Source organism: Suncus etruscus, chromosome 12, assembly GCF_024139225.1.
Source record: "Suncus etruscus isolate mSunEtr1 chromosome 12, mSunEtr1.pri.cur, whole genome shotgun sequence".
NCBI lineage: Eukaryota > Metazoa > Chordata > Mammalia > Eulipotyphla > Soricidae > Suncus > Suncus etruscus.
This window is the reverse complement of record NC_064859.1, coordinates 91,916,985-92,038,222: the sequence shown is the minus strand read 5'-3', so window position 1 is coordinate 92,038,222 and position 121,238 is coordinate 91,916,985. Positions and strand designations below refer to the sequence as shown.

The 121,238-nt window shown below is 50.4% G+C and overlaps 5 protein-coding genes and 2 non-coding genes across 9 annotated transcripts; 5 read left to right on the top strand and 2 right to left on the bottom strand.

The window, feature by feature from the left end:
• The first annotated feature begins 25,518 nt into the window (after positions 1-25,518).
• LOC126025105 (U6 spliceosomal RNA) lies at positions 25,519-25,625 on the top strand. Its single transcript, XR_007501152.1, has one exon. It is a non-coding gene; the product is annotated as a U6 spliceosomal RNA (small nuclear RNA).
• Positions 25,626-26,530: 905 nt separating this feature from the next.
• On the top strand, positions 26,531-30,545 carry FNDC4 (fibronectin type III domain containing 4). 2 transcript variants are annotated; one of them, XM_049784219.1, is made up of 7 exons: positions 26,531-26,614; positions 27,613-27,757; positions 27,911-28,026; positions 28,246-28,450; positions 28,858-28,947; positions 29,168-29,292; positions 29,446-30,545. In XM_049784219.1, the coding sequence occupies exons 2-7, from the start codon at positions 27,637-27,639 to the stop codon at positions 29,479-29,481; spliced, it is 693 nt and encodes a 230-aa protein (XP_049640176.1). In that variant the 5' UTR covers positions 26,531-26,614; positions 27,613-27,636; the 3' UTR covers positions 29,482-30,545. The 2 variants fall into 2 exon arrangements, with proteins under 2 accessions (XP_049640176.1, XP_049640174.1); XM_049784217.1 differs by lacking the exon at positions 26,531-26,614 and adding an exon at positions 27,112-27,434.
• Positions 30,546-32,561: 2,016 nt separating this feature from the next.
• On the top strand, positions 32,562-85,197 carry IFT172 (intraflagellar transport 172). The gene is given in 49 exon segments (XM_049784230.1): positions 32,562-32,664; positions 40,638-40,781; positions 41,142-41,254; positions 41,595-41,634; positions 41,878-41,943; positions 42,140-42,219; positions 42,404-42,491; positions 43,338-43,552; positions 45,745-45,868; positions 46,896-46,991; positions 49,348-49,509; positions 50,771-50,824; positions 51,945-52,048; positions 52,222-52,307; positions 59,775-59,887; positions 61,811-61,978; positions 65,329-65,468; positions 65,700-65,807; positions 67,981-68,065; positions 68,349-68,441; positions 69,115-69,192; positions 69,408-69,582; positions 69,585-69,667; positions 69,774-69,836; positions 69,838-69,859; positions 70,411-70,531; positions 70,642-70,786; positions 72,375-72,464; positions 72,831-72,925; positions 73,016-73,154; positions 73,235-73,351; positions 74,812-74,954; positions 76,520-76,613; positions 76,753-76,817; positions 76,935-77,115; positions 77,259-77,368; positions 77,451-77,583; positions 79,261-79,359; positions 79,872-80,045; positions 80,125-80,211; positions 80,415-80,531; positions 81,051-81,161; positions 81,242-81,361; positions 83,451-83,546; positions 83,871-83,930; positions 84,009-84,107; positions 84,326-84,479; positions 84,613-84,704; positions 84,996-85,197. Coding segments are annotated over 49 exon segments (5,271 nt in total). The 5' UTR covers positions 32,562-32,625; the 3' UTR covers positions 85,086-85,197.
• Positions 63,218-63,383, top strand: LOC126024794 (U1 spliceosomal RNA). Its single transcript, XR_007500896.1, has one exon. It is a non-coding gene; the product is annotated as a U1 spliceosomal RNA (small nuclear RNA).
• Positions 85,198-85,231: 34 nt separating the features above from the next.
• Positions 85,232-86,515, bottom strand: KRTCAP3 (keratinocyte associated protein 3). Its single transcript, XM_049784216.1, has 5 exons — positions 86,480-86,515; positions 86,125-86,369; positions 85,802-86,005; positions 85,560-85,712; positions 85,232-85,472 (listed from the first exon to the last, which is right to left on the bottom strand). The coding sequence occupies exons 1-5, from the start codon at positions 86,505-86,507 to the stop codon at positions 85,383-85,385; spliced, it is 720 nt and encodes a 239-aa protein (XP_049640173.1). The 5' UTR covers positions 86,508-86,515; the 3' UTR covers positions 85,232-85,382.
• A 154-nt stretch (positions 86,516-86,669) lies between these two features.
• NRBP1 (nuclear receptor binding protein 1) lies at positions 86,670-97,774 on the bottom strand. Of its 2 annotated transcripts, XM_049784191.1 has the most exons (18): positions 97,557-97,774; positions 97,319-97,441; positions 97,037-97,138; positions 95,495-95,584; positions 95,357-95,397; positions 94,929-95,023; positions 94,447-94,470; positions 93,375-93,458; positions 93,146-93,204; positions 92,927-93,025; positions 89,358-89,490; positions 88,720-88,825; positions 88,553-88,603; positions 88,331-88,466; positions 87,598-87,651; positions 87,455-87,518; positions 87,269-87,324; positions 86,670-87,179 (listed from the first exon to the last, which is right to left on the bottom strand). In XM_049784191.1, the coding sequence occupies exons 1-18, from the start codon at positions 97,764-97,766 to the stop codon at positions 87,075-87,077; spliced, it is 1,632 nt and encodes a 543-aa protein (XP_049640148.1). In that variant the 5' UTR covers positions 97,767-97,774; the 3' UTR covers positions 86,670-87,074. The 2 variants fall into 2 exon arrangements, with proteins under 2 accessions (XP_049640148.1, XP_049640149.1); XM_049784192.1 differs by lacking the exon at positions 94,447-94,470.
• A 3,230-nt stretch (positions 97,775-101,004) lies between these two features.
• On the top strand, positions 101,005-103,562 carry LOC126024290 (basic proline-rich protein-like). The gene is made up of 3 exons (XM_049784684.1): positions 101,005-101,014; positions 102,658-103,123; positions 103,190-103,562. Exons 1-3 carry the CDS (start codon positions 101,005-101,007, stop codon positions 103,560-103,562), a joined length of 849 nt encoding a protein of 282 aa, XP_049640641.1.
• Positions 103,563-121,238: the final 17,676 nt, after the last annotated feature.

Below are 121,238 nucleotides of genomic sequence, written 5' to 3'. Positions count from 1 at the left end.
AAAAATTACAATTTATCTACTATGATGCTGAGGAAAATCCAGCTAGTTCTCAGTGTGAGGCTATTAGAAACAAGGCTGTTCCCAAATATTCTTTTTTTTTGGGGGGGGCCACACATAGCGGCGCTCGGGTTACTCCTAGCTTTATGCTCAGAAGTCACTCCTGGCAGGGCCAGAGAGATAGCATGGAGGTAGGGAGTTTGCCTTGCATGCAGAAGGACGGTGGTTCGAATCCCGGCATTCCATATGGTCCCCCGAGCCTGCCAGGAGCGATTTCTGAGTATAGAGCCACGAGTAACCCCAGAGCGCTGCCGGGTGTGACGCTCAAAAAACAAACAAACAAAAAAAGAAGTCAAACCCCATGCAAAATTAATGTCCTACCACTGTGCTACACTCCGGTCCTGTTCCCAAATATTCTTTTTTTTTGTTTTTGTTTTTTTTTTTTGGGGTCACATCCAGTGGGGCTCAGGGGTTACTCCTGGATATGAGCTCAGAAATTGCTCCTGGCTTGGGGACCATATGAGATGCCAGGGATTGAACCCACGTCCATCCTTGGTCAGCTACATGCAAGGCAAAGGCCCTACCACTGTGCTATCATTCCGGCACCAAAATACTCTTTTTTTTTTAATTTTTTATTTTTAATTATGAGAACAAAGATGCAAAGAAAGAGGACAAGGTAAAGTTACAGTGGAAGGACAATCACCCATAACATAATTCTCGGAAGAAGTCCCCTTGCTGATATCTTAACTTTGAACTTTCAGCCAAAGAACATTATGATAAATAAAACAGAATCCATGTAAAATTACTTTGTCCCTCAAGTCCCCAGATTGTAATACATTATAATATTTCTTAGCAGTAGACAAGGCAATCTAAAGCCATAAAACTTATGTAACTCCTTAGACATTAGAGGCATAGTATTTTTTTACATTTCCATGTACATGCATATTAGTTTAAGTTAACCTCAAAAGTTTAAGTGGGTTTTTGTTTAAGGATTAGAGTCAAAGGAGCACAGTAAAAACGGTGTTAGAGTGGCAATTGTTGTTTGCATAGGCGCACCAAAATATGAAGGGCATGGAAAGGAATAACCGTTGCCTAAATACAAAGAGACCCTACCCCTGAAGTTTTCTGGCATTAGACCAACTCTAGGCTCCAGGCAAGCTAGATTATCCAATCCAAGACATTGTCTGTAGTGCCAACACACTTTTATTTTTCACATAGTCTCTGTTGTTGGTATCATGTTTCTGTATTAAAGATCCTGGAATCTGCATATCCTACATTGAAGTCAGGATGTGGAGCATCCTCTCGTTTCACCTCACAATTAAAGGGCAATGCAGAGAGCCCTGTCCTGTAAGCAGGTCGTTGTTGTTAAGTCTTCTCAGTGTTAAGAGAAGTCTCTTTTGAGCAGGTTGATGTCTGAGCAGTGGTAGGGTCTTCCCTGAGGATTGCTTCCAGGTGATGTTATAGACAAACTTGGATGTTTCGTGGATGGCTTCCCTGGTTCAGGGTTGAATGGAAAATGCCCATTCTTCTGAGGCCTGTGCCGGGTCGTTATGTCAATGTTCAGGGTGTAAGGTCCCTTTGCACTACAAAGTTTGTGTGTTCCAATCTCTATTAGATAAGATCTTGTTTGTATGTATAGTATTTTCCCATTTTAATATGCCTATGCAAAAAAGGAACAATGTCACATGGTGTTATTGGCACATATGGGGGCCATAAGAACAAGTCCAACAATCCCCATGACATGGTTCAATCAACAACATTAAACTGGGGGACTCTTTCACCAAAATTCCTTATTGAACAGCTCACAAAGAGAAGATAAAAAGTGGTTAGGATCGTCACTGTATAAGAGAATATTTAGTAAGACTTATAGCTGCCAGAGAAACAACACATAAAATATTCAAAAGAAATACGTGTCCATTTTATGTCTTTTGAAATAGTTGGGGGTTGTTACAATGCACGGCTTTGGTCTGTGATTAGGATTGTGCAGTACTGAAGTTAAAAAGAGTTATGTGGGTTAGTAATGTTTGGGGGGAGTGAGAGAGTTAAGGAGTTAAAATGAGCTTTGTAGGGATGTGGGAAAGGGCAGAATACAAAATGGACATTCTGGATATACAAAATATAAGGATAGGGAATACTTTTAATACATGCAGTGTGCGCAGGGGCGCTAGCCCCCGCGCGGTTTTCCACATGTAGACTGGTCAGAAATTGACAGTGACAAACTTAGACCAAAATATTCTTTTTTTGTTTTGTTTTGTTTTTTGTTTTTGGGCCACACCCGGCGGTGCTCAGGGGTTACTCCTGGCTGTCTGCTCAGAAATAGCTCCTGGCAGGCACGGGGGACCATATGGGACACCGGGATTCAAACCAACCACCTTTGGTCCTGGATCGGCTGCTTGCAAGGCAAATGCCGCTGTGCTATCTCTCAGGGCCCAAGACCAAAATATTCTTAAAGCATGGAGAACAACTCCATCAGTGGCTTAGAGCACTGCCTTCCCAGTGCTGTCACATCTACCGAGTCGTTCCATCTCTACTGTTTATGGTGGTCAGCTCTGATGTCTGATCTCCAGTGCCACATGAAATTTCCTTAAGTCGGGTGTATCCAAGCTTCACCACTAAAGGTGCCACCTCCACTTACTACTTCAATAATTAAAAAAAAAGTGCTGCCATCACCACAGCCAAGAAGTAGAACCTTTGAATATGTGTCTATGTGCTAAAGTGACTTTGGGCAAGCACTGCTCTAGAAAGCAAAAGCTCCACAGTTGAGGGACTGCAACCCCCAGTGATCCCCGCAGCCAACTGGATAAGCTTGGCAGCGATGGGCAAACCCAGGACAGCACTAAAGTCAGGGGCATGACATCAAAACAACAGCTGGTCAGGTCAGATATTGCACAACAGGTAAGGTGCTTGCTTGCATGCAGTTAAATCTGGATGGGTTAAATCTGGCTAGATCCCTGGAACTCTATGGGATTAATCAGATCCCATCCTACTCAGCATACGTTTTAGTTGGAAACATCTTTGAGTGTAGTACCTTGGATTGGTGTTTAGACCACCTAATCACCTCAGGGAGTGGTCTATTTCTTCCTAATAAATACTAGGGTCTCAAGAAAACACTCTTGCATTTTCCAACTTCCCACTGAACTGTCTACTTCTTGGGCACAGAAGGGTTATGTGTTGGAACTCCTAAACCCAGTTCACCTTCTTTACTATGTGTGGATTATTTCCTGCATCAGTGTTTGCTTCCAGACCTGCGTCTCTCCAGTGTACTGGCTTTGGAACTTGAGGCCTGAATTAATAGAACCCCATATGGTTCCCTAAGTACAGCCGAGAGGGATCTCTGAGTACACACAAACAGCCAGGAGTAGCCGTGAGCACTGCTGGGTAAACACCTCGCAAAACAAACCAACATCAGCTGGTCATCAAAATAACAACGAAGGGGCAGGAGTGGTGATGCAAGCAATAAGGCGTCTGCCTTGCCTGTGCTAGCCTAGGACAGATCGTGGTTTGATCCCCCCACGTCCCATATGGTACCCCAAGCTAAGAGTAATTTCTGAGCGCATAGCCAGAAGTAACCCCTGAGAGGGTATGGCCCAAAAAACAAACAAAACAAAGACAAGGGAAGGTGGGGGAGTGGAGGACTATTTATCCATGGCCACAGTCTCAAGCATTAACAGGTACCAGAAGCCTCCAGAGGGTTTGCCAAAACACAGAATGTCATAAAGACAGCAGGCTAGGTAAGGCAACTACCTTGCTTGGGCCAACCCTGGTTTGATTCCCTGACATCCAACATAGTGCACTAAATACTGTCAGGGGTGGCTCATGAGCACAGAGCCAGGAATCCCCTCTGAACACTAGCAGGTGTGCCCAAAACAAAACAAAACAAAACACACATTTCTGTGTTCTAACTGGCCAAATGAGTGAATCTGGAGGAGAAGCAAAATTGGCATTTGTCATGTTTCCAGCTGATTAGATTCTCTTGGCCAGGCTTTGAGGATCGCTGCAAGGAAGTCCAAGTAGGAATGGATATACTAGGTTGAAGAGTTAGGTTAGTAATGTAGAACTTGAGTTTTGGACTAGTACCTTTGGTTTTATTTATTTGTTTGTTGGTTGGTTGGTTGGTTGGTTGGTTTTGGTTTTTGAGTCACACCCGACAGCACTCAGGGGTTACGTCTGGCTCTACACTCAGAATTTGCTCCTGGCAGGCTCGGGGGACCATATGGGATGCCGGGATTTGAACCACTGTCCTTCTGCGTGCAAGGCAAACACCCTACCTCTATGCTATCTCTTCGGCTCCTGTTTTTTTTTCTTTTTGAAACTTGATTGATTGATTGATTGATTGATTGATTTCTGGGCTACACCCGTTGGCACTCAGGGGTTAATTATTTAATGCTACAACTACTGACTCTGCACTCAGAAATAGACCCTGGCAGACCCTGGGGCCCACATGAGATGGAATGCAGGGAATTGAATCAGGTCTCTCCCAGGTCAATTGCATGCAAGGCAAATGCCTCACCACTGTGCTATCTCTCCGCCCCAGTACCTTTGTTTCTTTCTTTCTTTCTTGGGCTTTGGTAAACAGTAACACATTATTTTCCCTACAGAGTTATATTAGTTAGAATTTTACGAGTGGTAAGGCCATGTTGATATGTGGTCTTGTCAGACTGTTTCATTTCAGCCATCTGCCATCTGGCAACAGTATTTCTTTGTGGTTCTAACTTAAATAGTTCTGATAACTAATAATTGCTCACTGCTGAGCATGTTCATAAGTTAATTGGGCGCTGAATCTTGAAATGAATCTGTTGTTGCATTCTAGTTGCTCATATTTTGTGTAGCATTTTCATCATCTATTTTCATGAGTGTGATCAACTTGTAATTTTCCTCTTTTGTCTGTCCTTGAAAATTTGGGGTCTCAAGTTTATGCTAGATTAATGAATTGAAAACAATTCTTTTGGGGCTAGAGAGATAGTACAGTGGTAGGGCATTTGCCTTGCATGCAGCAAATCTAGGACATATTTTGGTTCGAATCCCAGCATCCCATATGGTCCCCTAAACGGCCAGGGGTGATTTCTGAGTGCAGATCCAGGAGTAGCCCCTGAACTCCACCGGGTGTGACCCCCAAGAAAGAAAGAAAAAGAAAAAGAAAAGAAAGAAAGAGAGAGAGAAAGAGAAAGAGAAAGGAAGGAAGGAAGGAAGGAAGGAAGGAAGGAAGGAAGGAAGGAAGGAAGGAAGGAAGGAAGGAAGGAAGGGAGAGAGAGAAAGAAAGAAAGAAAGAAAGAAAGAAAGAAAGAAGGGAGGGAGGGAGGGAGGGAGGAAAGAAAGACAATCCTCGTTTAGCATTAAACCTAGTTTGTCACACACGCAAGGCAAGTGCTCTGCTGCTGGGCTCCATCCTTGACCTCTTTCTCTTTTTCTTTTTCTTTGTTTTGTTTTGTTTTGGGGGAGCACACCCGGCGGTGCTCAGGGGTTACTCCTGGCTGTCTGCTCAGAAATAGCTCCTGGCAGGCACGGGGGACCATATAGGACACCGGGATTCGAACCAACCACCTTTGGTCCTGGATCGGCTGCTTGCAAGGCAAATGCCGCTGTGCTATCTCTCCGTGCCCATCTCTTTCTCTTTTTCTGGGTGGAGCAGCACACTCACCTGTGCTCAGGAGTCATTCCTAACAGTGCTCAGAGGACCATATGTTGTGCTGGAGATCAAGCCAGGATAGATCATGCAAGGCAAATACCTTAAATGCTTGTACTATGTTTCTCTGCCTTCCATTTTATGTCAATTTTTATTTCTTTGTTTTGTTTTAAGGCCACACTCTGATACTTAGGACTTACTCCTGGGTCTGCACTCAGGAATCATTCCTGGGAGTGCTCAGGGGACTAGATGGGATGCCAAGGATCAAACCTGAGCTGGCCACATACCAGGCAAATTCCCTATCCAGCCCCAATTTTTTTGAACAATTCTATTGTTTCAAAATTAATATTTTATTCTACGAGTATTTCCTATACTACTAAAATAGTGTCTATACATGCCCCTTTGCTTAATTTTATTAAAGTTGCTGGTTAAATTTAAATTATTTCTCAATTTTTGTTAGCTTTTTTCCAATCAGTTGCTAAGTCATAAACTTTAGGTCTGAAATGATCGTATATTGTTTCCTTTTCCTATGGATTTTTGCTCTTATGTGTTTTGAATTGTTATTTACAATCATCAAATAGAGGCAGGAAGTTCGCTTATTGCCTAAAGCACCAACATTTCAAGTGGGAGGCAGAATGTGACTTCCAGCACTGCCGCATGCACTGGTCGTGGTCCTGGTAGCTGAGACCCAGTGCCACAACAGTTTTGCAGACAAGAAAGTGTGAGCAACATAGCTAAAGGTTCCAGCCCACTGAGAACCACAGTTAAAAACAAAAACGAAAAGCAGGTACAGCAGGGAGGGCACTGAGCCGCACCAGGTCCAATCCTTCGTATTTTATATGGTCCCTGAGCACCACCAGAAGTGATTCCTAAGTGCTGAGCCAGGAGTAACTCCTGAGCACCACCAGGTGTGGCCCCAAAACAAATAAAAAAAAAAAAAAAAAAAAAAAAAACAATGTGTAGCAGGCTTTCTCTTCAAGCCCATGTTCTCCCTGGACATATATCTCTCTTGCTGGTCTCTGTTTCTTTGCTTTTTATTCCACTATGGAGAGCTTGTATTCTTTTTTAAACACTTACTTTTTCTCTTTCTCTCCCCTCACACATTTTTTTTTTTTTTTGGTTTTTGGGTCACACCCAGCAGCGCTCAAGGGTTATTCCTGGCTCTCTGCTCAGAAATGGCTCCTGGCAGGCTTGGGGGACCATATGGGATGCCAGGATTCGAACCACCATCCTTCAGCATGCAAGGCAAATGCCCTGTCTCCATGCTATCTCTCAGGCTCCCCACACACACATTTTTTTTGTTTGTTTTTTTTGGGCCACACCCGGAGGTGCTCAGGGGTTACTCCTGGCTGTCTGCTCAGAAATAGCTCCTGGCAGGCAAGGGGGACCATATGGGACACCGGGATTCAAACCAACCACCTTTTGTCCTGGATCGGCTGCTTGCAAGGCAAAATGCCGCTGTGCTATCTCTCCGGGGCCCCCCCCCCCACATTTTTAAGTAAGTTTTGTTCAATAAAAACTCTTTCTTCACTATAAATAAATAAATAAATAAATAAATAAATAAATAAATAAATAAATAAAAGGAAAATCAGGGGCCAGAGAGATAATATAGTGGGCAGGGCACTTATTTTGCGAGTTTCTAGCAGAGAAATACAGTTAGTTACTTGTATATCTTCAATGGAAAGAATGTTCTGTCTCTTTTCAGGGAAAGCCATACCCTTTCACCAAGAGCTCAGCTTTGGGAGGGAGCACATGGAGTGGTGAGGGAGGAAGGCAGAAGGGAACACTCATTTAGCCAGCCAAATCAGGCAAATCAAGCCTGGTGATCAATGGGATGATGATAATTGTCACAGCCAGATCTGCAGTGTGCTTGTCTTGCAAGCAACTGACCCAGTTTTGATCACCAGTATGGTCCCCTGAGCCCTATCAGGAGTGAGCCCTGAGTGCAGAACCAGAAGGCCCTGAACACTGCCAGGTGTAGAAGAAGGAGGAGGAGGAGGAGGAGGAGGAGGAGGAGGAAGAGAAGGGGGAGGAAGAGGAGGAGAAGAAAGAAGAGGAGAAAGATGAGGAAGAGGATCACAAGCTACTTCTGGTAACATAAATGTATCCTCACTATGAAAACCCTCTTATTTAGTAAATGCCCTTGCTCTTTTAGCTAGTCTCCCCTTTGGTTTCATTGTGGGTGTGTGGGGTATGTGTGTGTGTGGGAGATGGAAGCACTCTTTGACTTTTCTTTTTTGAGGGGAGAAGCCACTCCAATCAATACTCAGAGGTTACTCCTGGCTCTGTGCTCAGAAATTATTTCTGGTGGACTCGGGGTACTATATAGGATGCCGGGGATCAAACACAGGTTGGCCGCATGCAAGGCAAATACCCTACCTGCTATGCTATTGCTCTGGCCCCCACACTTCTTGACTTTCTGACTCTTTTTTTTGTTTGTTTTTTGTTTGTTTGTTTGCTTTTGGGCCACACCCAGCAATGCTCAGGGGTTAGTCCTAGTTCTGCGCTCAGCAATCACTCCTGGCAGGCTCGAGGGACCATCCCAGATCCGGGTCCTTCCCAGATCAGCCTCGTGCAAGGAAAACACCCTGCCACTGTGCTTTCATTTCGGACCGATTTTCTGACCCTTTGAGATACTCCAAGATCTTCCACCTGTCTCTTTCCTAGTCACTGCAATCCTCACTCAAAAAAAAAAAAAAGAAAAAGAAAAAGGAAAGAAAGAAAAGAAAAGAAAGTCTAGCATCATAACATCTTAGTGGCTAGCTTTCCATGCTAGAAATTCTCTCTTCCATGCTAGAAATCTCTTCTCGATCTCCCTAGATCCAATGCCTCTGTCCTCAGCCCCAGGATTTGACTTCTGTCCACACCCTGCCTAGATTCAGATTCATTGAGATATTTTGCCATGCTTATAGGGTTCATACCTGGAACCAGGCTAACCTTACTTTCTCCACCTCAACCCAACATCTATTTAACCTTTTTTTATTTGGGGAGACGGTGCACACTGATAATGTGCAAGACTTACTCTGGTCTCTGCACTCAGGGATCACTCTTGTTGGTGCTTCGGGAACCAAATGGGGTTCTGGAAATCAAACCCGGGTCAGCAAGACGTGTGATACCCACTGTACTATCTCTCCACCCCTTCCCCGTCAACCTTGTGATCCAGCAAGGATCCAGGAAACTCTTGTCTTCATCTCCTTTGACCTCATGATCCCACAGAGCCTTATGAGATTGAGTCCTAAATCATTTCAGTGTCCTCCCTGCTTGTGTGGGTAAAAGGTCAAGAATCTCACCCTCAGGGGCCGGAGAGATAGCACAGTAGTAGGGCATTTGCCTTACACGTGGCTGACCCAGGACTGATGGTGGTTCGATTCCCAGCATCCCGTATAGTTCCCCAAGCCTGCCAGGAGTGATTTCTGAGTGCAGACCTATGAATAACCCCTGAGAGCTGCCCGGTGTGACCCCCCAAAAAAATCTCATCCTCAGATTCTCCCAAACGTTACTGGCCTTTTTGTCTCTGCCTTGAGTTCTTGGCAGGGTGCTGACACTCCGATGCTCTCTCTTGAATCCCACGCAAGCTCCCCCCACTCCCCAGTGCTGAGTTTTCTCTGGCTGTTTTCTCACCCTACCCCAACCTGGTATCATCCACATTTTCCCCTTGATTCCAGGCCTCCCCTCTCGTCTCCCCAAAAACAATTCTGGCTAGCCGGCTGTTCCACGCCTCTGCCACATTTTCTTTTTGGTCTTGTATTAGAATCGCCCATATGTGCTTGTGACTTCCTAGTGGGCCGGGATCAGGCTTAGTCACCGTCTCCTCCACAGTGTCTGGGGATGGGAGCCAGACCCGAAGGTCTTCCAAGGCCACGGGACTTTGCTGTTTGTAGCGTCTCAACGTTAGGGGCAAACACGTCAAAGCTGAATGCACATATCCTTGCATCAGCCACATTCTTGGCAAAGGAAGATTTATTTCATTTTATTTTACCTATTCATTCATTCATTTAATATGTTGATCTTGTTTTGGTTTTGGGGGCCACACCCTGCAGCGCTCAGGGGTTACTCCTGGCTCTATGCTCAGAAGTCGTGTGCAAGGCAAATGCCCTACCACTATGCTATCTCTCCAGCTCCCATTTACTTTTTTATTTATTGGGCTTTGGGCCACATTCAGCAGTACTCAGGAATCACTCCTGCCAGGCTCCGGAGACCCTATGGGATGCTGGGGATTGAACCTAGGTCACCTGCGTGCAAGGTAAGTGCCCTACCATTCCCAAGGGAAGATTTCTGGACAGGCAGAGTCTTTTTATGCCCATCCTGGGAGGGGATGGGCTGTGCCACAACCCCCGTCCAACATGCCTGAATGGGGGTAACAACAGCACATGGTCCTCCTCGACAGGATTGGGGTGATCTGTCCTGTCTGGCCCTATCCGGCTAGTACCTTTTCTGTCTGCGCCTTTGCAAGATCCTCTCCCACTTTCCCCTTCTTGGAACTGAACAGTCAGGAAGAAGAATTTGTAAAGGCCCGAAGCACAGCTCTGAGGCTTTGTAGGCTGGTGGGAGGGCGAGTGAGGAAAGGGGAATCAGTTCAAGATAGTGACTTAAGCGTTCGTGGAAGGGGTGGGAGAGATGCTACAGCTGAGAAGGTGTGTGCTTTGCACGCAGCGGACCCGGGTTCCATCCATGGCTTCTCTAGGTAGAAGCCCTGAGGGACCACCACCTTGTGCGGACTCACAAAGCAAAGAAATAAAAAAAGACAAGAATTTCAGGTCAAGTCACAGATCAGACACAGGCCAGCGTGCAGAGGTCGCCCTCTAGCGGCCTTGAATTTGTGGTTCCTGGCCTATAGTTCCAGTGAACTGCTTGCAGAGTGGTTTTTCTCTCCAACAAATTTTTGTGACTCTTTCGGATGTTTCTACGGATGGGTTAGGAAGCACTAACTCAGAATCAAGAATCATAAATCAGGGGGCCGGAGAGACAGCACAGCAGTAGGGTGTTTGCCTTGTATGCAGCCAACCTGGGGAAGGACCCGGTTCGATTCCTAGCATCCCATATGGTCCCCTGAGCGTACCAGAAGCTATCTCAGTGCAGTGCCATGAGTAACCCTTGAGCACCGCTGGGTGTGGCCCAACAAACAATCAATAAATAAATAAAGTTTAAAAAAAGAATCATAAATCAGAGGCACTAATACACCACATGGGTCTGGGTTAAGGGAAGGCAAATTCATGTCACCAAAAACAGATGATAGCTTGAAGTCTAAAACATATCTCCTTAGCTTGATGTTTCTTGGCTTGTTTATTTTCACTCTGGAGAAGCTCATGTCCTTTCTTCACTATACACTTCCTGTGGGAAGGAGATAGCACAGCGAGACGGGCGTTTGTCTTGCATGCGGCCAACCCAGGTTCGGTCCCCAGCGTCCCATATGGTCTCCCAAGCCTGCCAGGAGTAACACTGAATGCTGCCGAGTGTGGCCCCGAAACAAAGAAAAAATAAAAAATAAACCAACTACACACATATTTTTCACTTTCTCTCCCTTCACATATGTTTCGATGTAAAAACTGCCTTTCTTCACATGCAAATTACTAAGTAAACAAAATGTAGAGCTGGGGAATGGGGAAGATGGCTCAAACTGGTAGAAAACATGCTTGTTTGTTTCAGTTTTGGGACCACACCCAGAGGTGCTCAGGGCTTACTCTGGCTCTGCACTCAGGAATCACTTCTGGCAAGCCCAAGGGACTATATGGGATGCTGGAGATCAAATTCAATTAGGCTACAAGCAAGACAAGTCCCCTATCCACTGTGCTATCTCTCTGGCTCCTGGACTGCATGCTTTATATGTAGGCGCCCTGGGTTTGATCTCTGGCACCACATGATCTCCAGATCATTGTTGAGTCACCTATGAGCACCAATGTTTGTGACCCCGCCAAAGAAAGCAAAAGAAAAAAATTAGAGATGGAGGTTTCTACTCTGTGGGTTCTGTTCCTCATGGCTGTTCCATACCTTCAAAGTCTCTCTCACAATAACTCAGAAAAGGGCAAAATTTTGACTCCAGGATGTGATATGTGGGGCCAGAGAGATTGTACAGCAGATAAGATGCTGGCATCTCACCTGCCTGACCCAGGTTCAATCCCTGGCACCCGCTCTGTCCCCTGAGCCCACCATGAGTGATCCCTGAGTACAGAACCAGGAATAAGCCCTGAGCACAGCCGGATGTGGCTCAAAAACAAACCTCCAAATATGTGATGTACAAATGTGGCATCATTCTAGGCGTGCGGGGGCTGGCATGCCTAATATAGATTGTCTTCTTTCTGGTGATCTATGTTGGGGATACAATATCTTCCTCTTTCCCTTGGAATTATCTAAGTTCCCACATTTCCTTGTTTGTGTGATTCTGTATGGAGTGGAGTGGGGAGGGGGAGAGAGAGAGACAGAGACAGAGACAGAGAGACAGAGAGAGACAGAGAAAGAGAGAGAAAAGAGTACACTCTACCCCTGAGCTACATCCCCAGTCTGGATATGTATTTCTTCTTTATCAGAAATTCACATTCAACCAAGTATTTTCCGTATTTTTATTTGACCCATCAAATCACCCTATTTCATGACCATCTGCTGAATTACCTGCTCAACATTTTAACTTTTACTGGGTGGAGGGGCCACTCCCTACAACACTAGGGCCAGCAGTGCGTGGGATTCATCCACACCAGGCCTGTGCACTGGACACATCATTCGCTCTTCAACCCCCATCTCTGCACCTCCTCCCCCAAGTACTAGTTTCTGGTTTCCCTTTGGACCATGGCCTTTTCCCCTTCTCAGGCCAGACTCATGTTGTGACTCTCCTCTCGCCCTGTCCTCCATCGTAAAAACAAGCATTAAGGCAGGGCAGGGACGGCTTCTTGCCCTGAGAACAGGGCTTGACAAGGTGACATGAGGCTCACTCCAAGCTCAAGGAGAAAGCCCTTCCCCAGATTTGGGATGGGGGCTGTCACAGGGACTCTCATTCCACCAGGGTTGCTCACTGAGTATAACCAGCCACCAAAGGGCAAAAACTAGTGTGAGAATGAAAGCATCACAGAGGCAAGCACTGCTCAGGGCTGAAGGTTCTACAACACAAATGATTCCAGTATCTGGGTTTAGCTCCCCTAGAACTATGAGTTACGACGACATAGGTTTTAGTCTAAAGCAGTGGTTCTCAAATAGTGGGGCGTGAGACTCTGTAAAGGGGGGTGCGTTTGACCTCGGCAAACACTGTCATAACAAGCTAAGCTCCATGTCTATATCTCTGTATGTCTCTGGAGCTGAGAATTGCTGTGTCCTGCTTCAAACCCCGCTTCGAATGGAAAAGCTATGCATTGCAAAACATGCTCATTGGAACCATTAATCCAGACATCACCTCTGATTACAAAATCAGCTCAAATTATTTTACATATTTTTGTTTCGCAGGTTAAAGTTTTTTAAATAAAGATACTATTTACTGTGGCGCGGTGGGGAGACCGTGAAAAATGTTTTCTTCTTCCTATGGGGGCATGACAGAAAATAATTGAGAAGTATTGGTCTAAAGCAAAGAGCTGGATTCCTGTCACACCCTCATGAGAGAATTGTGAGTTGGGCTATTACAGTTATTTCTCTAACTGCACTTACCACTCTTTGTGGTAAGCTTCATATCATAGGTGGGTCCTTCCAGCCCTCATCTCTATTGTCTTTGGGTATTATTACCATACTGTCTTTTATTTTTCTTAAATCCCACAGATGAATGAGATTATTCTGTGCTTATCTCTCTCTTCCTCTGACTTATTTTACTCAACATAATAGTCTCCATATTCATCCATGAATAGGAAAACTTTGCAACTTCATTTTTTCAAACAACTGTGTAGTATTCCATTGTGTAGATTAACACAGTTTGTTTAGCCACTCACCAGTTGTCACACATCTGAGTTGATTCCAGATATTTTTATAATATATTGACTTAAGCACCATGATTACAAACATATTTGTTGTTGGGTTTCAGTTATAGAAAAAGAACACCCCCTTCACCAGTGCAACCTTCCCACCACCAATGCCCCCTATCACCCTCCTTCCCCCACTCCCTGCCTGTATTTGAGACAGGCATTTTATTTCTTTCACTCACTACCATTGTCATGATGATTCCATATTTTGACTATGCAACTGCTATGAGTATAGGCGTACAGAGGGCAACCAGGAGAGATTTCTAAGTGCAGAGCCAGGCTTAACTCCTGAGCCCATCAGATATGGCACCCACCAAAAAAAATCAATAAAGAAATTGCAGCAATACTACAGTAAGTAGGGTGCTCTCCTTGCACTAGCCTACCCAGGTTCAATCCTTGGTACCACATAAGTTTCCCCAAGCCTCTCCAGGAGTGATCCTTGAGCAAAGAGCCAGAGTAAGCTCTGAGGACGCTTGCTATGGCCTTCATCCAAAAAAAAAAAATTGATCTCACATGTGAGATAAAAAAGAAGCAAAGTAATGAGGCTGGAGCAATAACACAGTCATAGGACATTTGCCTTGCACACGGCTGATCCAGGACAGACCTTGCTTCCATCCCCGGCATCCCATATGGTCCCCCCAGCCAGGAGCGATTTCTGAGCACATAGCCAGGAGTGGCCCCCGAGCATCACTGGGTGTTGCCAAAAAAAAAAAAAAAAAAGCAAAGTAAAAAAAAATGACAGATACTTAAAGCCATGAGAACTAAAGATGTTCTCTAGAGAACTGAGTTTACATAGGGGATTTTTGGGTTAGGAGGTGTCCTTGGGACACTGGTAGAAAGAAATGGGTTTTCTGGTGCTGGATGTGGTATTGGAACAATATATGCAAGAAAAGTATGATTAACAGTATTGTAAATTCCACTACCTCAATAAAAACTGGGGGGTTGTTGAAGAATGTGTGCTTTCAGAATGTGCTTGCAAGCACTGTAACTAAGGAGTCCAAATCTCAATGAACCCCACTGCAGAGTGTATGAGCACCCCAACTTGAAGGGTGACCTCCCTCCGGCAAGCACCACATTGAGGTGTATGTTCCATCCCAGGTCATTGAAACAACAAGAGAAGGGATGGGGAAGGGAGTTAAAAAGAACAAGAATAGGGGCCAGAGAGATAGCATAGAAGCAGGGTGTTTGCCTTGCATGCAGAAGGACGGTGGTTCAAATCCTGGCATCCCATATGGTCCCCTGAGCCTGCCAGGAACAATTTCTGAGTGTAGGGCCAGGAGTGACCCAAAAAAACAAAAGCAAAAACAAAAACAAACAAGAATAGGGGCCAGAGAGATAGCACAGCGGTAGGGCATTTGCCTTGTGTGCAGCTGATCCAGGACAGAGGGATAATGGTTCGAATCCCGGCATCCCATATGGTCCCCTGTGCCTACCAGAAGTGATTTCTGAACACAGAGCCAAGAGAAATTCCTGAGCACAGCCAGGTGTGACCCCCCCCCCCAAAAAAAAAAAGAACAAGAATAATGGAGCTAAAAATCGCTGCACTAGGTAAGCTCACTACTTCTGAGGTGTCCTGACCTCTAAACCCCTTCACTATTAAGAACAAGACAAACCTGTGAAGAAATCAAATAGGCACCATTTGGCCCAAATGATGGCAATGTGGCATCACCAGGAAAGGGACCAAAAAGCATCAGCCAATTCCCAAAGTGACGCACTGGTCAAGACACTGTCTCATCTGGGCAGTTGTCCTGCCAAACACTTAAGCTAATACAATGAAAAAAACAATTGGGAAAATTCAAAGGAAGGCAGATTCTGGAAAATTACTGGCCTATGATGCTGGAGAGATAGTGCAGCAAGGAAGGCACTTTTCCCCGCAAATAGTCAACCAGGCCTGAGCCCCAGCACCGCAGATGGTCCCCCAAGAACATCCGGAAATGATCCCTGAGCACCGAGCCAGGAGCAAGCTCTGAGTGCAGCCAAGTATAAAGCAAAATCAAAAAAAAAAAAAAAAAAAACCTGGTCTACACTTGAAGAAATCAATGTCATGAAAGATAGATATATTTTTTAAATTCCTGAGGCAGTCACCTAAAGAAACCCAATAATTAAATGCAATGACATTATCATTGATTAGATGTTGAATCTGGAAGAGGGGGGAGGAAGAAGACAGGGAAAAGAGAAGACATTTGAATATGGTTTGCATATCAAACAATAATCACTGTCTTACAGCTGCATAAGAGCCATGTCTGCTGGTGTCATAACATCTCCATCGTCGTTCCAGTGATTTGGGAAAAGAGAAATGAAGCATCTGTGGCAAATGTTAATGCCTGATGAATCCGGGGAAAGCATATGGATGCTCACTGGACTATTCTTGCCATTTCTCCGTGGATGTAAAGTTTTTCAAAAGTACAAACGGAGGGGCTGAAGAGTTAGCATGGAGGTAAGGCATTTGCCTTTCATGCAGAAGGTCGGTGGTTTGAATCCTGGCATCCCATATGGTCCCCCGAGCCTGCCAGGAGCGATTTCTGAGTAACCCCTGAGCACTGCCAGGTGTGACCCAAAAACAAACAAACAAAAAAAGTACAAAGGGAGGAGGCCTCAGGAATTAAAAGTTCCTGCCTTTATTGCTTCTTGGCCTTTTGGCCATGAGCCATGAGCTATAGCCCATGACCAACCGGGTTCCATCTGCGGCATCCCATATGGTCCCCTGAGCCCACCATGAGTGACTTCTAAGCACAGATCCAGGAGTAATCCCTGAGCACTACTAAGTATGCCCCCCCAAATAAACAATAACCAAAATAAAACCCACATGAGGCCATAAGTTTGATGCTGGGTGCTGCCCACATACCCTGCAAACTATCCCAGGGGTTCTGCTATGCCACCAAAGAACTGCCACCAAAGATGCTGCAGAGGGAGCAGCCTCTGGTGCACAGTACAGGTGTCTGAGCACTGTAATGGAAGATACAATAATATAATTGAGGGTCACGGGTAGGGGTGTCCCACCCCTAGCAAACACAGTTGTGAGCACCACAGTGACATTCCAGCTTACAGGTGCCCAGGTACCACAACTCAGTATTCACAAGTATTAAAAGAGTTGGGCCTAGGACAAGAGTCACAAAGAAAAGATTGATAAGGGCTGGAGGAATAGCACAGTAGGGAGGGTGTTTGCTAACCCGGGTTCAATACCTGGCATCCCATATGGTCTCCAAGCCTACTAGGAGCAATTTCTGAGCACAGAGCCAGGAATAATCCCTAAGCTCTGGCAGGTGTGGCCCCAAAACCAAAAAAAGAAAAGAAAAAAATGTTTCTGCCATCAAAATGTGGAATTAAAATAGTAAATGGAGGTGGGAGGAGAGAAGGGCTACTTGCCTGATTACCAACCCCTCTCATAAATGTATAAGGAAAAATATATCTCCAAAAGAATGGGTGAATATGCACAAAAGGCATAAAGCAGCGATATACGGGAAAAAAAGTTCTAGTGATTAATCTGCTATATATCGTTAACTGATTTCCATATTAATAAAGACTGATCAAGTCTTTTCCATTTTTGCTTTGCTGATTAGTAAAGGATTCTAAAGAACAATGTGGCCTAGTTTTTGTCAGGATGTGGGGGAACGAGCAATTTCATACTTTTCTTAGAGGCCTTTTTGGAGGTTTATTTAGCTATGTGTCATGTCAAAGGCCTTAAAATTGTTCACATCCTTTGGCCTAGAGATCCACTTAGGGGCCTTCGGCAGAGAAGTTATTCTAAGGAAAAGTCAAATGCATGTTTCTGATTGTTCAATTTCAGAGGAAATGTTGGAGCTGAGGAGAGAGTTCAACAGGCTGAATTTAGGCTTTGCTAGTAGGCAGCCCAGGTTTGATCCTCAGCCCAGCATGGGCCCCAGGCACCCCCAGGAGTGAATCCTACAAGCACGGAGCTAGGAGTAGCCTCTAAACACCTTATTTATGACCCCAAACCCAAAAAGAAACAGAAACACTGTGGATGGAGCAATAGCATAGCAGGGAGAACATTTTCCTTGCATATAACTGACCTGGGTTCAGTCTCTGGCATCCCATATGATCCACTGAGCACTGCGAAGAGTAATTCCTAAATCTAGAACCAAGAGTAACCCCTAGGCACCACTGGGTGTGACCCAAAAACAAACAAACAAAAAGTGAAAAAAAATCGTGGAGCCGGAGCAATAGCACAGCCGTAGGGCATTTGCTTCGCATGCAGTCTACCTGGGATGAACCTGGGTTCAATTCCCAGCATCCCCTGAGCCTTCCAGGAGCAATTTCTGAGTGCATAGCCAGGAGTAACCCCTGAGTGCTGTTGGGTGTGACCCCCCCAAAAAAACCCTCTGACAGTTTCTAAGTCTTCTTTGAGTAAATATTTTATGATCCATGTAAACTATATACAATATTGATGATGATAATTATATACAGAAATGTATTCATAATTTTTATTTTGGTTTGTTTTGGGGGCACAGCTGGTGGGGCTCAGGACTTACTCCTGACTCTGGGCTTAGGGATCACTCCTGGTAGGTCTTGGGGGATCATATGAAATCATATTTATGCCAGGGATCTAACCCATAGATTATTCGCAAGGTCACTTACAAGTCCTATGCTTTATCTGCCATATTATCTCTCCAGTCCCAAGTATTCATCATTTGAAGTGAAGAGAAAAAAACTAAGAATTGCCTGTCAAGTAAGGTCCATTTTTTTTGTATAAATATACTTACATATACTTAAAAATCTAAAGAGTTCAATATTTGTCTACAGGATTGGGAGAGGGTGTGTGTGTGTGTGTGTGTGTGTGTGTGTGTGTGTGTGTGTGTGTGTGTGTGTGTGTGTGTGTGTTTGAGTTTCTGGAGTAAGGGAAGAAATTTTTCTCCCTTTGTTAAGTTCTGGGGCCACATAGATTAGTGCTTAGGTGACCATGTGGTGCTTTGTCTTAAACCCAGGGCTTCTGTATGCTGCAAAACCTGCACTCCAGCCTTTGAGACATCTCTGCCCATTGATATCTGTCCCTTTGTTTGTTTGGGGGCCACATCCAGCGGTGCTCAGTGGTTACTCCTGTTTCTATACTCAGAAATTACTCCTGGTGGGCTCTGAGGACCATATGGAATGCCGAGGATCAAACCTAGGCTAGCCGTGTGCAAGGCAATCCTGCTGCTAGAATTCCTGAACATCACCAGGTGTGGTGATCCCTCACAAAAGCAGGTGTTCCCCCATTGCGCCACATCTCTGTGCCTCAAAATACTTTACTTTTTTCTCCTTTTTTTTTTTTTTGGTTTTTGGGCCACACCCAGCAGTGCTCAGGGGTTACTCCTGGCTGTCTGCTCAGAAATAGCTCCTGGCAGGCATGGGGGACCATATGGTACACCGGGATTCGAACCAACCACCTTTGGTCCTGGATTGGCTGCTTGCAAGGCAAACGCCGCTGTGCTATCTCTCCGGGCCCAAAATACTTTACTTTTTACTTTTTTTTTTTTTTTTTTGGTTTTTTGGGCCACACCCTGTGACACTCAGGGATTACTCCTGGCTATGCGATAAGAAATCGCTCCTGACTTGGGGGACCATATGGGACACCGACGGATCAAACCGCAGTCCATCCTAGATCAGTGTGTCCAAGGCAAACACCCTACCACTTGTGCCACTGCTCCGGCCCCAAAATGCTTTACTTTTTGTCTTTGATTTTTGAGTATACTCAATGATGCTCAGGTCTTTTTTTTTTTTTTTTTTTTTTGGTTTTTGGGCCACACCCGGTGACGCTCAGGGGTTACTCCTGGCTATGCGCTCAGAAGTTGCTCCTGGCTTGGGGGACCATATGGGACGCCGGGGGATCGAACCGCGGTCCGTCCTAGGCTAGCGCAGGTAAGGCAGGCACCTTACCTTTAGCGCCACCGCCCAGCCCCGATGCTCAGGTCTTATTTCTAGCTCTATACATATGGTTCACTCCTGGAAGGGCTCAGAGGATTCTATGGGGTGCCAGGAATTGAACCAAAGTCAATCACATGGCAGGCAAATGTTTTATCCACTGTGTTATCTCATTAGCCCCCAGACTAATTTCAGGGGCTAGAGCAATAGTACAGTGGGGAGGACATTTATCTTGCATGTGGCCTACCTGGGATCAGTCCTCAGCATCCCATATGTTGAGCATCGCCAGGAGAGATTCCTGAGTGCAGAGCCAGAGTCACCCATGAGGGGCCAGAGCGATAGCACTGGGCATTTGCCTTGCACATGGCCGACCCAGGATGGATGGTGATTTGAATCCTGGCATCCCATATGGTCCCCCTAGCTTGCCAGGAGCAATTTCTTTCCCCCCACCCTAAGGAGAAATTTCTGAGCGCAGAGCCAGGAGTAACCCCTGAGCATCACTGGGTATGACCCAAAAAACACCCCTCAAATAGTCACCCCTGAGCATTGCCAGGTGTAGTCCAAAAACCCATACCAAAACTGATTTTTTTGTTTGTTTGTTTTGGGGCCACACCCAGAAGTGCTCAGGGGTTACTCCTGGCACTGCGCTCAGATTCAAAGCACCATTCGTACTGGGTTGGCCGCATGCTATCACTCCAGCCACTCAAACTGATTTTTCAAATGTCCAATCACAGAGGAGACCTTAGCAGAGAAGAGGAACTAGTCAGTGTTTATTGTGGAGTTTTAACCATGATTCCTGGCTGGGTCTGGTTCCCCAAATCACCTGGAAGTTGTCTAGTTAAAAGTGCCCCTTTCTGGGCAGCATGCCAGTCAGGAAAGTCATCCCCAGCAGTATTGGAGGGACGCCCAAAGATCTGTATTTCTTTTTGTATTTTTTTTTTTTATGTTTCCCAGACGACTCTGAAAGATGAGCCAAGTTTGGGAGACACTGAGTGCAGGAACAACTGGAAGCTCTTCCACACCCACATTGTTGAAACCCTTACTGCCACTGAGTCACAGAGCCGAAATTAGCCTCCACTGTCGCCGCTGATCGATTCCAGGGGATGGAGAATCCTTCTTTCAAAGGATCAGGACTCAGTGGGCCTCACACTCTGGCTGCAGAACATGCTCTGCATGAGTGGGACCCCAATTTTGATTCCTAGCACCACATGGTCTCTTGGACCCTTCCACAGGGATGATTCCAAAAACCCCAAATCAGAACGTTCTTCAAGCACCACCAGGAATTATCTCTCCACCCCAAATGGCATCTCTAACTCATTTATACCTTTGTATGAATTACTCTCCACGCCTGCTATCTCAAAGCTCAAAAAGGGGCCAGAGTAGTGGCACATAAGTAGGGCTTTTGCTTTGCACGCAGCTGACCTAGAACGGACCGCAGTTTGATCCCCCAGGTCCCATGTGGTCTCCCAAGCCAGGAGCTATCTGAGCATATTGCCAATGAGTAACCCCTGTGTGTCACTGGGTGTGGCTCAAAAAGCATAAATAAATAAATAAATAAATAAATAAATAAATAAATAAATAAATAAATAAATAAATAAATGCTAAAAATATACCCTTCAGAGTTGGGGAGATGCCTCAAAGAGCTGAGCACATGCTTGGCATGCAGGAGGCTTGGGCTAATCCCCAGCACTTCTCAGTCCCTTGATCATCACAGAAACAACTCCCCTTCCCCAAGCACAGAGCTGGGAGTTGCCTCTGAGTATTGCCAGGTGAGGTCCAAACCGAGCCCCACCAAAGAAAATCTCAAATGTCCCCCAGAAAGAATCCTTCACATCCCTCTTCCCCAAATCAGCCCTAAGTATGCAAAGCCCTTGGCTAACCAGTCACCTCCTGAAGGGAGGTAGAGGCAGAGCTGCCCTGTTCCCCAAATTCTAATTCTCGGCAGTGGTGACAGGAAAGCTGCCAGTCAGGGTGAGGACACTTTCCTAGACTTGACTGTTGGGAGTTTGGCACCCAGAAGGCAGTGCCTGTCATAGTTCTCTCTGCTGGTAGAGGCTGGCTCTTAAGAGGCTGCTTGGAGGGGCTGGAGCAGTGGCACAGGCGGTTAGGTGTTTGCCTTGCACATGCTAACCTAGGACAGACCACGGTTGGATCCCCCGGTGCCCCATATGGTTCCCCAAGCCAGGAGCGATTTCTGAGCACATAGACAGGAGTGACCCCTAAGCATCAAGAAACTTAGTGCTGATGGCCTTGATGGGTTTGCAGATATTCCTGAAAGTGCTCCCTGGGGCCAGAATGTAGCATAGCAGGTAGGGCCTTTGCTTGCACACAGCCAACCCAGGTTCAGTCCTTGGTTTCCCACATGTCCCTCAAGCCTACCAGGAGTAACCTCTGAGCGCTGCCAGGTGTGATCCCATTCTTCCCAATAAAAGAGCACCCCAAATGTGAGGAAAGCCATTCTGCCAGAAGAGGGGCCCACCTCCCCCCTCGGGTTCCTGAAAAATAAGCGATAATCCCAGATCTGCGGGGTCCCTTTCCAGCTCTGGGGAAGCAAGTTCTTGCCTTCGTCAAAAACAGCAGAGGAATTGGGGAAACTCTTTATCACAAAGGGAACAGAACATCGGCCATGTGGTGCAGCAAAAGAATGCAAGATTCGATTTTTAAAAAAAAGAGACTTGGTGACTTATTCAAAGCCTTGCTTATGCCAGAAAGACCTGAAAGCAGCTTTGTCATCAAAATGCAAAGAGACAAACAGACAGGAAGACAGAAGCAGCAACATGCAGCAGTTATTCACAGGATGTACCTATCCAATGCTTTTAGGTCTCTGTTTTTCCCTCTCAAACTCACACCCCCAACGGTAGGATCAGAAAGTTTGCACTGGGGCTAAAGCAGTGGTTTTTGCACATGGCCAGCCTCTGGTTGATCAGCAGGTTTGTATAAGGAACCTCGAGCACCACCAGGAGTGATCACTGAGCATCACTGAGTATGGGCCAGGCCACCTCCAGAAGACCAATCTCATCGCTTCATAGGATTTAAATAAGATGAAAATACATCGTCAGGCTAGAGAGATAGCATGGAAGTAGTGCATTTGCCTTGCATGCAGAAGGACAGTGGTTCGAATCCCATATGGTCCCCCGAGCCTGCCAGGAGCAATTTTTTGTTTTGTTTTGTTTTGGGGTCACACCCGGCGATGCTCAGGGGTTAATCCTGGCTGTATGCTCAGAAATAGCTCCTGGCAGGCACGGAGGACCATATGGGACACCGGGATTTGAACCAACCACCTTAGGTCCTGGATCGGCTGCTTGCAAGGCAAACGCCGCTGTGCTATCTCTCCGGGCCCCAGGAGCAATTTCTGAGCATAAAGGCAGGAGTAACCCCTGAGCGCCACTGGGTCTGACCCAAAAACAAACAAACAAAAAAAGAAAATACATTGTTGGTTGTGAACCACTCTGCAGAGAGTAATGACTCTAATGACTACTAGCCAATCAGATGACAATAAGTATTCCAGAGGGAGACTGAGGAAAAGAACTGAGACCCCTACAAATGAGAAATGAGTAATATGTAGGAGAGTAGTGGGGGACAGAGGTTTCAACAGGAGCCCTGCTGCGTGGTGGTCGGAAATGGCTCATCCAAGAGCTAGTGCAGGGGTCCTGCAGGAAACCAAAGACAAGAGGGGCAGTGAGGGACCCGAGTGATAGCACAGCAGGGAGGGAATTTGCCTTGCTCACATCTGTACCGGGTTCCTTTTTTGTTTTTGTTTTGTTTGAGCCACACCCGATGACGACGATGAGAATACAAGGACGACGACAACAATGACGATGCTCAGGGGTTATTCCTGGCTCTGCACACAGAAATCACTCCTGGCAGGCTTGGGGGACCATATGGGATGCCGGGAATCGAACCACCTTCAGTCATGGGTCACCTACAAGGCCCTACCACTGCGCTATCTTTCCGGCCCCTATACCAGTTCTATCCCCAGCATCCTGTATGGTTTCCAAAGCACCGCCAGGAGTGATTTCTGAGTGCAGAGTCAGGAACAAATCCTGAGTATCAGCAGGTGTGGACTCCCCACCAAAAAAATAAGGGGGAAGTGAAATGAGGATGCAGAGAGAGTTCTACAATGAGGGCTTAAACTCAGACAGAGCAGGTGCTTTGGGATGGCATCTCTATTGCAGTCATTGATGTGTATTCATGGCTGCTCCTCAAAACCCCACTGTCTCACCCCCAACCATCTAACAACATGCCCCATGTCAGGCTTTATTCCTGTCCTTCCTCGGGGTTGGACCTGTGGGTGACGGGCTCCCTCACAACCACAAGGCTAGAGGGCAGGGGTCAGGATATGGGCAGGAAGCATAGTATGCCTCCTAAGATGTGGGCAGATGGGGCACAGGCAATACACAAACACTCAGACATGCACTCACACACATATATGCTCACTCCCACACCATCCCACAAGCACACATGTACTCACAAACAGCACACACACTCCCACAAACACACATTCACTCACACGTGTACCCACACACTCACACATTCATTCATACACACGCACATATACTTTGCCCGCACCCTGAGCCCATGAAGGACAAAAGATCAGGAGTCGAGAGGATAGAGGCAGATGAGCGAGAGCGGAAACCTAAGATGGAGCGAGAGCTAGAAGAAATGGTTCCAGGAATTGGGGGTGCAGCACAAAAAAAGGGGTGTCACTTCCCACTCACTAGGCTCTGGGGTCTGTCACGTGTTCAAGCCATTTTGTGCCCAGAACAGTCAATGCTGTGGGCACAGTGTGGCACCTGCCTGCTCAGCCACACAAGCCACCGTGAGCTGCTTCCTGCTGGCAGTGTTTCACCTGACCACAGCTGTGACTGGCCCACCTACACTGACCTCTGTCTGTAGCTAGTCACTGCACCCCAGACCTCCTACACACCCAGGGGAGCATCTGGGTTTCTCTCTGCATGTACCCAGATTTCCCAGTATCTACTTGGCCCCTGAATCAAGATCCCAGATTTATTCCAGGCTTATTTCTCTGGCTATTAGAACAGGAGAATTTTTTTTTCTTTTGGGGCCACATCCAGTGGTGCTCAGGGGTTACTACTGGCTCTGTGCTCAGAAATTGCTCCTGGCAGACACGGGGGATCATATGGGATTCCAGGAATGGAACCTGGGTCCGTTCTGGTTGACAGCTTGCAAGACAATCAATCACCCTGCTGTTGTGCTATCACTCTGGCCTAGAGCAAGAGGATTTAGATCCTGAAAATTCAGGAACAACACTTGGGGCTATAGAAATCCCTGGGTCGCCCTGAGAGATAGCACAGCGGTGTTTGCCTTGCAAGCAGCTGATCCAGGACCTAAGGTGGTTGGTTCAAATCCCAGTGTCCCATATGGTCCCCCGTGCCTGCCAGGAGCTATTTCTGAGCAGATATCCAGGAGTAACCCCTGAGCACCACCGGGTGTGGCCCAAAAAAACAAGAGAAAAAAAAGAAAGAAAGAAATCCCTGGGTCTCAGGGAGCCAAGGTCTGGGTTCACAGGGTCAGCAAAAGGTCAGAGACCCACGGCCAGTTGATCAAACACTCAGCACACACAGTCCTTCCTGGCCCTGTTTCACTCTCTCCTTCCTCCCACATGGAACTCTCAGCAGCTTCAGAGCCCCGGGGTGCCCAGACTGAACTGGTTATTACAGTGGAACAGTGCCACAGAAATAGAAATGCTGCAGTGAGAGGCAGAAGCTAAAGTCTTCGCCCTAAATAGAGTTGGTCAAGGTTTACTGACACTCCACAGTGCACTTTTGTAGTCAGATTCTCACCAGATCCGCTGACACTCAGGAGACCAACCATTGTTGCCTTCCTTTCTGTGCAACAGAGATGCAGAGGTGAGCTGACTCTCTCGCTGCTGACAGAAGTGGGCCTCACATCCACCTGTTCTCACTCCAGGTCTCAGGCCTGACTAAAGCAGAAAGTAAGAATGCACACATTGAAGGCTAGGGATTGAGCTCAAAGGGCTTATTAGAGCAGTGGGTTGGGGCAGAGGGTGATCAGTACGTATTTTGATGGAAGGTGTGGTACTGGAAACACCTTCCAGAGCAGTATCAGAAATTAAAAAATATTTTTATGCTTGCTTCGGCAGCACATATACTAAAATTGGAACGATACAGAGAAGATTAGCATGGCCCCTGCACAAGGATGACACGCAAATTCGTGAAGAAATTAAAAAATATATATTTTTAATTTTTTTTGTTTTGTTTTTCGGCCACACCTGGTGACACTCAGGGGTTACTCCTGTCTATGCACTCAGAAATTGCTCCTGGCTTGGGGGATCATATGGGATGCTGGGGTATTCAATTGCGGTCTGTCCTAGGCTGGGGAGCACAAGTCTTACGCCCTGAGCCACCGCTCCGGCCCCTAAAAAATATTTTTAATATATTTGGGGGGGGCTACACCTGGTGGCACTCAGGGGTTACTCCTGGTTCTGCACTCATAAATTACTCCTGGCAGGCCCAGGGGACCATATGGGATGCCGAGGATCAAAGCCAGGTTGGCCATGTCCAAGGAAAAGGCACTACATTGCTGCGCCATTGCTCTGGTCCTGTAAGATGTCACCCAGCTTGGGTTAACTGCTGGGTGTCATCTTACAAGGTCCCAAATTTTTTTAGAAAATTTTTTGAGGACGAGTGCACATGATTTGCCTGGGAGAAGCCACTCAGGAGCGCCCTCTGAAAACTGCCCCCTGACCATCACTCACTCTGAAGGTGCAGACACCCAAAACCATCAAAAGAGAAACAATCCAAACCTTTCCTGTGCCCAAAAAAAAAAAAAAAAATAGAATAGCGAGGAGAGGACGCTTGTCCCGCCAGCGGTCCACCTGGATTTGATCCCCAGCACCCTCTAGCATCCCTGGAGCACCAACACGAGTAATCCCTGAGTGCAAAAGCCAAGGATCAGCCCTGAGCACCACCAGGTGTGGCTCCCAAACAAACAAACAAACAAACAAACAAAAAACTTAACATACTGAAGGAGCATGGAAGAAAACAAGGAGCACTTTAGAGCGGATGAATTATAACGGCTCCCAGGCACCGGGTTTCTGAGTTCCCAAAAACTCATTCCCAGCTGCCTGTGCGCTCCTGGGGACACAGTGGGGAGGGAGGCTGAGACTTGCAGGTGTCAAACCTGCGGCTGATCGGGATCCCAGTTTCTCCAAGGCCCCACAGTAAGTGGCAAGAAACACCGACCTGCTCGTTTTCTGCCTGTAAACTCGGGAGCATCCTTCTAAGAGCTCCAGATCTTAGGTGACACTTAGGAGAGACATTCAAGCCCTTAGATACCCAGGAGCGCGCAGAGTCCTGGGGGACTGTGTCACTCAATGAATGGGAATGGGACTTCCAAGCTGACGCAGTGGACAGACAAGACGATTCAATTAGGATCTCCATCCGCTCCCGTACCCTTGGGGTGGGATGGGGGAGGACCCCTCCAATTCCATTTGGCCTTTGCAGCCAGGGAACCAGGCGCTGCGCATAGGGGGGCCCAGACCCTGGCACCTGCACCTGTCCCAGGGAAGTGGGTCTTGACGCTGTTCAATGGGAGGGTCGTGGGGGGAAGGAGGAGCCCCCCGAGAGAGCCGGGAGGAGGCGGGGAGACAGATGACGATGGCGAGAAGAACCCCACGGGGCGGGGCGCACCGGCACGTCCCAGCCGGGCTGCGGCGGGTGGAACGCGCGGTGCCAGCTCTGCAGAAGCAGACGGCGGGGCTCGTCCGCACGGTGACATCCCGGCCTCGAGGACCCGGACCCCGGCTGCAGGCCGACTTGGGGAGGCCCCCCGGACCCCCTGAGTAGGCGACGAGGCGGGTGTGGCGCCCGGAGCCCCGCAGCCCCTGTGCCCGCTGCGCCTCCGCGCCCTGCCCGCAGCTCCTGCCCGCGCGCGCCGGGATGGGGTAGGGGGCAGCGCCTTGGGCTCGGGCGATGGGCCGCCCCCTGGGCACCCAACAGCCCCCCGAGGCCTGAGAAACCGGACTGCGAGGACGGGCAGAGGTGGGTGGGTGGGTGGGTGTGTGTGTGCGCGCGGGGAGGGCAGGCGGGGAAGGCCGGGGGTGGAAAAATTGGGCTACCCGGGGAGGGCTGGCAGGGATGCACCCGCGCCTCTGCTGCCCGGGTTGAGCATGCCTGGCAGTCTCTGACCCGCACACACCCTCCTGCTTGCCACTTTCAGGAGCCCCGCCTGGATGTTCAGCGGATGCCCACGCGCCCCTCAGCCCTGCCCGTGGGGACCATGGCTGCGCTCATGCCCCTCTCCCCCTATCTCAGCCCCACGGTCCTCCTGCTGGTCAGCTGTGACCTGGGTTTTGTGCGAGCAGGTGAGTGGCCAGGCAGGGTGGTGAGGGGTGCATGTGTGTGTCTGGTGTGTGTGTGTGTGTGTGTGTGTGTGTGTGTGTGTGTGTGTGTGTGTGTGTGTGTGTGAATGGGGTGACCTGTTTCATCTGCCCACCCGCCCTGGCCTCCCCCTGCAGACCGGCCTCCTTCTCCTGTGAATGTGACGGTCACTCAGCTCAGAGCCAACTCGGCCACTGTGTCCTGGGACGTCCCAGAAGGCATCATTGTCATTGGCTACTCCATTTCTCAGCAAGTAAGAATGGGATCCCCGACTTGTCATCCCAACCTGTGTTCCCCCACCTGTGTCCTTCCTTGGTTCCCTCAACATCCATGAGTCCATGAGTGGTGGTCTGGGGGCCCCCTTCATGCACTTGAATCTTACTGGACACCTGAGCATGGTAGGGGTGGAGTAACAGGGGCCTGGTTCTGAGTGGGTACAGCTTTGTCCCCCCCCCATCATGTCCCACTGCAGAGACAGAATGGCCCAGGCCAGCGTGTGATCCGGGAGGTGAATACCACCACGAGGGCCTGTGCCCTTTGGGGCCTGGCCGAGGACAGCGACTATACGGTGCAGGTCAGAAGCATTGGCCTCCGTGGGGAGAGCCCCCCTGGACCCCGGGTTCACTTCCGAACTCTCAAAGGTTCTGACCGGCTGCCCACCAACACCTCCAGTCCAGGTGAGGGTGCTTTGGGGGGGAACTGGGAGCGTCTCTGGCTCTTTACCTCGAGCCTCTGTTTACTTCCGCCAAGCCCGCCACAGTCTGGTGGGGCTTGAGCAGAGAGATGAGTTAATTCCTGGTGCTGCCAGAAAAAGGAAGGCGAATTGGCAGGGGAGGAGGAGAGACAGACAGGCTGAGAATGAATCTTTTGGGGGGAGGGCTTTTAAGCTTCCTGTTCCCCAGCTTCAGTTCAGAGCAGCTGTGCCTGCCACCCTTCTCTTGTTTTGGGGGTCCCTGGCCTTTCCTCCCACACCTCTCCAACATTCCCCACCCAAAAAAGTCTGCTCAAGCTCCAGCATCTCCATCCAGTACCACTTGGGGCTGTACCCCTTAACCCCAGCTCTGGCCCCTTCCTGTCTTCTCAGGGGACATCACGGTGGAGGGGATAGGCAGAGAGCGGCCCCTTCAGACCGGGGAAGTGGTCATCATCGTGGTGGTGCTGCTCATGTGGGCCGGTGAGTCAGCAGCTGGAGGGACACCCAGGCACTGAGCAAGGGGGGCTCCATGTAGCAGGGGAGGCATGAAGGTTGGTGGAGCAGCAGGAGACACAGAGTTAGGAAGACACTTTGAGGGTGGAGTTGATGAGGAGAGGGAGAGCTGTTTGTGAACTTGGACCTTCTAGAAGTGTGGGGAGGGTCTGAGGGGCTGAAAGGGGGTGTCTATTGTGTGTTCCAGCTGTCATCGGGCTCTTCTGCCGCCAGTATGACATCATCAAGGACAACGACTCCAACAACAACCCCAAGGAGAAGGGGAAGGGGCCAGAGCAGAGCCCTCAGGGAAGGCCAGTGGGGACGAGACAGGTGATGTGGTGTCGGGGATGGTGTGAGCATATGTGAGGGGGGCCCTAGGAACAGCCAGAGAGAACCTCAAAGGAGGAGAATGGAAATGAGGGGTGCTGGGAGAAATTAAACTAAAACTCATTCTTTTTTTATTTTTATTTATTTATTTTTCAGAAAAAGTCACCCTCCATTAACACCATTGACGTCTGAATGAAGAAGCGGAGCCCCAGGAGAGAGGCGTTCCCAGCCGGCCTGGGGGTGGCCTGGGGGTCAGGGTGAGCATAAGGTGGAGATCGAAGGACCCCATAGTGCCCCAGAGAGCAAAGTCCCTCCCACAGTCTCAGGCCTAACCCCCATCCTCTTTCCACTGTGAGCAGGGCCAGAGGTAGGTCTGTTCCAGTCTGTGCCCTGGACGTGGGGAATGGAAATCTGGTGAGCTGCATTCCTTGGCTCCCCACACGTCCAGGGAAGAGCCCTTTGTCTAATCCTATCCCATTCGGTCCTTAATGGGGACCCCATTTCAACTGCATCAGGGCTCTCAGCCTCCCCAGCTGCACCTGTATACTGCCTCTGGGTCTCAAACAGGGGTGTTTGGGCGGGTACCCCCACCCCATACGGCAAAGCAAGGGCCTGGCCTGGACCTGGAGGCAGATACCGCCCTACACTACTCCAAAGTCTTCCATGGAGCCTCAGGTGCTCCCCTGGCAGCCCCTCCAGCTACAGCTGAGCCCATCCCTTGGACACTTTTCCAATAAAGGTTCTTGGACAAAGAGGAGCTGAGTGTAGAAGAAGATGATGAAGATGTTTTCTCAGCATCTTTTCATGGTGAGGGCCCCTTGCACCATCACACCCACATAGGAACTGATATAGGCTGGGCTGGATGCAGTGGGGCCCAGAGGAGGTGTACGAAACTAGATCCTGTCAGTCTATGGGGAGAAAAAGGGAGAATTCTTCTTCTTGCACCCGGGAACAAGAAACTGTTTTGTCTTCACTATTCACATGGGCAACCCGGCTCCTCTCCGTTTAGTCCTCTGCATAGACCCCTCACGAATCCCCCTATAAAAGTAGGGCTAATGGTCAAAAGTGGCGGCCCCTTCGGTACCACACGCTCTGTCCTTTATTGTGCCTATTCTCCCCGGCCCTTGCCTTTCCTTCTGTCTGTCTCTGATTCTGTTCATTCCAAGGCAATAATAATTGTAAAGCATAAATAAGTTTGTAATCACACTCTGCAACCATATCCAGAGGATTCTGAAAATAAAATTAAGAGGTTGTAACTGCCATGTCTTAAGAATTACAATTTGGGCCACGGGGCCTGCTTTCTGGTGAAATAGGGGTTGTTCTCTACTCTCTACTTTCTAAAGTTCCAAGCTGTGTGTTCATGTGTGATGGGGGGCTGGATGAGAAGAGGAAGGTGGTATCAGTGAGACAAATACCTGTTGGCATTTGACACCACAGTGGGGAGAAAGGTATCAAGACTCATATACTTTTTTTTTTTTTTTTTGGTTTTTGGGCCACACCCTGTGACGCTCAGGGGTTACTCCTGGCTATGCACTCAGAAGTTGCTCCTGGCTTCTTGGGGGACCATATGGGACGCCAGGGGATCGAACCGCGGTCCGTCCTAGGCTAGCGCAGGCAAGGCAGGCACCTTACCTCCAGCGCCACCGCCCGGCCCCTCATATACTTTCTATAGAGCTAAAAGTCTTCCCAATTTTAGAGCCTTTCAAAGGAAGTTTTTGAATAACTTTTCTTTTTTTTTTTTTTTTTTTGGTTTTTGGGTCACACCCGGCAGTGCTCAGGGGTTATTCCTGGCTCCAGGCTCAGAAATTGCTCCTGGCAGGCACGGGGGACCATATGGGGCGCCGGGATTCGAACCAATGACCTCCTGCATGAAAGGCAAACGCCTTACCTCCATGCTATCTCTCCGGCCCCTGAATAACTTTTCTTTTGCATCTCCCTCTCTCTGGTATGTTGCAAGAAATTAGATCAATGATTTTTTTTTTTATTTTGGGTCACACCCGGCAGCAATCAGGAGTTACCTCTGGCTCCAAGCTCAGAAATCGCCCCTGGCAGGCTCAGGGGACCATATGGGATGCCGGGATTCGAAGCACTGTCCTTCCGCATGAAAGGCAAAAGTCTTACCTCCATGCTATCTCTCTGGCCCCTAGATCAATGATTCTAAAAGGGATCACAACATAAAAGATCTAAGACAGTATCTTTTCTCCTTCACCAAGTTCCAAACTCAGATATCACAAGCCTTAACCTATCCTGTGAGGCACTAAACTGTTAAATGCCTCCTAATCTACATGCAAACTTGAACTCACCCACCGTTACCCAACTCAGGGTAACTTTTCTCTCCTTGTAGATCCTGAACAGACACACACATCATCTGTTAGAATGTGAGTGTCACAGGGCATAGGAGCATGGCTGGGACACGAGAAGTATATAGATCCTTCTATAGTGTTTAAGCATGCCAATGTTGTCCTTTACTGATTGTGTTGGCTTGGGTAAGAAACTTTCTTTGCTCAGGAGTCACTGCTGATGGGGTTGGGGACCATGTGGAGTGTCGAGGATCCCACTGAGGTTGGCTGCTTGCAAGGCAAGAATCTTGCATGCTGTACTATGGCTCTGGTCCCTCAAATAACCCAGCTCATGCTAATTCCTGTTACATAAAAAAGGGACTAATAATGCCACCCTCTTCAGAATGTGGCTTTGAATCTAAGATCATGAGAGATTGCTCCCTGCAAAATCTCTTATAGTCTTGTGATCCCGCGCAAGTCTCATAACCTATTTGAGCTCAATTCCACCAACTGCCAAAATAAACACAAAAAACTACAATTGCAATCAATTCCACCAATTGCAAAAAATAAAACACACAAAAACCTATAATTGCAATCAATTCCACCAACTGCCAAAATAAAATAAACAAAAAAACTACAATTGCAATTGGCCTATTCTCTTCTGGGGCTTGGGAGGACTGGCTCAAACACAGCTCTCACAAAACCAAACTCTCTACACAGAACAGAAGTGACAGACACCTCAAAGCTCAAGAAAAAAGGTCTTGTTCCGGGAATGAAAGCTGGAGGGCGTGGTTAGGGCGTGACCTGGGCGTGGTTTAACCGGGAGCGTCGCGATTGGCAGACGAGCCCTCAAGAGCCCGCCCCCCGGCTTCTCACTGCGCCTGCGCATTCCGGCGGGCGGCGGCGCATCTTTTTACGCACTGATCTGCGACGGGAAATAAGCGCCGAACGCGCCTGCGTCAGCCGCCGCCGCCACTGCGCCTGCGCGCTGGTTGTCCAGGTAACCAGGGAAGTTGTCGCTGCCTTTGGGTACCAACTGGTACCCAAGTGTCCCGCCATGCAGCTGAAGCACCTGAGGACCCTGCTGAGCCCGCAGGTGAGGCGTGTGCGTGCCGCTGCCCTCCTGACCCCGAGAGAAGTTGGGGGGACGGAAGTTGGGTCAGCTGGAGCCCCCGAATGTGGTCCAGAGCTGCAGGCCCGCCTGCACCTTTCCCCTGCACCTTTTCTTTCCATTGCATCGCAGTTGGGTCAAATGCCCCCAGGTTCCAGGGGGGCGACCCTGGGCGGCTCCAGAACTCCTGGCAGTGGCCCTGTCTGCACAGGGGAGCTCGAGGGGGACGCGTGGACCCCTGGAGCCCCGAACCGAGCCCTGCCTGCAATTCCCATGGGTGCTCCAGGTGCAGGCTCCTGGGGTGGAGCTGCAAGGGGGACCTGATGACCTTGTTCTTCTCTTTCTCTCTCTTTCTTTCTTCCTTTCTTTTTCTTTCTTTTTTCTTTATCTCTTCCTTTCTTCTTTCCTTCCTTTATTCTTTCTTTTTCTTTCTCTCTTCCTTTCCCCCTTTCTTTCCTTCTCTTCTTTCTTTCTTTTCTTTTTTTTTTTTTTTTTTTTTTTTGGTTTTTGGGTCACACCCGGCAGTGCACAGGGGTTACTCCTGGCTGTCTGCTCAGAAATAGCTCCTGGCAGGCACAGGGGACCATATGGGACACCAGGATTCGAACCAGCCACCTTTGGTCCTGGATTGGCTGCTTGCAAGGCAAACACCACTGTGCTATCTCTCCGGGCCCTCTTCTTTCTTTCTTTCTTTCTTTCTTTCTTTCTTTCTTTCTTTCTTTCTTTCTTTCTTTCTTTCTTTCTTTCTTTCTTTCCTTCTCTTTTTTTCTATCTTTCTTTTTTTCTTTCTTTCTCTTTCTTTTTTTTTTCTTTTTTTTTTTGGTTTTTGGGTCACACCCGGCAGCGCTCAGGGGTTACTCCTGGCTCTATGCTCAGAAATCGCTCCTGGCAGGCACGGGGGACCATATGGGACGCCGGGATTTGAACCACGGACCTTCTGCATGAAAGGCAAACGCCTTACCTCCATGCTATCTCTCCGGCCCCTCTTTCTCTTTCTTGTGTCCACAGCTTATAGACATCCCTAAGGGACCTTGCAAAACCATCTTTGCAGTTGAAAGTCACATTTGCTCTTCTATAGACTCAAATCTCCAGGCTCCAAACAAGAATGCAGAGGTGTTTGGAAAGCTCCAGGGTATGGTGGCTACTAGGGTCCATATTGGTCAAGTTCTCATGATCCATCCAGTCTGTAGAACAAAAATCATGTGATTGAAGCCCTACTCTGTTTTATTTTTTATTTAATTAATCAACGGGGAAGATCTCGGGTTCTAGAAGCGGGACAGGGAGCCTCTGGAGAAGCCCTTGAGACGGGGTGTTCAGGAAAGCAAGCGTTTGGGAGTCCCCAAAGCACAGTGCAAGCAAGTCCTGGCGCCACCACTATTTGAAATTTGAGACAAGGCGCACCAAGACTAGGCGCCCTTCACACTGTCTCCCTGTGCATGTCCATCCACCCAGCTTGTTGGGGTGGAGATAGGGAAAATAATAGGAACCTCAGTGAGGGAGAGGTTCAGGGGAGCAATGGGAAAGCTGATAGGGCAGAGGGAAAGACATTTGAGGGACAAAATCTAAGGCTGAGAAGAATAGTATCTCTGGAGGGGGCAGTCAGAGCCATAGAACAGCATTTGCCAGGCTGGTTTGATCGCCAGCATCCCACATGGTCCCCCGAGCCTGCCTAGAGTGATTTCAGAGCACAAAGCCAGGAGTAACCCCCTGAGCACCATCAGGTGTGATCTTAAAACTAAAAAAATTAAATTTTGGTTCTTCTACTTAGAAACTTTGTATGTAAACTCAGAAAATTACTTAAACCTCCTGCTCACCTTCTCATCCTGCAAAATGGACATAATCACAGCATGAACCTCAGATGTAGGAGGTAAAATGAGAGTGCAAAGTCAGAGTGATAGCACAACGGGTAGGATGTTTGCCTTGCAAGAGGTTGACCCAGATCCAATCCCCAGCCTCCCATATGGCCCCTGAGCCTGTTAGGAATAATTACTGAGCACAGAGCCAAAGATATTACATTTTGGAGCCGGAGCTCTATCACAGCAATAAGACGTTTGCCTTGCACATGGCCAACACAGAACTGGTTCGAATCCCGGCATCCCATGTGGTCTCCTGGGCCTGCCAGGAGCGACTCCTGAATGCCTCCAAGTATGACCAAAAACAAACAAACAAAAAAAGATGACATTTCAAGAGATATTAGAACAAAAGCCAGTTACTCTCATTACCCAGTAAACTGCTCCTTGAATTTATATTTGTTTTGTTTGGGGGTAATATGTGGGAGTACTCAGAGCTTACTCTTGGAATCACTCCTGGAGGTCAGCCACATTCAAACTATGCCTGCTGTACATATTCTCTTGGACCCCGAATTTAAAATTAAATTTTGAGGAGTTGGAGAAATAGCACAGTGGATAAAGCATTTGCCTTACACACAGCCAACCTGGATTCAGTCCCCAGAACCTCTTAGTCTCACAAGCATTGCCAAGGTAAATCTTGAGCATAGAGCCAGGAGAAACCCCTGAGCATAACCAGGTATGAACCAACCTTCCCATCCCCTCAAATTCCTCTACCCTAGGACCAGAGAGATAGTACACTGTTAGAGTACTTGTCTTGAACTCAGCTGAACCCAGTTTGAATTGTGGCACCCTTATGTGGTTCTCCTAGACCTGCCAAGAGTGATCCCTGAGTGCAGAGACAGCTGGGTGTGGTCCAAAAACAAACAAACAAAAAACCCTCATCCCTAATGGAATAATTGGCTGTGAAACCCACTTTCACTCTTTCAAATATGATGAAGTCAGCAGGCAGAAAAGAGCCAAATGCCCTGATGGGCCAAGAGTGAAGTGAGGTGATTAGTAGCGGCCACTAGGCCTAGGCATTTCTCAACTAGAGCCTTAACAGTTGGAGGCTGAAGAATTTTATTTAAGGATTTTTTAAGGGGGGAGTTTGGATCCACACTCAGGTACTCAGGGCTTACTTATTCCTGGTTCTCTGCTCAGGGGTCATGCCTGGTAATGCTTAGGGGGTAACATGTGGTACCAGGAATTAGCTGCTTACTGTAAAGCAATTGCCTTACCAGTGGTCCTCAAACTACGGCCCGAGGGCCACATATTGTATTTGTTCCCGTTTTGTTTCTTCACTTCAAAATAAGATATTTGCAGTGTGCATAGGAATTTGTTCATAATTTTTATTTTTACTATAGTCCAGCCCTTCAATGATTTGAGGGACAGTGAATTGGCCCCTGTTTAAAAAGTTTGAGGACCCCTGTGGCTTAACCCCTTGTACTATCTGTTCAGCGCTGGTTTAAAAATGTGATGAAGGGCCTGGAGAGATAGCACAGCGGCGTTTGCCTTGCAAGCAGCCAATCCAGGACCAAAGGTGGTTGGTTCGAATCCCGGTGTTCCATTTGGTCCCCCGTGCCTGCCAGGAGCTATTTCTGAGCAGATAGCCAGGACTAAGTAACCCCTGAGTACCGCCAGGTGTGACCCAAAAACCAATACATAAATAAATAAAAATGTGATGAAAACACCCTTTGATTTCTGACTGTGGAGGGATATGGAAAAATAATGAAAAGCCATGTTGTGTTTTGGAGCCACACCCAGCTGTGCATAGAGGTGACTACTGGCTCTGCACTCAGGGATAAGTCCTGGAAGGCTTGGGGGACCATATGGAATGTCTGACCAGGGATCAAAAACTCTGGTGAGCTGCACACGAGGTTGCCCTACTTGCTGCCCTATCACTCTGGCCCCCCCAGACACCATATTTGTTTGTTTGTTTTGGCTTTGGGACATACCCAGGGGCTCTCAGGAGTTACTCTCAGCTCTGTGCTCAGGAATCACTCCTGGCAGGCTGGGGGGGAGCATATGAAATGTTGAGAATTGAACCCGGGTCAACTGTGTGCAAGGTAAACTCCTTACCCTTTGTGCTATCACTCTGGCCCCCAGAAGCTATGTTTTTGCTTGTTTGTTTGTTTGTTTTGTTTTTTGGGTCACACCCGGCAGTGCTCAGGGGTACTCCTGGCTCTACACTCAGAAATCACAGGGCACCATATGGGATGCCGGGATTTGAACTAACATCCTTCTGCGTGCAAGGCAAATGCCCTACCTCTATGTTATCTCTCTGGCCCCAGAAACTATGTTTTTAATCATAACTTTGGAGTCTAAGTAATTAAAACAGTCAAAACAGAAGGTGTGGCCCGGAGAGATAGCACAGTGGCATTTGCCTTGCAAACAGCCGATCCAGGACCAAAGGTGGTTTGTTCGAATCCCGGTGTCCCATATGGTCCCCCGTGCCTGCCAGGAGCTATTTCTGAGCAGACAGCCAGGAGTAACCCCTGAGCATCGCCGGGTGTGGCCCAAAAAATCCAAAAAAAAAACAAACAAAAACAAAAAAAAACAGAAGGTGTGTGTGTGCTCGTGTGTGTGTGTTGTTTTCCCAATGCAGAAGTCCCTGAGGAGTAGATCCACAGGTGGCAAGAGCTGGTGGCAGAAGGATCAGCCATGACACAAATAATGCACTGGGAAATGCTTACTTTGAACTTGGGCTTCTGTGAAATAGATAGTTAAAGGGAAAAGTGTGGAGGTCTGGAGAGAGAATTCAACAGGCTGAGCACAGTGCTCTCCTTTTCCCCAGAAACAGGGAAAGACCCCTAAGCACTGGATGAGCTGGATGTAGACCCTGAGCATCACCAGGCATGAACCAATCCTTTTCCCCAAATAGCATTATTCATCCAAATGAGCTCTGATTTTTTGTGTTTTGTTTTGTTTTTGTTTTTGGGTCACCCCCGGCGGTGCTCAGGGGTCACTCCTGGCTATCTGCTCAGAAATAGCTCCTGGCAGGCACGGGGGAACATATGGAACACCGGGATTCGAACCAACCACCTTTGGTCCTGGATCGGCTGCTTGCAACGCCGCTGTGCTATCTCTCCGGGCCCAAGCTCTGATTATTTTACACCCCATTCTACAAAAAAAAAATTTCGGGGGGGGGGGGGAGTTTGGGTCACACCCAGCAGCGCTCAGGAGTTACTCCTGGCTCTACGCTCAGAAGTCGCTCCTGGCAGGCTCGGGGGACCATATGGGATGTCAGAATTTGAACCACCGTCTTTCTTCATGCAAGGCAAGCGCCCTACCTCCATGCTATCTCTCCGGCCCCCCATTCTGCAATTTTTATTGTCCCTCCATTTGCGAGTGTACTGAACACCTTAGCCTAGGTTTCGAACCCCATTTTGAGCTGGCCTCAGCCTGTTTTTTCCTGTCTCAGCTCCTCCACTCTGCTATTTACAAGATATTTTCAGGTAAATTAAATTACTGTTTCCTGGACTCTCTCCCGCTTCAAAAAAAAATTACTGTTTCCTGGAGCTGGAGCAATAGCACAGCGGTAGGGCGTTTGCCTTGCACACAGATGACCCAGGACAGACCTGTGTTCAATTCCAGCATCCCATATGATCCCCCACCCTGCCAGGAGGGATTTCTGAGTGCAGAGCCAGGAGTAATTTCTGAGCACTGCCAGGTGTGGCCCCAAAACCAAATAAATAAATAAATTACTGTTTCCTGCATCTATTCATGTCACCCCATCTCTCTTAAATAACTTCCCCGCCCAGCTGCTTCCATTCCTCAAAACTTACGATGGATCACATAATCATAAAATTATCTCAAACTATGGGCTGCTGCAGTAGCACAGTAGGGAAGGCTTGGCTTTGCATCCGCCAACCCAGGTTTGACCCTATATGAAGCACTGAGCCTGCCAGGAGTACTTTCTGAGCACTGCTGGGTGTGGCCCAAAAAATTCCTCCAGGAAATTATCTTAAATTGGAGCCTGAGAAAGAACAGTTGGTGGGACATTTGTCTTGCAAGTGATCAACCTGCAATCCCCAGCACCTGAGCACTGCCAGGCAAGATACCTGAGTGCAGAGCCAAGAGTACCATATTTTTTGTATCATAAGACCCAATCCTGGGCCCGGAGAGATAGCACAGCAGTGTTTGCCTTGCAAGCAGCTGATCCAGGACCAAAGGTGGTTGGTTCGAATTCCGGTGTCCCATATGGTCCCCCGTGCCTGCCAGGAGCTATTTCTGAGCAGACAGCCAGGAGTAACTCCTGAGCACCACTGGGTGTGGCCCAAAAACCAAAAAAAAAAAGACCCAATCCCGGCCAGGAGAGATAGCACAGCGGCATTTGCCTTGCAAGCAGCCCATCCAGGACCAAAGGTGGTTGGTTCGAATCCCGGTGTCCCATATGGTCCCCCGTGCCTGCCAGAAGCTATTTCTGAGCAGACAGCCAGGAGTAACCCCTGAGCACCGCTGGGTGTGGCCCAAAAAACAAAACAAAACAAAACAAACAAACAAAAAAAAGACCCAATCCCTCCCCCAAAGATGGGGAGAAATAGAGCGAATGCCGCCGGGAGTTGTAGCCTGAGTGCAGGGGAGGAGAGCAGATCCTAACCACTTGACATCCACAGTGTTATACCCCTTTATTGCGCAGACATAGTACATAGTACGAGCAATCACACACTTTCTTTTTTTTCTTCTTTTTTTTTGGGGGGGGCCACATCCGATGGTGCTCGGGGGTTATTTCTGGCTCTCTGCTCTGAAATTGCTCCTGGCAGGCACAGGGGACCATATGGGATACCGGGATTTGAACCAACATAGGTCCTGATCAGCCGACACTTGCAAGGCAAAAGCCCTACTGCTATGCTCTCTCCGGCCCCAGTTTAACACACTTTCACTGTCACATATAGACCTTTTTTTTTTTGTTTTGTTTTTGTTTTTGGGCCACACCCAGTGGTGCTCAGGGGTTACTCCTGGCTGTCTGCTCAGAAATAGCTCCAGGCAGGCACAGGGGACCATATGGGACACGGGATTCGAACCAACCACCTTTGGTCCTGGATCAGCTGCTTGCAAGGCAAACGCCACTGTGCTATCTCTCCAGGCCCATGATTTTCTCCCTCTTAATCCCCTGGCCAAGTGGCTTTCTCGCTAATTTGCTTAAAACTGTTAACTGAATGAATAGCTGGAGACCAAAAACTTTTCAGTCATTTGAAATGATTACTGGCAGACCTGAGATTTGAGAAATCCAGAAGGCTGTTCCAGGAACTGGCAGGGACCACTGGCTCAGCATGTGATCTGTTAATGCTTTTGCTTATGGGTTTCTGGTAGCATCTTGTTCTCATGATCCGGGGTTTTTTATGGCCTCAGAGACCAGGATGGATCAGGAGTGCATCTTTGTTTTCAGGCCTGTGATAGGAGCCCAATTAGCCAAAGTTGTTTCAGCCATAATGGAAGTAGATGTGCTTTTAGTTTTTTTTTTTTTGGTTTTTTTTTTTTTTTTTTGGTTTTTGGGCCACACCCGTTTGACGCTCAGGGGTTACTCCTGGCTATGTGCTCAGAAATCGCCCCTGGCTTGGGGGGACCATATGGGACGCCGGGGGATCGAACCGCGGTCCTTCCTTGGCTAGCGCTTGCAAGGCAAGACACCTTACCTCTAGCGCCACCTACCCGGCCCCGCTTTTAGTTTTTTTAACCACTCCTGTGTACTGTTGTACATAAGAATTACTTTCACTTATTACTGTAAAGAAAAATCCTTTGGGCCCGGAGAGATAGCACAGCAGCATTTGCCTTGCAAGCAGTCGATCCAGGTGTTTGGTTCGAATCCCGGTGTCCCATATGGTCCCCTGTGCCTGCCAGGAACTATTTCTGAGCAGACAGCCAGGAGTGACCCCTGAGCACTGCCGGGTGTGGCCCAAAACCAAAAACCAAAAAAAAGAAAAAGAAAAATCCTTTGTGGGGGCCAGAGCAATAGTACAACCATAGGGCGTTTGCCTTGCATGAGGCCAACCCTGGATGGACCCAGCATTCCATATGGTCCCTGGAGCCTGCCAAGAGTGATTTCTGGGTGCAGAGCCACGAGTAACCCCGAGCACCATCAAATGTGGCCCAAAAATCAAAAACTAAAAAAATCCTTTTCCTACGCAGGATGGAGCTGCAAAGGTGACCTGCATGTCTTGGTCTCAGAACAATGCCAAGTTTGCTGTGTGCACAGTGGACCGAGTGGTGTTGCTGTATGATGAACACGGGGAGCGCAGAGACAAATTCTCTACCAAACCAGCTGACATGAAGGTGAAGAGAGCCTCTTAGCGGGCTGAGGGGGAGCCCTGCTCTGGAAGGCACCCCCACTGGCCTCATAGACACACCCATACACATGGAAAAGGACGAACTCATATATTATCTCTTTTTTTTTTTTTCGGGAGGGGGGGCTCACCCAGCAATGCTCAGGGGTTATTCCTGGCTCTGTGCTTAGGAATTACCCCCCGTCATTGCACTGAGGACTATATAGAATGCCAGGGATTGAACCCCAGTTGGCCACATGCAAAGCAAACTCCCTTCCGGCTGTGCCATGGTTCTGGCCCCTATCTCTTTTCTCTTTCAAGTCAACCCCTGACTTCTCTCCTCATTCTTTCTCTTCCGTGTAATGTCCAGTATGGTCGAAGGAGCTACATGGTGAAAGGCATGGCCTTTTCTCCGGACTCCACAAAGATCGCCATTGGACAGACAGACAACATCATCTTTGTGTACAAGATTGGGGAGGACTGGTGAGGAGGGGGCCCGAAGGAGTTCCTTGGAGCGGGGCCTCTTTGAGAAGCTGATGACCCAGTCTCTCTTTCTGCTCTTTGTGTGCCACCATCCCATATCCCCCTAGAAGTCAGGCTTGGGCAGCCCGGAGGCCTGCTGAGATCCTGGGAGTCTCCACATGGTGTATCTATTACTGCCCCAGATCTCCAGGGATCCCTTTCTGCCTCCACCTCGGGCTCTGTGGAGCCCAAGGACATCTCCCCCTGGCAGGGACACTGCCTGCCTGCTGTGACCTCCTAACCTCCTTGGTGGCACTTTCTGTACAGGAGTTTGATCTGCTTTTCCCCTTTTCCTTGACAGGGGGGACAAGAAGGTGATCTGCAACAAGTTCATCCAGACGGTAAGAGCCACAAAGCCTGGCTGACTCGAGGAACAACCGTACCCCTCTTTGCAAATTTACTATGAGTTGTGTTTATCCCTCTCGAGTCTGGCTACTGCTGCTGGGGTGCTGCTGCATGGCCTCTGCCTCCTGAGCCCGGTAGTGTCCCCACCCTACCCTGCTTCCTCCCCCAAGGTGATCCCAGGTTCAGATCAGATGAAGATGCAACCTCAACCTGGGTGATCCTCGGCCTCATTCTTGCAGAGCGCGGTCACCTGTCTACAGTGGCCATCGGAGTATGTCATTGTCTTCGGACTGGCTGAAGGGAAGGTAAGTCAGGGAGCAGAAACCCCGGTGGGGGGGAATGTTTTTTCCAGAGAGAGGAACCAGGTCTGTCTTCTCCCTTAGAGTCAAGTGGGTGCTGAGGGCAAATGTGGAGGGTTTGTGGCTTGTTTTTCCTTCTCCAGGATCTGGCTAAAAGGGGGAAGAGCCTCACTAGCCTGTGGCATGTTCTCCCATATTTCAGGTCCGTATGGTCAACACTAAAACCAGCAAATCATCTACTATCTATGGGACAGAGTCGTACGTGGTGTCCCTGACAACGAAGTAAGTAAAGACAAGGGACATCCCCAAAGGGAAGTTGGTAGGAAAAGGTGGGGTCTGTTCTGGGGGATGAAGGGAGAAGGATGGAGAGGATGGAGAACAGGACTGCAGCCAGGTGGTGAGCAGTGGAGAGGCAGAGTCATCCCTTCCAGAATTCTCCCCTCCACTCCTTTCTCCCCATTTCCAGTTTTTCTGGAAAAGGAATTCTGTCCGGTCATGCAGATGGCACCATCGTTCGGTATTTCTTTGATGACGAAGGTTCTGGAGAATCACAGGTATGAATCCTGGATACCGTGGGAAGGTTAAGCACAAGCACAAGCCCTCCTGGAGGGAGGAATTTAAATCTGATGGGGCAGAGCTGAGGGACAGAGACCCTCAGAGAAATGGATGCAACAAGATGATACCTGGTGATGCTCAGAGCTTACTCCCAGCTCTGTGCTCAGAGATCACTTCTGGCATGGCTTGGGTCACCCTATAGGATAGTAGGGATCAAAAAAAAGAGAAAAAGCTCTCTACCTCGCAAGTACACTCAGATTTCCTCATGTCGCACCATCAATAAGTGTAGGTTGATACCACATGTGTGTGATGAGGAGATGAAAAGACAGTTTGGGAAGGTAAAAGGAAGTGACCAGGTGCAGAAGTGCTGGAAGAAAAATGGTCAGTGGGGCCAGAGAGATAGCATGGAGGTAAGGCGTTTGCCTTTCATGCAGGAGGTCATCAGTTCAAATCCCGGCACCCCATATGGTCCCCTGTGCCTGCCAGGAGCAATTTCTGAGCCTGGAGCCAGAAATAACCCCTGAGCACTGCCGGGTGTGACCCAAAAACCACAAAAAAAAAAAAAAAAAAAGAAAGAAAGAAAAATGGTCAGAGAAAAGGAGTGGGGAGGTAGCAATATGGTATTTTCAGAATGGGGAGCGGAAGCAATAGCACAGCAGGTAGAGTGTTTGCCTTGCACCCTTGCACGTGGCCAACTTGAATTTGATCCCTGGCATCTCAGATGATCCCCTGAGCCTGCCTGCCAGGAGTAACCCCTAAGCGCCGCTGAGCATGGCCCAAAAACCAACAAACAAAAACTGCCGTGAATGGACTCCTGAGTAATTGCGGCCTCTCCTGCTGCCTAGGGAAAGCTGGTGAACCACCCCTGCCCGCCCTATGCCTTGGCTTGGGCAACCAACAGCATCGTGGCTGCAGGCTGTGATCGGAGGGTCGTGGCCTATGGGAAGGAAGGCCACGTGCTGCAGACGTTCGACTACAGCCGGGACCCTCAGGAGCGGGAGTTCACCACAGCTGCAGCAAGTCCCGGGGGCCAGTCTGTCGTGCTGGGAAGCTATGACAGGTCAGTTCCCCTTGCAACTGCATCTTTGTTGTATTTTCCTCAAGCTTATGCTTGGCTGGAGCCCAGTTATTCGAACTAGATCCAAAGCCAGTGTCTGCTGAAGGAGATACTAGGGTTCTTTTGTTGTTGTTTTTGACTCACACCTCCTTGTGCTCAGAAATTTCACCTGACTCTGTGCTCAGGAATTACTCCTGGAAGTGCTCTGGGGAACCATATAGGATGCCGGCTATCAAACACAGGTCGGCCACGTGCAAGGCAAGCTCCTGACCCGTTGTCCTATTGCCCCAACCCTGAGATGCTCAGTGCCCTGCTTGGTTTTGTGGTGCTGAGGATCAGTCCCAGGGCCTTATATTCAGGGCCAAAGGGCCTAAGGGTTCTCAGATTTATTATTTAATTTTCTATCTGGGGTTTCTTTTTTTCCTTCCCCTTTGGTTTTTGTTTTGTTTTTACTTTGGTTTGGGTGCCACACCCAGTGGTGCTTGGGAACTGTATATAGTACCAGGAATCACATCCTGAAAACTTCATGCAAGGCAAGTGCCTTACCTGTTGTACTTTCTCCCAAGCCCTTTCAGAGTTTTCTCTGCTTCTGACTAGAATTCTCAGTGGTGCTTGAGGCACCATGGGAGCCAGGAAATCAGAACAAGACCTCCAACTTTCAGAGCTGCCCTTCAGTCCTTTAAGAGATGCTCAGCTTCATTTTGATTTGAGGGCCATACCTGGTGCTGCTCAGAGACTGTCCTCAGCACAGCTCTCTTGGATCACTCCTGGCAGTGCTCAGGGGACCATGTAGTGTTCAGGATCCGCCCCAGGACTTCTTATGCGAAGCATGCTTTGATCTATCGAGATGTCCAAGCTTTATTTGTAATTTTTGGTGGGAGATAGTTTGGTACACATTTTTAGTACACCTAGAAGTGCTTGAGAACTCTGTATTCAAGAGTGACCCACGGGGCTGGAGTGATAGCACAAACGGTAGGATGTTGTTTTGCATGCGGCTGACTTAGAACAGTCCTGGGTTCTATCTCTGGCATCCCATATGGTCTGCCAAGCCAGGAGTGATTTCTGAGTGCAGAGCCAGGAGTAACCCCTGAGCATCACTGGGTGTGGCACAAAAACAAGAGTGACCCATGGCAGTTCTCGGAATCATATGCTAGGTATGGCCTTCTCCCCAAATTTTTTTTCAGTTACTAGCCTATTTTAATACTTTCTCCCTGTTTTTTAATTTAATGTGAGATACACACATACAAGGTGTATTTTAACTCCCATTCCATCATCAGTGCATATTTCCCACCATCAGTGTCCCCACTTTCATTCCTGTCACCCACAGACAGACAGGAGTATCTGCCCCTATGGCAGAAAACTTCCCCCCGCCCCCCCCCCTCCTTCTCTCCCCCACCCTCCCTCCCTCTTTGTACCCCTCTCCCTCCATCCTTCCTTTCCTTTCTTCCCCCTGCCATACCTTTTTTTGGAAGGTAGAGGGTTAGGGCCATAAACTACTGTCTTTGGGTACTATTTTCATACTATGTCTTTTATTTTAATATCCCACATACAGGGATATGATAATAGCGATATTATTCTAATTATAATTATAATTCTATCCCTCTTCTTCTGACTCATTTCAGTCAGTATAGTATAAGTAAATATACTCCATGTATTTGCAAATTTCATGACTTCATTTTTTCCCTAACATTCCATTGTGTAGACATACCATAATTTCTTTAGCCACTCATCTTTTGGGCCACACAAACAACTTGGGTTGTTTACAGATTTTGGCTATTGTGAATAGTGCTTCAGTAAACATAGGAGAGAGGAGGGCTTTTACGCATTGTGCTTTTGGACCCCTAATGTATCTTCTCAGGAGTAGTATTGGTGGATCATATGGAAACTCAGTTTCTGGTTTTCAGAAGAATATTTGTATTGTTTTCCCAAAAGGCTGCCAAGTTGGCATTTTTACCAGTGGCCCTTCACTCTTGCTCAGCCTCTTTTCTAAAATCCAGGTCCTAAGGCCAGAAAGGAAGACCATGGGGTAAGGGCTCTTGCTTTGGACATGACCAACATGGGTTCATCCCTAGTATCTCCTGAACCCCCACCAGGAGTACAGAGCCAGGAATAAGCCCTGAGTACCACTAGGTGTGACCCCCAAACCCAAACCCACAATAAGTACAATTCACATCCTTTGCTTTTCTTTTTTTCAGACTTCGTGTGTTCAACTGGAGCCCACGACGGAGCATCTGGGAAGAGGCCAAACCCAAGGAGATCGCCAACTTGTACACCATCACATCCTTAGCCTGGAAGCGGGATGGCTCACGGCTCTGTGCGGTGGGTTTTCTGGTCTTGGGAGGATCCTACCTTTACCCTGACACTCTCCTCATCCCTTTAGACTAGTGGTCCTCAAACTATGGCCCACGGGCCACATATTGTATTTGTATCTGTTTTGTTTCTTCATTGCAAAATAAGATATATGCAGGTGCATAAGAATTTGTTCATAAGTTTTGTTTTTACTATAGTCAGACCCTCCAATGGTCTGAGGGACAGTGAACTGGCCCCCTGTTTAAAAAGTTTGAGGACCCCTGCTTTAGAACTTAGAAACATGACTCATAAGGCCGGGGAAAAATTCATATTTTCTTTTATTTTTTTGGGTTTTGGGCCACACCTGGCTATGCTCATGAGTGACAGAAATTGCTCCTGACAGGCTTGGGTATCATGGGATGCTGGGGATTGAATATAGGTTAGCCATGTTCAAGGCAAATGCCCTACTTGCTGTGCTATTGCTCCAGCCCCAAATTTATACTTTCTGAACTATAGCACAGCTGGTAAGGTACTTGCCTTGCATGCAGTCTACCTGGGTTCAATCCCCAACATCCTATGTGGTCTTCTGAGCACCTCCAGGAGTGATGTGTGAGTGCAGAGTCAAGAGTAACTCCTGAGAACCACTGGGTGTCACTCCAAAACAACAACAAAAACAAAAATTCATTTTGTTTTTTAATTCAAACTTTCATAGAGGCTAAGAGAGACCAGCTGGTGTCCAAACTTCTTTACTGCCAGTTCTTTTCAGTCCTAGAGCCTAGATTTGGGGGGATACCTAGCAGGCTGAGGACCATTCCTTTCTGATCCCTTGTCTGGTGGTGCCAAGAACACCAAAGTCACAGCTAGGCCATGCTCTTTGGGCACCCACATGCTGTCTGGGATGGAAGTTGGGGCCCTGTCCATGTGAGACAGGCATTCCGCCCCTTTGCACTATAGCCGCTGCCCCAGCACTGAGATTTTGAGGGTGCTTCTAGACTGCCTTCCCAGGCCAGTGTTCCAGGGACATTGCCCAGGATGCTGTGACCTTCTCCTCCTCCAGGGCACACTCTGTGGTGGTGTGGAACAGTTCGACTGCTGCCTGCGGAGGAGCATTTATAAGAACAAGTTTGAGCTGACATACGTGGGGCCTAGCCAGGTAAGCACAGAGCTCAAAACCTTCCTGATTTAAAAAACTTCACTGCAGGACAGAAATATGTTTAGTGATAGTGTATATCCCTTGTATGTAGAAGGCCCAGCACAGAAAAAAAAAATGTAAAAAGCTTCTCGAATAGTTGGGAGAGTTCTGTTGTGTGAAGCTTCTGAATGCACTGTTTGCAACATATGAGCTCATTTCTTAGTTCTTGAGTCCACTTTTTTTCTATTCCCAACCTCTGTCTGTCTGAAGAACTCATTGGTGGTTCATTCTCCAGAAATACTGAATAATATGTATTGGCCAGCACTGTAAGGCATTAAGATGCAGAATTTAGGGGCTTTAGCACTGTCCCTTGAAGGAGATCATTTTAGCAGAGGTGACAAGACACGTATGTCAAAATTGAACACATGCACAGTGATGAAAATTACAAAGGTTTATACAAAGATTTGTAGGAGCCAGAGTGATAGTAGTAGGGTGTTTATGCATATGTGACCTGGGTTCAATCCGCTATCCTATATGGTTCCATGAGCCTACCAGGAGTGAGTCCTGAGTGCAGAGCAGGGAGTAACCCCTGAGCACAACCAGGTGTGACCTTAATAAAACAACAACAGGGGCCAGAGAGACAGCATGAAGGTAGGGCATTTGCCTTGCATGTAGGAGGATGGTGGTTCAAATCCCAGCATCCCATATGGTCCCCCAAGCCTGCCAGGAGCGATTTCTGAGCATAGAGCCAGGAATAACCCCTGAGCGCTGCCAGGTCTGAGCCCCCAAAACAAAAACAAAAACAAACAAACAACAAAAAAGAAAAAAAAAGAAACAGGGGTTGGAGCATTGGTGCAAGTAGTAAGGCGTTTGCCTTGCAGGCAGCTAACCTAGGCATCCCATATGGTCCCCCAAGCCTGGAGCAATTTCTGAGCACATAGCCAGGATTAACCCTTGAGCGTCCCTGGGTGTGGCCCAAAAACCAAAACCAAAACAAAAAAAGAACAACTTTTCTTTTAGATTTTTTTGGGTAGCACACAGCGAAGCTCAGGGGTTACTCCTGGCTCTGTTGTCAGAAATTGCTCCTGGCAGGCTCAGGGGACCATATGGGATACTGGGAATTGAACCATTTGTCCTAGATTGGTTGCGTGCAAACAAACACCCTATGTTTATGCAAACAAACACCGCTGTGCTATCTCTCTGGCTCCTATAGTTATTTTTTTTAATTAAAAAGTTGTTGTAATGGGGCTGGGCGGTGGCGCTAAAGGTAAGGTGCCTGCCTTGCCTGCACTAGCCTTGGACGGACCGCGGTTCAATCCCCCGGCGTCCCATATGGTCCCCCAAGCCAGGAGCAACTTCTGAGCGCATAGCCAGGAGTAACCCTGAGCGTCACAGGGTGTGGCCCAAAAACCAAAAAAAAAAAAAAAAGTTGTTGTGAGCAGCCGATCCAGGACCAAAGGTGGTTGGTTCGAATCCCGGTGTCCCATATGGTTCCCGTGCCTGCCAGGAGCTATTTCTGAGTAGACAGCCAGGAGTAACCCCTAAGCATCGCCGGGTGTGGCCCAAAAACCAAAACAAAACAAAACAAAAAAAAGTTGTTATTGGGGCCGGAGAGATAGCATGGAGGTAAGGCATTTGCCTTTCATGCAGAAGGTCATCGGTTCAAATCCCGGCGTCCCATATGGTCCCCCGTGCCTGCCAGGAGCAATTTCTGAGCATGGAGCCAGGAGTAACCCCTGAGCACTGCTGGGTGTGACCCAAAAACCACAAAAAAAAAAAAAATGTGTTGTTGTTGGGGCTAGAGAGAGAGCACAGCAGTAGGGTATTTGCCTTGTAAGCAGCCAACCCAGGATGGACCGTGGTCCAATTCCCAGCATCCCATATGCTCCTTCAAGACTTCCAGGAGTAATTTCTGAGCTCAGAGCCAGGAGTAACCCCTGAGCACTGCTGGGTGTGGCCTAAAAGAAAAGAAAAGAACTATAGCAACATAGGAAGAATGCTTGAATTTTCCTCAGTGGAACTTTCATCAGCTGTGTTGCAAGTTTCAAAGGCAATTGTACATGAGTACTGGAGAGATGGTACCTCAGGGAGGGCATTTGCCTGTCATGTGGCTGCTTGGGTTCAAGCCCTGGAACAATGTAGTTCCTGAGCCCTGCTGGGATGATCCCTGAGTACAGAGCCAGGAGTAAGCCCAGGACTTGTCCCTGGAGGCTCTGCAGAGCGGGAGGTGATGATCCTGATAGCATCCCAAACCAATGAGGATGGCACTGGCTCTGTTGGCACCATGGAACCAGGAGAAGGGGAGAGCCTGCTCTCCACCCTTCCTCCCTTCGTATTGGGGGGGATCTGTTGATCCCAGACTGTGTCTTTTCCCAAGGTGATTGTCAAGAACCTGTCTTCGGGGACCCGTGTCGTGCTCAAATCCCACTATGGCTACGAGGTGGAAGAGGTGAAAATCCTGGGCAAGGAGCGATACCTGGTGGCACACACCTCAGATACGCTGCTACTCGGGGACCTGAACACGAACCGCCTTAGCGAGGTGAGGGTGTCAGAGCTCCCATGTTGGGGTAGGGCATGGGGCTCCGGGGATTGAGACCCACAGTTAGCCCTGCCTGGTGAGAGGAGAACAGCTTTGGGAGTGAGGCCCAGGAGGACCCGAAGCTTCCCATGGCTGTTCTAAGTCATCCTCTGGAAATCCAGGGATGAGGGCACAGTCAGACAGAGCCTCCCCTCTTTGTGCATCGTCACCACCCCAAAAAAACTCATCTCTCTCAGCCCTGTCAGAAATTCACAGACTCATCCTGTCACTCTGTCCTAATTGTCCTGGGAAATCATCCTTACAGTAGAAATGTGGGGAAGGGGAGGCAGTTATGGCAGAGAAGGGACCACTATGACAAGTAATAGTTGGGATTGATCACTCTGGACAAGAACAAGAGAAGGAGAGGGAGAGGGAGAGGGAGAAGGAGAGGTAAAATGCCTGAGGCAGGCGAGGGAGAGTGAGTGGGAGGGAATGTTGAAATTGGTGGTGGGGAAGTGTACACAGTCAAGGGTGGTATAAATTCTTTTTGTTGTTGTTTTTTGGGGGGTCACACCCAGCAGAATTCAGGGGCTACTCCTGGCTCTTCAGTCAGAAATCGTTCCTGGCAGGCTCGGGGGACCATATGGGATGCTGGGATTAAAACCACCATCCTTCTGCATACAAGGCAAATGCCCTGCCTCCATGCTATTTCTCTGGCTGCAAGGGTGGTGTAAATTCTATGACTGAAACTCAACCATGAACAATTTTGTAACCATGGTGCTTAAATAAAGTAATTATCTTTTTTTAAAAGGCAAACAGCTATAATAACCAAAATATAGATTTGGCTTTGATTACCTATTACACTACTTATTACAAGGCTCTCTTTGGAAACTTAAAAGTAAATGAACTCTATTTGAGTTATTCTCTCTCAAAAAAAAAAAAAAGAACTGGGTACTGAAAGGAGGTAAAGTGATATGCATGATAATTCTTCAGTAACAATATTGCAGTATTTAAAAGGGAAAAGAGAGAGACAGAGAGATGGAGAGCTGAAAACAATCTGCCATCGAGGCAGGCAGGGGATAGGTCAGGCAGAAAACTGGGGAGAAAACTGGGGACATTGGTGGCGGGAAATGAACACTGGTGAAGGGATGTTTGTTGGAATACCGAGTCATCAAAACTCAACCCTCAACAACTTGTTAACTCGCTATCTTATGGTGAATTTATCGGGAAAATAAAAATCTTTTTTTTTTTAAATTGCACTTTCTGGTTTTTCTCTACACAGATAGCATGGCAGGGTTCTGGTGGCCACGAGAAGTACTTCTTTGAAAATGAGAATGTGAGTAGGTTTGGGCTCACTGTTGCCCTCTCAGGGGGCTCCTCTTCACTTCTCTCATAAGATTGGCCAGGGACAAGGCTTTGAGGCCATCGGGGGTAGGGTCCTTAGAGACAGTACAGTTGACCCATACTCCTTCTGGCACTACCAGGAGTAAACCCTGAGCACCATCAAGTGTGGCCCCAAAGAAAAGGTAGATGGGCTGGGAGTGGCAGGGAATATCTACTGGGCAGAGGAACTAAGCAGGGAGGAAAATGGGGCCGGTAGATTGTTGGAGTAACCAGTTTTCATTCTATTTAGGATAATTATTTTTGTTTTGTTTTATCTTGTTTTGGGGCTATACCCGGCTGTGGTGCTCAGGGGTTACTCCTGGCTCTGCACTCAGAAATCGCTCCTGGCAGGCTCAGGGAACCATATAGAATGCTGGGGATTGAAACCTGGTCTGTCCCAGATCGGCTGTGTGAAAGGCAAATGTGCTATCACTCCAGTCCCACAGATAATTATTCTTTACTGGTGCTTGTCGTTCATGGACTGGAAGTACCTCTAAATGGGTCCCTTATGCCTACCTGTTCTCCACCCTAGGGTGGCTTTCTCTTCCCAATAAAGACCTCAGGTCTCAGGGAGAAGCTGATTGCGGTTTTGGTTCCACAACTAGTCTATCTGCCTGCTGGTATCCTTTGCTAGTAAGCAGAAAGCTTGTGATGGAATTTCCCTGAACCTGTTTTATTCTCTTCAATATCGTGTGGATTATTTCCCGTGTCGGCCTTTGCTTCCAGACCCACATTCCCAGTCCCTCGGGATTGGGACATGAGACTTCTGCATCAAATGACTGGAGTTCGTGCTCTCATGCTCGAAGCCTGAATTCAATCCTCAGTACCACATGGTCCCAGGAGTGGCGTAAACACTGCTCAAGAGTAACCCTTGAGTTACCACCTAGTATGACCCAAAACCAACAAAATGAAGGGAAATGGGGGGTCCCCTTGAGGCAAGGTTCAGTCCCCCGAAGCTTTTTTCCAAATACCTCCCAGCGGTTTCTCTGCATCCCAGCAGCCTCTCACCATGTGTACCCTGAAGTTCCCATTGGTGCCTCCTACCCTGTAACAGTCCCATCTACTCACCCCAGGTGTGCATGATCTTCAATGCCGGCGAGCTGACTCTGGTGGAATACGGAAGCAATGACACCTTGGGCTCCGTCCGCACCGAGTTCATGAACCCCCATCTCATCAGGTAACCCCACAGAGTTTGCCCAGCCCTTGCTGCCCTGAAGGATTCCTTCTTTGACATCTTTGTCCTTGGGTTCACCTGAAAATGCCAACCCGTCTGCTGCCACTGAGCCCTTAGCAAATGTGTCTGGGCCCAAGCCCCGCTTTGCCTGACCTGCCTCCCCCCCTGTGTTGCAGTGTCCGGATCAATGAGCGGCGTCAGCGGGGGATGGACGAGAACAAGAAATTGGCTTATCTAGTTGACATCAAGACTATTGCCGTGGGTGAGTTGGGCTTGGTCTTAGGAGAGCGAAAGGTGGGGTCAGTGGGGAGTGGGGGGGTCCTGGGTGATGATGCACTAGCTTTGCACTTCAAGTTACCATTGAAAGTTATCACTAGTGTAACCTGGTTACATAAATGTCAAAAAAATAACAGTAAGCTCCAAAATGAAAAATAGATTTGGGTTGTTAATAACAAAAAAAATGGATGTTTGGAGGCCTGAGAGATACTACAGTGGTTAAGGCATTTGTCATGCATTCAGCCAACCCTGATTCAACCCCTGGCACTGCCAGTGGTCCCCTGACCAACACCAGGGGAATCCCTTAGTGCAGATTTAGGAAAAACCCTGAGCACCACTGGATGTGAACCCCATCACTCCTCAAAAATAGATTGTCTCAAGATCTCAAAATTGTGCATCAGACAGGTAACTGAGGGATCCCAGACTTGCATTAGATTTTAGAACTTTTAAATAAATATATGATGAGGTGAAGAGACAGTACAAGGGTGAAGGCGCTGATCTTGTACCTTGGTCCAGTCCCTGGTATTTCATCTGGTCCCCCCAAGCACTGCGAGGTGTCACCCAGAAACTAAAACCAAAAATGGTGCCTTCTTTATATGCAAAGCTTGGATACTTAAGGCTAGATTCTGGTGCCCAGTAAGCACTTAATAAATGTTTGCTTTTGTTCATAATCATGATATTGCTTTGTGTACCTGTGTTCGAGACTGTCAGAACCCTGACATTCCATCGTGGCTCTGTCGATGGGCATTTGACTTGTTGGTTTTCTCACTGTCCAAATATTTCAGTTTGCTCTGGCTTATTATTAGAAGTAGAACTGCTGGGACTAGAGAGACATGACAGTGGTAGGGCATTTGCCTTGCAAGCGGCCGACCCAGGACCGACTTTGGTTTGAAAGAAATAGAACTGCTGCGTCACGGAGAAGGTGTAGCCCCAATTTCTTTTTTTTTGTTTTTGTTTTTGTTTTTGTTTTTAGAGTCACACCGGCAGTGCTCAGGGGTTACTCCTGGCTCCAGGCTCAGAAATTGTTCCTGGCAGGCTCAGGGGACCATATGGGTTGCTGGGATTTGAACCATTGACCTTCTGTATGAAAGGCAAACGCCTTACCTCCATGCTATCTCTCTGGCCCCGTAGCCCCAATTTTACTAACTGTTAAAACTGCGCTCCAGGGAGGTTGGACCAGATGACAGTCCTGCTGCAGTGCGAGTCCCTGTTGTCCCCATCCTCTCCAGTACTTGGACTCGCCTGACCCCACAGTTCCACTCAGTGCCATGTCTGAGAAATAATCTCGCTTTGCATTGGCAAATGCTTATTAATCATTGGGACGGCTTCTCCTGTGCACTGCAGGCTCATTGCAATGACCATTGTTACTAGTTTCTGTTTTTCTCACTGGCCTGACATTTTGTGTGTGTGTGTGTGTGTGTGTGTGTGTGTGTGTGTGCGCGCGCGCGCGCGCTTTGAGTGTTACTTGTATTGGGTTTATTCTATCTGGCCTGTGGCTTGTCCTCTCTCTCCTCTTAGGTATCTTTTGGTGTTGAGACATTTTCAATTTATCTTGATTTTATTGTGGTAGTAGAGGGTGCAATTGCCTCCCTGTTGGTCCTTAGAATCTAGGAGCCCCTCCAGGCAGTATTCTGCCTTCCAGGTTATTTGGATGACTGCCTGAGTCCTAGATGTGGTGCTACACAGGCCCAGCAGTGCTTGGAGGTCTTGGAGGCAATGCTTGGAGGGCTCTTGGAGGGTTCTGGAGGGCCTGGACTGGGGTCAGGAACATGCAGGGCCTGTGTCCTTGCATGTACTATGTACTATCCTGGCTCTTTTTTTTTTCCTCCCCAAGATAGTTTGTATTGCAGAAACTAACATAGATGTGAGGGGAGAGAAAGAGAGTTACCCATGTTCAAAAGAAAACCAGGGCTTCACCAGAGTGTAAAAAAGAGACATAGAGACAAGCAGGCGAGATCCCTGTTCGTAGGAGAACCCAGACTTGAGCAGCTGCCTGGCTCTTACTTGATTGAATTCATTACTTTACCTATTTTTGTGGTACCCAGGGGTTCAGTTTGAGTGAGACAGGTGCTGTACCATTGTGCCATATCTCTGGAACTAAGTATTTTTTAAATTTCTATGGTCCATTATATCTCTTCTTTTATTTGTTTGCTTTTTGTTTGGGGGCCACACCCAGCAGTGCTCAGGGCTTACTCCTTGCTCTCTGCTCATGGATCACTTCACATGGACTCAGGAGACCATATGAGGTAGTAGGGATAGAACCCAGGTTCTACTCAAAGCAATTGCCCTGGGCCGGAGCAATAGCTCAGCAGTCGGGCATTTGCCTTGCACATGGCCATCCCAGAGCTGACCTGGTTTGATCCCTGACATCCTATATGGTCCCCCTAGTCTGCCAGGAGCGATTTCTGAACACAGAGCCAAGAGTATCCCCTGAGAGCCACGAGGTGTGGCCCAAAAACAAAAAATAACAACAACAAAAAGGAAATGCCCTTCCTGCTGTACCATTGCCTGGTCCTACTTATTTCTTTGGTGGGGGGCACACCTAGTGGTGCTCAGGGAATACTCCTGGCTCTGCACTCAGGAATCACTCCTGGAAATGCTTGGGGTTCTCCTATTTTGTCCATGTGCCTTTGCCATTGTTTGCTTCCACTGCCCATCCCTCACAGACCCACAAAGGCAGAGGAAGCCTTGGAGCAAACCCATCTGTACACCATGAACAAACCCATTCAGGTCTCTCACATCTGTGCTCCTTCATGGAGGGCTTGTCCTCTTGTTCAGTGCTGCCTCACAGTGGATCTCCTGCATAATGGCAGAGGAACCCATCATTCCATCCTTTTCATCTTCCATGAGACAATTCCTGAATTTACTGAATCACCATATTTCTTGATAGTTTGGCCCTTTTGAATTAAATGCAATGTTAAGCAAAACCTATACTTTTTCAATAGAATCAGAGATCCAGAGAGATAATACAGCAGGCAGGGTGCTTGCCTTGCCCTCAGCTGACCTGAGTTTCACTCCTGGCATTCTCTATGGTCCCCCAGAGCCTCACCAGGAGTGATCCCTGAGAGCAGAAGCAGGAGAGAGCCCTGAAAACCACTCAGTGTGGGCCAAAAGCAAAAGCAATCAAGCAAATTGTTTTTTACTAAGATGCTAAAATCATGAACTTAGCAAGCTCTTACATATGTTGGCCATTTGTATTCATTGACATCATCTAGGCCTACCTTTTTTTTTAATATCTTCTTTTTTTTTTTTTTTTTTTTTTTTTTTTTGTTTTTGGGCCACATCCGGCGGTGCTCAGGGGTTACTCCTGGCTGTCTGCTCAGGAATAGCTCCTGGAAGGCACGGGGGACCATATGGGACACCGGGATTCAAACCAACCACCTTTGGTCCTAGATCGGCTGCTTGCAAGGCAAACGCCACTGTGCTATCTCTCCGGGCCCTAATATCTTTATTTATACAATTTTTTTTCTTTTATTAATTATGACAACAAAGATGCAAAGAGAGAGGACAGGGTAAAGTTACAGTGGAAGCCCAATCACCCATAAGCAGAATTCTCGGTAGTCCCATCGATGATATCCCAGCCTTGATCTTTCAACCAAAGAAAATTAAGAAAAACAAAACTGAACCCATGTACAATACAATTAATTTGTCCCTCAAATCCCCAGTTGTATTACATACTATTTCTTAGCAGCACACAATATAATCCAAAGAGATTAGACTTATGTAACTCCTTAAACATTGAGGGCAAAGTACATTTATCTTGTTCCATGCACATGCTTACTAGTTTAAGTTAACCTCAAAAGTTTTAGTGGGTTGTTTTTCTTAAGGATTGGAGTCAAGGGAAAGTAGTAATAAATGGTGTTAGAGTGGCATTTGTTTGCATAGGCCCACCAAAATATAAGAGACATGGAAAGAAAAATTATGGTCTAAATACAAGGAGACCCTACCCCTGAAGTTTCCTGGCACAGGACTGACTCTAGGCTCCAGGCAAACTAGTTTGTCCAATTCAAGTCATCGTCTGTAGTGGCAATACACCTTCATTCCTCACATAGTCTCTGTTGTTGGTATCATGCTTCTGTATTAAAGGTCCTGGAGTCTGCATATCCCATATTGCAGTCAGGATGGTGCAGAGCATCCTCTCGTTTCATCTCACACTTAAGGGGCACTAGAGAGAACCATGTCCTGTAGAGCAGGTCATTGTTGTTGTCAAGTCTTCTCAGTGTAATCGGAAGTCTCTTTTTAGGAGGTCGATGTCAGACCCTTGGTAGTGTCTTTCCTGGTAGAGGACTGCTTCCAGCTGTTGCTATAAAAAACCTTGGATGTTTCGTAGATAGCTTGCCTGGTTCTGGCGTGAATGGAGGATGCCCATTCCTCTGAGGCCTGTGCCAGGTCATTCTATCAATGTTCAGGGTGTAAGGTACATTGTACTGAGATTTATTAGATAAGAACTTATCTGTAGGTATAGTGTTTTCCTATTTTAATGTGTCTATGCAAAGAAGGATCAATGCCATGAAGCGTTATTGGTGCATCTGGAGGCCATAGGAACAAGACCAGCAATTTCCATGACATAGTTCAATCATAGGCATCAAACTGAGGGACAGTTCCACCAACAATCCTTATTGAACAGCTTACAAAGAAAAGACAAGATGAAAGTGGATAGAAACATCATGGTAGAAGAATATAGAGAGAGTTACACCATTAAAGAAAATATACATGAAATATTCAAAAGATATATGTGTTTAATTTATGTCCTTCTAAATAGTTCTGGGATTGTTAGATCCACTGTATGTCTTTGGTCTGAGATTAAAACTGTGTATTATAGAACTTAAGAGGGGTAAATCGGGGGTAGTGATGGTTGGGAGGAGTATACGCCCCCGCGCGGTTTGCATCATGTAGACTAGTATGAAATTGCCAGTGACAGCATGAGTATAACTGACAAACTATCTGTCACCCCACAGATCAAACACCACCCCCCAAGCCAATCTCACGAGCTCAAGCGCAACCCTAGGCCAATCTCCGCAGCTGGCCTGGGGGTGGGGAAAACCCAGGGTGCCCCATCAGATCCTCCCAGAAACCCACCTGGAGATCCGGAGGAAAGGGGGAGAGGGGGGTCGGGTGACCCAAGTCCAGGCCCCCCTACCCTAGGCCGGGCCAAGAGGCCCCTGGCACATACGGAGGTCTGCCAGGAGCCAGCCCGTGCCGGCTGAAAATCCTGCCCCAGGAAGGGAGGAAAGCCCTCCCAGGCCCAAAGGACCAGAGCTCAAGACCCACCCTATGCCAATCTCCGCAGCTGGCCTGGGGGTGGGGAAAACCCAGGGTGCCCCATCAGGTCCTCCCAGAAACCCACCTGGAGATCCGGAGGAAAGGGGGAGAGGGGGGTCGGGTGACCCAAGTCCAGGCCCCCCTACCCTAGGCCGGGCCAAGAGGCCCCTGGCACATACGGAGGTCTGCCAGGAGCCAGCCCGTGCCCCAGGAAGGGAGGAAAGCCCTCCCAGGCCCAAAGGACCAGAGCTCAAGACCCACCCTAGGCCAATCTCCGCAGCTGGCCTGGGGGTGGGGAAAACCCAGGGTGCCCCATCAGGTCCTCCCAGAAACCCACCTGGAGATCCGGAGGAAAGGGGGAGAGGGGGGTCGGGTGACCCAAGTCCAGGTCCCCCTACCCTAGGCCGGGCCAAGAGGCCCCTGGCACATACGGAGGTCTGCCAGGAGCCAGCCCGTGCCGGCTGAAAATCCTGCCCCAGGAAGGGAGGAAAGCCCTCCCAGGCCCAAAGGACCAGAGCTCAAGACCCACCCTAGGCCAATCTCCGCAGCTGGCCTGGGGGTGGGGAAAACCCAGGGTGCCCCATCAGGTCCTCCCAGAAACCCACCTGGAGATCCGGAGGAAAGGCGGAGAGGGGGGTCGGGTGACCCAAGTCTAGGCCCCCCTACCCTAGGCCGGGCCAAGAGGCCCCTGGCACATACGGAGGAGGTCTGCCAGGAGCCAGCCCGTGCCGGCTGAAAATCCTGCCCCAGGAAGGGAGGAAAGCCCTCCCAGGCCCAAAGGACCAGAGCTCAAGACCCACCCTAGGCCAATCTCCGCAGCTGGCCTGGGGGGTGGGGAAAACCCAGGGTGCCCCATCAGGTCCTCCCAGAAACCCACCTGGAGATCCGGAGGAAAGGGGGAGAGGGGGGTCGGGTGACCCAAGTCCGGGCCCCCCTACCCTAGGCTGGGCCAAGAGGCCCCTGGCACATACGGAGGTCTGCCAGGAGCCAGCCCGTGCCGGCTGAAAATCCTGCCCCAGGAAGGGAGGAAAGCCCTCCCAGGCCCAAAGGACCAGAGCTCAAGACCCACCCTAGGCCAATCTCCGCAGCTGGCCTGGGGGTGGGGAAAACCCAGGGTGCCCCATCAGGTCCTCCCAGAAACCCACCTGGGGATCCGGAGGAAAGGGGGAGAGGGGGGTCGGGTGACCCAAGTCCGGGCCCCCCTACCCTAGGCCGGGCCAAGAGGCCCCTGGCACATACGGAGGTCTGCCAGGAGCCAGCCCATGCTGGCTGAAAATCCTGCCCCAGGAAGGGAGGAAAGCCCTCCCAGGCCCAAAGGACCAGAGCTCAAGACCCACCCTAGGCCAATCTCCGCAGCTGGCCTGGGGGTGGGGAAAACCCAGGGTGCCCCATCAGGTCCTCCCAGAAACCCACCTGGAGATCCGGAGGAAAGGGGGAGAGGGGGATCGGGTGACCCAAGTCCAGGCCCCCCTACCCTAGGCCCTTATTTATACAATTTGATTACAGACCTAGCTTCTTAAACTGTGCCATAACCCTAGAGGGGGTGAATATGAGAATTAAGAAAATGCTTACAAAATACAAGGTCTCTGAGTACACAACCACCAAAAATTAAGTCTAAATGGGATGCATGATGAATTCGTGTGGTTTCTGCCCACATTCAACCTATATTGCATTTCTCCAGTGGCAAGGGTTGGAAAAAGCAGAAGAGAAACAGTGGACAGGGTGCTTGCCTTTCACACAAGCTGATGAGGGTCCAGCCATATCCCTCAGAGGTGATCCCTAACCGCAGAGCCAAGAGTAAGCCAGGCGGGATCAAAAGAAAAAAAGAAAAGAGGTGACAAGTGAAAAATGTTTGCAAAACCCTGGTCAGGTTGATACAATATTTTATTGGTTTGGTTTGGTTTGGTTAGATTTGGGGAGTAGAAGGGGGAACTATACCTGGAAATGCTCAGGGGTTACTCCTGGCTCTATACTCAGAAATTGCTTCTGGTGCTCAGGAAATATCTGGGATGCCGGAGATCAAACCTGATCAACCACAGGCAAAGCATGGACCCTCCCTGCTCACTGCACTATCACTCTGGCCCCTAATGCAACATTCTTAAAACCCCACATCAGCTTGGGAAGCCTATATTTGCGAGTGGCTGCAGGGTCTAGATATGACATCATAGAATGTCTCTCTTGGACTCCACAGTGGATCTCATTGGTGGCTACAACATTGGCACCATCAGCCATGAGAGCCGCGTGGACTGGCTGGAACTCAACGAGACTGGGCACAAGCTCCTCTTCCGGGACCGGAAATTCCGCGTGAGTAAGCAGGGTTCAGGGGTTCACTGCTCCCAGGGATGTGAGAGGCTCGGTGTACCCTAATTCCTTCATGCTATATTGTCAGCATAGCAAATGTCACCAAGAACCAACTTTTTCTTGTTTGTTTTGCTGGGGCCATGCCCAGCAGCGCTCAGGACTTACTCCTGGCTCTGTGCTCAGGGATCACTCTTGGTGGGCTCATGGGACCATATGAGGTACCAGGAATTGAACATGGGTCTACTGTCGTCAAGGCAGTGCTATCACTCCAGCCTTCAACATTCTTTTTTGTGGCCTCCCAGTGCATCTTCAGGAGATTGTATCAGGAAGGCACCAAAGTGGAGAGGGTGTTTAGGGATTGTTTTCTCTCCATCTATTCAGTCTGTGACCTCATGAAACTGCCTCAAGCCCAGCCTGCTGTGCTTTAGCTCTTCCGGGTCTGAGGCTGCTGAAGATGGCTCCTCCTGGTCCTCCTGGATTCAGGTCTCCACTTCCTGTCACTAAAGAATCTACCTCAGGGGCAGAACCTGTCTGGTGTTTCATGTTTGATTTTTGTTGTTGTTGTTTTTAAATTTCATTTTCAGGGGCCAGATAAATAGCACAGCATAGCATATGCATAGCATAGCATAGCATTTGCCTGGTGCACAGCCGACCCAGTGGTTCAAATCCCAGCATCTCATATGGTCCCCCGTACCTGCCAGGAGTGGTTTCTGAGTGCAGAGCCAGGAGTAACCCCTGAGCGCTGCCGGGTATGACCCAAAAACACAAAATTTCATTTTTACTGTAATGGGAAGACTACATTACAGTTTTCTAGACCATTCCATCTATCTTCTGGCTTTTCTTCATGTTGTAGGCTGGTACCTCAGGCCAAGAATTAATCTAAGAATGCAAGTTTGCTCTTTGCCAAACCTGAATTCCTGGGGTATAGACCTTTACTTTTTTGGTCATCTTCTTTTTCCTTTTATTTTATATATTTATTTTTCTTTTGATTTTTGGGCCAAACCAGTGGGGGGGGTGGCACTCAGGGTTTACTCCTGACTCTGTGCTTAGAAGTTACTTCTGGCAGTCTTGGGGGACCATGTGGGATGCCAGGGATCAAACCCAGGCCAGCTGTGTGCAAGGCAAACAAATGCCCTACTCGCTATGCTATTGTTTCAGGCTTTTTTTTTTTTTTAAATAAATTTTTCTAGAAGGAAAAGAGAAGAAAAGGCACTAAAGAGAGAATGTGGGTTTCTTCAGAGTGAGGAGAATGCCCTTTGAAGAAAAAGAGAAATTAGCACAGTGGTAGGATGCTGACTCAGGATGGACCCAAGTTCTATCCCCGGCATCCCATATGGTCCCCCTAGCCTGCCAGGAGTAATTTTTTTTTTTTTTTTTTTTGGTTTTTGGGCCACACCCGGTGGTGCTCAGGGGTTATTCCTGGCTGTCTGCTCAGAAATAGCTCCTGGCAGGCACGGGGGACCATATGGGACACCGGGATTCGAACCAACCACCTATGGTCCTGGATCGGCTGCTTGCAAGGCAAACACCGCTGTGCTATCTCTCCGGGCCCCCAGGAGTAATTTTTGAGTACAAAGCTAGGAGTAACCCCTGAGCACCGCCAGGTGTGGCCCAAAAAACAACAATAAAAAAGAGAGTAATTGGGAAGCAAGTGATCCCTAAAAGGATCTGGCTGGTCATGAGATACTTCAATTCAACATGACCATTGAGGGTTTGGGACCAATTCAACATGACCATTGAGGGTTTGGGACTCAGCAGGTGGGGCTGACCTAGCATAGATCTGGGTTCAAATTCTCAGCACCTCAAAATGAAGGCAGTGAAATGCAGCATGTTCCTCCCTGCCTGGCGATTTTAGTTCATCCTGCCCCACCCCAAAGGGAGAGGTCAGCACCCCAGGACACCTCACAGTGTTTTCTGCCTCTCCAGCTGCACCTGTATGACATCGAAAGCTGCTCTAAGACCATGATCCTCAACTTCTGCTCCTACGTGCAGTGGGTCCCCGGAAGCGATGTGCTGGTGGCCCAGAACCGCAACAACTTGTGTGTGTGGTACAACATCGAGGCCCCTGAGAGGGTCACCATGTCCACTGTCCGGGTATGTCAGTGCCAGGGCTCCTCGGAGATTGAGCTGTCAGGGTATTGGATGTTCTTCACCCTGACCCATAATCACAGGGACTTGTGACAAGATCAGGCTCCACCAGACTGCACAAAAACCTTTAAGGAGTGCCCGGAGTTTGGGGTGCTAGTTCAGGACTCCCCGAGATTTATCACATCTTTGTGGGAAGGTTCCTTATGCTGTAAGAACCCCCCAAAAGGGAGCACAGTTCTGTCACTGTCTGCAGGCTGAACCCCAGTTTTAGCCATCAGAATTCCTCAGACCACGGCTGAAACCCTCTCTCCACCCCTACTCTCCAGAAGTCAGGTAACGCATGAAGGGAGCCACCTCAGAAACTTCTGCTGCTTTAGGGGCTGAGATTCCTAGGCAGTGAGGCGGAGAGTGTGAGGCACTTGGTCTGCCGATGCCGGTGCCAGCCCGTCCCCAAACTGCCCTTCATTCCTCTCTAACCACCTTTCTCCCCACTTCTTTGATTTGGAGAGTCCACATCACATTCTATTATGGTTTCCCTGGAAATTTACTCATGTTTCTATTTCTCCATTTCTTTTTTTTTGTTTGTTTGTTTCTTTTTTTTTTTTTTTTTCTTAATTTCTCCATTTCTTTTGGTTTGGGGAACACACCCAGAAGTGCTCAGGGCTTACTTCTGGCTCTGTACTCAGGGATCACTCCTGGCAGGGTGCTGGATACTAAAAGGGATCGAACCCAGGTCAGCAATGCCTTACCCGTTGTACTAGCTCCCCAGGCCCCTAATTTTGCATTTCTGTGACCAAAGCTTAAAACTCACCAGCATTAGTGGCCAGAGTGTTAGCACAGCAGGTAGGACGCTTGCCTTGTCGGTGGCCGACCCAGGTTCAATCCCCAGCATCTCATATGATCCCCTGAGCCCGCCAGGAGTGATTCCTGAGTGCAAAATCAGTAGTAACCTCTGAGCACCACCAGGTTTGGCCCCCAAACAAACAAACCAGCGTCGAACTCACCCCTCTGACAAAAACAATGCAAAGACTTGAAAAGATCCAACCCAAGGCCAACCCAAGTTCATTTTTTATTTTATTTTATTTTATTTTATTTTGCTTTTTGGTTTTGTTTGTTTTGTTTTGTTTGTTTGTTTTTGGATCAGACCCGGCAGCGCTCAGGGGTTACTCCTGACTCTACGCTCAGAAATCGCTGCTGGCAGGCTCAGGGCACCATATGGTATGCCGGGATTCAAACCACCGTCCTATGCTTATCTGGCAGGGGAGATACCATGATCATGAAGGTGGTTTTCCCAGGGTGAGGCTTATCCATCGCACTCTGGGGATGTGCTGACCTCTGTGATTTCCCCAAATGTGGGAAATTTGACTGCATAATTTGTGGTAGTGGGGGACTGCATTCGCTCTCTCCCCTGTAAAAAACAAACAAAAAAAAAAAACAAAACAAAAAACATCGTCCTTCTGCATGCAAGGCAAACATCCTGCCCTACCTCCATGCTATCTCTCTGGCCCCTTGGTTCTGGTTTTTGGGCCACACCCAGTGATGCTCGGGGGTTATTCCTGGCTATGCATTCAAAAATCGCTCCTGGCTTGGGGCACTATATGGGACGCTGGGGGGATTGAACCTGGTCCATCCTAGGTCAGCCACTTGCAAGCCAAACGCCCTACTGCTGAGCCACCGCTCCAGGCTTTTTTTCTTTTTGGGCCACATTCGGTGACGTTCAAGGGTTACTCCTGGCTGTGTGTTCAGAAATTGCTCCTGGGGGCCAGAGAAATAGCATGAGGTAAGGTATTTGCCTTGCATGCAGGATGGTGGGTTTGAATCCAACATCCCATATGCCCCTACCCCCAGCCCTGCCGGGGAGTGATTTCTGAACGTGGAGCCAGGAGTAACCCCTGAGCCCTGCCTGTTGTGGCCCAAAACCAAAAAGAAAAAAAAATGCTCCTGGCTCGAGAGACCTCTGGGATGCTGGGGGATTGAACTGCGGTCTGTCCTAGGTTAACGCATGCAAGGCAAATGCCCTACTGTTTGCACCATCGCTCCAGGTCCCCAAGTTCAATCCTTCACACCCTATATGCCATATAGTATATGGTCTCCCAAGCATGCCAGGAGTGACCTCAAACCTAAATGGTGGAGCCAGGAGTGAGCTCTGAGCATTATCAGATGCCAACGAAACAAGTTAAAAAGGTGGCAAATGTGCTGTGTAGGACGGTGATGGTGGTGGTGATAATGATTATGGTTTTTGGGGCCCCATCCAGTCCTTCAAGGCTTACACCTGGACCTCCACTCAGCAGTCACACCTGGTTGCAGCTCAGGGGAACCATTAAGTGTTACCAGGGATCCTGCCCAGGTGGCTACATGCAGGGCCAGTGCCCTACCAGCTGTGCTCTCACTCCAACCCCTATTACTCTTTTCTAGACACAATATGTTTGAATTTCCCAACAAGGCACCAACTTCTCTTTCTACCTTTTATTTTTGCATCGTTGATTCTCCATGTCCCTCCCCCTCCAATAATTTGTATTTTTTTAACATGATCAAATCTATTATTTTTTTGTTTTTGGGGGCCACACCCAGTGACACTCGGGAGTTACCCCTGGCTTGGGGGACCATTGGGATTGCCGGGGGATCCATCTAGCTCAGCAAGGCAAATGCCCTATCGCTTGTGCTACTGCTCCAGCCCAAATCTTTATTTTTGTTTACAATACTAGAGTAGTTAGTATTAGGCTTGCATTGTGTACCACCAGAGTGTCAGGTCTCCCTTCACCATACACCCTCAGATCACCATTTGAGTACACTTTTATCTCAAAGGTGTCTCATTGAGGAACCAGAAAGATAGTTCAGTGAACAGGTGGCTTGAGTTCAGTCCTTGGTACCAACCAGCGCACCTCTAGAGCAACCCCTGAGCACAGAGCCAGGAGTAGCTGCTAAGCAACATTAGGTGTGGACCCGCAGTGAAATTATTTATCCAAAAAACAGATCTCTGGCAAAATAGAGAATAGTACAGCAGGTAGGGTGCTTGCCTTGCATGTTGCCAACCGGGGTTCTATTCCGGGCACCACATAGGGCTCCCCCCTCCCCCCAAGCCCTACCAGGAGTGACCCTGAGCACCCCTAGATGTGGCCCAGACACCAAAAAGTAAAATCTGAAGAGATGAGATGTTCCACGGGGGGCCACGTGAGAGTGGAAATGGGCCGTGCTGTGGGGGCGCTCGGCCCATGAGGGGTTTAGACCCGGGAGTGTCGAGCAGAGATGAGTAGTTGGCCTGCTTAAGGAAGGAAACCCAGAGAAACAAGCTCACGGTGGGGCAGGGGACAATCTGCAGCAGAGTCTGAGCCCATCGAGGGCTCGCCTTTTTCCAGGGGGAATGTCATAGGCCTGTGAGCGGGGGTGGAGGCAAGACCGAGGTGATGGTGACCGAGGGAGTGACCACAGTCGCCTACACGCTGGATGAAGGCCTGATCGAGTTTGGAACGGCCATCGATGACGGCAACTACATCCGGTGAGAGTGGGGAGCCTGGTCCCAGGGAACGTCGGGGAGGCGCTGACCTTGCCTACAAAGGCTCCCTCGGTGACTGATCCAGCAGTGACTAGACTAAAAGGTTCAGGACCACGCCTATTCCTGTCTCCCTCCAGCCTGGCCACAGAGTCCAGAGCACCCTGACAGGAGCCTGACTTCCTCCCCTTCCTCTTCCTCCTTTCCTCTCCCCCACCCTGCTTTCTGCCTCCCCAGGGCCACGGCCTTCTTGGAGACTCTGGAAATGACCCCGGAAACAGAGGCCATGTGGAAGACACTGAGTAAACTGGCCCTGGAAGCCAGGCAGCTGCACATTGCAGAGAGGTGAGGACCGAGCAGTGTGACTGGGGGTACCTGCCCAGGATGGCTGATCTTGGGGCCCTCTGACAGCAAAACAGACCCTCCTTAATGACATGGACTCCATCTTGGAGTTGAGACACACCTGGGCTGAGGCATTCCCTCCACTGACTGAGTCCTTCCTTTCAAATCTGTGACCCTCCCATACCCAGTACTTTCAGTACACATCCCTGTCAATATTTGAGTGGACTTGAAACTCTCTCTGCCTCTCCTGGCCTTGATATCTGCATGGTCACTGTGCAGAATTGGTCTGAGGGGCCATTAGATAGGAAGGAGGGGCCAGAGAGATGGCACATTAGGTTAGGGCACCTTGCCTTGTACACAGCTGACCATGTTCAATTCCTAGTATCTCATATGGCCCCTGAGGCTGCCAGGAGTGATTCCTGCATGCAGAATCGGGAGTAGCCTCTGAATGCTGCCTGGTGTGGTCCAGAAACAAGCAGGGAAAAAAAAACATTAGACAGGCCCCTAGGTCATATGCTTTCACATACCAACTCTGGTGCTATCCTCCCGCACCATACCTGGTCCCTTGAGCACCACAGGGGTCCCTCCTGAGTACAGAGTCAGAATACCCAACAGCACTGTTGAACATAGCCCAAACTCCGCATCCAGCCCCCAGGAGAAGAAAATAAGGAAAGTGAGTAAAGGGAAATGGTGGTGTTTCACCCGGGAGGAGCAGTGCAGTGAAGGGCTGTGAGGGGGTCATCAGCACTCCCCAGAAATCAGCCTGTGGTCCTGATTGTGACCCCACTCCCACAGGGATGTCAGCGGGGGCCATGGGCTCGTTGATCAGGGGCTTCAGATATTCTCTTTTTTTTGGGGTGGGGGAGGGTTGGGTCACACTTAGTGGCACTCAGGAGTTAACTTCTGGCTCTGCATTCAGAAATTGCCCCTCACAGGCTTGGGGGATCATATGGATGCTGGGAATCGAACCGTAGTTGCCCACATGCAAGGCAAATGTCCTACTGCTGGGGCCGGATAGATAGCATGGAGATAAAGCGTTTGCCTTGCATGCAGAAGGTCAGTGGTTCAAATCCCAGCATCCCATATGGTCCCCTGAGCCTGCCAGGAACGATTTCTGAGCATAGAGCCAGGAGTAACCCCTGAACACTGCCGGGTGTGACCCAAAAAACAAAACAAAACAAAAAAAACCCCAAAGAACATTCTACTGCTTTGCTATCTCTCTGGCCCAGCTTCAGATCTTTTAGCTCCCTCCCCTGCCCCACTCTGCTCCCCACCCAACACAGTACCCCCCTCATCCTCGATGCTGCTTTGCTGTCCCGTAGTCCCATCCTTTCCTTTAATTCACACTGGTCAGAAGGACAGAGAAAGATGCTTAGGGGCAGCAGCATTATGAAAGTCCAGAAGCAGGTCCCTGGCCCTGCTGGATGCCCTTTTCTAGAATCACACTCAGATAGACTGAAGAGAGCCCAGAGGGGCTGAGCACCCTCTTGGCATTTGGAAAGTTGGAGTTCAGTTCCTGGTAATGCAGTCCCTGGTACCAAGTGGTCCAGTGAGAACAGCTAGGATCCCTAAGCACCACCCGGTATGGCCCCAAAACCAAACATGAAGGAACAACAATAGAAACAAAACCCAGACTCCAGCCTTGCCAACAGGCCCTGAGGCCCTGTGATACTTGACCTCTCCTCCCATCTAGACCATGAGGCTCCAGCTATGCTGGCCCTTCCTGCCTTCAAGGTCTGTTGGCCACTTTTTCGGCTTGGAATTGCCTGTGCTTTATCTTGCCTTGCTTAAATACCTTTTTCTTCATATTTTGGCCCATGCCTGGCATTACGCAGGAATTACTCCTGGCTTTGTGCTTAACAACCATTTTTTGTTTATTTGTTTTTGTTTGTTTTGGGCCCACTCCCACTGGCTCTCAAAGTTTACTCCTGGCTCTGCACTCAGAAATTACTCCTGGGGGGACCGTATGGGATGCTGGGGATCAAGCCCAGGTCTGCCACATGCAAGGCAAACACTCTACCCGCTGTGCTATCGCTCTGGCCCTTTAGCAACCATTCTAGGCAGGGCTTGGGGCCCAGTGTATGGTGCTGGGTTGGCTGCATACAAAGCAAGCGCCTTCCCCGCAACTCATTGTGACCTCTCTAGCCCATTCCCCACGACTCTTTTTCTATTTCAGGTGCTTTTCTGCTCTGGGCCACGTTGCCAAAGCCCAGTTTCTGCACAAGACAAATGAAATTGCAGATCAAGTGTCTCGGGAATATGTAAGTATTATACTCCCGATGAATGTGGTCTCAAGCTGAGACCCTTCTCCACACTTGGCCCCCAAATTCCTCACTCTCTACTCACGCCTATTTCCTGCACTCCTCCATCCTCAAGTCTAAACACTCAAATTGTCAGGCCTTAGACCTCTAAGCCCCAAGGAAGCAGTTCCCTCCCCTGGTTGTAGCCCCCTTCCCTCCAGTCTCCCCCACTCAGCCCACACAGAGCCAGTGATGCCCACATACCTGGCACAACACGCTGAAGCCCCACCCCCATTCCCCACAGGGTGGTGAAGGGACAGATTTTTATCAGGTCCGTGCACGCCTTGCCATGCTAGAGAAGAACTATAAACTGGCCGAAATGATCTTCTTGGAACAGGTATGGGGCAGAGTTGGTCAGAGGGGGAAAGAGGAAGTGGAGACCCAGGAAAATGGAAGTACTTGGTGGAACTTCCAGAAGTTTGGGGAGAAGGGGAAAGAAGTTTTTTTCTGTCTCCCACACACAGTCTGACTTCCACTCCCAACCCAGAACCTGTGCTTGTGATTTTTTGCTTGGAGGTCGCTCCAGATTAGAGAGAAGGGAGGCTTCTTGTGACCTACCCAACTTGAGAAGCCCTCCTTTTTTGTTTGTTTTTTGTTTTTTGGGGTTTTGGTGGTTTTTGTCTTTTTTTGTTTTTTTTTTTTGTTTTGGGGCCACACCCAGTGACGCTCAGGGGTTACACCTGGCTATGTGTTGAGAAATTGCTCCTGGCTTGGGAGACCATATGGGACACTGGGGATTGAACCACGGTCTGTCCTAGGTCAGTCGCATGCAAAGCAAATGCCCTACCACTGCACTGTTACGCTCGGCCCCCTTGAGGACCCCTCTTTAAGGAGAATTGCTTTAGAAGGGGCTTGGTGCATATTAGGGGCCCATAGAACAGAGCTGCCCTTTTTTCTCACGGTGAATCTGCCTCTGTGTGTGTGGGGACGAGGCTGAGGTTTAGGCCAGTCTGGGGAGGCCTTCCCAGCTGATTTGAATCCTTGCTCTGGGCAACTCCCTGCCACGCTAGAACGCTGTGGAGGAGGCAATGAACATGTACCAGGAACTCCACCGTTGGGATGATTGCATCGCTGTGGCTGAGGCCAAGGTAAGGCCATGCTCACCACAGTCCGTCAGGCCTCACCCTGCCAACGTCCCCGTTGCCTCTTTGTCACAGCGGCAGCTGAAACCTAGGCAGAGGGTCCACCAAGAGTGCGGGCCCATGCCTTGCAGTGGGATTGGAAAAGCCTGGGACACCACAGGGCAGGAAGAGGGGCTGTGACCCGAACCTCTCATGCACACACACCCCCGTTACCCACCCAGGGCCACCCTGCCCTGGAGAAGCTGCGCCGGGGCTACTACCAGTGGCTGATGGACACTCAGCAGGAGGAGCGGGCTGGCGAGCTCCAGGAGAGCCAAGGCGACGGGCTGGCAGCTATTAGCCTCTACCTCAAAAGCCGGCTCCCTGGCAAGAGCCGGTCGCGGCTTGGTGCTCTCACCTGGAGGAGCTGCTAAGCCCAACTCGGAGCCTGGTGGAGAGCGCATCTACCTCCGCCCTCATCAAGAGCGAGCTGTATGAGCGGGTTACTGTGGTCTGGCCCGGTCCACCGCCCGCTGTCAGGGTAGGGAAAGGTGGCCACAATGGAGTCTACAGGGCCCCAAGCACTCTCATTCGTTTTGTCTGACCAGGCAGCGCGATCTCTTGAGAAGATCCGAAAATCCACAGCCCGGGGGGCACTGGAGTGCTACTGTAAAAGGCAGCGCGTTCATGAAAGGTGCCCCCCTCAAAACCTCCAGATACTCTTGTTTGCTTTGTGGGGCCACACCCGGCAGCGTTCAGGGGTTATTCTGGCTCTGCACTCAGGAGTCACTCCTAGAGGTGCTCAAGGGACCATATGGGGGCCGGAGACATAGCACCGTGGTAGGGCATTTGACTATATCACCAATGTAGGACATTTGACATGCATGCCCAGGACAAACGGTGGTTCAAATCCCGGCATCCCACATGGTCCCCCGTGCCTACCAGGAGCGATTTCTGAGTGCAGAACCAGGAGTAACCCCTGAATGCCACCGGGTGTGACTCCCCCCCACCAAAAAAAATGGACCATATGGGATGCCGGGGATCCAACCTGGCTTAAGGCAGATGCCCTCCCCTTTGTGCTCTTGGTCCAGTTCCACCCCCCAAAACTCTTCCCAGTCCTCAGGCACTGATCTGAGATGGGGAGTGTTTCCAGGTCCTCCTCCCGCGTCTCAGCCCGTTCACCCAGAACTTATTGTCCATATCCTTTCCCTACCCCCCCCCACTTACCCTCTCTGTCCCTGGCAGCGGTGGAGCTGGCTCGCGTGGCCTTCCCCGGGGAGGTGGTGCGCCTGGAGGAGGCCTGGGGTGACCACCTGGTGGTCCAGAAGCAGCTGGACGCGGCCATTAACCACTACATAGAAGCCAGGTGGGCTGGGATGGGGTGCAAGGAGATAGACGGGCAGGCCCCGGGCCCACAAGAGGTGACCCAATGGAGCCTGGGTGGGGAGGTGACTCCCCCTGCATCCACCATGCCAGGTGTTCCATTAAGGCGATTGAGGCGGCCCTGGGTGCCCGCCAGTGGAAGAAGGCGATTTACATCCTAGATCTGCAGGACCGGAACACAGCGTCCAAGTACTACCCTCGAGTGGCCCAGCACTATGCATCCCTGCAGGAATATGAGGTGAGGCAAGCCGCGGGTGTGGGTGCAGAGGGCTGGCTGGGGCCCAGTGCCCCCAAGGGAAGGCAGAGGTTTCCTTCTTCCCTGCGTGCCCCCAGCCCAGCCCCTTCCCCACCCCCACCCCCCAGCGGGTCTCCAGCTCTTTCTACAAGCAGGAGCTACTCTCCATAAATCTCTCAGAACAGGGATTTCTCTTGGAGGTCAAAATGAGAGACCACTTTGTTTCATTTGGGGTCCACACCCAGAAATGCTCAGGACTCACTCCTTCCTGGTGGGGCCTGGGGAGGAAGGGGCTAGAATTTGACCTAGATTTGCTGTGTACAGTATGTAATACCTGCTGTATTATCACTCCGGTTCCGTGAGACTATTTTATTTATTTTTTGTTTGAGGAGCCACACCCAGCTTTACTCAAGGCTTACTCCTGGCTCTGTAGTCAAGGATCATTCCTGGTGGAGCTCAGGAGACCGTATAGGGTGCTGGGAATTGAACCCAGTTGGCTGCATGCAAGGCAAATGCCCTCCCTGCTGTATTATCACCCTCAACATGAGACCCTTTTATTTATTTTTTTTATGAGACCCTTTTAAACTTCCAGTGGATTCTCTCATAACATATGGGGCTTGTCTTCCTTTTTTTTTTTTCAATCTTTGTTTTGTTTTTCGTTTTGGGGCCACATCCGGTGGCGCTCAGGGGGCTACTCCTGGTTCTGCTATCAGAAATCACTCCTGGCAGGCTCAGAAGACCATATGGGATGCTGGGGATTGAACCTGGATCAGCCGCATCCAAGGCAAACGCCCTACCATCTGTGCTATCGCTCCAGCCCCCCTTCCTTATTTTGGAGCCTCTCAAATGGCCCTCAGGAAGCCTGGGATCCTGCCAGATGGGCTAATGGTTCAGTGCTCAGGAGGCACTGTGGATCTGGTGCCACTCGTATAGGATGCGGTCCTGCAGTGCTGAGGATACCCAGTCACTCGGGCAGTGCTGGAGCCAACAGGGCTGACCCTTGAGATGCTCAGAAGCCCAGGTTGTGCCAGGAGTCAAGCTCAGGTCGAGCTTATACTAGACACACGGCCTAACCGACGTCAGTCTCCTGGCCCCTTTTCGGCAAAACATTAGACGATTCGGGGATGCTGTTTTTATCCAGCTGTAGTAGGCTCGCCTCCTTCCCTGAGGCCTGATCTTTTTTTTCATTTTTTATATTTCCCTTTTCTTTTTTTAATTGAATCATTGTGAATTACAAAGTTACAAAGGTATTTGGGTTTCTGTTTTGGTTTGAAGAGTGTTGGTCTATACCTGGAGATGTTCAGGGATTACTCCCCTAGCTCTGTGCTGAGGAGTTACTCCTAGAGGGGTTTGGGGAACCACATGGAATACTGAGAATTGAAGCCCCGTGCAAGGCATCTGGGGAGGGGCTTCCTCTGACTCCGCTAGCATCACACTCCAGATCCATCCTTGTGAAGCAATGAACCATGCGACTCTATCTTTTTGTGCTTTTTTTCGCCGAGTGGTGTCCACTGTGCCCGGACTCAACCTCCCTCCTCCAATCCCTGTAGCTCTCTTGCTCTGACCCTCCACATCCGCCTCTCGCCCGCAGATCGCAGAGGAGCTGTACACGAAAGGCGACCGCACCAAAGATGCCATCGACATGTACACGCAAGCTGGCCGCTGGGAGCAGGCCCACAAGGCAGGTTCCGGGCTCCAGGCACCGCCTGTCTCCACTTTGCCTCTGATCACCCACCTCCTTTCCAAGGATTCCCAAGGAGATGAGGAAGAGGGGGCCCCAGCGAGTCTGGGCATCTCTGCCAAAGCCCTCACAGCAGAGCAAGGGTTTGAGAGCGGGGAACCCTGAAATGCACCCCCTAAACTGCTCATCTTGGGCCCTTCCCTCTTGTGCTCACTCCTGGAAAAAGGCTGGCAGCGGGCCCCTGAGCACCTCCTGCCTAGAGCATGAGTCTGGCTGTCCCTTGAATCCATCCCCACCACACCTCCTGGGCTGACAGACTGGGCTTAGCACCTTCGCTGAGACCCTCCCTCCGCTGTGTGCCCACAGCTGGCGCTGAAGTGCATGAGGCCCGAGGAGGTGTCTGTGCTGTACATCACTCAGGCCCAGGAGCTGGAGAAACAGGGCAAGTACCGCGAGGGCCGAGAGGTGAGTGTGGCAAGATGCAGGGCGTCGTGGGAGGTCTTGTGACCCCCCTGCACTTTCTCGCTCCATCCTCCTCTCTTCTCCTGGGCCAGGCTCTACGTGATGGTGGAGGAGCCGGACCTCGCCATCACCATGTTCAAGAAGCACAAGTTGTACGACGACATGATCCGCCTGGTCGGGAAGCACCACCCCGACCTCCTCAGCGACACTCACCTGCACCTGGGCAAGGTGAGCCCTGGAGTCCTGCCAGCCCGTCCTCCACCCACCCCGCTTCCCGGCCCCCTCCCCAGCTGACCTCCTTCCCGCAGGAGCTGGAGGCCGAGGGTCGCCTGCAGGAGGCCGAGTATCATTACCTGCAGGCCCAGGAGTGGAAGGCGACCGTCAGCATGTTCCGGTCCAACGGGCTTTGGGAGGAAGCTTACCGGGTGAGAGCACATCCCTCCCACTTCCTTGACCACCTGTTTGTTTGGGGGTGGGGTCACTTGTGGCTCTGTGCTCTGAGCTCCCAGGGGTACTGGGGCCCATAGTGCTAGCATTGGGACCTGGGCCTCCTGTGTGAAAGTCTGTGCTCAGCCCTTGGAGCATCTTTCCAGCCCTTTTTGGGCCATACTCAGGGTTTTGTGTTTTGTTTTGGGGCCACACCTGGCAGTGCTCAAGGGCTACTTCTGGCTTTGCTTTCAGGAGTTAATTCCTACTGGTGCTTAGGGACCATATGAGATGCAGGGAATTGAACCTTGGTCAGCCTCATCAAGGCAAGCACCCTACCTGCTATAATATTGACCTTGCTCCAATTGGGGATCAGTGAGGGGTTCTTCTTTTCTCTGCACTCGGGAATTTTTTTGGGGGGGGCCACACCTGGCGGTGCTCAGGAGTTACTCCTGCTTGTGCACTCAGAAGTTATTCCTAGCAGAGCTCGAGTGACTGTATGGGATGCCAGGGATCAAACCCTGGTTTGCTCCATAAAGGCAAATGCCCTACCCACTGTGCTATTGCTCCAGCCCCCATGCACTCAGGAATTATTCTTGGCAATTCTTGGGGAACCATATGGGGTACTGGAGATCAAACTCTAGTTGGCCACATGCCCTAGTTGGCCTAGTGCCTAGTTGGCCCTGCTGTCAGTCTGGCCCTTTCTTCCCTCCCTGCTGTAAGTGTCTATTTTTGGTGTCTTTGTTTTTGTTTTTGTTTTTGGGCCACACCCAGCAGTGCTCAGGGGTTACTCCTGGCTGTCTGCTCAGAAATAGCTCCTGGCAGGCACTGGGGACCATATGGGACACTGGGATTCGAACCAACCACTTTTGGTCCTGGATTGGCTGCTTGCAAAGCAAACACCACTGTGCTATTTCTCTGGCCCCAATGGCCAGTTACATTTTTTTTTTTTTTTTGGTTTTTCGGGCCATACCCGTTAGATGCTCAGGGGTTACTCCTGGCTATGCACTCAGAAATTGCCCCTGGCTTGGGGGGACCATATGGGACGCCGGGGGATCGAACCGTGGTCCTTTCCTTGGCTAGCGCTTGCAAGGCAGACACTTACCTCTAGCGCCACCTCGCCGGCCCCGGCCAGTTACATTTTAACCCCCATCACTCCATATGGTCGTCTAAGCACTGCCAGGAGTGAGTGATTGTTTGTTTTTTGTTTTGGGGGCCACACTCGTTTGATGCTCAGGGGTTACTCCTGGCTAAGTGTTCAGAAATTGCCCCTGGCTTGAGGGGACCATATGGGACGCTGGGGGATCGAACCGTGTCTTTCCTTGGCTAGCGCTTGCAAGGCAGACACCTTACCTCTAGCGCCACCTCGCCGACCCCAGGAGTGATTCTTGAGTACAGAGTCAGGTGTAAGCTCTGAGCATCACCAGATGTGGCCCTCAAACAGTGACTTTCTTCACAGGTAGCCAAGACTCATGGTGGAGCTAATGCCCACAAACACGTGGCCTATCTGTGGGCCAAGAGCCTGGGTGGGGAGGCCGCCGTCAGACTGCTCAACAAGCTGGGGCTCCTGGAGGCTGCCGTGGACCATGCTGCTGACAACTGGTGAGGCCCCAGGCACCTGTTTCCAAAAGTGGGGAGAGTGCATGGGTAGAGTGCAATGGTAGAATTCTCGCCTGCCAAAAGTGGGGGGAGAGAGAGCAGAGAGCAAGTGGACATGTGGCTCTAAAGCAGTTGCAAATATTGGCCAGAACAATAGCTCAGCAGGGAGAGTGTTGGCTTGCACAAAGCCGACCCAGGTTTGATCCCGAACCTGCCAGGAGTGATTTCTGAGTGTAGAGCCAGAGCAACCCCTGAGCACTGCTGGGTATGGCTCAAAGGCCCCCTCCCACAAAGAAATAAAAGGGGGAAATTGTGACAGGAGCAAAAGCTGAGGCAGGACACAGGCAGCATGGCACAGAGGGAGCCCTAGAGAAGCCGACTGAGAGGCAAGAGTGGGGTGACTGCTGGTGTCCCGGGGAGCACAGCACCCTGCCTCTCTGGGCCACTGACCTGTCCCGAGAAGAGGGGGCTCTTTAGGATGAAGGCCTGCTAACCTGTGGCTGACTCCCCTGTAATGCAAAAGGCAGATGCTGCAGTGGCCATTGAGGGTCTTCTCTGAGGGGCTCCTGTGAGCTGTGGTTTGGGGGTGGGGTGGGCCACTAGTGACCGACCCTTGCCACCCCTCTAAGCTTCTCTGTCTCTTTGGCTGCTTGGTTGCTGGGTTTTCCTCCAGTAGAGAAGAACTGATTTGCTTTTCTGGTTTTCTTTTTGTTGTTGTTGTTGTTGTTTTGGTTTTGGTTTTTTGGTTGTTGTTGTTGTTGTTTTTTTACATCCAGTGGTGCTCAGGGATTACTCCTGTTTCTTTTTCTTCTCTCTTTGGTTTGTCTGTTTGTTTGTTTTTTTTTTCCCCATTGGTTGGGTTTGGTTCGGGCCCACACCTGGCTGTGCTCAGGACTTACTCAGAAATCATTCCTGGTGGTACTTGGGGAATAAAACCCGGGTCAGCTGTGTGCAAGACAAACATCCTACCTGCTGTGCTATCGCTCAAGCCCACTTTTCTGGTTTTCTTTCTTGGTCCCTTTCTTCCCTACCCCCCATACCTGCCTTTGCTGTTTTTTCTTTCTTTCTCACCTTCATTTTTCCTTTCCTCTTATACTTTTCATCATATATAGAAGGTTTCTGTTTGCTCACAGGGTGGAACCCGGCTCTTCCACATGGAAGTCCTGTGTACTGCCACTGTCTTAGCCTGGCCTGTGGCAGAAAACTTTTCATTTTGATTTTGGGATCAAATCTGACGGTGTCATGGTGGTGAGGGTGGCCTTGACTACTCTCAACTCTGACCTCACAGGTCGCTCCTGGCAGTGCTCAGGGGGCCATGCAGTGCCAGGGGCAAACCCTCGGGGGCCTGCAAGCAAAGTCTGTGGTCAGCAGGTTGAGGCTGCTGTTTCTTTTTCTTCTGTCTTTGGTTTGTCTGTTTCCCAAACCCCTTTGGTTGGGTTTTTTGTTTGGGGCTACACTTGGCTGTGCTCAGGACTTACTCCTGGTCAGGCTTCATGCTAGGCAAGCGGCCTTCTGCTGGAGTACCTCCCAAACCCAAGTGTGGACTTTTTCTGCGCCTTCCATTCCAGCTCCTTTGAATTTGCATTCGAGCTCGCTCGGCTGGCCCTGAAGCACAAAACCCCCGAAATTCACCTGCGCTATGCCATGTACCTGGAGGATGAGGTACTGGCCCCTCCCAGTGCCCCTGACCCTAAACATCCCAACCCCTTCCCAGTGCCTCTGGCCCTAAGCTCCCCGAACCCTTCCAGCTGCCAGGCCTTCTCTCTCCACCATCCGCCTGGGGCTCTTTTTTTCCTCTCAGGGCAAATTTGAAGAGGCTGAAGCTGAGTTCATCAGGGCTGGGAAACCCAAGGAAGCCGTCCTCATGTGAGCCCCTGCATTCCTCCGCCCAGCCAGCCCACACAGCCCCAAATCCTTCCTTCCTCCAGTCCTTCTCCTGGCCCAGCCCCCTACTCATCTCCCCATGCTCCCCTCTGTGCACAGGTTTGTCCATAACCAGGACTGGGAGGCGGCTCAGCGGGTGGCCGAGGCTCATGATCCCAACAGTGTGACCGAGGTGCTGGTGGGCCAGGCTCGGGGGGCCTTGGAGGAGAAGGATTTCCAGAAAGCAGAGGCCTTGCTACTGCGGGCGCAGAGACCCGGCCTGGCCCTCAGTTACTACAAGGTGGGGCTCCGGGGTCAAGGTGGGTTTGGGGGGACACCCACAGCTGCAACATAAGGACCCCAGGGTTGGCCTGGGAGATGGGGCAAGCACGGGGAGGAGAGCCCTGAAGTGAGGGGAGAGACTGAGGCCCTTCTGGGGTGCAGGAGGCCGGGCTGTGGAGTGAGGCACTGCGCATCTGCAAAGACTACGTGCCAGGGCAGCTGGAGGCCCTGCAGCAGGAATACGAGCAGGAGGCGGCCAAGAAGGGTGCCAGGTGGGCAGCAGCCAGCGCTGGACTGGGCAGGTGGGGGTGGGGGGAGGCACCAACCAGGGGGTGACTGGCACCCTCTCCGCAGGGGCATGGAGGGGCTGGTGGAGCAGGCACGCCAGTGGGAGCAGGCAGCCGAGTACAGCCGCGCCGTGGACTGCTACCTCAAGGTGCGGGACACCGGCAACAGCAGTGGCCTGGTGGAGAAGTGCTGGATGAAGGTAGGACACCCCCCACCATCACCACCACCCCAGCCCAACTCTCCTTCTCTAGGACCTGGGCCGGGAAAAGAGCGGCTGCAAGAGGGAATGAGGCCACTAGTTAAGATGTGGAAAGCTGAAGCAAGGGGAGATTTGGTGTCTGGTGGAGCATTTGGGGAGGCCTGAAGAAAAGCCAGGCCTGTTTGATGGACTACGTTCACATTGCAAAATCTTAATGGGCAGGATGCTTGGGCACTTGGAGGCAGGGAATGAGAAACTTGGAGCTGCTGGGGAGGATCCAGTCAGGAATGAGAGTGTTGTTGGAGGTTGGAGGAGTGGAGGGCAATGTCTCGGCCTCCTATAGTGTGTCGTGATGGTGGCCACATTTCCTGCCGTTGTCTCAAGTCATACACTGGCATCTCCTAAAAGGTCAAGGGATGGCATTGGAAGAGGCTCAGGCTTGGCCTGAGTCAGCATCTCTCCACAAGGATCCCGAGCAGCTGCCTGCCTGGCTCTGGGCCCATGGGGTGGTTCTGATGATGCCACTGGCCCTGAGAAGGTGGCGGCCAGCTACCTGCACCTACATGGTGAAGCTGTTTCCCAAGGAAAGAAAACATGGCCGTGGGGCAGGAGAGGCTCAACAGGCAGAGCGTAGGCTTTGAATGTAGAAGTCCTGGGTAACATCCCAGACACCTCCAGGAGTGACACCCCTTCAACATGTCCCCGGCAGCATGCCAGAGGTGGCCCCGTGAGTCCCCCAGATGTGGCCCCAGGACACAAGTGAGCAGAATCATTCCATCTCTCACAAATTTCCTGGTCCTTTTGCTAGACTAACCCTTTGGATGTGGGTGGATCTGAGGGCGCAGCACATCTCAGTTGGGACCAGCCATCAGAGGGTGTGTGGCCTCTGTCGACAGAGGCTAATCTAAACCCACTAGATGTCATTCTTGGACATGATGATTATTTTCTGAGGCCCAGAAAATAAACACCATGGATGGTCCCTGAGTCCCCAGGAGTTCTGTTCAAGCTTCTTTACTTCATGTCACCAAGAAGTTAGTGATGAAGGTCTAGAAAGGGGCCTGAGAGATAGCACAACAGTAGGGCATTTTGCCTTGCACACAGCCAACCCAGAAGTAATGGTGGTTCGATTCCTGGCATCCCATATGGTCCCCAGTGTCTGCCAGGAGTAACCCCTGAGCGCTGCAGGGTATGACCCTAAACCAAAAAAAAAAAAAAAAAAAAAGGTCTGGAGAGGCCAGTGGGCTACGAAACCAGCACAGACAGTGACCTCCAACAGTATGCAAGTTGCCTGCAAATGCTTCTGGGGACCTTTAAAGGCTCAAACAGGAGCCAGGCAATCAGGAGGGGGCACGTGTCTGCATGTGATCCCCAGCACCACATGAATCCCCCATACACATTACCCCAAGTTATGCCTGGTAGGACCCTGATGACTCTCAGCACTGGGAAATCTAAGCCCTGAACTGCAAGATTTGTACAGCTGAGCCTGGAATTGGAGGGAACCCAGCACCACAGCACTGGCAGGGAAGCCCACTGAAACCTGGTGATAAAGACTCGCTGGGGAGACAGGCCTTTCACAGGGCTGGCGGAAGGGGCAAGAGGGAGCTGGCAGCTGTGGGAAGGGGGACAGGCTCCAAGGGGCCATGTTTGTCTCATCATCGCTCTCCTCTACCCACCCAGGCCGCAGAACTCGCCATCAAGTTCCTGCCCTCCCAGCGAAGTCTGGAAGTAGTTCAGGCCGTGGGGCCGCAGCTGATTGGCATTGGGAAGCACGGTGCTGTAAGCGAAGAGGGGCCAGAGCGATGGCACAAGCGATAGGGCGTTTGCCTTGCATGCACTAACTTAGGATAGACCGAGGTTCGATCCCCCAGCGTTCCAGATGGTCCCCCAAGCCAGGAACAATTTCTGAGCATATAACCAGTAATCGTCCCTGAGTGTCACCAGCTGTGGCCCAAAAAAGAAAAGAAGAATTGGGGCCGGAGAGAAAGAGATGGATGAAAGGCAAAGAAGAATTGGGGCCAGAGCGATATAGCACAGCAGAGAGGGCTGTGCCTCGCATGCGGCCGACTGGGTTCAATTCCCCCAGCATCCCATAGGGTCCCTGAGCCTGCCAGGACTAACCCCTGAGCACAGCAGGATGTAACCTGAAAACAGAACAGAAAACAGAAAATAAAGTGAAAAATCTATATATAGAGAAGGGAGGGTCGGTGGCAGGATGCCCAGGAAGGGGTGAGAGGCGGCATGTTGGCAGGCCTGAGACCAGAGACCCCTCTCCTGCATGCCCCCACTAGGCTGCGGAGCTCTTTCTGAACCTGAACTTGGTCAAAGAGGCCATCGATGCTTTGATGGAAGGCGAGGACTGGAGCAAGGCCAAGCGCGTGGCCAAGGAGCTGGATTCCCGGTACGAAGACTACGTGGACCAGCACTACAAGGAATTCCTCAAGAACCAGGGCAAGGTGGACTCGGTGAGTCAGCAACAGCTGAGCACCCGCAACCAGCCCCTCCGCTGTGCCCGCGGTGACGTTCCCTTTGCCGTGCCCACAGCTGGTGAGCGTGGACGTGGTGGCCGCGCTGGATCTGTACGTGGAGCAAGGCCAGTGGGACAAATGCATGGAAACCGCCACCCGGCAGGTATGCATGCGCTTCCTCCTCTGTGCCTGCCCCAGAGCATCGGAAGCCCCGGGACCCTCCCAGCACTGCTCTCCCACCTCCAAAGTTGGGGTCGGATGGTCGGAGGCCCACACACAGGGCCTGGCTTTACCCCTGTGCCAAATCCCGGGCCCCATATCACCACCATCCCCTGCCACCCTGCTCTCCCCTCCCTCCCCGGCCAGAACTACAAGATTCTGCACAAATACGTGGCTTTGTACGCGACTCACTTGATCCGAGAGGGCGACTGTGCCCAGGCCCTGGCGCTGTATGTGCAGCATGGAGCCCCTGCCAACTCCCAGGTACCAGCCTGTCTCGGGGCCGCCTCCTTCCTTCCTCGCACCCTGTCCATCCTCCCAGAAAGTGTCTCAGAGAGCTCCAACGCCAGAGACAACCCCCACCTCTAGGAGTCCTGCAGCACCCAGGGCAGTCTTTTTGGGGGGAGCGTTTTGGAGCCACACCTGGTGGCACTCGGGTAACTCCTGGCTCTGTGCTCAGAAATCGCTCCTGGCAGGCTTGGGGACCATGTGGGACACCGGGGATCAAACCTAAGTCCATCCTGCTCAGCTGCATTCAAGGCAAACGCCCTACCACTGCGCTATTGCTCCAACCCCACCCAGGCAGTCTGAGAGCACCCCAACCCCCTTGGGTCCGGAGCAGGGCCGCGCTGTGCCGCTGGCGTGAAGCTGTGAGAGGCTGCTCTTCTCTCTTCCCCGGAAAAGCCCAACATGTTGCTGCTGCTGCTTCTCCATCCCTTGGTCCCTGCCCCTGGCCCATCCCCGCACTGTCCCCTCTCACCCCGCTCCCTTCCTCCCCTCCAGAACTTCAACATCTACAAGAGGATCTTCACCGACATGGTGAGCTCGCCCGGGAGCAACAGCGCTGAGGCCTACCACAGCTGGGCCGACCTGCGCGATGTCCTCTTCAACCTGGTGAGGAAGCAGCCAGGAGGGCTCCCTGCGGCCCCCCACTGGCCCGGCCACAGCTGCCTGACTCTCCCTCCCTGCTCTAGTGTGAGAACCTGGCGAATTCCTCAGAGGCCAACTCCGCAGCCCACGAGGAGTTTGAGACGATGCTGCTGATTGCCCACTACTATGCCACTCGCTCCGCAGCCCAGAGTGTCAAGGCCCTGGTAAGGCTGGGGGCGCTGCAGAAGCCTGGGGAAGGCTGGGGGACCCTGCCCTGTGGATGTATCAGAGTGCCAGATCTCAAGCTTGGTGACTTCTCCTCTCCCCCTCTCCTAGGTCCAGATAGTTCATCTTTGGTTTGTTTTGAATTCTGGGGTCCTACTTGATGGTGCTGAAGTGACACTTTCAGCCAGACTCTGGGGACCATATGGTGCTGGGATTGAACCCCTGGTTCTTGCTTTCAAAGCATGTTCTCAGTCTATTGACCCAATCCCTCTTACATCTCTCTCATCCTCCAATACATCTTTATATCTATCTAGTTGGGGGGTTGAGTACCACACTCAGAGGTACTCAAGACAATTCCTAGGTCTGCTCAGAAAAACCAAATACAAAGCCAGGGGTCTCACCAGGACTAGTCACACGAAGGACAAATACCTTCTCCCTGTCCCAGTGCTCCAGCCCGTCAAATTCATTATTATTTTGGGGGCTACACCCAGCAATGCTAAGGGGTTGGTTACTCCTGGCCCTATACTCAGGATCTATTCCTGGCTGTGCTTGGGAGACCATATGGAATTAAACCTGGGTCAGCCACATGCAAGGCAAGTGCCCTACTTCTGGACTATGACTCCAGTTCCCTCAAATATATCTTTGACCTTGCTGAGAGGAGTTTCTTCTCTCTTTTTTCTTTTTTTTTTTTGGTTTTTAGGCCACACCCGGCGGTGCTCAGGGGTTACTCCTGGCTGTCTGCTCAGAAATAGCTCCTGGCAGGCACAGGGGACCATATGGGACACCGGGATTCGAACCAACCACCTTTGGTCCTGGATCGGCTGCTTGCAAGGCAAACACTGCTGTGCTATCTCTCCGGGCCCAGGAGTTTCTTCTTAAACCTGATTGTGTTTAAACATTTAGGACCTGGAGCAAGCAATAGTATAGCAGGCAGGGCATTGCCTTGCACATCACAGTCCCTAGTTCAATTCTGCAGCATCTCTTATGATCCCCCAGTAATGATTCCTGAGCATACAGCCAGGAGTAAGCCCTTAGTACAGCTAGTTGTAGCCCAAAAACAATACAAACTCTCCAAAAAACTCCATTTAAAATCCTTGACTTCAGTTATCAACTTCAGGCTCACTTCTGGTAGAATGTATTATGTATACTCATGGACTTGGATTATCCATTTCTAGCAATGGATGGAAACTTAGAAATAATATAGGAGGCCGGAGAGATAGCATGGAGGGAAGGCATTTGCCCTGTACTGAAGGATGGTGTTTCGAATCCTGGCATCCCATATGGTCCCCTGAGCCTGCCAGGAGTAACCCCTGAGCGCTGCCGGATGTGACCCAAAAACAAAAACAAAAACAAAAGAAAGAATATAGAAGGGCCAAAGTGATAGCACAGTGCTAGGGCATTTGCCTTGTGTGCAGATGACTCAGGACAGACCCAGGTTCAATCCCCAGCATCCCATATGGTCTCCTGCCTGCCAGGAGCAATTTCTGAGTGCAGAGCCAGAAGTAACCCCTGAGCACTGATAGGTGTGACCCAAAAACAAAAACAAACCAAAAAAAAAAAAAAAAACCATAATATAGGAGCATGAGAACAGCGGATAGGACACTTGCCTGACATGCAGCCAACCCAGGTTTGATCCCCAGCACCACAAATTAGTCCCTAAACAGAAGTGACTTCTGAGCACAGAGCCAGGAGTCAGCCCTGAGCACTACCAGGTATGGCCCCAAAACAAACAACAACAACAAAAATAGAAATACTATAGACCCAATGCTTTGGTGCAGGAAGAAAAAAGAAGACCCAGAAGTGCTTGAGACTCAGAGCAGTTTCACATCGGGTAGTTTTCTGGCTCTGGCTGCTCTAGTTAGCAGCTCATTGGCCTGGTAGTTCAGCCACTGTAGTGCCCAGATCACAATACTCTGAGAGTGGTGAGAGAGAGACCCTAGGCCCCAGATCAAGAGTCCCAGTATGTGTGGACTCTAGTACTGAGTGTCCGCACGTGCGTGCATGTCCTGCAGAAATGGGTGGAGGTGGGGGAACCTGTTTGTGCAGGGCAACTGCTCTATGCCCCACGGCGCTGACTCTGCCCTTTAGGAAACCGTGGCTGCCAGGCTTTCTGTTTCGCTCTTGCGACACACGCAGCTGCTCCCTGCAGACAAGGCCTTCTATGAAGCTGGCATGGCATCCAAGGTGAGCAGGAAGCAGGTAACAAAGAAGTCCCGGGACCAGGAGACAGACTGCATGCAAGTTTAGGCAGAGCTACACAGTTGCCCCAAGTGTGGTCGCACCCCCAGGCCATGGGGGTAGGCGCCAGTACCCTGGGGTGTGCTTGGTGGGCACAAGGCCTTATTGGTTACGGAAGTGTTGGTCCCAGCAGGGCACTGAGCCTTTTTCTGAGGAGGCTCTGGGCCTGATGAGTTTAGGGGTCTCTGAGGGAGAGGCCAGCTGCTCGGGTGATGTGTGGGGCTGTCATTTTCCTTCATGCCCTCCCCCCATTCCACCTCTGTGCTGCAGGCCGTCGGCTGGGAGAACATGGCCTTCATCTTCCTCAACCGATTCCTGGATCTGACCTATGTGAGTGGGGGGATGAGTGGTGTCCATGGCAAGGGCTGCCCGAACTCTGCCTATCTCACAATTCCCACCCCACCGCAGGCCATCGAGGAAGGGACATTGGACAGCTTGGATCACTCTGACTTCCAGGACACAGACATTCCCTTCGAGGTGCCCCTTCCCGACAAACAGCACGTGCCGGTAAGGGCAGGATTGGAGGTGTTTGGGCCGGTCCCATTCTGTGCCGCAGTTTCTGTGGCCCTCAGCCCTCACTGTCCCTTCCCGGGCAGAGGCAGAGGCAGTCCAAGGAGGAGCACTTGTGAGTGAAGGGGTGAACCCAGGATGAGGTCCTCGGCACCCCCATTTCCTCCCCATAGTTCCCTGCCCTGCCCGAGGCTGCAGCTTCCCCTCATCCCCAGGAGGCCGAGAGAGAAGAGGTCCGGGACTGGGTGCTCACGGTGTCCATGGACCAGCGGCTGGAGCAGGTTCTGCCTCGGGATGAGCGCGGTGCCTATGAGGCTTCCCTGGTAGCTGCGAGCACTGGCGTGCGATCCCTGCCCTGCCTCATAACAGGTCAGGGATCCCCACACCTCCTGTCCCCTTGTACCTGGGGAAGGGAGGGGAGAGGAGACAAGCACCTCCTGCTTTTGCTCTGTGCCCCCATTGCTCGAGGGTACAGCCCTTCAGGCTCAATTCCTCTTCATAGGATACCCTATTTTAAGGAACAAAATTGAATTTAAGCGGCCTGGGAAGGCAGCCAACAAGGACAACTGGAATAAGTTCCTAATGGCTATCAAGGTGAGAGGGATACTCAGAGGACGGGGTGGCGGACCCTGATGTGAAACATTGGGATGGAGGGGAGCACGGCCTTGCTCAGAGTGCTCAAAGAGCAGAGTCGTTTTTATCTATTGGGGTGTGGAGACCACACCCAGCAGTGCTCAGGGGACTAAATAGGATGCTGAGAATGGAACCCGGGTTGGCACCATGCAAAGCATCTGCCCTACCCTTGCACCTTGCACCCTGACCCGAGGCCCCAGAGCTAAGATTTGCAGCAGGGCTGCTCTTCTCTGACGCCTCCTGTGCTTTCAGACCTCCCACAGCCCGGTGTGCCAGGACGTGCTCAAGTTCATCAGCCAGTGGTGTGGAGGGCTGCCCAGCACCAGCTTCTCCTTCCAGTAAAGAGCCCGGGTTCTCTCCCGAATTAAAGGCACATGAGTGACTGAGACCGCTGTGCGCTGTGATCCAGCCCCCAACGCCCCAGCCCGGTGGAGCCCTTTCCCCCCAGGACTCCAGGACTCCGAATCATGTAGGAAAAAAAAAAAAAAAAAAAAAAGATCTTTATTACAATCATCTGTGTCATCCTGAGGGTAAGAGGAGACCCCCGCCCGTGGAAGGAGCCTCGGTTCAGCACCTGCCTGACGAGGAGAGGACCGGGCTGGGAAGGCCGGATCTGTGCACGGCGCTTCCTACCCTGTGCTAAGCCCAGTTTTTCTGCACCGGCTGGGTTTCTCGAGGTTGATCCAGGAGCTGCGCGTCCTCCTGCTGTCTCCAGTTGGGCGGCTCCAGCTCCGTCAGCTGCAGAGAGGCGGCTCAGAGTTGGTCCGCTCCGGCCTCGACTGGGACCCAGCCCGGCCTGCCTGAGTGGGACGCGACCCCCCTGGTCCCCCTTACCTGGCCCTGCAGCGCTTCCTGCCGGCAGGGCCCAACCCCGCGGAGAGTGAGGGCCGCCACGCAGCAGTAGCCGGACAATGCCGCCTCGGCGGCCGACATGAGCAGGGAGGGGATCCAGAGGGCCATGGCCGTGTCCTGGCGGGGCGAGGAGGCAGTTGGTGGGGGGCCTGGGCGGGGCCCGGAGGGGAACCCCGGGGCGAGGCGAGGCGAGGGCGGGCACTCACGTAGATGCGCGTGGGGTCGAAAGGGCAGTCGGCCCGCGCGGGGCCCGGGGCCGGCAGCCCGGGGCTCGGTGCGCCCGAGTGGCAGTCGGCGACGAGCCGGCGGCCTCCGTTGGCCACGGTGAGGGCCACGGCGAGCAGGAGGCCCAGGGAGCAGGCGGCCGACAGCAGCAGGTTGGCCAGCGCCACGCCCAGCAGGGCCCAGTGCTGGCGGCGAGCGGGCGGGCGGACAAGCGGTGAGCCCGGCTCTCGGAGGGGCCCACCCCCGGCCCCCCAGGACAGGCCCGGCCCCGGGCACGGGAAGGGACGGGACGGGGCGGACTCACCAGCGGCGCGCGGCGGAGGTTCCGGGACGCCAGGAGGGCCACGAGCCCCACGGACGCGCTCAGCAGCCCCGAGCCCACGGAGATGACGTTGGCGGTGGCGTACTCGGCCGTGACGGCGCCGCGGGGGTCGGCCACGTGCCGCAGGACCGTCCCGTGCAGCACGGCGCCCAGCAGCAGGTTCAGGTGGCCCAGCAGCAGCAGCGCCAGCCCCACGCGCATGAGCCGCCGCGGGCCCCGGGCCGCGTCTGCAAAGCACGGGCGCGCCTGAGCCGGGCAGCTCCAAGCGGGAGCGCCAGGCGGCCGCCCCGGACCCGGACCCCAGGGCTGGGGAGAGGGGCCCGCGGGCCGGCGTTACCGAACGTGCAGAGGCGGCAGCTCCTCATCCCGCTTCCCTCCGCGCCGCCGCCGCCGCCGCCAACCGGCAGCTCCACCTGGGCCCACCTGTCCTGGCCCCGCCCCGGCCTGCCCTGCCCCAGCTCGGCCCGGCCCGGCCCCACCGCGTCCCCTGGCGGCCACGGCGCCCAACACACCACGCCACGCCAGCGTTTAGCAAAAAGTAGATCTTTATTACAGCAGCAACTGAGGCGAATCGCACGGCCCCCCTCCCAAGGGCCACCACGGCAGCACCACCCTCCTCTCCAACCCTCCCCGCTCTGCTCCTCTCCGCCCGGCATCTGGCCGCCAGTCAGGGCCGCCCGGGCAGGGGTCCCTGCTAGAAGGCGAAGGCGGCTGCTGAGTGAGAAGGCCCAGGCCCGTGTCTGTGCAAAACAAGTAAACAAAGTGCAGAGGGGAGGCGAGGCGGAGGGGCAGCAGAGTGATGCTCAGAACCAGGCGGCCCCTGAGCCCTCCTGAACGAGGAGGAGGGGGCCCTCATGGGGTAATACTGACTGGGGAGAGGGAGGGCTGGGCTGGGCGGCCGCAGCGGAGTGGAGGGCCTGGCCGAGCCAGCTCTAGGAGGAGACGCTGACGGCCGCCGAGTTGAGGGTGTTGTTCCGGGCAAAATTGAATTTGTTCAGGGTCTCCTCGAGCAGAGAGGTCAGGCGGCTCTGGTCAGCCTGGGGGAGAAGGTCCCGTGATGCGAAGCCAAGGCAGGAGTGGGATGGGGAGGGGGACCGGGATGGGGTGGCCCAGGGCTGCAATTCACCTCACTGATGAAGCCCAGCTGGACCAGCTCGGCGGCCAACTCGGGGATGTTCTCGTCTGGTGGGTGACACGCAGGGCATGAGGGGCTGAGACAGAGGGAGGGAGGCCTCCACCCACCCTGGTGCCACTGCCTGTCACCACACCCGCCTGGCCCTCCCAGATAAGGCTCCTGGAAGAGGTGACTCACTGGGCATCAGGTCACAGCTCAGGTGTCGGTTCAGTTTGTCCTCCAACTTCAGTAGAAGCGTCAGCTGGAGAACAAGACACTCAGAAAACAGAGTCCAGTTCCCTGGCCAGCCACCCGCCCAATGGTGCAGCCCTGAACCTTACGTGGTGCCTCACACCCTCCTCCACGGACTCGATGTTGCACTGCATCAGCACCACCTGAGGAGAGGACAGGCCATGGGGCAAGCTGTGACACCCTAAGAGCCCAGCTGCACCCATAACTTCAAGAGAGCAACAACGGTCCTCTCGAAAGCACTGCTTCTCTTCTGTTTTTGGACAGGCTCTTGGGGGCCAACTCCACTGTGCTCAGGGCTTAGTCCTGGCTCTGTGGTGTCTGATGTGGCGGCTTAGGCAGTGCTCTTGGGTCAGCCACCGCACCCCTAATACCGTCCCTCCAGTCTCTAAACAGTGATTCCCATCATGGTCACAGGCAACAATTAAAAGTGCTCCAACCTGAAAGAAGATTCCCCCTCTGCACCTTCCACTGTAAAACAGCTGTTGATGCTTGTAAAGCCGAAGATGTTAACTGTCCCAGATCTAAATAAAATTCAGCCCCATGGAAGCATTTAAAAAACAAAAAGCCATACTCTGGGGGCCAGAGCAATAAAACAGGTAGGGTACTTGCCCTTCAAAAACAGCTGTCCCAGGTTCAGTCCCTGACACCCCAAATTTTCCACCAACCCCCACCAGGAGAGATTCCTGAGAGCAGAGTCCAGAATAAGCCCTGAGCACCGCCAAGTGCGGCCAAAAGGAGCAGAATTGGCCACCAATTTTAAGGACCGCCCCTTGCTTGGGCTGCCAGCCTCCGCCCACTAGGACCTGGCATCTCCAGACTCACCTTGCGGGTCTCCACCTCAGCTGGCTCAGGTGTTGGGGTCTTGACAGAGGGGGGCACCACAGGTGAGGTCACCTCCTCTTGCTGTGGCTGCTGTGGCCTAGGCAGCCCAAAGGCCGTCAGGGGATAGATGCCATTCCTAGAGGGAGATGCCAGAGGCCGCCTGAGATTAGCACATGTACAAGGACACCCACCCCGCTGCCTTTCTTGAAAGCACTTCCTCACCGGACATCTTCAAGGAATTTATCCAATTCCAGAGCTGGCGACTGAGAGTACCTGGAGGAGAGGAGAGGAGAAGGATGGGCAAAGGAGACAGGAAGAGCAGCCCCGCTGTTGGCAGACAGTGGAGACAGGACTCAGGAGTGGGCCTGCCTCTCCACACAGTTACTCACAGAGTCTGAACCGGTTCTCTTCCCGGACCTGCAGGGATCTCAGCCAGTATAGCACTGGTGTCCATGTTTTTGGTGATCTCCTCCAAAGCATTCTCTGGGATCATGTCTGGAGGCATGATGAATGGGAAGTTATGGAGAGAGACAATACCATGTTTCACAGCATAATCATCACTGGTTAAGAACTCATATTGAGTTGTCAAGACTCTGGACCGAAAAAAAAAAAAGTGGAGGGCCCGGAGTGATAGCACGCAGCCAACCCCAGACGGATACCGGTTTGATTTCCGGCATCCCATATGGTCCTCCAGGCCTGCCAGGAGTAACCCCTGAGCACTGTCAGATGACCAAAAAGCCCACCCCACCCCCCAAATAAGTGAAGTGATTGTTCTGGTGATTATACAATATGTTAAGTCAGATTAGCTTCTTGTGTCAGTGTTTCTAAATATTCAAAGGGGTCCAAAGGTAAAACGTATAAAGGGAGGCCGCAAGACTAGGAACCCAACCTCTAGGATGGAGGGAAAGGCAGGAAACAGGGTCAGATAAAGGTTGGGAATCTGGCCAAAGGTAAGAACCCCATAAGAAGACAACAATGGTGCATGCTCCCGTTAAAAGCTCCAGAGTCTGCTTTAGGCACAACTCACGTTGGTGTCCCACGATGCAGTGAGCAGCAAGGAGTTTAAGCGAGGGCACTTCAAACAGTGCCGGGTGGAACAAAAGCTCTCTGGCGGTGGGTCTCTGCGTGGGCTCAGGCTGCAGGCACTTTTGAATGAACTCCTAGAAGAGCAAGCGGGGAAGGGGCAAGGACCAGGTGAGTGACTGGCACAATGCGGCCCTCCCAACAAAGCAAGAAAAGGAAAAAGCAAGCAGACAACCCTCCTTGGCAGCTTGGCTTTGAATGTACTTGGTGCTCAGATCTAGTTGTGACAACAAAGAATTCAGAGTAGACGAGGTCTTGACAGAACACCCAGCCAGTACCTGGAACAGGGCCTCACCTCCAGCGTCAGGCACTAGCTAGACACTGAGGCTGCAGACTAGCACCCCATCTCCAAAAAGCCAGGAGGAGCCTTATGAGGAAATGTGACTTGGGGATGCCTTTTAAGTGTATCCCGGCTGACACATTTCATAAACATATATTTGTGGAAATGGTGGCAGGGTTCCGGAACCATCCTGACTCATTCTAACCACCAAACTGCTGGGGTACCATAGGTTGTGCTAGAGATCAAGCCAAGTTACCACACACAAGGCAAATGCCTAATCTCCATATGGTCTCTAGCCCAACACTAGCTTTAAATCTTTGTCATCTTAAAAGAGTAAGAAAAGGGGGCCAGAGAGATAGTATGGAGGTCGGTGGTTCGAATCCCCATATGGTCTCCTGAGCCTGCCAGGAGCAATTTCTGAACGTAGAGCCAGGAGTAACCCCTGAGCACTGCAGGGTGTGACCCAAAATAAAAAATAAAAAGATAACTTCGTAATTTCATGCTGACTAAATTAAAAAAAAATTTTTTTTTTTTGGTTTTTGGTTTTGGGCCACACCCGGCAGTGCTCAGGGGTTACTCCTGGCTCTATGCTCAGAAATAGCTCCTGGCAGGCATGGGGGACCATATGGGACACCGGGATTCGAACCAACCACCTTTGGTCCTGGATCGGCTGCTTGCAAGGCAAACGCCGCTGTGCTATCCCTCCGGGCCCAATTAAAAATATTTTTAATTAAGTGCCAGGATTAAACTTAAGTTTCCTGTATAGAGTATACACTTTCCCAGTTACCCCCTTTCTCTCCTCTTTACTGTTTGAACTTAGGACTTTTTTTAGCTTTTTTTTTTTTTTGGGGTGGGGTCACACCTGGTGGTGCTTAGGGGTTACTCCTAGCTCTTTGTTCAAAAATAGCTCCTGGATGGGGCCGGAGAGAGAGCACAGAGGTAGGGCATTTGCCTTGCTTCCAGAAGGACAGTGGTTAAATTCTGGAATTTACTGTCACTCATCTCTCAGATCTGCCATCTCTCGGCAAACTTATCCACTATGGTCAATAATCACCATCACTATGGGTCAGAGTGAGAGTACATTGGGTAGAAAGTTTTCTTTGCATGAGACCAACATGGGACTGGTCTCCTGACTCCGACAGGAGTGAATGTTGAGCACAGTGCCAGGACTAAGCTCTGATCACCACTGGCGTAGGTACCCCACCCCATTTTTTTTAATCACCTTTATCCACTGTGGTCAATAATAATCACCATCTTTTATTCCTAAGCCTAGTACAATTTTGTCTATTTCAAGTACCTGTTAATTTTACTGGATTTGAATCTCTCTTATCTAACACCTCTTAAACCCTTTCCACTGACAATCCTTTCAACCCAAGAACTACAGCACATGGGGAAACCCTCTGCACTTATGTTTCATTTTGAACTGTGCTTGCTGCACTCAGAAACCTCTTATTTTTACCACCTTCTCTGCAACCCCCACGTTCAGTTCCACAGCTTATAGTTTAAACAGCCAGGGTCTAAAAAGGTCGCTCAGCCACACTCCCCTCCAACTTGCTTTCCTCGTCCCTGTCTGGAAAGCACACTGGTCACACACCAACTCCTTTAAAATCTGGAAAGAACCCAAGTGTCCAAGAACAGATGAGTGGCTAAAGAAAATGAATCCAATACTAAGCTCCTTCCCAGCCCAGAAGTTTCTTTCCAATAACTTTTACTTTCCAAAACAAATATTTAAAAAAAATCTGGCCTTTTCAATAGTCTCCTAATCAGTGAACTGATTCATAACCCTTTCTTCTCTCTTCTCTCTTCTCTCCTCTCTCCTCTCCTCTCCTCTCCTCCTCTCTCCTTCCCTCCCTCTCGCTCGTTACAAACCCAGCTGTGTTTAGGGGCAGGCCTCAATTAACAATCCTTTTATCTGGGCTCATCATTTCAGGGCACTTTTCTAATTAAGAATGTAAGTAGAGGGCCCGGAGAGATAGCACAGCGGTGTTTGCCTTGCAAGCAGCCGATCCAGGACCAAAGGTGGTTGGTTCGAATCCCGGTGTCCCATAGGGTCCTCCGTGCCTGCCAGGAGCTATTTCTGAGCAGACAGCCAGGAGTAACCCCTGAGCACCGCCGGGTGTGGCCCAAAAACCAAAAAAAAAAAAAAAAAAAAGAATGTAAGTAGAGGGGCCGGCGAGGTGGCGCTAGAGGTAAGGTGTCTGCCTTGCAAGCGCTAGCCAAGGAAGGACCGTGGTTCAATCCCCCGGCGTCCCAAATGGTCCCCCCAAGCGAGGGGCAATTTCTGAGCACTTAGCCAGGAGTAATCCCTGAGCATCATATGAGGTCCCAGTTAGGTTGGGCACTTGCCAGGCAAGCAAGTCTTTCCAGGCTCAATGTTTGAGAGTCCCTTCTAGCTGTATTCAGGGGACCATTTGGTACGGTCAAATATGGGCCTCAGGGGCCGGAGAGAGAGCATGGAGGTAAGCCGTTTGCCTTTCATGCAGGAGGTCATCGGTTTGAATCCCGGTGTCCCATATGGTCCCCCGTGCCTGCCAGGAGCAATTTCTCAGCGTGGAGCCAGGAATAACCCCTGAGCACTGCCGGGTGTGACCCAAAAACCACACACACACACAAAAAAAATGGGCCTCCCACATTCAAAACACTTCTTTGTTTGTTTGTTTTTTGGGCCACACCCATTTGATGCTCAGGGGTTACTCCTGGCTAAGCGCTCAGAAATTGCCCCTGGCTTGGGGGGACCATCTGGGACGCCAGGGAATCGAACCGCGGTCCTTCCTTGGCTAGCGCTTGCAAGGCAGACACCTTACCTCTAGCGCCACCTCGCCAGCCCCTCAAAACACTTCTTCAGCCAACTCTCCTGCCCCTCAATTTTACCATCTGCAATACCTAACGTGTGCATATGTAAAAAAAAATAAATGCTACAGGACGTTTTCTACCCATCTTTTATTTGTTTTGTTTTGTTTTTGGAGGGGCCATACCCAGTGACACTCAGGGCTATGAGCTCACAAATCACTCCTGGCTTGGGGGACCATATAGAATGCCAGGAGATTTAACCATGATCCGTCCTAGGCTAGTGCGAGCAAGACAGAAGCCTTACCCCTTGTGCCACCGTGCCAGCCCCTGCCCATCTTTTCTTTCTGCTTAATGTTCTCCTGATCTTGAAGAATAAAATCCCCGCAGGAGAAAGGAAATCTGAAGGAGAACACATGAAGCAAGAATGACCCAACAGGTCTTACCCTCTGTAAGGGATCCTCCAGCAGCTGGATGGAACTGCTGATGGCTTCCTGTGGCACATAGGACGACTCCCCGTTGCCCTGAATCTCTAGCACTGCCATCTGCAGAGAAAATACATGGGGAAGGTGAGACTAAGCCCTCGAGTGCCAAACCAGCCCTGAATTCTCCAGCTCCTCCTTCCCTGACTCCTTTCAACCATCACCCTGTCCACGCCTCCTCACCTCCAGGGCACACATGCCGAACGAGTAGATGTCCACCGCTGTTGTCACATTAGTGACTTCTAAGGGGCAAAGAGGCTTTGGTGAGGCAGAAGACACTGGCAGGGGGTACAGACTGCCGGCAAACGTGCCCACAGAGAAGACCGCCCTGTGGCACATGTGTGACATCTCTACGTCCCTGAGTTAGAAGGGCAGCCTGCAGCCAGGCGGGGACACCAGGATGCCTCCTCACCTCCGTACTCTGGTGCGAAGAAGTGGAGATTCTTCTGTTCTTCCCGACAAGTCTTCACGTGATTGTTGATAGTGTCAGGAGCCACTGGGAGCAGGGGAGAGAGCCAAAGTCTGACCACCAGGAGCCATGGTCCCACTCCAGAGAGAGGCCCCCAAAAGCACTCGGCTCCTGCAGTCTCTAGCCCTTGACAGGCGTCCTGCCACTTTCCTGCCACGAACCTCAGTGTGGATACGAGTGGCCCAACTAAGGCCCCTATGCTAGTGCAGGGGCCAGAGGCACCAGCAGGAACTCAAGAGATGCAGGGGGACTCCAGGCTGCTCAAGGAACCATTAGAACGTTCAGGAAACACTTTGCTTTCCAACCTGTCTGCCTTCCCCACGGCCCAGTGACACCTCAACCTGAGCACAGGCGTATGCGCGCTCTGGTCCCACATCCACCCCACAGACAGCATGAAGACACAGACAGCACTCGCGACCCTGCGAGTGGAGACACCCCATCTCCACCAAGGAGGGTGAAGAAAATGAACACAGCCCCGAAGAATCACCTCCTCCCCCACCCCCGCACTGCCTGGAACTCAATAGCTTCAACTCAACCAACCCCACCCTGTGGACAGCTACACGTGGAATTCACCAAAAATTTGAGACCCCTTTCCTCCCCCCATAATGCCTCAACATGGCCCACCGCCAAACTGACAGAGGAACCAGGGCCAAGCCCACTTTGGACTCACTCAGATCATAAACAATGACTACAAACCACAAAGTCCAGGAGCACAGTATGATTGGGGGAACCAGCCTGATGATGAGGGGAACTAAGAATCCAGGATTGCGTGGCCAGCCAGGCAGAATCCACCGGAAACAAGCAGGTGGTGGCGGGGCAAGAAGCGCGAGTTGGTGGGCAGGTCGGCGGGCAGGCCAGTGGGCGGGCAGGCCAGTGGGCAGGCAGAAGCCGGTCAAGCATACTTAGGGGGGCTAGGGACCTGGGCTCGCTCCCATGACTGCATGCACTGGGCAGCCGCAAAGAGGAGCAGGGGGAGCACAAACAGAGCCCCAAGCGGGGCGGAGGGAGCTCTCACCATTAGCAAAAATCCTATGAAAGACTGTTGGGAGCAGAGCAGCCCGTAAGCGGGAGGGAGGAAAACAGAGAGAAGTTGTGAGCGATGGAGCAGCCAAGCCCCGGACAAATGGACAAACGGACACCACACGGCACGGCACCCAGACACGTGAGACTGCACACAGCAACACAGCAAATGAAAGCACGCACACTCACACAGGCTCAGCCTGGAACCTCCTCCGGGAGGGTCTGGCCCCAGGGGCTCAAGTCAGACCTTCCTGCCGTTCTCTCTCACCCCTACCCAGCCTAGTGACTCCTTCCTGGTCGATGAAGTCCTTCCGCCCCAGTGTCCCTCCATGGCTTAAGAAGCCCCCTCGCTGCCGAGACCCTCTCTCCTCACCCGAACCTCCGGGGCTTGCTCCGCTCTCCCCCAGTCCTTTCTTCTTACCCCCGTGGGTCCCAAACTCCCGAGGCTCCCTGCCCAGAACCTCTCCCTCCCCTCACCAGAGCCAATCTTGATGAGTCCGTTGTGCTGGATGAAGATGGTGTCACAGGTCAGGTTCCCATGGATGATGGGGGGGTCACAGGAGTGCAGGTAGCTGTGGGGGCACTGGGCTGTTAGAGGGGCCACTGGGATTAAGGGCAGGGGGAGCCCAGGGGCTAAGGAGGGCAAAGGCCGGGCCTCCTGCTGGTCACCACAGACCATCTGACCCCACACTGACTCGCCAGAGACCTGAGGAGGAGTTCAATAGCGGGGAAAGCGCTCGGAGAAGAGAGGTGGGAGGCAGGGTCCGGCTAGGGCACCAGGGCGGACCCCCTCAGCCCGAGGGGCCTGATCTCGAGGCAAAAGCAACAGCTGAGCAGCACCCCAAAGTCTGCTAGGACGAACTAGATCGAGCTCTATGGGAGAGACACGGCAAGATGCTGCTTACCTCAGAGCAGAAAGGATCTGAGTGCACCAGCGCTTCCAGGCCTGAAAGAGAGGCAGGTCAGTGGCTCAGCGGAGGCATCTCTCTCAAGCTCCCAAGCCCCCAAGTCTCCCTGAAACGCCGTATACTCCCCCTAGTTACCTTCTCATTCATAGTCTTGTGGTTCTTTTTGGTCTTCTTCAGGAATTGCTTAAGACTCCCAGAAGACATATATTCTGTGATAAAGATGACCTGGAGAAGCAAAGCGCACAAGTGAGGTCTTCGAGAAGAAATGATCCCTGGCCTGGAATCGGAGCTACTAGGTTATATGTCAGGTTGGGCAGCTTGGCTGAATTTTACAGACAGAGATTTGAGGCACTCCAGCACCACAACCTGGCCCTAAGGGTCTAATGCTTAAGAGGCCATCGGGACTGCACTCAGCAGGCTACACTGAGGTCCTGGCTCCGCGCTCAGAAGTTGCCCCTGGCAGGCTGGGGGACCATATGGGATGCCAGGAATGGAGCTGGGGTCTGTCTGGGATTGGCCATGTGCAAGGAAAAAATCTTACAGCTGTGCTATAACTCTGGCCCTGGCATTTTTTTTTCAAGTTTCTCTCCTCTTACTCTTGTATCACTACCTTAGATTAACTAGCAAGACAAAACTAATCGAAGCTATGGAAGGGCGGGGGCCGGGCGGTGGCGCTAAAGGTAAGGTGCCTGCCTTGCCAGCGCTAGCCTTGGACGGACCGCGGTTCGATCCCCCGGTGTCCCATATGGTCCCCCAAGCCAGGAGCAACTTCTGAGCGCATAGCCAGGAGTAACCCCTGAGCGTTACCGGGTGTGACCCAAAAACCAAAAAAAAAAAACAAAAAAAACGAAGCTATGGAAGGGGAAACAAGTGTACACTCATCTCTGATCTGGACAAGCGAGGCACTGGTGTGGAGCCACATTCTTATCTATCTCCCAGCAGCTGATTCCAGTTAGGCTCCAAACCCAACTTGGGTTATATGTTTGGTTTGGTTTTTGGCAACGCAGTGAGGTGCTCAGGGATACTCCGGCCCTACACTCAGGAAACACACCAGTTGGTGCTCAAAGGAACATATTAGGTGCTGGGAATTGAACCCGGGTTGATTACATGCAAGGCAAGCGCCCTGCCCAATATACTAACACTCCAGTCGTATTTTCAAGTTTCTGCAGAGCCCCGAAGAGAAATAGTATGGAGCTAAGGTGTTTGCTTTGCATGCAGAAGGTCAGTGGTTCGAATCCTGGCATCCCATAGGTCTCGAGCCTTCCAGGAGCGATTTCTGAGCATAGAGCCAGGAGTAACCCAAGCACTGCTGGGTGTGACCCGAAAACCAACCAAACAAACATAAAAAATGGGGGCCAGAGAGATAGCATGGAGGTAAGGCATTTGCCTTGCATGCAGAAGGTCGGTGGTTCAAATCCCGGCATCCCATATGGTCCCCCAAGCCCGCCAGGAGCGATTTCTGAGCGTGGAGCCAGGAGATAACCCGAGCGCTGCCAGGTGTGACCCCCCCCAAAAAGAAAGTTTTTGCAGAGCAAGACATTGAATCCAGAGCCTCATACGTGCAAAGCCTGTGCCGAACCACTGAGCCACCCCCGCAGCTCCCAACCTCTTCATTTTCATCTCTGAAAGCAGGCAGAGCTAGTCTCTCTTCAGTAAGCTCAGGAGCAAAGTTCTTACCCTAGCCTTGTTCTCTTTAATGTCAGCCCAGTACTTGTGGAACTTGACGATGTTGAGATGTTCCAACTGAATCAGATTATCAAACACAGCTCGGACCTTTTCCTGGAGCAGGGGAGAAAGTGGAACGGTGGAGTTAAACAATCACTATAGCCCCAAAAGGCTGCCCCTGCCCCGAAATGACCGATGGCCACCATATCTGCAACACAGCTTCCCCAACCCAATTCCTCTTTAACAGGTCAGCGTTCTAATGTTCCCAGCTTAACAACTCACACCACGACCTACCTCCTGCAGCTTGTAGTTCTTGCGCTCTGAGAACTGCACCTCGTTCCACACCACTTCTACGCCTTCTTCCGTATCCATGGCCAGGTAGGCACTGTCGATGCCCGGCACATTCCGCTGATTCACCTGAGAAAGCAAAGGAAAGGAAACTCAAGTCACTGGATGACCCCCTCCATCTGAATCCCCACCCAAGCAGGTTCCCCCTGCCTGCTCCCCTGTACAGGTGTCACTACCTCCCTACCTCTTCACGCCTCTTCTGCCAGCGTCCACAGGGGGACTCTTCCAAGATCTCGGACTCATCTTCACTTTCCTCTTCTTCCTCCTGAGAAGCAGCTGAGGTTGTGGAGGTCACAGGAGGGGACACGGATGTCAGTCCAGGAGCTGAGGAGGAGGATTCTACCTTTGGGTCAGAGCCACTGCTGAGAGCTGACTGGGACTCCCCCTCCGACATGCTGGAATGAACGGCTCAGGCCTGCAGCGGTTGAGACAAGGGAGAAGCAAGTAATTTTTTTTTAAACAATTTTATTTGGGCCGGAGAGATAGCATGGAGGTAAGGCGTTTACCTTTCATGCAAAAAGTCATCGGTTCTAATTCTGGCGTCCCATATGGTCCCCCGTGCTGCAGGAGCAATTTCTGAGCATGGAGCCAGGAAAAACCCCTGAGCACTGCCGGGTGTGACCCAAAAACCACACACACACAATAAAAACACTTTATTTTTTGGGGGGGGGCACACCCATTTGATGCTCAGGGGTTACTCCTGGCTAAGCGCTCAGAAATTGCCCCTGGTTTGGGGGGACTATAAGAGATGCCGGAGGATCGAACCGTGGTCCTTCCTTGGCTAGCGCTTGCAAGGCAGACACCTTACCTCTAGCGCCACCTCACCGGCCCCAAACTATTTTATTTTATGGGGGGAATCACACCTGGCTGTGCACTCAAGCATCACTTCTGGCAGGCTTGGAGGATTATAGGGGATGCTGAGGATTGAACCCAACTGGGAGGCGTGCAAAGCAAATACCTCCCCCCTGTGTCATTACTCCGGTCCCCCTTCCAGATAATTTTGGCATTCATTCTATACTTCTCCTGCACAAAGGTGCCATGTTGGACCAGTGACTGGTACTGGTTAGTGATTTCATCCCAAGTGATCTCATCTTTCCTGTGCTGTGTGTGTGACAAATGGGTATTGGTTTTATTAATTCTTTTTTTGTTTTTGTTTTTATTTTTTGTTTTTGGGCCACACCCGGCGGTGCTCAGGGGTTACTCCTGGCTGTCTGCTCAGGAATAGCTCCTGGAAGGCACGGGGGACCATATGGGACACAGGGATTTGAACCAACCACCTTTGGTCCTGGATCGGCTGCTTGCAAGGCAAACACCGCTGTGCTATCTCTCCGGGCCCACAAATGGGTATTGCTAAGCAACATCTTTCCTTCATTCACTCATTCAACAACTGTTTACTAAGCATTTATCAGGGTTCAATCACAGGGTTAGGTGCTTGAGATACAACAGTGACAATAAATGAGAGCCCCATACTTAGGCCACAAGTTTATACCAGATCTAAGATTTCATGCTTCCAGATTTTACTTCATTCACATGGCTCAAAGACTCTGTTCTCTAGTATCCTAGATTGGACAACTTATTCCTTTCGAGAACATAAAGCTCAAGAGGGGCCAGAGCCATCATACGGGCTAAGAAGTTTGCCCTGCATACAACTGACCCGGGTTTGGGAAAGGAGATAGGGCGTTTGCCTTGCATGCAGAGGACAGTGTTTCGAATCCTGGCGAAGCGTAGAGCCAGGAGTAACCTGAGTGCTGCCGGGTATGACCCAAAAACAAACAAAAAAACCCAACAACTGACCCGAGTTCAATCCCCACCACCCCAGATGGTCCCCAGAACCCACCAGAAGTGATCCTAACTGCAGAATAAGGATTAACCCCTGAGTACCACTGGTTGTGGCCCCAAAACAAAAATATCTCAAAATCTAGCCTGGGGAAAAAAAGCAATACAGAAGCTGGCTGAGGAGATAGGTCAGAGGGGTGGAGTGAGAGTTCACAGCAGACAGGCCCTACAGGAGCCAGGCTCCGAACCACAGCAGCCAGGGACCAGCAGTAGTAGTCCTGACAAGGGCCAAGAGCATCGCATAGCAGTAGTTTGCCTTGCACGTGGTCGACCTGGCTAGATCCCTGGCATCCCATATGGTTGCCACAAGCCTGCCAGGAGCGGAGCACAAAGCCAGGAGTAACCCCTAGATGTGGCCCAAAAACTTAAAAGAAAATTGGGATGGTGCTAGAGGTAAGGAGTCTGCCTTGCAAGGGCAAGCCAAGGAAGGATGGCAGTTCGATCCCCCGGCATCCCATATGGTCCCCCACAAGCCAGGGGCAATTTCTGAGTGCTTAGCTAGGAGTAATCCCTGAGCATCAAAAAGGTATGGCCCGGAAAAAAAACCTAAAAGAAAATTGTAAACTCCACCTCCCCACCAAAAAGAACAAATAGATAAAATACCATTTCTCAGGGATATGAGCCTCTCCATAAAGGCCAACGGGAGGAAGCAAAATCAAGGCCCACTCCCCTTCACACCAGGCTCATCAAGCCCTGAATAGTGATCCTCTCACATAAGAACCAAACTTGCTTATTTTGGGATTTTGGGCCACCCCCAGAAACGCTCAGAGGTTACTTCTGGCTATGCACTCAGAAATCGCTCAGGGCTTGCCCCCAAACCATATGGGACTGGGTGGGGGGTGGATAATCGAACCAAGGTCCTTCCTGAATTGTCCACAAGCAAGGCAAACAACTTACCACGACACCACTGCTCCGGTCCCAAGAACCAAACTTTAAGAACAAAACCGTGTCGGGCCCAGGCGGTGGCGCTAAAGGTAAGGTGCCTGCCTTGCCTGCGCTAACCTTGGACGGACCGCGGTTCGATCCCCCGGTGTCCCATATGGTCCCCCAAGCCAGGAGCAACTTCTGAGCACATAGCCAGGAGTAACCCCTGAGCGTTACCGGGTGTGGCCCAAAAACCAAAAAAAAAAAAAAAAGAACAAAACCGTGGGGGCTAGATAGCAGAGCAGTAGGGCATTTGCCTTGTATGGAGCAGACTCAAGACAGAGAATGGTTAGATCCCCAGCACCCCATATGGTCCCCCAATCCTGCCAGGAGCGATTTCTGTTTTTGTTTTGGTTTTTTTTTTCGGCCACACCCAGCGATGCTCAGGGGTTACTCCTGGCTATCTACTCAGAAATCGCTCCTGGCAGGCACGGGGGACCATATGGGACACTGGGATTCGAACCAACCACCTTTGGTCCTGGATTGGCTGCTTGCAAGGCAATCGCGGCTGTGCTATCTCTCTGGCCCACTGATTTGTTTTTTTTTCTTTTTGGGCCACACCCTGTGATGCTCAGGGATTACTCCTGGCTATGCTCTCAGAAATCACTCCTGGTTTGGGACTATATCGGATGACAGGAATCAAACCAAGGTCCATCCTGACAAAAAAAAAAAAAAAAAGATCAATGAAGATTACAAATAAAAAGATCTGACTTGGATCGGCCGTGTGCAAGGCAAACACACTTGCTCATGCCCCAAGGAGTGATTTCTGAGCTAAGAGCCAGGAGTAACCCCAGAGTATTGCTGGGTATGACCCAAACACCAAAAAAAGAAAAAAAAAAAAAAAAAAGAAAGGCAGAAAGCATTCTCAATGTATGAACCCAGGTATCTCTCAGTATCTCTGATTCCCACCCAAAAGTCCTTTGTTTTTATTTTTGGGCCATGCCCGGTAGTGCTCAAGGATTATTCCTGGCTCTGTGCTCAGAAATTGCTCCTGGCAGGTTCGGGGAACCATATGGGATGCCGGGGATTAAACCACTGTCCATCCTGGGTCAGCGACATGCAAGGTAAATGCTCTACTGTTGTGCTACCATTCCGATCCCACTTTTTTTTTTTTTTTTATTTATTTGGAGGGTGGATGGGCTATACCCAGTGATGCTCAGGGGTTAATTCTGGCTCCTGATGTCACTCAGGGAATCATGAGATGCCTGGCTTGGTCGTTTGCAAGGCAAGCACCCTACCTAATGTTCTCTCTCTCTCCTTCCTTCCCTCCTCTTTCTCCTCTCATTTTAGAGCCCAACTCTGCCTTCCACTGTGCTTAGCGCAGGTGGGGATATTCGTATTAAACAGCTGACATATTAAGTAAATATCAACCAGATAGCAGTGCAGTACCGAGAAAAACCTGGCAAGCTCTCCCTTGGTCCTTCCCTATCTGAGGTGCTTAACTCAGTCAGCCAAGAAAGTTGGCGACCATCTACCTGCAGGTCTCAAGGGTCAAGAGAAGTTGCTATGACCTGCTTGTGAGAGGAACTATTTCTACAAGGAATCCAACCCCTGAACAGCTAAACTACAATCGGAAATACCCGAGGTATTCGTATATCAGAAGCCTCACAGTCAAAGGCTCTTTTTTGTTTGTTTTTGTTCTTTGTTTTTTGGGCCACACCTGTTTGACGCTCAGGGGTTACTCCTGGCTTAGCGCTGAAAAATTGCCCCTGGCTGGGGGTACCATATGGGACGCTGCGGTCCTTCCTTGGCTAGCGCTTGCAAGGCAGACACCTTACCTCTAGCGCCACCTCGCCGTTTGTTTGCTTTTGGAGCCACACCGGCGGCGCTCAGGGGTTACTCCTGGCCCTCTGCTAAGAAATTGCTCCTGGCAGGCACGAGGGACCCTTTGAGATGCCGGGATCCGAACCACTGTCAGCTGCTAGCAAGACAATTGCCCTACCACTATGCTATCTCTACGGCCCCTCAAAGGCTCTTAAGAACCTTCTGGGGCCGGAGAGAGAGCGCAGCGGTAGGGCATTTCCCTTTCACCGGCTAACCTAGGATGGACCTGGGTTCAATTCTCACCATCCCATACGGGTCCCCCGAGCCAGCCAGGAGCGATTTCTGAGAGCAGAGCCAGGAGTAGCCCTGAGTGCCACCGGGTGTGATCCAAAAACAAAAACAAAAAAAAGAACCTGAACCCAGGACCCAGACAGCGGTCCTGTCACATCATCCCCAGGATGCACTGGTCCTCTGGATCGGTCGAGCCCTGAGCAGACCTGACTGCGGGCCGAGTGTCTGTTCTCGAATACCTCTGTGCCTGGCATTTTTCTTTTCCTTTTTGGTTTTTGGGTCACACCCGGCAGCACTCAGGGGTTACTCCTAGCTCTACGCTCAGAAATCGCTCCTGGCAGGCTCGGGGGACATGTGGGATGCCGGGATTCGAACCACCGTCCTTCCGCAAGCAAGGCCAACGCCCTACCTCCAGGCTATCTCTCCGGCCCCTGAGTCTGGCATTTCTACGGCTCGGCCTCGGGGGGCAGAAGAGGGCGCCGAAAAGGGGGAGCAGCCTTGGGGCGGGATCTCCTGCGCCCAGGCCGCCCTACTGGAGCGGGAGCGGGAGCTGAAGCAGCCCCAGCCCCATCCATCCACCAAAGGCCGGCGGCCCCGCGGGCTGTCAGAAACATTGGTCACGCCCCTCTATGCAAGTCACGCCCCTTCGGGACACATACCACTCCCCTCGTTGCAGGCCACGCCCCTCGAGAGAACAGGCCACGCCCCGAGCGCCGGGCGCGTCCCTGAGACGCGCGCACCCGACGCTGCGCTTCCGCCGAGCCCGCGCATGCGCAGTCCCCGCCGCCGCCCCGCCTCCCGCCAGCCCGATTCCACACAGACGGGCTGCGGCCGGCCGGGCCTCGCGCCACCCCGGGCCGCTCGGGCGTGGGGCGACGCTGGCGGGTCGAGTACACCCGGCGGCGACCGAGCCGGGCCTCCGGCGAGCCCAGCCTGGTAGCGCAGAGCTCTGGAGCATGGCGCCCCGACACCCTCCTGCCTGCCTGAGGGACCCCGCCGTAGCCGCCCCGCGACGCGGAGGCTCGAGCCTCCCGTCGCCTCGCCCAACGCGGCGCCTCCTCACCCACCTCTCGCCTCCGCGCTCCGTCCGGCTCCGCCGCTCAGCTGCGTCCGGGGCCCGGGCTCCGAGAGCGGCTTCTCCCTCACAGCTGCGCTCCGCAGCGCAACCCAACTGCGGGCCCCGCCCTCGCGGCGTCCCGACCAACCGAAGGCATGCGCCGCGGGGACGCTGCGCCTCTATTGGACGAGGCGGCCTGGTGGGCGTGACATCTGGGCTCCTATTGGACGAGGCGGCCTGGTGGGCGGGCAGAGCCGCTGGGCTACTATTGGACAAAAATGCGTGGTGGGCTGGGCCTCTGGGCTGCTATTGGACTAAGGTGGCGCGAACTCTGGGTTGCTATTGGACGAGACGGCCGGTTGGGCGGGCAGAGACGCTGGGCTTCTATTGGACGAGGCGGTCGGATGGGCGGGGCTCCTGGGGCAGCTATTGGACTGGGCGGGCGCGGCCGCTGGACTGCTATTGGACGAGGTGGGCGGGGCCTCTGGGCTGCTATTGGACGAGGCTTTCAGGTGGGCGGGGCCATTGAGCTGCTATTGGACGAGGCGGCCCCTGGTGGGCGGGGTTTGGGCGCGATTTGGGCTCTCGCGGGGCTGGTCCTCGGCGGGGTCTCCTCCCCCGTAGCTGGGTTCGGCCTCCGGGAGTCTTTAGAGGGGATCGCTCCGCTGCGGGCCTTGTCTCGCTTTCTCTTTCCGTCCCTCCTCGCTCTGTCCGCTCCTGCGTCCAGTCCAGGTGGCCTCGACGCGCCTGCGGGGCGAAAGGGAGGCGTCCCTTCCTCCTCTTTCCCTGCCCCTCCTCTTGCTGCTGCGAGGCGCCATGACACGCGCAGGCCCAGCCAAAGACAAAAGGAGCCAGCCTGCCCGGAGGCTCGTTGGCAGCTTTCGTTCGTTTTTTTTTGTTTGTTTGTTTTTTTAGTTTTTGGGTCACACCCAGCGGTGCTCAGGGGTTACTCCTGGCTGTCTGCTCAGAAATAGCTCCTGGCAGGCACGGGGGACCATATGGGACACCGGGATTCGAACCAACCACCTTTGGTCCTGGATCAGCTGCTTGCAAGGCAAACGCCGCTGTGCTATCTCTCCGGGCCCAACAGCATCTTTCGTTCGTTCCTTGCGATCTAGACACTCTCTGAGACGCCTGAAAACTTTCATTTATCTTTTTTTTTGGGGGGGGGTTTGGGTCACTCCCGGCAGCGCTCAGGGGTTCCTCCTGGCTCCACGCTCAGAAATCGCTCCTGGCAGACTCGGGGGACCACATGGGATGCCGGGATTCGAACCACCGACCTTCTGCATGCAAGGCAAACGCCTTCCCTCCATGCTAGCTCTCCGGCCCCTATCTTTTTTTTTTTTTTTTTTTTTTTAACGACTACAGTAACACTGGGAGATCTGTCGTTTGTGTTTCGCGATTGGGTTTGCCCTGCTTTTTGCCAAAACTTTGCACCAAGGTCTCCACCACGTTTTCTCATTTTTTTTTAAATGCAGGTCTCTCTCTGAGAGTTGAGGCTTTCATTTGATGAAGAGACATCGCAAAGAGTTAGAGAAGAGGAGGAGGAGGAAGAAAAGAGAGATTGCCTTTGTATGCAACTGACACGATCCCTGGATGATCCCTAAGATCACATAGGGGTCCCCTGAGTCCCGCCAGAAGTAAGCCATGAGCACTGCCTACAGTGCTCTCCACACCCTGAAGAAAAATGAAAGAACCGGGGATCAGGGAGTTGACTCAAGGAGTAAATAAGATTTGCTGGGAGCCTGAGGGATTTTTTTCTTTTTTCTTTTTTTGGGGGTGAGGGGCACACCTGTTGGTGCATAGGGTTTACTCCTGGCTCTGCACTCAGGAATCACTTCAAGGACCTCATATGATTTCAGCACAACACAAGTGTGGACCCACAAATGAAATCAAACATGAAAATAATTGGAAAGAACTAAAAAAGATGGAAAGAAAAAAGATGACTCTGGCTAAGACCATGTGTGGAGCCTGAACAATAACACCACAAATAGAGCATTTGTCTTGCACACAGATAACCCTGGTTCGATCCTCAGCATGCAGTATGATCCCCCATGCCTGCCAGGAATAATTTTTGAGCTCAGAGTCTGAAGTAACCCCTGAGTTCCTCTGGATATGCCCTGACACCACCAAAACAAAAAACCCACCTATGTGTGAAACTAAACAGAGAATTGGAGAGAAGTTTGACATGTCTGTGAAAATAGGACCGTGAATCAATCACCAGAATCTGAGAATGTCATTGCCATTACCGCCAAGTGATACTGTCCTTAAAAGATAATTTCAGGGTCCGGAGAGATGGCATGGAGGTAAGGCGTTTGCCTTTCATGCAGAAAAATGGTGGTTCGAATCCCGGCATTCCATAGGGTCCCCCGAGCCTACTAGGAGCTATTTCTAAGCATAGAGCCAGGAGAAACCCCTGAGCACTGCCGGGTGTGACCCAAAAACCAAAAAAAAAAAAAAAAAGAAAAGATGGTGATTGTACTACTCACTAGTAGAGGGCAAAAGCCCTTTCATTTTTTATTTCCCTCTCCCCTTCTCCCAGAGTTATTGACTAATGGACAATGTCTGGTAGAACATCGTGCTGTGATTCTTACAGGAAATCACACTTTTATTGTGATGCTGGGTCCCCAATGGACAGTGCAAATGTGAAGACCGTAAGATACCAGCTCAGATGGGGGGGAAGGTTTATGTGGGGATAAAATGAGGCTCATTCATGTCAGCACAGCAAACCCTACACTAAGCCACAGACCCAGGCCCAAACCCTCTCATTTTCTCATCTCCACCTCCAATATTTATTTTCAAAGGCACTAAAAGGGATTTGAACCCAGTTAGCATTGAAATGCTATGACCAGGAAATGTGATCCCTTACAAGCATTTTTTTTTTTTTGGTTTGTTGGTTTGTTGGTTTGTTTTTAGTTTTGGGGCCAAACCCGGTGACTCTTCTTACTCCTTGCTATGCACTCAGAAATTGCTCCTGGCTTGGCTTGGGGGACCATATGGGACGCTGGGGGATCAAACCAAGGTCCGTCCTAGGCTAACGCCGGCAAGGTAAATGCCTTACCCCTTGCGCCACCACTCCAGCCCCACTTACAAACATTTTGTGGGTACCAGCAGGACCCAAGCAAGCACCCCAATCAGAACTTGGGAGCCTTGACTAAGAGTACAGCCCCTCCCCGCCCCCCCCCCCGCCCCCCCCCCCCCGGTGCGAACAGTCACAAACACTGCAACCAGATAGGAGACTCAGACAAGCACGCAGCTAAAATGTGTGTGATCAGGTCACAGAGGTGACACAAAGGGCTTTGCATGTGGGAGCCCCAGGTTCATTCTACAGCATCACAAGGGAGTGATTCACTCTCAAGCACTAGGCCAGGACCCCACCAGGAATGGTCCAATGTGGCCAGAGTAATTGTGGTGGGTAAAGCACTTGCCTTGTGCAGCCAACCCAGGGACCAGAGCGGTGACACAAGCAATAAGGTGTCTGCCTTGCCCATGCTAGCCTAGGATGGACCACGGTTCGATCCCCCGGGATTCCATATGGCCCCCCCAAGCCAGGAGCAATTTTTGAGTGCATAGCCAGGAGTAACCCCTGAGTGTCTCCAGGTGTAGCCTCCCCCCAAAAAGAAAATAAATTTATATATGTAAATATATATACATAGACATACATATAAAGAAAATGTAAAAAGACTGGGGATCGTTTAAAGTGTTAGAGTGCATGTCTTGAAAATGGGAACCCTAAATTTGATCCTTAATTAATAATCTTTAGGGAACTATTGAGTGACACCATTCAGAAAAACTGAGTATAACTGAAAAAGAATAAATTAACCATTAGCACAAGGATAAAAGTAATGTAAATATATAGGAAAGATAGGGAAGAGAGCACCAACACACAGAATTCTAGAAAAGAGAAATATGGTAAAACAGTGGTTGGAAAATAATCTAGGCAATTTTGTTTTGTTTTGAGCTATGCTTGGCTGTGATCAGTATTTGCTCCTGACTCTATGTTTATGGATAACTACTGGCAATCAAATGCAGTACCAGGGTTAAAACAAGAGTTTTTGTTTTTAAGCATTCCCAGCCGTGCTCATGGGTACTCAGGACTTGGTGCTCAAGAGTTGCTCTCAGTGATGTTGGGGGACTATACTAGGCCAGATATAGAACCCAAGCCTTCTGTATAAAAAACGTCAGTTCAACCAATTGAACTTTCTAGCTTTTCATCAGTGGTTTTTTTTTTTCCCCCAGGGGTGGAGACAGTTCTGGGCCACAGCTGTGCTCAGGATCTATTCCTACCTTTGTGCTCAAAAGTGACTCCTGACAATACTCAGAGGACCATATATGATATTGAGGACCAACCAGGGTAGCTATATTCAGGTTTTTATTTTCTGGCCTCTCCTAGGAAAGGAAATTTTCTACCAGTCTGCAAGAAAGTTGTTGCCATAGGACAGTATTTTTCAACCATTGATGGCTCTGTGTGCAAGTGCAAATAGTGATAAAAATCAGGGCCATATTAAAAAAAAAAATCAGGGCCACATGGGGCTGGAGCAATAACACAGAAGGTAAGGCATTTGCCTTGCATACAGCCAACCTGGGTTTTGGTTTTTGGTTTTTGGTTTTTGGGCCACACCTGGCGGTGCTCAGGGGTTACTCCTGGCTGTCTGCTCAGAAATAGCTCCTGGCAGGCACGTGGGACCATATGGGACACCGGGATTTGAACCAACCACCTTAGGTCCTGGATAGGCTGCTTGCAAGTCAAACGCCGCTGTGCTCTTTCTCCAGGCCTCCAACCTGAGTTTGATCCCCATCATCTCAGTGGTCCCCTGAACCTTCGAGGAATGATTTCCGAGTGCACAGCCAGGAGTAACCCCTGAGCGCAGCTGGGTGTGGCCCAAAAACCAAAATAAAGAAATCCAAATGTATCAGTAAACAAAAAAAATGTTAATGTCTTTGGGGGGGCCATACTGAGCAGTACCAACCAGCATACCAACTCTTTCTATATGTTTTTATTTATTTTTGTTTTGGGGCCACACCCAGTGGTGTTAAGGGGTCAATACTGGCTCTGCACTCAGAAGTTACTCCTGGCAGTCTTGGGGGACTATACGGGATGCTGGGAATGAACCCATGTCCATCCTGGGTCGGCCACATGCAAGGCAAACAAATGCCCTACCACTGTGCTCATTCTCCAGTCCTTTACATGTTTTTAGAAGACACTTTTATAATACAGTTATTAGGAATGATTAAAAGTACAGGATTCGAAGGCTGGAGAGACAGCATGGAGGTAAGGCGTTTGCCTTTCATGCAGAAGGTCATCAGTTCGAATCCCGGCGTCCCATATGGTCCCCCGTGCCTGCCAGGAGCAATTTCTGAGCATGGAGCCAGGAGCAACCCCTGAGCACTGCCGGGTGTGACCCAAAAACCACCAAAAAAAAAAAAAAAAAAGTACAGGATTCGGGAGCCGGAGAGATAGCACAGCAATAGGGCCTTTGCTTTGCACACAGCCGATTCAGGACAGACATGGTCGAATCCCGGCATCCCCTGTGGTCCCCTGAGCCTTCCAGGAGCTATTTCGGAGTGCAGAGCCAGGAGTAATCTCTGAGCGCTGCTGGGTGTGGCCCAAAAACAGAAAAAAATAAAATAAAAAATAAAAGTGCAGGATCCAGGGCCTGAATGATAGTATAGCGGTGGGACCTTTAACTTGCACACGGGCTGACCCCAGTTTGATCCCCAACATCCCATATGGTACCCCAAGCCTGCCAGGAGCTATTTCTGAGTGCAGAGCCAGGAGTGACCCCTGAGCACCACTGGGTGTGGCCCCAAAACGACAACAACAACAACAAAATACAGCAGGTAGGGCATTTGCCTTGCATGTGTTTGACATGCAAGATTTGATCCCTGTCATTATTTATAATCTCCTGAGCACTGCCAGGAGAATGCAAAACCAGAGGTATTTCTGAGCTGTGCTGGCTGTGGCCCCCTTCCCTTCCCTGAAAAATCTAGGGGCCACTTGGCCAGTCCTTTGGTCAACCTTAGGAGTCAGCGTTTCAGTACAGAAGCAAGGAGGCAAGATAGCCAGAGCAGTGGAGACAAAGCTGTTGTGAAAGAGAGAGTGGCAGGATTCTAGAGCTGGGTTTCCAATCACTGCTATTGATTCTTTAGCCTCCAGCCAATTGCAGAGCCAAAGGATTACAAACAGGAGCTTGTTCAGTACTTTAAATGTGAGCTTCTAATAATGAACCTTAATGGGACTAGAGAGAGAATATAAGGCGATTGCTTTGTATGCAGCTGACCTAGAATTGATTCTCTCCCCTATCAAGCACCACCAGTGATTCCTAATTCAGAGTCAAGAATAACCTGAAGGGCTGGAGTGGTGGTATAAGCTGGAATGCATCTGCCTTGCATGTGCTAGCCTAGGACAAACCACGGTTCGACCCCCGGCGTCCCATATGGTCCACCAAGCCAGGCGTAATTTCTGAGTGCGTAGCCAGAAGTAACCCCTGGCCATCACTGGATGTGGCCCAAAAACAAACAAACAAAAAAAGCTCACCGACAATTTCAGGTGGCTAGAGTTATAGTAAAGCAGGTAAAGTGCTTGTCTTGCACGTGACCAACCCAGATTAGACTCCAAGCTTTCCCTATGGTCCTCTGAGCCTGCCAAGAGTAATTCTTTTTTTTTTGTTTGTTTGTTTTTGTTTTTGTTTTTGGGCCATACCCGGCGATGCTCAGGGGTTATTCCTGGCTGTCTGCTCAGAAATATCTCCTGGCAGGCACGTGGGACCATATGGGACACCGGGATTCGAACCAACCACCTTTGGTCCTGGATTGGCTGCTTGCAAGGCAAACGCCGCTGTGCTATCTCTCCGGGCCCAATAGTAATTCTTGAACTCGTGAATAGAAATAACTCGTGAGCAGTGATGGGTGTGGCCAATCAAAAATAACATCAAAATACTTCAGTAAAAGAAAATTTGTGAAAAACATATCTCTTAATGGGGTTATTAAGTCTTTTTGTTTTGGGGCTCAGGGATTACTCCTGGCTTGTGCCATCACTCCGGCCCTCAAGTAAATTATTTTATGCCTGACAAGGGGGCAGGCTTGGGGGTGGGTGGAAAACTGAGGATAATGGTAGAGGGAATGTTACACTAATGTTGGGCTAATGGTTTTGAAATATGGAATGACAGACACAACTGTATTATGAACAACTGACCATAACTCTCAGGAGCCTATATCAAAGTTGTTATTTTGCTCTAGTATTTGGGGGAGTCCCACAGGAATGATTAAGTTTGCCCCAGAGCCTCCCAGGAAATGGCTATTGTTCCTGCCAGCTGTCCTTGCTCCAAATCCTTGCTGTTCTTGAACTTTGCTACCACCTCCTTCAGGCTCCCCACATGGCTGCATTCCAGCAGTCCTACTCGGTCTCAGCTATTTAACAAAACACAGAGGCAGAGCCCTTTAAAGAAAAGTGACCCTAGGGGCCAGAGAGATAGCATGGAGGTAAGGCATTTGCCTTTCTTTTTTTTTTTTTTTTTTTTTTTTTGGGGTCCACCCGGCAGTGCTCAGGGGTTATTCCTGGCTCCATGCTCAGAAATTGCTCCTGGCAGGCACAGGGGACCATATGGGACGCCGGGATTTGAACCGATGACCTTCTGCATGAAAGGCAACTGCCTTACCTCCATGCTATCTCTCCGGCCCCAAGGCATTTGCCTTTCATGCCGAACATCATCGGTTCAAATCCCGGTGTCCCATATGGTCCCCCGAGCCTGCCAGGAGCAATTTCTGAGCATGGAGCCAGAAGTAACCCCTGAGCACTGCTAGGTGTGACCTAAAAAAATCATACCCCCCAAAAAAAAATTAAGAAAAGAAAAAAAGGGGCCAGGAAGGTGGCACTAGAGGTAAGGTGTCTGCCTTGCAAGCGCTAGCGTAGGATGGACTGTGGTTCAATCCCCCGGCGTCCCATATGGTCCCCCCAAGCCAGGGGCAATTTCTGAGTGCATAGCCAGGAGTAACCCCAGAGCGTCAAACGGGTGTGGCCCAAAAACCAAAAAAAAAAAAAAAAAGAAGAAAAAAAACACAAAAAATTTTAAGAAAAGTGACCCTAAAAATGGGGGGGGGGGGTGAAGAGAAAGCATGGAGGTAAGGCATTTGTCTTGCATGCAGAAGGACAGTGGTTCGAATCCAGGCATCCCATATGGTTCCCCGAGCCTGCCAGGGACGATTCTGAGCTTAGAGTCAGCAGTAACCCCTAAGCACTGTCAGGCATAACCAAAAAACCAAAACAACATACAAACAAACAAAAACCAGTGACTCACCACTTGCCACTAAATTTGGATCAGACAGACCCTCAGATTCCTGAGACAGACCTGTCCCAAATTCCCCCTTCACCCACAAGACACTGTCATGAGACATCTTGGAATCCAAACACCAGCAAGACATGGGCTCAAAGATAATGTCTGGGCCTGACAAATGTATAGCAGATTGATCACTTGCCTTGCTCACAGCCTACCTGAGTTCCCTCCACAGTACCCTCATATGGTCCCCCAAGTAATCTTTGAGCAGTAGTAAGCAATACCAGGTGTTGTAAAATAAAAATATTGGGTGCCAGAGGGCTGGAGCAATAGTACTGTGGGTAGGACATTTGCCTTGCACATGGCGAACCTGGGTTCAGGTTCGACTTCTGGCATCCCATATGTCCCTTGAGTAAACACCAGGAGTAATTTCTGAGTGCAGAACAAACAAACAAACAAATAAAAAAGAATGACTCCTTGTTTGGGGCCAGAGAGATAGCAGGGAGGTAAGGCATTTGCCTTAAATGCAGAAGGTCAGTGGTTCAAATCCTGGCATCCCATATGGTCCCCCGAACCTGCCAGAAGCGATTTCTGAGCATAAAGCCAGGAATAAACCCTTAGTGATGCTGGGTGTGACCCCCCCAAAAAAAAATGACTCCTGAGTGCAGAGCAAAGAGTAATCCCTGAGTATTGATGAGTGTCACCAAATAAATAAAGATCATCACTGTCAGTTCAAGATTGGATTATTCCCACTCTAGAAAAATCAAAATGAGAGACTTTCTTTTTCCTTAAGGAGAAAAGAAACTCACCTTCTCCAAGCCTTGTTGGTGCAGTGCAGCAGGTTACTAATTTCCCAGAAACTGGAGATACAGTCATCTCAGACCACCATGTGTAAAGTATGGGGGGATACTGGTAGGGTTACTAGGTACAGAGCTAAGATTAGCACACTTCTGGGCCCGGAGAAATAGCACAGCAGCGTTTGCCTTGCAAGCAGCCGATCCAGGACATAAGGTGGTAGGTTCGAATCCCAATGTCCCATATGGTCCCCCGTGCCTACCAGGAGCTATTTCTGAGCAGACAGCCAGGAGTAACCCCTGAGCGTGGCTGGGTGTGGTCTGAAAACAAAACAAAAACAAAAAAAAGATTGGCACACTTCTTAGGGTGGTTCCAGTTTGATTTCTTGTGAGCAAAAACACTTGAATAAGGACATACAGGGGCCTGGAGAGATAGCACAGCGGCGTTTGCCTTGCAAGCAGCTGATCCAGGACCAAAGGTAGTTGGTTCAAATCCCGGTGTCCCATATGGTCCCCCGTGCCTCCCAGGAGCTATTTCTGAGCAGACAGCCAGGAGTAACCCCTGAGCACCACTGGGTGTGGCCCAAAAACAAAAAAAAAAAAAGGACATACATTAAAATATTTTAATATTTTATTTTATTGTTTTTTATTTTATCACTACCAGTGATGGCACAGCTGGTAGATCTTTTGCGTTGCACGTGGCAGACCTGGATTCAATCCCCAGCATCCCATATGGACCGTTGAGCCTGCCAGGAGTGATTTCTTAGTGCAGATCCAGGAGTAATCCTGAGCACCGGGCCTGGAGAGATAGCACAGCGGCGTTTGCCTTGCAAGCAGCTGATCCAGGACCAAAGGTGGTTGGTTCGAATCCTGGTATGCCATATAGTCCCCCGTGCCTGACAGGAGCTATTTCTGAGCAGACAGCCAGGAGTAACCCCTGAGCACCGCCGGGTGTGGCCCCCCCCCAAAAAAAAATCCTGAGCACCACCACATGTGGCCCCAAAACTAAAATTATAATAATAATAATAATAATTTAAAGACATACCCAGGTCTCCTGAGTACAGAAAGGGGGTAAGGCACTTAACTTGTATGCAGCTAGCCCTGGTTTAGTCCCCAGCATCACATAGTCCCTCGAGCACAGAGCCAGGAGTAACTCCCAAGTATCACCTATGTATGACCAGTCCTTCCCACCCAAAGAAACTAAAACAAACTTAGTTCTCCTAAGGACAAATAAGGGTCTTGAGAGCCATTCCGGTTTCTATTCTTATTTGGCAGTGAGGTGAAAGAGTCTTTCTCTCCTTCCCAAAGTCTCGTGCTGTGAAAGATACACTTGTGATGACTAATTAATTACCCCTAGCAGCTATCTGAAACTCTGAATTTCACTTAATTGTCATTTCACTATTTTTGCTAGGATAAAGGTGGAAAATCAGTTTTCTTTTTATTTTCTTGGGCCACATCCAGCGATGCTCAGGGGTTACTCCTGGCTCTGCATTCAGAAATCATCCCCGGTGGACCATATGAGATGCCTGGAATCAAACGGGGTCCCTCCTGGGTTGGCTGCATGCAAGGCAAAAACCTACGCTGTACTCTCTGTCCCCTTTAGTTTATTCTTTTATTTATTTATTTTGGTTTTGGGGGCCACACCCGGTGACGCTAAGGGGTCACTTCAGGCTATGTGCTCAGAAATCGCCCCTGGCTTGGGGAACCATATGGGACGCTAGGGGAATCGAATCGCCATCCGTCCTAGGCTAGCACGCACAAGGCAGAAGCCTTATGCCCTGTGCCATTGCTCTGGCCCTCTTTTATTTTATTTTTAAGAGTAGGGGGCTGGAGAGAGAGATGGAGGTAGGGCATTTGCCCTGCATGCAGAAGGATGGTGGTTCAAATCCTGGCAATCCATATGGTCCCCCGAGACTGCCAGGAGCCATTTATGAGCATAGAGCCAGGAGGAACCCCTGAGCGCTGCCAGCTGTGACCCAAAAAATAAAAATAAATAAAAATAAATAAAAAAGAGTAAAATTTTTATCATGGCAAGTCTGGGGTCTCAGCTTGCAGTTTCACACAAAAATCAGACAGAGTCATGGGAAAAGGAATATTTTGGCCAGGGAGTGATGAACAGCTTCTGGATCTTACTGAGCCAGCCAAGCTTCTTCCTCTTAACTTTCTATAATTTAAAATATCTGTGTAAAAAGACAGGAGAAATAGCACAGCAAGCCGAGCACATGCAAGGCATGTTTTGTGTGTGGAAGCCCAAGTTTGATCCTGGCATATGTATTTCCCTTATACCACAGGAAACAACCCCTGGCATGGAGGGATGACAGGGGTTAAGGTGCTTGCCTAGTGTGTGGCTAACCCTAGTTTAATCTCAGGCACAACATGATCCCTGCGCACCAACTCTTACTTTTGCTCCCTAAATATATATTGGGGCCAGTGAGCAGCGGGGCAAGTTTTGCATGTAGGAACTCTGGGTTTGATCCCCACCAGAGCTTGGTCCCCAAATGCAACTGGTAAGCCACCCTCAAGCTGGGAGTTGGGAATAGCTCCAGAGTATTACTGTGTGTTCTAAAATACAAAAATTAGGGGCCAGAGCAGTAGCATAGTGGTAGGGTATTTGCCTTGCATGCAGCTGACTTAGGACGGACAGTGGTTTGATCCTCCAGTGTCCCATATGGACGCCCAAGCCAGGAGTGATTTCTGAGCACATAACCAGGATTAACCTCTGAGCGTCCCCGGGTGTGGTCCCAAAACAAACAAACAAAAAAATGAAATAAAATAAAATACAAAAATTATGTATATGTGCATATATACATATCCTTTTAGTACTAGCCTTGTGTTTTTTGGGGGGCATCTCCCAACCAGTGCTTAGGAAGCCTGGGGATACTTTCCAATACCCCTGGCCAAATAGACATCAAATAGACCTGTGAGGGCCAAAAAATATGGTGCTGCTTTGGTGCTGCAATGCTTTTGCTGGGGATGCCTAATAATCCTGGGGGCTGGGCCCAGAGAGATAGCACAGCGGTGTTTGCCTTGCAAGCAGCCGATCTAGGACCAAAGGTGGTTGGTTCGAATCTCGGTGTCCCATATGGTCCCCCGTGCCTGCCAGGAGCTATTTCTGAGCAGACAGGAGTAACCCCTGCACACTGCCGGGTGTGGCCCCCCCCAAAAAAATAATCCTGGGGGCTTCAAATGAGACTCATTGATGATGGTGAGGGACTGTATGGTGCCAGGGATTGAACAGGGGGCAGAGATGTGCACTAACCTCTGAACTACCTCTTTGACTCTTGGGCCTAACCCTTTTGTTTGCAATTCTGGGACTTGAACTCAAAATTCATATGTGAGAAGGCTGTAGATGCTCTAGTACGGAACAGAGTTACAGGTTCTTAATGCTAAATATTACTCATGGACCTTTTCCCATTTCTTTTATTGTTGTTGGTTTTTTTGTTTATTTATTTGGTTGCTTGTTTTTGTTTGTTTTGTTTTTTTTGGCCACACCCGTTAGATGCTCAGGGGTTATTCCTGGCTAAGCACTCAGAAATTGCCCCTGGCTTGGGGGGACCATATGGGACGCCAGGGTATCAAAATGCAGTCCTTCCTTGGCTAGCCCTTGCAAGGCAGACACCTTACCTGTAGCGCCACCTCACCGACCCCAACTAATTTTTCTTACTTAGTTAAAAACCTTGGGCCCGGAGAGATAGCACAACCATGTTTGCCTTGCAAGCAGCCGATCCAGGACCTAAGGTGGTTGGTTCAAATCCCGGTGCCCCATATGGTCCCCCGTGCCTGCCAGGAGCTATTTCTGAGCAGACAGCCAGGAGTAACCCCTGAGCACCGCCGGGTGTGGCCCAAACCCCCCTCCCAAAAAAAAACCTTGGCTATTATTCATTTGGGGGGGGGGAATGTGGCTACACTTGGCAGTGCTAAGGGTGCCAGATTTGATCCTCCCATAAGCAGCGTGAATTCAGCACTTTAAGGTACCTCTCTGGGGGCCAGAAAGATAGTTCAGCTGGTAGCTTCCCTTGTACATTTGTTACCAGGAATGATTCCTGAGCAGAGAACAAGAACTAAGCCCTAAACACCAGCAGGTTTAGCTAAAAACAAAACCAAAACTATTGAGCACAAACAAGAATTGTGCTAGGGATGCTGGATATAGAATATAACTGTTTTGGGGTCACACCAGATATTTAGGGGTTACTCCTGAATTTGAGCTCAGAAATTACTTTTGGCAGGTTTGGGGGACCATATAGGATACTCACATCAATTGCGTGCCAAGGCAACCTATCTACTGTGTTATCACTCTAACCCCCAACTTTGACTAATTTTGTTTGTGGGGGTCACACTTGCAATGCTTTGGGTTCACTACTTGTTGTGCCCAGCAATCACTTCTGACGGTGCCCAGGAATCAATCCCAAGCTTGAGGCCATCAGGATTTGAACGAGGGTCAGCTGTGTGCAAGGCCAGTGCTTTAACCTGGTACTTGTCTTTGGTCCAAGTTTGTGACAATTTCTTCATCTTTTTTTTTTTTTTTTTTTGGTTTTTGGGCCACACCCGGCGGTGCTCAGGGGTTACTCCTGGCTGTCTGCTCAGAAATAGCTCCTGGCAGGCACGGGGGACCATATGGGACACCGGGATTCGAACCAACCACCTTTGGTCCTGGATCGGCTGCTTGCAAGGCAAACGCCGCTGAGCTATCTCTCCGGGCCCCCAATTTCTTCATCTTAAAGGCTTGCAGCTGATCAGGAAAGACAGGTGCCACCAAACTTGTAGAGTGAGCGGGAAGATTTCCTGGGGGGAGTCTTGTGAGTGGTAGGGTGGGAAGGCAGGTATGTTTCAGGTTGTAAAAGAACAGGAGAATGAAAGGTTGCTAGGAGTGTGCCTTGCACGCTGTGGACCTGGATTTGATCTTCAGTGTCTCTTATGGTCCTCTGAGGACCAACCACTAGGCACTTTGTGATTCCTGAAAGCAGAGCCAAGTTATGCCAGAACAACACAGTGTGTCCTTCTTAAAACAAACAAACAAACAAACAAACAAAACCAACAAAAAAAAACACCCAAGACTAAAGCTTGGGTTTTCATGGAATTCAGAGACATTGCTGAGGTGTAGGGGAAAAGTGAGCAAGACAAGCTCATATAGGTCCAGGCATTCCGCCATAAAAAATGAAAGAGCAGGTAGAAAGCCGGGTTTAATTTGATGAGTCAATCCAGTGGTACTTTGGAGTTCTTTTCTCTTTCCATCCCCTGAATTCAACCCACCACTTCAGTTCAATTCATTTCTTCCTCATGGTCCATCTCTCTTCCCACCATCACCATCAAGATCCAGGGTGCGGTCTCCAGTTAAAAATCTCTAGATGATTTGTCCGCACCGGGATCACAGCCAGGCAAGGAACCCAGCTTGGTGCTCACAATTTCCTCTAGTCTTGTGCATTGAATTCAAACCTTAAACATCATATTCTGGGTCCGGAGAGATAGCACAGCGGCGTTTGCCTTGCAAGCAGCCGATCCAGGACCAAAGGTGGTTAGTTCGAATCCCGGTGTCCCATATGGTCCCCTGTGCCTGCCAGGAGCTATTTCTGAGCAGACAGCCAGGATTAATTCCTGAGCATCGGCTGGGTGTGACCCAAAAACCAAAAACCAAAAAAAAAAAAAAAATTCTACGGGCTGGAGCAGTGGCACAAGGGGTAAGACATCTATCTGCCTTGCCCGCATTAGTTTAGGACCATGGTTTGATCCCCCGGCGTCCCATATAGTCCCCCAAGCCAGGAGCGATTTCTTTTTTCTTTTTTTCTTTTCTTTTCTTTTCTTTTCTTTTTTCTTTTCTTTTCTTTTCTTTCCTCCCTCCCTCCCTCCCTCCCTCCCTCCCTCCCTCTTTCTTTCTTTCTTTCTTTCTTTCTTTCTTTCTTTCTTTCTTTCTTTCTTTCTTTCTTTCTTTCTTTCTTTCTTTCTTTCTTTCTTTCTTTCTTTCTTCTTTCTTTTTTTTCCAGGAGCGATTTCTTTTTTCTTTTTTCTCTTTCTTCCTTTCTTCCTTCCTTCCTTCCTTCCTTCCTTCCTTCCTTCCTTCCTTCCTTCTTTCTTTCTTTTTTTTTTTTTTTTGATTTTTGGGTCATACCGGCAGCGCACAGGGGTTACTCCTGGCTCTATGCTCAGAAATCGCTCCTGGCAGGCGCAGGGGACCATATAGGATGCTGGGATTTGAACCACCGTCCTTCTGCATGCAAGGCAAATGCCCTACCTCCATGCTACCTCTCTGGCCCCGCAGGAGTGATTTCTAAGCAGATAGCCCGGAGTATCCCCTGAGCATCACTGGGTGTGACCCAAAAGCAAAAAGAAAAAAAAATCATTTTCCAACAGAGATGGTCATCTAGTTCAACATTTTTCAACCACTGTGCCATGGCACTAGTGTGCCATGAGATATTGTCTGGTGTGCCATGGGAAAAATTCCAATTTCATCCGTAACATGTGGCTTTGGCTCCCAAATAGACCAACCATTAGATTATTTCATAATAAAGTAATTATAAAATAATTTCTTTGTGTTGATTTGATACCTATTCAAGAGAATTACTTTATAGTCAATATAGGCATAGAGTTCAAGTTTTTTAAACATTTTCTAATGGTGGTGTGCCTTGTGATTTCTTTCTTTTTTTTTTTTTTTTTTGGTTTTTGGGCCACTCCCGGTGGTGCTCAGGGGTTACTCCTGGCTGTCTGCTCAGAAATAGCTCCTGGCAGGCACGGGGGACCATGTGGGACACCGGGATTCGAACCAACCACCTTTGGTCCTGGATCGGCTGCTTGCAAGGCAAACGCTGTGCTCTCTCTCCAGGACCGATTTCTTTTCATGAAAAAGTATGCCCTTATCTCCAACAGAACAGCCTAACTTGAATCATTCAGACTCATAAAATGAGGGGGGAAAAGAATGATACCAGGAGCAGTCATACATGTAGTGTAAATAAAAAATGACCAGACTGGAACACCAAACAGAATAGATATCCAACCTATAACAAGCTGTAAGGTGGAGACCAGTTACACTAGGATTCTGGGGGGTAAAGGAGGGATATGTGGGAGACAAGCTGGGAATAGGAGTGGAGGAGGGAGGACAACATTGGTGGTGGGGAAGCCCTTCATTCATTGTCACTATGTACTGTAAATAATTCTGTGTAATGAACTTCAGTCACAATAAAAAAAAAAAAAGTAAAAAAAAAAAAAAAGGAAAGGAAAAAGTTTGCCTTTGCACAAAAAGGTTGAAAAACACTGATCTAGCTGGCCCCCAGAACAGCAGCTGGGATCCTTTCTTCACTCCCTGTGAAACTGGAAAATCCCTTTTCCCGGGGGTGGGATGCGCTCCTTTGGCGAGGTCCCAGTCCTGCTCCTGGGTTTGAGCTCCTGAGGGGCAGAGAGGATGCCAGACTTGGGAGCATTGTCCTAAGGAGGTAATGTCACAGCTGGAGGTCTCCTGTTTGTCAGAAGATCTCACAGGGATCCTCACAGGGCTCAGCAAGGCAGGTACTTAGGTATGCTCAGGAAAAACGTGACTCAGTCTTCCTAGCAGCACATAGGGCCTGGTGTGCGGGAGCCCAAAGGGGCCTTGAGCAGACACAGCGGGCGTGCACACTGGAGAAGGGGGGCAGAAGTGCCAAGTTGCACACACACACACAAATACACTTTGGGGGGGGGCTGAAGCGATGATGCAAGAGGTAGGGCGTTTGCCTTGCAGATCCAGGACGGACCTGGGTTCGATCCCCAGCGTCCCATATGGTCCCCCAAGCCAGGAGCGATTTCTGAGCACAGAGCCAGGAGTAAACCCTGAGCATCACCGGGTGTGAGCCAAAACAAAACAAAAGAAAACAAAACAAAAAAGAAAAAACTTACTCTTACTAGTTTTTTGTTAGATTAGAAATAAAAAAACAAAGCAGAGGGGCCGGGAAGGTGGCGCTAGAGATAAGGTGTCTGCCTTGTAAGCGCTACCAAGGAACGGACCGCGGTTCGATCCCCCGGCGTCCCATATGGTCCCCCCAAGCCAGGGGCGATTTCTGAGCACATAGCCAGGAGTAACCCCTGAGCGTCAAACGGGTGTGGCCCAAAAAACAAACAACAACAAAAAAAACAAAGCAGGAACTAGTTAAAAGAAATAATAAAAAGGATATGCCTGAGACTACAAAGATAAAAATTAAAAAAAAAGGAAAAAAAAAGATATGCCTCAGAGACAAAATAAAAAATAGAAGAAAAAAGAAAACATATGCCTCAGAGACTATATGTAAAGATAAAAATTAGAAAAAAGAAAAGGACATGCTTCAGAGATTACAAATAAAGAAAAAAATTAGGAAAAAAAAAAAACAATTAATGTGTGAGGCTGGAGCGGTGGCGCAAGGCGTAAGGCGTCAGCCTTGCGCGCGCCAGCCTAGGAGGGACCGCGGTTCAATCCCCCGCCATCCCCCATGGTCCCTTAAGCCAGGAGCAATTTCTGAGGTGCATAGCCAGGAGGAACCCCTGAGGTTTCCGAGGTGTGGCCCCAAAAAACCTAAAAAAATTAGGAAAAGAAAAAAAAAAACCAAAAAGCGCCTCCATAGGATCCCGGCAGCGCGCGGCGGCAGCGGCGTCTGAGAAGGAAAAAAATAAAAGACAAACCCTGAAACGCCTCTCGCGCGCGTGCGCGCAACTGCGAGTGGGCGTGCCCTCGCCTGCGAGTTGGGCGTGCCCCCACCCGCGAAGGAGTGCGTGAGTGGGCGTGGCCTCGCCGGCGGAAGTCAGTCTCGCGGGAGCGCCGTTTGGTCGACCGTTGCCCGGAAATAACCGCTTCCTTCCACCGCCCACCCCGCGGCGCCGTAAAGCGTCGCGGAACGTCGCGAAACGCCGCGACGGCGCCGCGCTTGCCGGCGGCTGGGGGCGGGGCTTAGGTCGCGGCGGCGTTTCCGCTTCCGCTTTCCCGCTCCGTCTCA

Coding starts and splice junctions, on each gene's coding strand:
- NRBP1 (XM_049784191.1), bottom strand. CDS start 97,766: ATGTCGGAGGGGGAGTCCCAGTCAGCTCTCAGCAGTGGCTCTGACCCA. Junction 95,585..97,036: donor TTAAAGAGAACAAGGCTAGG/GTAAGAACTTTG, acceptor TTGCTTCTCCAG/GTCATCTTTATCACAGAATA. Junction 89,491..92,926: donor TGGAGGATCCCTTACAGAGG/GTAAGACCTGTT, acceptor TTGCTCTTCTAG/GAGTTCATTCAAAAGTGCCT.
- FNDC4 (XM_049784219.1), top strand. CDS start 27,637: ATGCCCACGCGCCCCTCAGCCCTGCCCGTGGGGACCATGGCTGCGCTC. Junction 27,758..27,910: donor CCTGGGTTTTGTGCGAGCAG/GTGAGTGGCCAG, acceptor CTCCCCCTGCAG/ACCGGCCTCCTTCTCCTGTG. Junction 28,948..29,167: donor GGTGCTGCTCATGTGGGCCG/GTGAGTCAGCAG, acceptor TGTGTGTTCCAG/CTGTCATCGGGCTCTTCTGC.
- KRTCAP3 (XM_049784216.1), bottom strand. CDS start 86,507: ATGAGGAGCTGCCGCCTCTGCACGTTCG. Junction 86,370..86,479: donor CTGCCGCCTCTGCACGTTCG/GTAACGCCGGCC, acceptor CGTGCTTTGCAG/ACGCGGCCCGGGGCCCGCGG. Junction 85,473..85,559: donor AGGTAAGGGGGACCAGGGGG/GTCGCGTCCCAC, acceptor CAGCTGACGGAG/CTGGAGCCGCCCAACTGGAG.
- LOC126024290 (XM_049784684.1), top strand. Junction 103,124..103,189: donor CCTCCGGCGAGCCCAGCCTG/GTAGCGCAGAGC, acceptor ACCCCGCCGTAG/CCGCCCCGCGACGCGGAGGC.